The sequence below is a fragment of the Perca flavescens genome, chromosome 6 (assembly GCF_004354835.1).
Source record: "Perca flavescens isolate YP-PL-M2 chromosome 6, PFLA_1.0, whole genome shotgun sequence".
Lineage (NCBI taxonomy): Eukaryota > Metazoa > Chordata > Actinopteri > Perciformes > Percidae > Perca > Perca flavescens.
Window position 1 is genome coordinate 19180616 of NC_041336.1, and position 141110 is coordinate 19321725.

The following is a 141110-nucleotide window of genomic DNA, read 5'->3' on the forward strand; positions in this document are numbered from 1 at the left end:
GTGTCAGGTAGCCAATAACAGTGCAATTATTTCTGCTTTGTGCCCACAAAGCAGGCACTTTCAGTGTGTCACGCAAACTGTGATGAATGTGGATGAACCAGAATATGACGAAGGAGGTGAAAACACATTAGCTGTTTTGACATTAGGCTCGCTTATCAATAGCTATGTCAACAAACGTGCAAAACATTTTTGTGAATTTGTTCTCATTCAAATCCATTAATTTCACATGTTGTGCATACACAGAAATACAAGGATGCTCTGAAAAACATTGCAAACGCTAACTTTTAATACTAAAAAAGGTGAACAAGATGTCACATGAAAGAGGTAAACATACATACAAATAATTTTATGCCTGATTTGGGATATTTTACATTAGTTCATACATTAAATTGGCCTCAGAAAAGTCACTTTCTGGATGCAGCCCTAATCTTCAAAAACAGGAATCAGTTAACATTGGCTGGGCCTTTCTAGTGTTAAACACCTCTCATCTTTCTAACACCTTGCACCATGTTTAAGTTATGGCTGTTGAGTGCAAATGAGCTCCAGTTGAGTTGAGCTGAGCAGATTTCTTCTCATCCGTTTTCAGTGTGCTGGTTGAAGCTTCACAGACCCATGGCCCTTTACATTAAAGCGAGCTCGCTGTGTGAAAGGCATTTCTAAATGCATCCCATGTGTGCCGTACAGGCAGGGGGTCTTGGTTCTGCGTACTGGACTGCAAGCTGTGACAAAGTTAGGATTATGAGACTGGCTTTTATTTGAAGACACAAACGAGCTAAAGTCAGTCACACTTCACGTGGCAGCAAAGCAAAGCAGCCTCCTTCCTCCTTCCTTCCTTTCTTTCTCCCTTACTTTCATCCACTTTTAATGTGTGACACTTTGATACTGAACATCCTTTTTCCCGTGTTCTGGTCTGTTGGCTTTACATGCAGATGGGTTGGTAATTTGCATAGACTCAAAGGTCTCCCTTCTCTCCTGATGCTTTCTGACAACGGAGTGTCTATTCATTCTCTGTGTTAAGCATCCCTCCTAGGACGTCGCCTGAATTGCTGTCTCATGCTGCTCCAAGTCTCGTTTAACACTGCAAGAAGTGCTGAGGAATTGGGTTAGAAACATATTCCTTTAGAAAAAAGCATTGCAGTCATCAAGGCAGGCTCGCATCTGAGGGTCTGAAATGGATAGTTCACTCCGATTTCAAAGCTTGTCGCTTGTTTTTGTAAGTCACACCAAGTCAAGCTGAGTCCATATCACAGACACTGCTAGCTCTGTAGATTCTGTTATAGTGGCATCAGACTGGGAGGGAAATGGAGAATATACATATATAGTATACAGGGCCCTTGTGTGAGGAGGGCCCACAAAGATATTAGAATGAACAGCCATGGATGTGGGGAGGGGCCCATAAAGAGAATGCTTATGTACAGGGTCCAGAATTTTGTGCTACGCCCCTGTCTGTTATAGTCCCACCTAGGAGATTTGGAGAAACACACTAGGGTGTTTCAGCAGAGTAACAAGGAATTATGGTCCTAATAATGACGAGGTAACTCTGATCACACCAGTTCCTTTAATCCTCACATCACCGTTAGCGGCTGCTGTGATCATACTGCCACCAGCACACCTAAAATACACCATTGGAGAACCAATCAAGTTTGAATATGCACAAGAGGGAAAAAATAGCCACTTGTTTTTATTTCTGCTTGTTCCATTTGGTGATGACACAAAAGTTGCTGTATCTGAGTTAATCTTTGTTAACAGTTTTGTAGATTTCAAACAAACCCTTTTTCAAAAGCACAGGAGTGTGAAATAAAAAAATATGTTCATAAATATGCAGTTGAGGGCCACACACAAAAAAAGTATTTTAGTCCAGAATACTTTTAGGCACCTCAATACCCATATCCTCCCTCTATGTCACCAAAGACTTTTTTTTATTATTCTGTCTTCCTAGTCAAAATCAAAACATCATTTTGAAATTCACAAGGAGGACTGAACAAGAATCCAGAGTTATAAGGCAGTGAGGAAGGAAGTGGTGTGATGACTACAATAGATAGCTAGGGCGAATACAGCAGTGAAGCCAAAACCAACATGAAGGATGAAACAGGCAAGTGAGAGTGATGGTGTGACAACTGAAAGAGGATGAAGATGGAACTGTAGAAGACAATGGAACAAAAGGTCAAAGGTTATCAACTTCAGAGAGATATCATACTGTCAAAATAAATGTACCATCCATAGTATCCCTGTAGTGCAAATGCAGTGTATGGAAGATCTTTACTGCATGTTATTGTAGTAGTTGGTTTAAGTGCACTGTTAAAGCGTAACTCTCGCCAAAATGCAACCTAGGGTCTTTTTGTGAATGTCGAGTCAAACTTTCGTTTAAAAGCATAATTTGGACGGAAGCGCCACTTTTAAGATTGACCGTATTTTCGTTTTCGGTCAAATGGCCTTTTTGAATGGGAGTGCTAGGGGCACTATGATCTCATCAAAATCACTAAAACACTAAGAAGGCTCGACACAGCATGAAACTTTGCTCGAAAGTATCACCAGGGTCTTTACACATGAACTGTAGCATTGAGAACATTGTTTGTGTAGCCTACACTGAGTTTACTAAAAAGAAAGGTTTTGAACAACTCACTTCAGCAGTTGGTTTTTCTGCTCGCCTCCATCTTGCCAGTCAAAAAGTGTCAAGTAACAGGGAGGAGAGTAAAGATGGAAAGCTCCTTAATCTTAGTTCCATATAAATGCACAGATAATTCGTTGTTTTGTCGTTACTGAAAAACAATATTAACCTTGTAGTTGAAAAAGGAGCCTCATATAAGAATGACATTTCCTCCTATGGAGTCCGTTCATTCGCACTCATTGGCAAAATCACAAGATAAATCTGGGGGGTCCTGGTGTGATTAATGAGGTAGGTAAAAAAAAATAAAATACAAAGTTCTGCTAGACAAATCCTTATTTATTTTTAGGGTTTGTATCTTATCTTTGAAATGAACTATTGGATAATTCTACTTCTTTGGACGTTGAACAGTTATTTAAATTAAACAACATGAAAGGTTTAGTTGGGAAATTGCTTTTTGAGTGAACCTGTGAATATCTCAAAGATCTGAAATATGACAAGGAGCCCAAAGCACAGTTAGGGGACACAAGTCAGAAAGTTCAAACCACTAGTTTATTCTGTGTGTTTATATTGTGTTTTATATAGAGTAGATAAGTACTTTCCACAACTAAGCAAATGAAATGCAAGTGATAGGCCTATACTCCGAGAAAACCTATAAGACCACTATAAAAGCAACGTATTATAAACAAAGTAACATTGTACGTGGATATAACAATAAAAATACATTGCAGCAATATTACAGACACTAGAGGATGTTGAGAAACTGGAACAATGACTTTAGTTTATTCATTTATCAATATTTAAAAATCGGATTGTTACTTTAGGCCTATATACTTTGCAAGTAGGACAAAGTTTGAGTCACACACGGGGGTCCACCTCACACACACACACACACACACACACACACACACACACACACACACACACACACACAACATATTCTCTAGGAGTCTAGGAGTATCATTTTCTTCCACATAATTTCATCATTCCAGGCAGTGTCCCTGTGTTTTTACCAGCATCACATTTCTGCTGTGATTATGAAGCCTCGGCTCATTGTCTTTTTTATTACAGTTATTATTAATAAATCAAGCAAGCCGTGAAGCCCAGGCAGATAAGTTAGGGGGTATGGAGGAGGGGGCGGGCTGGAGGTGGTAATTGCTGGTGTAACAGTGTGTGCTTCCCCGCGGTGGGCTCGTAAGCGACCCGCTTTATTAGATCGGCCGGTATCGATCCTCGCTGCGCGGCGTTGACTAATCTCCAGGCGGGGGGAGAGAGAGAGCGAGAGAGAGAGAGAGAGAGAGAGAGAGAGAGAGAGAGAGAGAGAGAGAGAGAGAGAGAGAGAGAGAGAGGATCGATGAGCCTAGATTCAATCATGTCTGGAAACAGAAGGTAATTTATTGTAATCACGTGTGCTAAATGCAAAAAAAAGTGAGAACAACGCGCCCGTGAGGTGCTCAAAGAGAACTGCAACATCAAGGTGGAGGCTTTCAGTTAGTTTTCAGTTAAATAAGCTGCACTCTGCAAATCCAGATATTCAGTGAGACACAGATGAGTATATGAGGCGGTTGGCTGACCTTCAGTAGTCTCTCCATGCTGCTGCACACCGCAAAACCTGATTTTCTCTAATACATTTTGATAGAGGCTGTCTTTCTTGTTCTTATTGGATTTAGACATAACAAAAATGGATTCATGAATAAGATACATCAAGATATTGCAATATTGAAAGCCCAGTACTCTGTATGCGAGACTCTTGAAATAGTAACATGACAATGGAAAAAGATGACACAGATTGATGTTTTATTCAACAGCACAGAGAGCAATTACTTTACTCACATGTAAACAAATAGCGCGGACACACACACACACACACACACACACACACACACACACACACACACACACACACACACACACACACACACACACACACACACACACACACACACACACACACACACACACACACACACACACACACACACACACACACACACACACCTTATTCTGCCGATATTCCACAAACTTTTTTTTTTTAGATCGATTTTTTTATTGTTTTTTTTATATTTTTAAACATACAGAACAGAGAAATACAATTATACAATTGAAACAAATAAACAGAAATGACACCTTGCCAAGTCACTCTCCTCTAATTCTTGTGACGCTGAGGTCATTAGGTCTGATACTTGTGCACAAACGTTTTTTTTTTTTTTTTTTTTTAAATGTCTACGTTTCGTTTTCAGTTGTATATGTGTGTAGGGGTTGACCCGAGATCTGAAATCCGAAATCTGGGCTCCATCAACAACAGGTCACATGGTGAGAAGTGAGACTACATTAGGCACGGGAGTTTCGCTCCTCTTCTTCGTTCTCCAGGAGGTAGGCCGGCTTGTATCGTGTCACCCCCCTCTCATCCACCATCTGGAGGGAAGTGTTTCGACAGGTGTTGTCCATACTGCCCAGTGAAGTGTATCTGCAGGTCGACAGAGACGTTTAGGACCAAGAATTCTGCACTTCAGCTGTGATGTTGTGAAAAATGGATGATACAGAAAGTGTTAAAGATTGAATATATTCTTACCCTTTATCATAGAGAATACAGTAGGGCACATGTAACATCCTCAAGAACGACCAGATGTTATGATACGTCCAGTCCTGTGGAGTGTTGGATGACATCGCATTTAATTAGTTTGTGATCATTTCATGATTAGCTCAATCACTCATCCTCTGTGGATCCCTTTGAGATGCACTCTAGTGATACAGGGTTACATAAATGACCGTACAATGAGGCAACTGGTGTGCTTGCTGTCACGGTATAACCCTTAACAGTCATTGTATTTAAAATACAGCAAAACATCTATTTCTCAGTAAGCCTGAGCAGATGAAAGAGCAGAAACATCAGAGGTAGCTGCCTACAAAAGATGTTTCTTTATGTTAAAAATATCATAAAAACCTGCACAATGTATTTCAATCCAACACAACAGACCATTACTTCTATTAAGTGAAGCTTTTGCTGTTAAATATTTGTGTCACAGAGGTGTTTATTCACTGGATTACTGGATAGCATTATACCTTGTATTTGTGTGTGTGTGTGTGTGTGTGTGTGTGTGTGTGTGTGTGTGTGTGTGTGTGTGTGTGTGTGTGTGTGTGTGTGTGTGTGTGTGTGTGAGGGGGGCAAAATCTTCATATCATCATTTAAAGCCTCACAAATGCAATATTACTGCAGGCCCGTTGAAATGCATTACACTGTGCAGGTGCTGTGATATTTTGTTCACACTCTGTAGATCTACACCCTGAAACTTCAGTCAAGATGACAAATAACATTAAGTGTAACAACGGGAAATTGCCTGGCTGGACTAGTGACAACAGATTTGTATTACCAGTCAAAAAGCAGTTTTTCCTGCAGCACTATGTACAGTGTAACTTAAAAAATGTTGGGACACTAAAGCTGCTTGGAATTTTGTTTTTATAATTAATGTCTGCAGGTGCTTTTAAGATAGATAAATATATACATGGCTAAGCATTACTTAAAAAGGTACAGTTCACCCTAAAATCAAAAGTAAATAATTTCCCTCGTACCTGTAGTGTTATTTATCAATCCAGATTGTTTTGGTGTGAGTTACCCAGTGTTGGAGATATCTAGTTCCATCATCTCTATGACCAATACCTCCAACATTGGGCAACTCGCATCAAAACATCTGAATTGATAAATAATAATACAGGTAAGATGAAAAATATTTATGATTTTGATTTTAGGGTGAACTGTCTCTTTAAGTAACGGCTAGACATGAAGATTTACCTCACCTCATTTGTATTTATTTATTTATTTATTTATCTTAAAAACACCTGCCGACATTAGTCATAAAAAAATAAAACCAAGTCATTTATTGTCCCCACATTTTTAAAGTTACACTGTACATAGTGCTGCAGGACTTACCTTGTGACAATGTTAGTGGATGATCCTAGACCCTCTTACATAATACCTCTTGCATTGTACCACCATACAATGAGAGCGACAAATGAGACAGTATATCTATATGTAATTTGTTCTTTGTGTGTGCATCTCACTAGTAATGGGTTGACTCTCATGTAGTCTGGCCAGCCAGGGTCAGTGGGACACATGGCTGTGAGAGTGTGTGAGTAGGGGTCACTCCTCCTGGTGCCCATCAGGACAGCTTTCAGCTCCGGTCTCCTCTCCTGCACCTCGCTCAGCGCCTGCCGTATACTGCCCTCCACAGAGAATATTTCCAAGTCATATCTATGGGAAACAGATTCCCAAATAATGAGTTGCTCAACTGTAACATAAAGGATTAGAACACATTTTGTTATAAGAGAACCTTAATACACAACTATAGTATTTGGACTGGCAATAGCTGGTATCCTGTTAAGTAGAATATATATTAAAAAAAAATGCATAAATCTGCACACAAAAAAAACAATCAGCTGTGTTTATTAGCAGTATGCAATAGGATAGACTGCTGGCTTACCTTTTTATCGTGTCTTGAAGGAATCTCTCCATTTCTGGGAATGGAGCGACAATTCGAATATACAGGGCTTTCACCTTGTCTTTACCATCTGGATATCGCCTAAGAGATGCAGGTGGAGGAAAAAAAAAAAATAGATAAATAAAAAGGTACACAGAAAAAGATTAGATGTTTACCCTTGTCACTATCTGTCCAACACAGGTCAATAAAAGTCAAAATAGTAGTCTGTCCTTTCTCAGTCTAGTTACTGCTAAACTCATCTTCTTCTTCACTTACTTCTTACAGTGATATGTAGTATCATTATGTTTTTAATTTGACTCTCTCTTTCATCTCTTCTCTCTCTCAGGTCATTTGTTTTTCCTGATTAAATCACCCCTTCCTAATGTTCCATTGGTCTCACCAGTCCTCTCCCCTCCGGTTACCGTTTCAGTGCTGCATAGTAGAGATGGAGCAGCGCTGTGCAGTCTTTGCCTCCATTGAAGCCGATGCAGACTTCCTCTGTCGAATACTGATCCAGTGCAGCCTCTATGGTTTTCAGCGCAGACATAACTTTATCACCCAACGCTGTGCCTGTGGGGAACGAAATCCACAGCGAGAGGACGTTTTACAGTGAATGCAGTCACATTTTGTTAGTTATAATATAAATGATCCCTCATTTATTATGTCAAATTCAGAGTTTAAATATCTGCTTTTCCTTTGTCTTATTTAGCTTATTGATGCATGAGTATATCTCTGTTCAGTCTCATGCCAGTTATATTCTTTTTTATAACTCACTATGGTTTTACAGCGATAATTACTTTAATTATCTTTTTGCTTTCTTTATTGGTCCCAATGCTCGTGTAAAGTATACGACTTCTATGCAATATTCACTTTATATTAAGTTGGCTTAGTTTTACTATCACCTTCCACCACCCTCTGCCCTCTTTCTCCCCCTCACCGCTGTTGGCCAGTGTGTACACCTCAGAAGTGGCGATGGACACCGGGTCAGTGACTAAGGGCACCACGCTTCCCTTGGGCAGCTCGTCCAGCAGCCGTGCCCGGGCTTTGTTCACCTCCTCCTGGCTATCGGAGTCCAGGACCAGCCTGACTCTGTGATAGTTGCTCAACCAGTCAGGGTAGGAGCCAAGAGCCACCTTCCGGCCCCAATCAGCCTGCAGTTTGGTCAGCACAGGGGCAATCTCTGCTTCGTCTGCATCCACAAACACCTAACGCAAAGATCTTTGGTTATCAAAACACAGCATTCAGGTGGTTTTGTAAATGATAGGTACGGTCATGGTGTTACCTCACGGGTGTGAAAAGTGGTTCCTGAACCAGCAAAGAGGTGTTCCAGCCCATTGAAGGCCCTCTCCAACAGAGACGGGATCCCAGGAAAGATAAACACGTTACGCACACTGACCTGGGAGAAGAAGGTGGACACACATCATATACTGAAAGAATATGTGGGCCAAACAATCTGTTTTATTCCCTGTTTCAGGTACATCGACCAACACTTCTAATGACATGTATTTTAAAAAGGTAGTTAACATCTTCAAACTAATCTTAGTAACTTTTTTGTTATTACAGTTTTAAAGCCTGTCAAACAGTCTAGCTTCTATTTAATGCCTTTAAACTTATATTGATATTAAATATGATTGTGCCAATGTATTATCTTTAAGTGAGCTGCTGTACTTGAAAGACAAGTTGTCAATTGTTTTCGGTCTGACCTAAATTCAGTTTTTCATGGAAGGCATGGCCTCTAGTGAATCATACGTTCTCATTGTGTTATGGTTCAATCAATGTAATGTTTAGTATAGCCTAAAGTATGAATTAATGTTAATTATAAAGTTACTTCAGATGTTAACCATACAGAGTACAATAGTCTTCATTCAGAAAAAAACATGTAATGTTTGAATTTCAGCTAACTGCTTCCAGACATGTATTCCTTAAACTGCTGTTTTTTGTAAATATTCAGTATAATTTTGCCTTTTGTGAGAAGCCTCTTTTCACTCCTGCAGTCTCTGCTAAGCAGTTAATGTTGCAATCTGTATTCTGAAATAACCCCAGAACAGGATGGAACAGGCGGAACATTCTTCGAGCATCTTCCTGAAAGTTGTGTCAGCTAAACAAATTTTGTTTGCCCCCAAAAAGCCTACTGGAAAGGTAATACACAGAACAGCATATATTTGGGCCAACAATTTTAACAAAAAGTTGCAGGCAGTCAGTCAGCAGGTGGAGGGTAATGATCCTTTATATCCAACACAGTCTCGCATTGCCAGACTTTCCTCCGCAGCGCTGCGGTGGAGGATCTGGCGAGTCCACACAACATTCTGGGATGGGAGAAAAACGTGCTCTGGTTTATTGCCATTTCTTTAAACCAATCACAATCGTCTTGTGCTAAGGCCCGGACACAGTGACGGTCCCTCTGCAAAATAGCCTCGGGAAGGAACTTGTTTTGGTGCAACGTGCAACAGAAAACTCAGATTCAACAGATAGTCTAGCTAGCTGTCTGGATTTACCCTGCAGAGATCTGAGGAGCAGCTAACCATAGTCCTCATGAATCGACCGGAGTTTAAAATGCCAACACAAAGAAAAAGTGGAAAGTGACGGACATCCGTCCGAAATGAAGGGCATCCGGCGGAATTTTCGCCGGCACCTGAACAATCCCGGAAGTGGAACGTCGTGGATATAAACTATATCCAACATGATACAGCATTTAACAACTGCAGCTTGATGAAAAACCTAAGCTAATCCCCCCCCCCAACATCCTGCCTTCACTCACCAGTGGGTATCGGAGCAGTTGTCCAGTCTGAGGGTCAGTTCCATAGTTGAGTTTGGATGAGCGTGGCACCATGGCCAGCTTCATAGCAGCACGGTTTTTATCCAACACCCCGAAGAATTCCTCAACCAGTTGGGTGAGCTCAGGGTGGGGATACAACTCCTCTTGGAATGCCATGGCAACGCTCTCAAAGGTGACATCATCATGGGTGGGGCCTATGCCCCCTGCGGTGATGAGGTGTGTAAACTGAGGGGAAAGGAAGGCCACCTCTTTGGCAATGATCTCCTGTACATCTGGTATGACGGTTATGCGCTGCACAGACACTCCGAGCTTTCTTAGTGCTCGTGTCAGAAAGGCGCTGTTTGTGTCCAGTGTATGACCCTGGGAGACGAAAGACGAGAAGAGACACTCAATTAGTTTCAATCCAGTGTTTTTCACCCTCACTTGAACATTACATTCAAATACTTAACAATGACTCCAAGGTCTTGCTTGAGGAACTTCAATGACTCGCAGTGCGCATGTTTTGAGGCTGACACATGACATTGGACAAAATCAAAGCCTTCATGTTTAAATCATGATCATGTCAACTTGTCAAGTCAAGAACTAGGGGTGATCTTGTCATTCTAAAACCAAGCACTGCTGCCACATCAATTAACCATCACAGGGTTTTCCTTGGGTTAGACAGTGTCAATCCTGGACTGCATAGGGATCCAAAGAACTGAGGCTTACTGATGAATTAGGGTGTCATGTTAGAATATATATATATATATCTCAATAAAATTATACTTTCAAGTGCACAGATTTGTTAGAAAAAAGTGAGGGTTTATTTAGATGTTCTCAAATTCACAAACTTACAAGGATTCTCAGTGGGATACTGTCAATCACACACAGAGACAGACTGACAATCTGTGCATTCGGGAAAAGTCCAGAACGGTCATCCAACCGACGGCCGTCGGCACAAAAAAAAGTCTGATAAAGCGATATTAACAGCCAACAGCAAGGGGCGCTAATACAATCACTTATATGCTACGTGTAACAAAAGAGAAGAGTAGGCCTAGTAGTCTGGCTATCACCAGACCAAGCTCAATCTTTTAAGATTGAACATTACAGGGCGAAATCAAATCGCCGCCAGATCGGGCTGGGTTTACCCATTCTATAGGCCTACATCATTAGAAGTGACAATGGCTAGTAGAATACGTAAGGAGAAAGGTGGATTGGAAAAATTCAAAGAAAAGAGGGCTCTCGAGACTGTTGCAGCAAAATGCAAAAGGCTTACAGAGTTAATTTCACATCAGCAAGAGGTACTGGTAAGTGCCAGAAGCAGGACACATTATAATAAGCTGGCTTTATCCCAATATTAGAGAATTGCATAGTCAGCTATCAACATGGGGGTGCATCATGATTATGAAAATGGTCGTGCCATTTAGTGCTGTCAAACTTAACATGTTTAATAATTTCTGTTTGGTTAATTTGAAACATTAAACACGTTAGAAATTAATCGTGGGTTGACCGCTATTTCACTTCATTGTATATGAGAGTTTGTAGTGAGCTCACTTTTGCTGCTACGATTAAGACTATGGTATTGAATTAAACGGGAAAACATCAGGCATGCATTGGTACCATTCTAAACATGCTAAGGGGAAGGGGGCTAAATAATTCACCAAATTTAACCAAAAGTTTAACCAAAAAATCTGTCTGTCTTCCATCAGAGTGCAGTTTTTCCTTGTCTTTCATATTTGCGTTTACTATTGTGGAACGGGCAAAGACCTGGTGGTTGTTTGTGAAAGCTTCACAGACTAAATTGATAGGGCCTAGTCATTTTCATCATTTCACAGCCTTAATATGAATCAAAAGTGTAATATGACATTGACAAAATATTAAATAGGTTATTCAATGCTAATTCTTTAACACAAAGCAACACATATTCTATCATCAATAATAGCTAATAACCTATCTTTAAAATCATTTGTTTATTCAGGCTGAAGATAGTTGCAGCACAAAAGATGACAGGGTAGTAACTAACACTCTCAGTGTAGTTTTGGTATAGGCCTACAGAATATCTAATCCCCATGTTCAGGTACAGCAAGTAGCCTACTTTATCTCTGAAAGTGTTGTCAGTAATACTCTGTACTGGTTTATAATTACAAGTTTGTGTAATTTTATTTTATTTTCAATGCAGATGTAATGGAACTGTACATTTTTTGTTTTTATTTGAAGGCTGAGGCTTCATTAATAAACGCAAGGCCAGTTATCATCACTGGTTTTGAGATGTTACTTGCTGTGAATACCTTGTCTGATAGGCTACGGTATTGTGGCATAGTATCAGGACATCCTGGCTAGTGTCTGTTGCGCAACGTTAGGGGAGAATGCCGGATAATGGACCTATTTGGGAGAAGTCCAGGGCTGTTTTTTAGCCCCAGTCTGTCCCTGATCACACAAATACAGCTTAGTAGTACAAACCACAAGTATTTAGCAACACTAAATCACCTTGAGTATCTCATCTCCAATGATGAGAATGGCTGCAGTGGGAGAATCCCCATTGGCTGCAAAGGACGGACTGGAGCCCTGGAGGTTGGTAGACATGGTTGCTTTGGAGAGCTGAGCCGCCAGTCTCCTCACTCGCACCAATGTTCTACTCAGTTTGGGAAAAGCAAGGCTAAAAGACAAAGGAATAATCCTCTTAAACACTGTTCATTTGGCTCTCTGAACAAAGCCACAGGTCTCCCCGGGCAATAGCAAATCTATCTTGACATACAGTAAAATGCAATGTATCTTAAATTTAATTTAAATTTATATACTTTTTGTTGCTTTTGTGATGACCCATTATGCTATGAGTAAATTTCGAATTTTCAATCTTACGTCAACATGAAGAATCCATATGGAGTATCCCAAAATGTTTCATTACAGTTCAGGCCTTCTTCTTCTTCTTCATAACCTGTCTCCTACCAGGGAGTATCCTGGAAGAGACACACAAAGGAGCGGATTAGAGAAAGAAAGAAAAGAAAGGGGAAAATGTGCACAATTTGTGCATTTCAGCATGCACAGAACAAGGAGTTCTTATCAGGTGTTTCTTGACATAATGTCAACAGGTTGAAGAAATGATGACTAAGATATTGCACTTGGCTTATTACACATAATGTATCTCTGGGGGAAATATTCTCATTCTATGGAATGAGTCTGTTGACTGTACTTTCAATAGTTTGTAGTTGGACCACAGTGGCCACATATGCATCAATGACACTGATACACCTTCATGCTGGATAACCAAGCTATAAACTGGTGACATTGCAAGTTTAGTCTGTCTACAAGTTATCTGAAGCACATGTGAAGGATTGACAAATAATGCTAAAACATGCCAATAGGAGTGAAGACAAATTCCCTGACATGGAGATGCAGTGAAGAGGACTTCAATATATGCAAGGAACTGAGAGGTGGTGGATCAAGGATCAAAGGACAGCTGCCAGCGGTCAAACGTTAACGTACAGACAGTCTCGGTGCGGGACGTTCAACTACATCCCATACCGGTGGTTATAACTATCTGTCTGTATGTTAACGTTTAGCCTTTACGTTGTTTGTATTCTATGGATACGAGTCATAGGACTAATAAAAAAATTCATTTGACTGCACTGCGTTAACACTAGTCAACTTACCCGACGAAATATTAACTGAACCTCTTGCAAATGTATAAAGAAACTAACGTTACCACAAATTGTGGCTTAACATCAATCAAAGAGTCAGGTACTTATTTGACAAATCTTAGCTAACGTTAACTATAAATGTAGCAAGTATCCTTGCTAGGTTACTTGACCCAGAGTTAGAGGCACTAGCAACAAGCAAGCACTAGCATTCAAGTACACATTTATAGGAGCTTATGTTCTGTCTAAACTGCCGATTTCTCTCCATTACCACACACTGTGAAGAATACAATATATTGTTTCTATAGCTTGGTAACTAAACTCAATTAAAGCCCGAAGAAACTTACTCCTGAGGCGCATTTGACCTCGTTACGTATCCAACCGTTTGTGGCTACATGTCACTGAAAACATAAGTCGCTAGCCGTCCAATCACAAATAAGAAACGGTTTCCCGAGAGGCCCCAGAGCCAATCAGGTTTACGGAGGGCTGTCTTAAACGGTCTGCCTTTTTTATGTACCCGGAAGTAACTGAAAGATGGTCATGTGCTAGAATCAGTGTAGAGGATGCGGAGCTGTATCCTTTGTCCAAAGTAACGTTGAACACGATAAGTAATGCAATCAGCAACACGAACGCTAGCGAGAATTCGTCTATCTGCGAGTTGACACTTTGCACCATCTCCACTCAGATAACATGTATGGATGTATTAAGAGAACGATAGCATGATGCTAACAGCTGTCAAGACTTCTTCGACTTCTTCTCTTCTGCCCAAATCAAAAAATTATTTGTAACACGTCTGCCTCTGCTGGCTGGAGGACAGCTTTCTTGTCTCTAGATGGAGAATGATGATGGCATGTCTGGCTCCGCGGCTCTGCATAATTACTAAAACTTAGTGGAAGGTGAATTGCTTATTTTTCACAGTAGGCTACTTTATTGAGAATATATTGATACATTTGATATGCAAAGAATAAAAAAAGATTACATTGAAGTTCTGAGGGTGGTATTCATCATGCCAAAAAACTCATTCATGCCCACTCGTCCAGATAGTACCAAATAACGTTAGTCCATTTAAGCAATAATATAATATTTAGCTGTCAGAACATTTAAGTGTAATATAGTCTAATATTTCCATGGTGTTTAACCTTATCATTATTATTTTTAGGCTACCTTTTTAAGTTTTGCAGACATATCAAATCAGATTTAAGACAAATTTCTGATATAAGTGAAAATTACGAGTTGTCGATATCATATTTCAGAATTTTGACTAAGTATTTTTATAATTTTGATTAACTGTGGGTGTTTTTATTTTGCTATTATTATATTACGTTATTGTTATTATATAGCCTACTAGTTATTGGGGTTAAGTCAAATGCCTTGCTCAAGGAAATGTTTACCTGTTGGTATGTTTATTGTTTTTACGCACAGAGTCACTTTAAAAAATATATGGAGCTTATATGAAAATCAGCGCAGACATCGACAGGCATCAACACTGCTGATGGTAATGAGGAGACTAGGAAGTGACTGTTAAGGTTGGAATGAAAAAAAAGCATTCTATTATTAACTAACCCATTTATATCAGCGAGGGTAGGCAAGTACATTCTCTCTATAATGCAATACAGTTCAACAACACCACAAAACAACAGCCTCCAAAATGATCATACAGTTAACTCAACATCTCGCTATAACAGTTAACTAAAACTAAACGAACCGTCATGAAGGAGGGATTTATTGCAGAACTGTTATATTGGACTGCATTAGTTTAATGGTTTATCTAATAACATGGCAACTGAGTGCAGGATATACAGTATAGGCCTACTGCATAATATAATAATACATACTACTTCTATGGCAATAAATCAATATGTACCATAGCCAATAATAAATGAATTATACAGGGCTGCTATAGGGGATAAAAACTGTTTGATAATTAAGATGATGATAATACAGTGATTTTTCTTTTCGGAAAAATACAGGCAAGTGTTGTCTTGTGGTAACTAAGAACCTGGTTCGCTATGGGTTTTCTACTTTTGCGCAATGTGCACTGAATGAGCCAGGTGCAAAACAGGGCCACAAACACACACACAGACACACAGACACACACACACGCACGCACGCACGCACACACACACACACACACACACACACACACACACACACACACACGCACACACACACACACAATCCGCGGCCAGATGACGTTGCCATTTGTTCGCGGAAGTGGCTTATGTCGTGACCGTGGAGGGGGAGGCAGGGGGAGGAGGAAGGGAAGCAAAGGGAGAGGAAAGAATAAGTTTAGAAAAATCTGTTATGAAGTTTCTGAAAACTTTTAGGCACTAGGCGGACAAAATCATCGTCTTTTTGTCCTGTTAAATACAATTAAGCGGAAGTTTGTGCAGCAACAGCTTGGTGAGCAGGGGGAGCAATTCGAGAGAAAAGGAGGAACAGAGCTGGTAAGTTTCTCGTTAAAGTTGACCACACTTTTTTGGGTCATGGTTTGTAGTGACTCTGCTGCGTGCTGTGCGTCAGTGTGCCGCAGTAATTGTACCTACATATCAAAAGTTTGCGGAAATAGGTACTGTTTTCGTGGTGTCCGTAGGCAAGCATTGTTCTGTCTTGTGTTATATATATACAATATATTAAGACGGAACAGTAGTGTAGCCTGTCGGGTTACTGTAAAAAAAAAAAAAATGCTGCTCCTGATCAGACTGGGCTGGTCACACATTAGCATACATGGTAATTGTGTTCGTCCTGTCAGACGACTTTTCAAGTGTTATTTGAGCTTAAAGTCTCAGTAGCTGCCAGTTGAGAAACATTGTAGAAAACACAGCACAGTCACTGTGAAATAATTGTAACGTTATTTAGTTTAAAATGGGCAATGATGAGAAGTCAACTGAGTGGCCTCAAACTTCGGTAGTCTAAATGAATAGAGAATAGCTCACTAAAATGCTCCTTAGCTATCTAGTATACACAGCCATATTCCCTAAATGAGTCAGAGCTGACAATATGCATTGATTAGTCAATGGACCTCTATTAACTGTTTAATGCAACAACAAAAAAGTCAAACAATTGCTGGGTTCATCTTCTTTAATGTAGCTTTTCTGCTTTTGTTTGTTTTATATGATAATCAACTGAAAGTATTTGCATCTTGGACTGTTGGTCACCTAAAACAATTCATTTGAATAAGTCACCTTTTGAAAAATTCTGATTTTTCACTTTTCTCAGACTTTTTATAGACAAAATGATATATATATATATATATATATATATATGAATAATACAAATAATTGTTAGTTGGAGCCTTGAAACTAAAGTCTATGAAAATGGTCCTGGTAGTGTCAGAGTTGAGCTAAATCTCTTCATGTTGTTGTAAATTATCAGTGAAATAAGCTATATGTGTATATCAGTACACACACACACACACACACACACACACACACACACACACACACATCTGTATACAGTCATGCAGCAAATTTACAGCTTTGCTCTACTATTTCTACTGTGTCAAGCATATCTACAGAGACCGATCAGCAAAACACACCTCAAAAGTGTTGAAACAGGGTCACTGTGACAGAGTTAAAGTTCACTGTAAATGAGTGAAGGACAGACAGAATATTATGGACACGGACTCAAGGGTATGGGAGATGATTGAGGCGACTGAAAGCAGTGGGCTCAGTGCTCTTATCATGGTCAGCCACACCGCTCAGGCCAGCCGCCCCCTGACATGAAATGATATGATGGAAGTTATCTCCGCTGATGAAATAGAGCGGAAGAGAAGTTCCAACAGCTGATCTGAAAAAATGGTTGATTCAGACACATGCCAGGAGCCAGACAAACAAGACACTTGCACCTACACACACATACCCTACACACAAGCAAAAAACAACACAAATGGGAAAGACAGTCTGAGACACAATATGTCAGTCAAACCAAAGCATCTTGGCCATCTCTATCACAACATTGACAGAATCCAAAATCCACTTGATTAAAATTGGATCTGTCCAATTCTGCTCAAACCGTATCAGTCACTGGTTAAAGCTTTCGTCTTGATTGACGGTGCAGCGTGACACTTGTGATTGTTGCAGCTTCACTTTGACAGGTGTGTGCGCTTGTGCACATAGCCATACTCTCACAGACATACACAAGTCATTTTTTGTTAGCACTGAATGTTAGCACTGCTGATATTAGCCTTGAATTAGTCTTGTGATAGTTGGCTATTGATAAAAACAGAGAGGCAAGGTACTAAGCTGCTTAAAAGTTGTCAAAGCTGTTGACAGGACTGTGTGTGTGTGTGTGTGTGTGTGTGTGTGTGTGTGTGTGTGTGTGTGTGTGTGTGTGTGTGTGTGTGTGTGTGTGTGTGTGTGTGTGTGTGTGTGTGTGTGTGTGTGTGTGTGTGTGTGTGTGTGTGTGTGTCCATGTGAGGATGTGTTTGTCTTTGTCTGATGTGTGTACTATATCAGTCTGTCTGCCGGTGTGGGGGTATGTTGAGATGTGTGCGAGTGTGTTCTGGAAACAAACTGGAGGAGTTTGTTTTTGAGGTCGTAGCATGTGGTTGTCCGTCGCTACCTCTACACAATGGGACAGAGCCTCAGCTGCGTTTCCTCCTGCACTGCTTGCCGGAGTGCAACATGCTCAGTGCTTGGTGCATTATGTGAACCACAGTCTGATTTAAAGTCCTGTCCTGTACGATATTAAAAATGAGAAGAGAGTGTAGCTTGGATTATTTACAAAAAGCAGAACTTAACTCATATTTTTGGACTGGCTGGCTCTGATTGAATATAATTAATAGTATAGATATGTTGTGTCGTGTACTTTAAGTTGAGAAATGTCTTGATGTCTTTATCGGGGTCAATCTCTTTTTATGCAGAAGATTGCGTTTTTTGAAGTCACCATCTTTTTGCAGATCAGGGCCCCTCCACCCATGTCTAGCCTTAGGTAACGTGTTGGGTGTGAGATTGAATTTGTACCTCCACCAAGAAAGGTCACCTAGGGTTAATATCAGGTCTGGAGCAGACTTTATTCTGATTTCCTGGTGTGTCCCTGGTAGAGCTGTTATCACTGTTTTATGCTCTAGATTGTTCCTTAGACCGAATTCAGAGAATAATAAATCACCAATAATATTAGGATAACACTCAAGACACTGACATATATAACTGCTCTGCAAATACTGAGTGACATAACCATGCAAAGTAGGTAAAATTGGATATAAAACTATTTAAAAAAACAGCGATTAAAAGCAACTGTAATTTGAGCAGCTGAAAAGCAGGAACTTGTAAACCTGTTCTGTTTTTTAAAAAGATGTAATCAGTATGTATGATGGAATGAATGAATGAATGAAACCGCCTCCATTCAGTTTTCTTTGAGTTGTGTTAATGTTCACGTCAACCTGGTAAATGAAAGCCTGGGTAAGTCGAATAGGACTGGGTATTGTAATGACATTTTTTTTATACTGTTGCCAATCCAATACATGTCCCGTGGAATATGGAACAGATGCTTCTCCTTGATCCACTGTGTATTGGATTGCACCTCATTTGTATGTTGTACTCATTTGACAAAAGTGTTATCCAAATTAATACATGTCATGTAAAATGTATACAAAACCGTACTTTTTTAGATACCTTACTTAACCCTTTTTTTTTTTTTTTTTTTTTCACAAAACATGCCAAACTTCCTAAACACAGCTGCCTGTAATGTTTTAGCACAACCAGCCATACAGAAAGAGACACTGCTGAAATTAAACAAGACCTGACAAAGCATTTCCTGCTAGCCTTTGGCACTTGACAGTTTCAATACTCGATGCTACGGATGCATTTCAGTTGGAAGTCAGAAAGTGTTTGGCTGTAAATTTAAGTAAAGAAATGGCACTGTTTTATGACCAATAAACTGTTGAAGCAATGGGGAAGTTGTAAGTGGAGGGAGGCAGAGAGTAGCAGCAGGAAGGGAATGATGGAAGGAGATAGAGATGTGGGAGTGTGGTTAGAGGGGGTGGTGAAGGAGGCGGGGGTTGGTGCGACCCAAAATAGCCAGCTCACATGTTTGCTGTGTGCGTGGTGAGCTATGAAGCCAGCAGATAGGCCTCCTGCTGAATGCCTGTCTAATCTAATGTTCACCCTCACCCCTAATTTTTGAAAATTTGATTGCCATTTTGCTGTCTGTCTGTACGGGTGTGTGTGCACGTCTTTTCCAATCCTTTGTCAGTTACACACCCACCCTCCCGCTGTTCCTTCTGTGCTCATTGTTTTCATCATTGTCTTTCTGGTCTCCGTAATGTGAACTGATGTTAGACAGCATCTCCGGCTGGCAGCAGTCCTGTAGGGAAAAGGTCAGCGACAAGGCTCGTCTACTCATCTACGCTCATTTTTTGGCCTAGTGTGTGTACACACACACACACACACACACACACACACACTCACACTCACACTCACACTCACACACACACACACACACACACACACACACAGACACAGACAGATAAGAGCAGACAGCAGATATGGCCCTGCAGCGTGTGCATTAGATCCAAACAGAGCTCTGTCTCGGCCCATCTCTTGACTGTTTCATCTTGCATATACTGACTAGCTGCAGCTTCCACAGTTATTCCATCTACTGCATAGAACCAAAACGCACACTCGCTGACTCGCATTGAGCATGCCGAGACAGACATCCTACACATGCGGCCCTTTCAGTTAATTCCTTTCATTCCACAGTGTGTTTCAACATGCACACTGGATTACGGCCCCTCTTTTCTTCTCTCACTTTCTGTCACTTTCTACCACTCAATCTCGCTCTATCTCTGTCTTATGCCAATGTTGTGTGTCTGTGTGCCTAACCAACTGGGCCATTTATATGAAGAAGGTCCCATGACCCTCTCCACAGCTGATCCTGGGAGCTAAGAATGCTGGGAGTCAAGTAGCTGCAAGGGTGGTATTGGAGCGCGTTGTGATTGTCTCCTTCATTTTTGTGTGTATGTCTGTACAGTATGCTGATGTGCAGTTTGGTGTTTTTAGGGTTACAGACTCACAGGCAGCCTGTGTTGGCCAATGGAATATATGGTAAGACATTCAAATGATACAAGCAGCTAATCAAAAACACAGCGTGACACAGTGGCAAAGGGGTTACATTTTCTCACCACAGTGTCAAAAAGAAAGTTCAAAACTCTCATCTAATATGTAAATCAGTAGTTATAATAGTATTTAGAGATTGATGAGAGGTTTGAAAGACAGATAAAATAAGCAAACTTTCTTGGAAGTAATCACTTGGCCCTCTTATCCTTAAGAGGGTTAAATATTGGGATTTTAGTCAAGGAAGTGTACAATTAGGGCTGCATGATTACAGCCACAATGCTCTAAATTAGGTTTTTAGATATTGTGAACCTGACTGCAGTTTTTAGAAGGGGTGTAATAATTCACAAAATTCAGTCGGATTCATTTTTTTTTAAATATATCGTGAATTAAAGTGTTCTCGATTTTCAATTCATCATAATTCAACTTTATTAAATTAAGTTTTAAGACTGAAATGAAAAAGTGGAGCTTTGTGTGACACATTTAGATTGGTTTCTTAGCAGCAGTATACAGTAGTACACAGAAAACAGAACTATTTTTATTACACCTTTGGCATCTTATATGATTTAAAAGTTTCCCCCTGCAGCAGTCTAAAATAAATATTTGAATATAGCTATGCCAGTATTCTACAATCATGTGAAACTGGAAGTTAAAGCCTTGGTGCAATCATGCATGTGTAATTGTGCAGCCCTGTGTATGTAAATATATTGTGGTTTGAGTGAGTTATTGTTAGTCCTGCAATAAATCCTCCCTTCATTAAGGTTGTTATGTTCAGTTTTAGTTTGAACTGTTTTAAAGAGGTGTTGATTAAACGTAATGGTCCTTTTGTGGAGGCTGCAGTTTGTGGTGCTGTTGAAATGTATTGCGTAAAAAATTAAAATTTATATCCTTCATGTTGGTAAAATTGTTTGCAAGATTGTTGCAGTAGATGGCATTAGTTTTAGTTGGATGTAACGTAATAAACGACCGAGTGAATATTTTTAATATAAATTCCGGATAGCACATATGATTCACTTACTAAAATATATAAAGTTCTCAAAGAATACAAAATTATCTTTTTGTCAACCCTAAGCCACATTGTGTCATGTGTTTCACTGGTTACAGGCATGTTGTAGGCTACGGGTGGAGGGGGCTGCCTACACCAATCACCACCACTCACTGTGTGGTGTACGGTGATGGATGACACTACTTCTTTGCAGTTATCTGATTTGGATCCTTCACACTTGACTACATGATGGTGTTGTGTGTGGTCAAACGTAGTACTGCAGGGACTGCATTTTGGGGTTTTATTTGAGGACTGCTTTCTATACACTCTGCTGTGTACCTTTTCCACTCCAAGGGTGATTTATTCAGCTTTCTGCAACACCGCCTTGCCTTCTCATCAGATACGCTTGAATGTCTGGACCTGATCTGTGGGATCTCTGCTTTCTGTTTTTCCTCTATAGAATCACTCAATTGTTATTGTGTTCGTCCTTTTCTCCTAGAGAGTTCTAGTAACATATGCTTATCATGTGAGTGAAAATCTTATTGTTTACGTTTTTAATTTGTCCACTTTCATCAAGGTTATATAGAGTGACCTCATATCACAATCTGCACAGCCAATAGAGGGCGGGTGAACCCTCTTCCTCTGTCTGTCTGTCTCCATCCTCCCTCTCTCTCTTTTTTCTCTTCCTCTTTCTCAGGTTACCAAACATGAATGAGAGAGGAGACTTGAATAGCCAACATGGACAACCCCCCCTCACAAACACATGCACACACAAACACCCCCCCCCTTTCTTCCTCCCTTCTTCGACATCTCCATCTCCCCTTGGAGTGTGTGCATTAATGTGCAGGGGCGCAGCGTCTTGCACATGTACACTGTTAAACGAGTCAGGCTGCAGAGAGGTGGGGGGAAGGGAAGGAAACAGGAAGGAGGTAGGATGGGAGAAAGGGAGGTGGGGAGGGCAGTGGCAGCCGCCGTGTGTGTGTGTGTGTGTGAGAGAGCGAGAGAGAGAGGGAGAGGGAGAGACTGTCAGAGAGAAAATGGGAGGCAGCATCACCCACCCAGACTGGGAGGAGGGGAGGGGAGAACAGACAGCGTGCCCGTCCCTCTAACAGACAGAGGTGAAAGGAAAGTGGGAATGAGAGACAGGCGTGAGGGGAGAAGAGGAGCACAATGAAGGAGTGCCATTGTCCATCCTGGCAGCACTGCCATTTCACCATCTGCTGAAAGAGCGAGAGAGTGAGAGAGAGGAGGGAAGTAAAGGAAAGAGGAGGCAGCCAAACGGAGGAGAGAATAGATGGAGAGGAGCTGCCGGCAGTGACTTTGTGAATTAATCGAGCGGAAGAGTGGATCAGAGGAGAAGCACGTTTTTCAGGGAGTGGACGGACGGAGAGCCAGAAAGAGGAAGGAGAGAACGGATGACCGGACAGTCTGAGGCTGTTTAAACATTAATGTGATTCTCATGTGAATATGGAGCCCGGCTTTAGATGATTACCGTGGATTATCAACTGTATGCTTTTTAAACCAAAAAAAGGAACTATCTATGCTTTGCCATTCATTAAAAAACTCTTAGGGAAATTGATTAGACTTTTGTTTTTTGTAAATATAGACTCTCTTTGTGACTTATGATTTTCTATTCTCTATGAGCATATTCTGCAGGATGTTATACAATCATTATCTTTGTTAGCTGCTGCACAAGATATTCAGGTTTTAATGCAAGTTTTCTAAACATCAGTGTTGTGGTTAGTGTAGTTGTTGTTTATACTGTTATTAGGAAAGTGATTATTGCTCTCTTGAAATAATATCAGACAGTTTTAAATGCCCTAGTTGGAGTCAGTGCATGCAGCCGACATGGGATGTCAACATTGATTGGGGTTTTATGGCTGGCGCGACGCCGGTCAAACTTTGATCATTTCCTGAAACCTATTGATCTTTCTAGGAGTCGTTAGTTTATCCTCCTGTTGGCTGAAAACAAAGCTCTAATGTGGAGCCTTTGATGCAGCAACTAATTGCTGTCATGTGATTTGACAAAGCAGTTTTGGGTCTTTGTCTGAAGATTTCTGCGGTTGTCAGGACCTCTCGGTATATATCCTCCGCAGGCATCTCTTTTAATGTCTGTTGCCATAGCAACGGGCAGCAGCTGCAGACAGAACCAGATGTAAAATTTCTTTTTCCTTGTTTTATCTTTTCAAACCGGTGCTGTTCTATTAGCTAATTGTTTGTATTTAGTAGATGCGAAGCGGTAGACTTGATAAGTCTATGGTTGTTTGCAGTTTTTAGACTTTTTTTCTTTCTTTGTCTATGCGGAGCGTAGCAGTCTCCGAGAATCAGGGTTGTTTCAGGTCACCTGTCTCCCCCTCCCCATTCCATTTTACTCTAGTGCGAGTCGGCGCAGCCCCGCTTGTCCTGATCCCACCTTTATCAACTACCATCTTCATCAGTCAAGCTGACTGGAATGACTGGATACATGAGATAATCATACTAGTTTCACTTGTACATACAGCATCATGTGCAGCTGGTCGGCCTCAAGGCCATTACTCACTGATCATTAGGTGTGCTATGTTTGTGACAGTCCGGTCCTTTTACTGTCTGTGTGTAGGTGACTCAGGATTTATTCTCATGTAGAGGTTCCTTTCCTCTGCAGTCACCTGACCTACACTGTGTTCTGTGCACTAAAACATCCTCGGACAGGACGAGGGTTAACTCTGCTCCTAGAACATTTCGGAACCCTGGTGTATGAGAACACACCTGGATTTTTCTCTGTTGTGCCCATTACTGTTGGATCTTTTGCCTTTTTCAGCGCTAATATCCTCAACACTAATTTCTGGTTTTATTAGGGGTGTGACGGAGTGTTTTGTCTGTTCTGCATGTTCTTTGATTGTCCAAATACTGAGTGTCTTTTGTGACTTTTCCAGCCATAATTCTTTACAGCTTTCTGGAGATCATCCCAGCCTGTCTGGCAGTGCGAGAGTGTGACTGGATCCTCCATGGTGCTTTTTAGCCAAGACCAGATGGATGACTAGCTAGAATTGCTAGACAATCCCTCTGTGGTGCTAGACTGGTGTAGGCGACTGTTCCTTTGCCGTGCGTCCAGCACCCACTACAAGCTGGTTCGCTTTACTTCAGACACAGTTTTAAGTTCTGAAATGTTAGCGTGTGGAAAAATCAACCCTCTCACTTGGCATCATTGATACATCAGTGCCAAATTTACAACGTTGTGTAAGTGGTCCATGCAAGGTCTGTGTAAACCTTGCTTTCCTTTTGAGGGAGTAAAGGTCAAGGGATTGTAAATGTGACTAGCGCGTAAACAGCACTGAGGTGCAGGCCAGCCAGCTTGTCTCAAGACTGTAGGTGTAGCAGTGCCTCCTACTGAGGTTAAACTGCTGCAGACAGTTTTGTTTGTGAGACTTTGGTACGCTGGGGAAGACTGTTAACTGTAAACAGAGTGTTGTTTGCCTTTTAGGTTGGACTATGCAGAATATGAGCTGTTATGGCGTGTCTTTACAGTAGTTTGTAATTGATTTGAGAGCTAACCTGCTGCTTGAGAAGCCCTGCCTTAGATAAGAAAGAAAGCAGTTTGAGAATATAACACTTGGCTTGTTCATATCATATGGGGCTGTGTTAACGCTCATGTCTCAGGTAACGGACTATAATCTGGGCTTGTTATCCAAACCAGGCAGTAATAAAGTAACCGGGTGAGAGGAGAGGTGCATAGAGAGATCAGCAACAACAGAGTTGCGGTTTTAAATGAGCATTTCCAGCTGGGCGAGTGAGTTCACGTTCAACTTTGATGAGCATCCAGCACCATTCAGGGAACCCTGGGTTGGGAGTTCAAACCGAACAAATCAGGTCTCATTACCATCACAACAAGCCCACCGGTAGTCGTCATCAGCCAATGACCTACATTCTCTAGTGTTACATCACCACCGTGCTAGTGCAGTGTCTGTCACTGTACCAGACAAACAACATCTCAGACTCAACATACCACTATCTAATGGTGCTCCAGAAAAAAACCTGCATCCTAACCAAGGTGGCCAGTTTTAGAAAACACACTTGAACCAAGGCAGCCTCACTTGTTTTAGCCATATCAGGAACTTCAGTCAGGGACGGGCTCAACTCTGCCGGCCCAGTCTTAAGTACTTACTTTTTTTCCTTTCTACTGGTGTCTAACTAGGTGACCATGTTTAGCCTTTAGCCATTCCTAATCTTAAAGTTAGAGAGGCAGAAAGTTAGAGCTTACAATTAATATATTAGACTGGGGTACTGTTAAACAGGACAGCCTGGAGAACGGGCGAGCATACGAGGGAGGGGGTGAGGGCGAACGAGAGATCATCTGGAAGAGGAGAGAGGAAGTGGTGGCGCGGGAGAGGGCGGAGGCGTTGGAGAGACAGAGATTGGCAGAGTACATTGTGTGGAGGAAGAGAGAGGGCTTCCAGGAGAAGAGAGGAGACGGAGAGAAGGGTGGAAAGAGTGCAGAGAAAGGGAACAAGGCTGTGCCAGAAGTAATCTGGAAGAGGAGAGAAGAAGAGGACGAAAGAGACGCAGGGAGGGAGAGAGCGAGGGCCATTCAGAGGGGACAAGAACAACCATTTGGAGGAAGAGAGAGAGGGAATAAAAGAGGAATCCTATGAGAGATTTGAGAATATGATGCACTTGAAAGTAGGCGTTAAAGAAAGTGTGCTGCGTTGGATTCTAGCCATATATCCGTAAGCCTCCTCTCTCTTTTTTTAGCAGTTCTGGGCTTCATTGAGCTCTGCAGGTGCTCACTGTGGTATCGACCAATAGGAGCTGTGCATTACGTGTGTTGCTGCCGTGTTCGTGCGCGCAGCCCCCTTGTGATCCCCTCATTGGCTGCTAATAGGAGTTTTGTGGGTCTGTGTCAAGCAGGATAGAGCTACCAAGGGGAGCTGCTTCACACATGCACGCCTGTGTGCACGACAACACACAGACACACACAGATAATCTAAGAAGCATTGTGGGCAGGGAAGGTTTATACTGCCTCACACGCATGTAAACACATCACGTACAAGAGCGCACCCGTCAGTGCAGTAAGACACACATGCAAGGGGGCGTTGAGAGACAATCACTTGTGTTGATTCTCCATGGTGCTGCCGACAGCTGGATAGCTGGCCTTCCCTGAGAGGCTATTAAGTTAAGACAAGATACTCACAGATATTGTTTTACATTATGGCAAAAACACCAAGATGAACACTTTGTGGAGAGCTAAGACTGTGCCATCATCAGTCCCTGGGAACACAATGAACATTCATGCGGATTCAAAAGTGAACTGCTGACAACATGATCTGCACTGGTGCACTACAAACTAACTTTTTCATCTGCATTCTGCCGTTAACTGGGACATCCCACTTTTCCTCTGCGCCTTTTCTCATTCTGCTTTCATTGTGGGAAAAGCCGGTTTTAAAGCAGTTTGGTTTCGGCTGCCTGGTAATGAGTGGAGGACAGACAACCAGACAGATGGATGCCGCACTTACGCTGACGGAGACAGACAGATGACTTTGAATACTGAGACAAAGAGACTTTGATTGAATCACTAGAGCCTGTGTGGACTTGTGCGGATATAAAAACGGACACTGCAGATTCATTATGGAGCTTGTCCCAAAAACCAAGTACACCCACTTTCGGAGTGAATCGCTGAGCTCAACTGATGAAACAAACTCCAATCCATCATCGTTCCCTCCTTCCAGTCCTGCCACCCCGCTCACTCCCTCCCCTGGTTTACCTTCTTCTCTATCCTCCTCGTCTCTCACTCCCATCTTGGCCCCCTCTTCTCCCCGCCCAGCTGAGAACAGCCCTACCACCCTCTGCTCCTTCTTCCCCAGGATGGGATCCCTTCGCCTGGGTGTCTCTGCCACTCTTCTCCCAGGACTCAAGGCCTCGAGCAGGCCACAGCAGCCACATGCCCCTGTTGAGTCCTCTGGGGATGACCGGAGCAGCTCTAGCTCCTCCCCTCCATTTCATCACCCAATTCCCCCTTTAACCGCTCCTTCTCCCCCTCCTCGACCTCCTCTGCAGGATATGAACCGGCTGGGAGGGGCGTCCAGGAGGGCACGGGTGGAAGGAGGGCAGCTTGGAGGAGATGAGTGGACGCGCCATGGCTCCTTTGTCAACAAGCCCACCCGCGGCTGGCTGCACTCCGACAATGTGGTCAGCACTGCCGGTGTTTCCTACAGTGTACGGGTACGTGACTGGCACACTCTCACTAACCCTTAACTTAAAATACATAATTACACATCCCTTTTTCCAGACAGTTTCTTTGCAAATATACACACCTTCATTCACATTTTTAGAAACTGAAACTGAAAACAGGAAACCGCTGTTGCTTTCTTCATCTGTTGTGTTCTATCTGTCCGATGGGACAGACATGCAGGATATGTCTGATGCTAATGTGTTGCCTTCCTGTTTCCTGGGCAGTACATGGGTTGCGTGGAGGTGCTACAGTCAATGCGAGCGCTGGACTTTAACACCAGAACTCAGGTCACGAGGTGAGATTACACACTGCTCATCGGTTACTGGCTTCTGCCATTCAATTTCTTGTTTGTGCATGTGGGGGGCAAGATGGTAAAAGTGTGGTCAGACTTAGAGACATACCACTCACCTCTCATATGCTTCTGTCCAGCTTCTGCTCTTTTTTCCTGGCTTGCCTGTTTCTCTCTCTCTCTGTGTGTGTGTGTGTGTGTGTGTGTGTGTGTGTGTGTGTGTGTGTGTGTGTGTGTGTGTGTGTGTGTGTGTGTGTGTGTGTGTGTGTGTGTGTGTGTGTGTGTGTGTGTGTGTGTGTGTGTGTGTGTGTGTGTGTGTGTGTGTGTGTGTGTGTGTGTGTGTGTGTGTGTGTGTGTGTGTGTGTGTGTGTGCGTGCGTGCGGCCTTCACTGCCCCTAAATTAGAATGTTCTGGAATCCTGGTGGTTTCCTTTTGGTTTCCGTGGTAATGTTTGTCTCCATGGCAAAGACGAGCACAGTTTAGGGGGGATAAATTCAATCACCCACTGCCAGATCTCATTTAATCCAAATAATTGTGATTCAGGGGAAAGGTGTGGGGGTAAATGACATGCTATTGCAACACTTGCATGTTGTCGATGTTGCAGGGAGGCAATCTCTGTGGTGTGCGAGGCCGTGCCCGGAGCCAAAGGAGCCCAGCGCAGGAGAAAGGTACACAGCATGTACACTAGCACACACCCTTACAGAGCATTATTTATTTATGCGGCTTAAGTGGGTGGCAGTGGGAAGGGTTTGTTGGATAAGAGCTAGATTTAGCTTGATTGTCCACTCTGTGGTCAGTTGGCTATTTAGTCACACACTCTCCCTTACACACACACACACACACACACACATAGATTTTGATTTAGGATGACTGTACACTTCTGCGGTTAGGGGGCTACTCGCAGGTAATTACCAATCACTCTCTGGTCTCCCTTTTTCCCGCCCTCTTGTCACAAGGGAGGCTGGAGAGGTTGAGTAGTAACTTGTGTGGAGCCAGTGTCAGGCCAAAGAAGCACTGCAGATAAGCAGACACAGCCAACAGTCTGCTGTGTAAAGACTGTGTGTGCCTGTGCACAGTATTCCTGTCAAACTAAAAGCATCCACCCAAACAGTCCATAAAACAGGTGGCTAAATCTAGCGGCCTGTTGCCGTAGTAGGATTTGACCAAGGAATGTCTGGCAAACCAGACAAAATGCAGTTAAAGGATGTAAACTAGAATAGATTAAACTAGTCTAGTCCCTCTGATTTGGCTAGACTGAGGTTAATGTGGCTGAGCATGTGCATCCTGCCCTGATGCTGTTTTTCTCACAGTGTGAGCCAAATATTCTGGAACCGATACGGACGAAAGCCATAAGAACAGGAGGAGGATTGGGATAAACGGGCTGGCACATTAATGCTGGCGTGGTCTGCGTGATGCTCTTGGCCCAGCCTTCAGTATGTGTGAACTGTTCTGTCTACTCCACATTGGTCACAGATGGCCTTGGAGACAGGATCACTTTCACAATTGCAGCTGTTCTTCCACTCCCACACACTCACAGGCATTTCCACACATACACCCACAGGCTCATGCACAGGCAGGGAAGACTTAATGGGCTATTGGGAATTGTTGAAGTAAAAAGAAAAGTATTGTTGTTTGTGCACCTTGTTTGTTTGTTTCTTAATGGAACGCATCCCTGTCCTTTGCAGCCTTCCTCTCGCTGTATGACATCCATCCTGGGGAAGAGTAACCTGCAGTTTGCCGGCATGACAATCAACCTCACCATCTCGACCAGCAGCCTCAATCTGCTTGCCTCCGACTGCAAACAGGTTAGACTGAAAACAGCTCACTCTTGTAGCTGCTTTTGTGTGTATTTTTGCTCAAAAACGGTGTCTGTGTTGGGTAGATTTGTCCCTGATCGGCAGAGATTTGACTGTGAGTCAGAGATGCATCTGATTGTTAGAGCTCTGTTGTAGCCAGAGGTATGTTTGGTATCCAGAGAACACTTATCCTGTGCAGTTTACTGAAGGAGAGTAAACCTGAGGATGTCAGGGGTTTCATGTGGATTTAAGGATTATACTTAATTTTTGAAGATGAGCTATAGAATGGCAATTTGTTGTACATTTTCTTATCATCCCCATTATAAACATGTTATATTATTTGTCTTTGGAAGCTTGCTTCAGTATGTATTGTATTGTATATGTTATCGTTGATCATATTATCTACTAATCTGAATTACCTGCCCACAGTTAGTTGTATGATCATGTCAGAGGATATGTTTTAAAAGATGCATGGACATTAATCCCACTGCTTTCACGCTTTAATTAATGAATTAGTGATATAATCAGATTTTAGTTAACTGAAATTTTACAGACCTAAATGATTTTAAATTGACTTTGACATCAAGGAAATATCTTAATAAACCACAACCTAACTCAAGGTATTATTTCTGTGATTTGATCATCAGCGCACTGTATGTCATGACCTTTTGGAGATGCCCAGATAATCTAGAGCTTCTACACTTTGTTTGCCTCATTTATTCTGGATGCAGTGCAAATAACAATGCAGTGCGTTTAAATTCCTGCATCGCCACAGGGCAGGACGTGATTAGAGCTATGATCGGGCCCAAAAAATCAGGCCCGACCCTACCTGAACCTGCAAAGTTTCTCTCTAAGCCTGACCCGAACAACGGCAGCAGTTTTGGGCCCGAGCCCGATTTTAAAAAAAACAAAACACAAATTTCCACTGCTTTCTTAATCCATGTGTGTAAGTTGATTAGATATCCAGAAGATGGCGGTCACACACAGCATTACACAGCCCATACATTATTCATGACATTACACAGACTATAAGGTCTCTATTTAATAAAAAAAATTAAAACAGGAAATTTGCGCGATTCAAGCCCGGGGGACTTTTGAAAAATTACAGCCCTGCCCCAATCGGGTATGGACAGAGAATCCATGCACTAGATGTGATCCTCACCTATGAGTTAATAGCTGCTGAACAACATTGTTCTTTGGGGAGATGGTATACAGCAGTGCAGTGCACACACAATAACACGTAGCATAAAGACCCATGCCATGCACGTATTCCATTCACAAATAAAGCCTTGGATGTAGACCACATATTGTTCACTGAGCATTAGCAGGTGTTAATGTTCTTATTGATCCAGCATGGGCGGTTGTTGCAGACAAAAGGTGTTCCATCCATTGTCCCACTTAGTTTTTATCTCTGCTGCAGTTGATGCCGCTCAATGTAGGGAAAAAGCACTTTTCTGAGTAATGATTCCACATTTGTCTCTCCATCCACATGCTTTCATCTCACTTCCCACATACGTCATGTCACCCACGTGCTCTCCTTCTGTCTCTCTCTTCCCTCTACCCTCTCTCTGTCTCTTTCTTTTTCTCCACAGATAATCGCCAATCATCACATGCAGTCCATCTCCTTCGCCTCTGGAGGAGACCCAGTGAGTCACTCTCTCTCATTCAGCTCAAATCTCACTCTGGCCTTTTTCCATCTTTCTTCAGCCTGCAAAACCTTCCTTCCTGCCTTTCTGTCATTGTCTGTTCCTATGAATGCCACTCACTCCATTGCTGCTTCACTGGCTTGCAGTCCTTCTCTTCCAAGCTTGATCTTGTTACTTACTGTCATTTCTCTTTCAGCTCAATGTATGTTTTTAAATTCTGTTACGACTTAAAGACTGCATCTTTTGCTTCATCTTTTTCTACTTCTTTAAAACATTTCTATCCTAAACCTGCCCTTCACTTGTTCCTCTCAATTTTTTTCTCCCCTTCCCTTCCTCCCCTAACTGTCTTACCCTGTCTCCCTTAGGATACGGCTGAGTACGTAGCATATGTGGCCAAAGACCCAGTCAACCAGAGAGGTGAGCAGAAACAGCAAAATGACACATTCACTCAGGCAGCATCTGACAAAAATAGACACTTTAAAACAAAACCATATTAAAGTGATGTTGAACTTTTTCAGGCCCTTGGTTTGAGCAGAACTCTGACCATAATCCTTCTATACATGAGTTACAAATGTTCTCTCTACATTCAATCTCATTGGCTGGTAAAACTTTCTGCAAATACTGCAAATTACATTACATGTCATTTAGCTGACGCTTTCATCCAAAGCGACTTACAATTGCTATATATACGTCAGAGGTTGCAAGCCTCTGGAGCAACTAGGGGTTAAGTGTCTTGCTCAGGGACACATTGGTTGATGTATCACAGTGGGATTCGAACCCTGGTCTCCTGCACCAAAGGCATGTGTCAAATCCACTGCACCATCACCTCTCAAATAAATGGCAAATAAATGCCAACAAGCCATTTTACTAAAATATAAATGAATCCTATTAAATAAATGATATGGCTCTATTCATTTTTTACTCTCCTTTTGAATTTGATGCCGCCCACTGGAGCTGAGACATTACAGAACCAGTGTGCACAGTGAAGGAAGAAACAGTACATTCACCACTAAATAGACATAGCAAGGAACAGGACCTTTTTTTTTTTTTTTTTTTTTTTTTTTTATTGTTTGGCATATTCTGCTTTATTCATGCTTATGTGCTATATGTGGCTTGATTGCCGATGTAATAATGATGAATGGAGGAAAAAACACAGTTCTTGGTTTCACACTAACACGAGCAAGTGAAAAGAAATGGAATTACATCATGTACATTAAGGTTCTAACAGCATTCAACACCACTGTAAATATTGTCCATGTTTTCTATGCAATTCTGCAATTTAAGATCAAACTAGAGAGGGTAAAGTCACATGACATGTGACATCCACTCTTTCTTTGTCATTAATTCCTGCCCATGTGTCCTTGAGCAAGGCACATGTACATGAATGTTGCTGAAAATGCGCATGCATACACAATATTAAACTGCAGGTCGATATATTTGGCTAGCTGAGTTCATATTTCATTCAAATACATGTTGCTGCAGCTTCCTTATTAATCATTCTTGCCTCCTCTCCTTCAGCATGTCATATCCTGGAGTGCTCAGAGGGTTTAGCCCAGGAAGTCATCAGCACCATCGGCCAGGCCTTTGAATTGCGTTTCAAACAGTAAGTACCTAAAGAACCCCCCCAAACTGGTCACACCTCATGACAGGTAAATGTGAAAAATGTCACTAACATGAGCCCAAAACTTGAGCTTGTGTTTGTATTTTGTCACCCATATTCTGTTTCTGTGTCTGCTTTTGTATCACCCCTTTTCTTAGAATGGCTCCGTTTGACGGCTCTGCATGGGAGGAAGAAGATGATGAGTCTGCTCCACCTCCTGACGTCCCTTACTATAATAATTTCCCTGGAAAACAGCCTCCCCCTGGTGGACTGATTGACATGAGGACCCGCCCAGGTGCCACGCTGGTGAGAAAAGTGCACGTAAACACAACAGGGGGATGAGATACTCATACGCATGCTTCAACACACCCAAACAGTACTCATACTGCAGTTAAGAGATGATACACTTGTAAGGAATTTAATAACTGTACAGTACTGTATGTGTCACAATTTCCTAGTTCTCAGCCTAGAAAATGAAAAGGCAATAGTAGTAGTTGCTCAGTGTGTGGTAGACAAATCATCATAAACCTTTTATAACCCTTTTAATAGGAATCTGTTTGTATTTCTTGTTACACAAGAGTATGGCCACATGTGGCTATGACTCATTATTTGTTCATATGCTTCTGTGTTTGCAGCCTTATGGACAGCCAAGCCAGAATGACATTCACAAGCAGCCTCTGCCTCCTATACCAGGTGAGTGTCTGTCTGTCTGGTGAGAAAACGGAAAGATATGCCAAGGTCACTGATGTCTATTTGTTTTCTAGTGGGTGCTAAAGAAGGGGGACGGGAACTGTTTGATGACCCTTCATATGTCAATGTGGACAAACCCCGCCCCCCAGTTGCAGCTAATGGAAATGCTCACAGAGATGCTTTTGACATGAGTAAGTGCCTTTGCCCAGTCTATCTATGCTGTGTTGGGAATATCATTTAGACTTCTGTCTAAAAAACACTGAAGTAGTGCAGGGAAACTAAATAACTGGAAAAGGTGATGATGATGATGATGATTTCTTGTAAATGACAAGATGTGTGGGTTGTTATCAAAATGACCAGAATTACTGGTAACACAAATCCAACCATGTGGAAAGAATAAGTGTTAATTATTGACTGAGGAGATGAGCAGAGTATTGTGTACTGTTCATTCCTTATGATTGAAGACTAGAGTTGCCCACAGAAGGCAGTGTTGGAGCAAGATAAGGGAATTAGAGTGTCTTTGTCTATTACAGGGGCATTTAATGTAACATGATTGGTTGACTGTGTAAAGCTTTTCACATTAAAGACACAGTCCACTATCAGTGTATAGCATGCAACTGTCAAATAATGTTGTTCACATAGAAAAGGCAATGCAGAAGATATCTTTTTCCTATATACATGCATGTGAGGTTTTCAACAGATAAATACAATCATACAACTGTGTATTTATTTTTCAAGAGCCATTTGATGATGCCCTGGGGGTCTCTGGGCACGGTGGCCCAAGCTCAGTGACAACAGCGCCCCCTCTGGTGCAGCAGTTGCAGTGCGAGACCTGGTTCCATGGTAGTTTAAGTCGCAGGGAAGCAGAGAGGCTGCTGACCCGCGATGGTGACTTCCTGGTGCGAGAGTCTGGGACCACGCCCGGACAGTACGTCCTCACGGGACAGCAGGGGGGTCAGGCTAAACACCTGCTACTAGTCGACCCAGAAGGAGTGGTGAGTCAGGGAGGATATTATAGGGGCAGGATAGATTATTAAGGGGAGGGGGAAGCATGAATGGGCAAGGGCCATTTTGTAAGTAGTGTTTTCCTGACACATGCTTGTGCATGTATTTTTACTTGCCTTTAATACTTTTTTGTTTGTTTTTTAGGTCCGTACAAAAGACCATCGCTTTGAAAGTGTGAGTCACCTGATCAGTTACCACATGGACAACAGACTCCCCATCGTATCAGCTGGTAGCGAAGTGTGTCTGCAACAGCCAGTGGAGCACAGGGCCTGACGTTACACACACCAATGAGATACTCCACCAAATACACACACACTCCTGCAGCAATTCAACACAATACAAACACAATACTTCATATGCTATAATAAACACACACCAACACTACACTTAATAAACACACATATATGTACAATAATACATATGCACACACACCATTGCAAAGAAAACCAAAAAATCAAAAAAATCACCAGTTCTTCTGTAAAATCACTCACTTGCTGCTGTTGCCACATATTCCTGTCCTTTCTGAAAGCCAAACTGTGACCTGCAGTCTTCGACCCCCAACAACTATCATGCGCATGATCCCTCCACAACGGAGAAGCACTGCTGCAATTTCTCAACAGCCTACTGTGAACCAGGGAGGAGCCCTTTGGTAATTTCAGACAAGGGCAGAAAACGAATGCAATTTTTTTTTTTAAGGAGAAAAAAAAATATCTAAACATCCGATCATGAAAAAAAAGAACAGAACACTTAATGGAATCTTGTACAAAAAAAATAGTTGGAACTGAAAAGTGAAGAAAGGAGCATAAATGGGACATCTAATGAGATTTTTAGTGCTTTAGAGCATGTATTGTCACATTCAGGGAAATGATTTCCCTCCTCAGACTGTTGCTGGAGCATATTAGGCAAAACACAAACTTGATGGTTATGGTTCTTTGTTTCAGAGACAGACCCAGGCTCGGACATAAACTGTCACTGGAGCACTTCAGCAGCAAACCTGACTTTGAAAACATTTTGCCTGGTGAATATGCATAAACGAGTTTGCTTCCAATCTAATCAGGAGAGCCACACTACCCCCAACCACTCCCCTTTTAAGGACCTTTGAACTTTGACCCCTGAAATGATACCTGGTGATGATGAAAGCCTGTATGCAAAACTGGGGGACTGCTATGCCAATGACACTTTTTTTCTTTTCTTTTCTTTTTCCGTCCGTTATCTTGACACACATTACTTGTTGGACATTCAGCATTCATTTCTTGAGCTGGATCTAAACAGCTGCATCTCCCTAATCCTCCGTAAACACAGATGCACCTTTACACAACACACGGTCTGCACCACTTGTCATGCCAAAGAACATGAACTTGGTCGCTTACAGCAGAGAAAGCCATGACACTTATCAGCAGTTATCTGTCTTGTGTGCTTACAGCATTGGGAGCAAAAATAAATAAAATTACGGTCATTGTGCCTGAATACATCATCAAAAAGGAGAATTTTAAAGTAAATGGTGCGTTGATGTCACCCACAAACACGACTGTTGCTTTTCATTGACTTCTTAGTATGTGTTTGCACTGACAATCTATGGGTTATATCTTCACATAGGAATTTGAGTGAAAGCAAAGGAGATTAGTTAAAAAAAAGACCCCTTTAAACTTTGGCCAATGAGAAATGTTGAACAGTTTAAGCAATGAATTTCCCTCTGCAAAAATGATTATCGTGATGTTGCTTTATTTTGTAATCACTTGAGGGAATACTGTCCTCTAAAAACAAACAAAAAAACAAGCCGTTTGGGGGTAACTGAACATAAGGACATAAATGTTTTTGGAGCATTGCTAATGATAAGCCAGTTTGCTGTTTTCACAAACTCTTTGAGGATCTGGGGGGGAGAAGTTCACACTATTGTTTCTCCTTTCCTCTTCTTCCTCCCTCAGTTCATGATGATGTTGTTGTTTTTTTGTATCTTTTTGATTGTGCCTTGTTTCTTCAATGCAGTCATGTCACTTCAATGCAGTCACCTTATGTACTTAATTCAAATGTAGTGAACTACAGGAGAATCTCACACAAGCCTCTCAGTTAAACAAAGACTGCAAAAATGACACTCCAAAAAACACACACAAACGGATCCAGTGATGGCAATCTCCCTGATGCACATTCTTGCATTCAGCTTATAGTCACAGATACTTGATGTCACCAATGTGGGGGGATATTTCCTGACCATCTGTAAATAACATTGACTTTTGACTGGTCAGCTTAGTATTGGATTGTTGTTTTCATAGTTGTAACTTTAATGACTTATTTGATAAGTAACGCATGCACCACAGCACTGAGGTAGCTCTTCCTAAAGCCAATTGAACTTGTCAAAGAGATCGAGGTCTAACTCTTGAAACATGAGAAGGAATCTTTCAACCTAAACCTTAACTGTCAACTAGTCCTCAGACCCTGAAGTGGGCTCACATGTAATTTAACATGCACACACACACATACCAGGGTGACAGCTAGGTCAGTCAGACACTCACACTCCGTTCAGGTGCTTTTAGGCGATAGGAAAACCAGAGCTTTAAGATCTGCCATTACTGTGTGTTTGTGTGTGCTGAAACAGACCCACCTGCCCCTCTGCTTCATTAGTGATCCGGTCCTGTGTTATTGTTCATCAAGGATGCCTCTGTTGCATGAAAATACTTTCAAAAAAATGTGTTGTTTGTCGTTGGTGATGGTGATAGTGTTGACGATGCTGTTGTACTTTTTAATTTGTAAAAGCCAAAGGTTACTTTCAAATAGTGTGCACAGATATTGATTTTATATGTTTCTGTTTTAATACTTTGTTTTGTTTTTAGGGAAACATTTCTGTTTACACCTGTATCTGAAAATATAGATTGCATATATAAATACATATATCATTCATCTCTCTTTGTGAGTTTGGCTTTTGATATGATACGCGTGTGTTAAGCTTGAGTGTTTATCACTTTGTTGGATAGGCTTTTCAAAAATCTTTTTAATTTTTCTATCCAAGTACACCAAAAACATTGATGGAAAATGAAACAACAAAGCACACACTGCCAGAAGGTATGATTGCCTTTCCCATACTGTCCTAAACAAAGAGTGGGGTGTGTATTGGAGCTACTGGAACTCTCTTGTTTGTGAACAGATGAGCCTGTAACAGTAGGGGGCTGATTCAGGGATTATTAGAGCCTAGGGAGAGACTGTGTGTGGGGTACTACAGAGGGGAACAGCGCACAGCAAAAGTAAACAAGGTCTTTAATCAATCAGCGGATGTTTAAAAGCAGGGAACAGGCGAGAAAAAGCAGGTTGGGAATGGAGGCAGCCTGCAGTTTGTAAAGGAGGTTATAAGTAGAGGAGCTAACTGTGCCAGAAATACAGAGCAGACCTCAGCTGTTGCACTAGCCCAGTCTGATCAGATTTGTCAAGCCTCACCTCCTATTTCTTCTCAACGGCCCTCCTTGTTGCCTCGTTTCCCTCTCCGGAGCCATGCATCCCCAGCGTCCTCTTCCCCAGGCCATGCCCTCCTCCTCTCTGGGACAGCACCTGAGGGACATGGCCATGGGTCTGGGAAGAGGCAAGAACTTCCTTGGAGGAAACTTTGCCTACGGTTTCATTCAATCGTTTAAGGAGTGCCTCTATTTCCTCCTCTGCTGCTGGTGCATCAAAGAGATCCTGGACTGACAGAGAGTAAATCAAGTGGTCAAACATTGATTTTCCATTTTTCTCCATTGGCTCCTATAGTGTAATTTAAACCAGCTTTTATTTCATTGGGAATGGAGTGTTTGATCAGCGGTGCTGGCAAAGCATTGGCAAGTATAAGTCTTGTCTCATATGACAACAAACTACCACTTGAGCACTTAGCAAACTCTGTCTAATTTATATAAAGCAATTTATGTTTTGTACTGTTTAAAGGAAGGTTCTCAATTTAAAAAAAAATGAGGTATAGGTGTACTAAATCATACAATGATTTAATGTGTTAAAATATTTTTATCTCTATTTTTCAGTATCTGTAGGATGCTCTTCTTGGGTTCCAGAAAATACACATTTGCACATTTCCAGAAGCTAGAAATGTTCACTGCAAGACTGGGTCAGTTTCCTTATTTTCAACCCTGCTGGTCTGAGATCCTGATGACTGGCAGCCCTGATGTTCACTGTTCACAACACAAACTGGTGTGCAATGAATAAAGGAACTTATGAATAGAAAACATATTACCTTTATGTCTGCATTTGTGTTCATTTTGTTTTGATTAATTGTATAGTTAACTTGTACTGCTAAAAAATAAAGATATACAAATAATTTGGTTTAGGTGTCAAACTAAGCTTTTATGTGACTTTAATGAGGTAAGGCTTGTATTTTTTTAATTTCACAATGTTTGCAATTTAGCATATTTTTTTAGAGGTCCAATTTATGAATTGTATTGAACAAAAACCGGATGCATTTTACAAGCTGTCTAAAATGGGAAAGGAGGATATTGTGACCAAAAATATCAACCTGGAAGAAACCCCAGCCTGTGGACTACCAGCATTAAATGCCGAGGACTGCTCTGGTGGTGTTATCGTGTGTAAGATGTATGTTTTACATACTCACCATCACCTGCTGTTTGTCAATCAACTTGGAACCTTTCCCAGTCAAGAACAGTGACTCCGCATTGCCATTGGTCGAACTGGAGGGCAAGGGGCGGGACCAGAGCCAACGCTGCCTATGATTGGACGAAAGGCGCGTGGATCACGCAAGTTCAGGAGGAACTTTTAAGTTTCAAGCTGGATGGGGAGGCTCGTCTGCTGTACTGTAACTGTGACAGACAGTAGGGACTCAAGTAAAGTGACGCACCACGGTAAGAATTATCTGAATTTGGATGTAACTTACATGGGTTTTTATCACAAAGTAACTACGTCTGTTCGGTTGTAGTTTGTTTTTCCATTAACGGTTGCTACGTCGCCAACGTCGTTTCAGTCACTTTTTCCTGGTTGCTCGATTGACTATTGTAACGGTCGAAAGTTTTGTTTTTAAAGGATAATGTTTACGCTGTTCGTGTCATTTAAACCCTTTAATGCTTGACTTTACTCATACTGGTCTTTAACTGGAGTTTAACTCGGTGAAGTTTTATTTTTCTTGGAGCCCATGACATTACATTTCACAGGCTTCACGTGACGCTTCACTCAGAGCAGTATAAATAACTAAGCTAGCTACATAATAATGTAATGAACTGCCTGCTTTGTTGTTGTTGTTGTTGTTGATGATGATGATGATGATGATGATGATGATGATGCTACTTTGTGTGCACTGCTGTGAACCTATACCTTGGGTATGGTGCTTTTGCTGACAGCCTAACATTGCTGTCCCGGCCTGTCCTGGAGTTTATAACCTTTTTTGGTAATTTTTCCCAGCTGAGACCAAGATAATAAGATTAGGCCTACATCTGTAATCATACATTTGGCTGTGTTTTGCTCAAGAAAAAATAAAGTGTGGCCTACTATTGCCTAATGCAATGTGACACATAAATTTAACTGAAGGCATATTATTGTTTGCTTGAAATGGTATTAATGAACTGAGATCAGGCAGGAAGTCAAGTGCCCTATCTTTAAATAATACATTTAAATAATGTAACCCACAACCCAGCCTCCAAAAGCTAGAGCTTTACAGGTTAAATTAGATATTACTCATAAAGATCAGTGATTAAGAACAGACTACAAGGCAAGGAAAATATTTATTTTCTCTGTTAAAAGCCATCGGCTTTGTGGTGCAGTTGAAATAATCCTTTTTAACAATGTCCTCAGAATACATTTCTGCCTCTGTTGTGTTCCCCATGGCCATCTTCTGCATACTCCCTCGTTCTGTCTCTCATCAATCTCATGGTAGCTATATTTAGCCGGAATCTATTTAAGCCATTCCACTATATGCCCCACAATGCTCCTAGGGCCCTAGGCTAGATTCAGTAGCCTTCTCTTGGGAGGCACTCGATTAGGAGACCTAAATTGCAGAGCTGGGAGAGAATTGAATTTGGGGAGTGAAGTGTGTCATTACCCAGACAATGTTTTGTTAATGTAAGTGGTTAGCTCTTTCTGCATTCACTGAAGAAAGCCAGACTATGCCTAATAATATGCATCTCATGTTATGTCCTCTCCTGCTGTTTGAGAGGACATGCTTTATACAGCTGTAATACCTGACACTAACCTGTATCTTACCAGGAGGAGAAATTGAAATGTCAGTCAGTCTGCTTCTGTTTGAGTGATGATGGCCGCATACACTTAGCAGAAGTACATGAAGGAAAAAACAGTTTCCCCATATGTCTATCTTACTGTAGACTTTGTAATTCCTTAGCAATGCACACATAATAATAGATATAAATTTGGTGGTTTGTAGACATATATTACCAGACCAGTAGCTTTGAAATGGACAGACCCATTCTGCTGTCTGTATGTCCAGAATGGTGCCGGCCTTAGTTACTGGTATCTCTGCCAAAACATGTTCCAGCTAGTCAAAAGCCAGGGTGACCAAAAGGCCCACAACACACACAAACTACTAATGACAAACTGAATGATCCCAGGGAACTGGACTTCCTACACACACACATACACACACACACACACACACACACACACACACACACACACACACACACACACACACACACACACACAGCACCATGTGTTACAGTAGCTCCTTTATTGGCAGAATGGGTGAGGCTCAATAGCAAAGGTATGTATTCAAATCCTGAGCATGGGTAAACAGAAGATGTAAATTCCTTTAAACCACAGTACTCACACAGTCCCCCTAACACTAGCCCAGTAACAAGTGCATTGTTAACCATCCGGAAATTCTATTTCTAAATCACACAGCCAGCTTTGATGCAGAGCATATACAGATACAAAAGAGGATTCATTTAATTTGATTTCTTCTTAGTAAACTCCTATTAATCATCTAATCTAGAGATCTTCGACAGGATTTCCGGGACCCCTAGGTGGTCCTCAGAGTTACTGCAGGGGGGCCACCAAATTATTAATTGAAAGGAAATATTTTTTTTCCAAATTTATAATGTCTTAACATCAATCCAACATATTATTAACAAATATAAATTAGCCTGCTTGTGAAAAAAAACCATTGATGATAGGCTAACTGGCCTATAGGTACAGTGGGGGAAATAAGTATTTGACCCCTTGCTGATTTTGCAGGTTTGCCCACTTACAAAGAATGCAAAAATCTACAATTTTAATCATATGTACATTCTAACAGTGAAAGACAGAATCCCAAAGAAAATTCCAGAAAATCACATCATATGAATTTATTAAAATTGATAACCATCTGATGAGGAAAAACAAGTATTTGACCCCCTGGACAAACAGCAAGTATTCTGGCTCCTACAAGCCAGTTAGTCTTTCTTTAAGACACAGCCCCAATCCGAACCAATTATCTACATCAAATATACCTGCCTCACCTCGTTACCTGTATAAAAGACACCTGTGAACACCCAAACAACCAGCATCCAACATCACTACCATGGGCAAGACCAAAGAGCTTTCTACGGACATCAGGGACAAGATTGTTGATCTGCACAAGGCTGGGATGGGCTACAAGAGAATCGGAAAGCAACTTGGAGAGAAAAGATCAACTGTCGGTGCAGTTATCAGGAAATCGAAGAAGCACCACACCACCGCCAACCTCCCTCGATCTAGGCCTCCACACAAGATCTTGCCTCGTAGGGTGTCACTGATCATGCGAACGGTGAGGAATCATCCCAAAACCACAAGGGGGGAACTGATGAATCAACTGAAGGCAGCTGGGACCACAGTTACAAAAAAACGGTTGGTAACACACTACGCCGTCATGGATTGAAATCCTGCAGCGCACGCAAGGTCCCCCTGCTCAAGAAGAAACATGTACAGGCCCGCATGAAGTTCGCCATTCACCACCTGGACGACTCAGAAGAGGCCTGGAAGAAGGTGATGTGGTCAGATGAGACCAAAATAGAACTTTTGGCCTCAACTCAACTCGTCGTGTTTGGAGGGCAAAGAACACAGAGTACAACCCTAAAGAACACCATCCCCACCGTCAAGCATGGTGGTGGCAACATCATGCTTTGGGGGTGCTTTTCAGCCAAGGGGACGGGACAACTCCATCGTATTGAGGGGAGGATGGGACGGGGCCATGTATCGTGGAATTCTGGACCGAGATTTCCTTCCCTCAGTGAGAGAGCTGAAGATGGGTCGAGGATGGGTGTTTCAGCACGACAACGACCCTAAGCACACCGCCAAAGCAACAAAAGAGTGGCTGAAGAAGAAGCACATCAAGGTTCTGGAGTGGCCTAGCCAGTCTCCAGACCTGAATCCGATTGAAAATCTTTGGAGGGAGCTTAAAATTTGAGTTGCCAGGCGACAACCTCGGAACCTGAATGATTTGGAGGCTGTCTGCAGGGAGGAGTGGGCCAACATCCCTGCCGAAATGTGCATAAACCTTGTCACCAACTATAAAAACCGTTTGACATCTGTGCTGGCCAATAATGGCTTTTCTACAAAATATTAACATGGTGTTTGTCCAGGGGGTCAAATACTTGTTTTTCCTCATCAGATGGTTATCAATTTTAATAAATTCATATGATGTGATTTTCTGGAATTTTCTTTGGGATTCTGTCTTTCACTGTTAGAATGTACATATGATTACAATTGTAGATTTTTGCATTCTTTGTAAGTGGGCAAACCTGCAAAATCAGCAAGGGGTCAAATACTTATTTCCCCCACTGTATATAAGGTAGTCCCTAAGGTTTACCATCCACAGATACACATTTATGATTAACATTAAAACATGATTTATAAAATCATACAAGCAGTTATTATTTTAACAGCTTAGTATTCTATGCAATAAAGGTGTGCATAAAGGCTTTATATACATGTTATTGTAGGCCCAGTTTAATATGCCACTTAATTTTATACAATTTCTAGTAGGGGGGCCTCTGCTCCGGCTCTCTCTCAGATAAGGAGTCCTTGGCTTTAAAAAACGTTGAAGACCCCTCATCTAATCTGTGTTGTATGTTCCTCTTGTGTTGCAGGAGACAGGCAAAGCCTCTAGGGGGCAATGTCTGGCGCCAGCAGTGCTAACAACAGCTGGACACTCCTCACTCCTGAGGTATCACCACTCTATAAAGACCATAGGAACATGTGGAGTTGCTGTTCATGACCTCATTGAAAATGCATTATTTAAAATAAAAAAAAAAATAATAAAAAACTCTTTGTCCCAATTTATTTTATTTTGGGTCACCTGGATATGAACTAGGTTTCTGTAATAAGGCTGTCTTTGTTCCTTTTCTTTTTTATGATTTTTAATTATTATTCAGAAAGACAAACTGGTTTAAGAGGCACTGGCCTGATGGGTAGTTAAACTACTATAGCTCCAGCAATATCTAAATGGTAAGAATGTCTGGGCGTCTGTTTCTTTTGACTGTTTGTTGTTTGTCTGTTTGTCCTAGGAGTCAGTCGCTGAAACCCTAAGGCCTTTGGCAGAGGGGACAGAGCACCATGAAGAAGGCCTCACATGTGCAGGTGTTTGTCACACATAATTTGAGGATTGTGAGATAATTCATGGCAAAAGGAAAAACATATTTCTAACACACAAACCTAATATAATTTTTATTTTTTAATTTGTTAGTTTTTACTTTTGCCCATTTGCCTTCTCTGATAATTAATAAAACAAAACAACCTGAAACCTGAGAATATGTTAAACTATTATCTTCCTGCTTGCCTCCTGTGCCTGTGTCTGTTGAGCCAGCTTCTGTGGAGAACCAGCCTGCAAACAGTGCAGAGTCTGCAGAGAGGCTCCCTGTGGAGGACCACCTGGTAAGACAACAGTACACATAATTTTCTATAATGTTATATTTGTTGCACAGCTTAGCTGAATGTGTAGTTATGATTGGCCAACAAAGGCATTCTGCTGTCTTTTATTTTGTAACTATAACATCCTTTGGTTGAATACTCATTTCTGATTTGCCTGGGGATATGCATTTAAACTGTTTAGCCACCAGGACTGCTTGATTCTGATTGGCCAGAGGGCGTGTAGCCACATTATTATCTTTCTACCTAAGAATTTATACCTAGAACATGATTAATTTCAGCTGTTACCAGGCTACAGCTTCTTGATGAAGTTATCAAATAATGTTCAATACAAAGTTTCTATTTAAAGAATTTATAAACAAGTTAACACATTTGATTTTAGTAATTAAAGGCATGTGCACAAATGCAGAAAGTCCCAAACATTTCACTTATACCTTTCCTTATATATATTTTTAAATTAAAGGAATAGTTCTATTTAATTTTCTATAAAAAAATGGTGACAGTGGATAGACAGGAAAGGGGGAGAGAAAGACAGGGGATGACACGCAGCAAAGGGCCGCAGGTCGGATTCGAACCTGGGCCGCTGCAAAGGACTCAGCCTACATGGGGCGTACGCTCTTACCGGGTGAGCTAGAGGCCGCCCCTATTATGGACTATTTCTTGGCTGCGACCAGTAACTCTGGCAGCTGTAACTGCATTACACAAGATATAAAGAGAGATATAACATTTGATCATAGTCAAAGTCAAGTTTATTTCATCCATAAAAATGGAAATTACAGTGCTCATACCCGCCTAATACAATACAATACAATATAATACAATAGATAAATACAATACAAAATTTATAAAAATGTACGTTTAAAGTGCTTGTTGTGCTGTCTGATAGTCTGAGGTATAAAAGAGAGAGCATACCGCTTAGTTCGTGTCACGGGAGGCCTTAGCCTACCACTACGTTCCATAACCCTGCCAGTCAAATTACCATGAAGAGGGTGACCAGGGTCCCTCGTTATTTTCTTTGTCATTTTTGCCAAACGGCCATCATATACTTGATCCACTGTATTTAACTCTGCTACCATTTTTCCTGGCCTTCTCAGTTGACCCAGCATTCCCACCCCAACCCACCACACAATAACTCCAAACACTACATATCACTGACATTTGATTACCTCTGGATAGAGCCAGGCTAACTCCCTTACCTCCCTTCCCCCTGTTTCCAGTCTTTGTACTAAACTAAGCGCACTGGCTGTAGGTTTATATTTACCGTACAGATACAAAAGTGGTGTAGAACTTCTCATCTAACTCTCTGCCCAAAATTTCATACTTTTGCTTTTGAATTAGACTCATTGCTTGTGTTTAAACCAAACCCGCTAAAAGGGAGCTCTAAAACCTTTGACTGACTGTGTGTACCTTATGGAATTTTAATGACCTGATTCTTTTACCCAGGTACCGGAAGAAAAAACAGCAGAGCCAGGTGGAGACACAAGCACAGAGCAACACACCTCTGTGGCCACCCCTGTCATCGATGCCCCTGTTGCCTCCTCTTTGCAAGTCTCCGGCAGCTTCGCCCCTGACAGTGATGCACTCAGCCAGTCAGAGGGCCTACCTGAAGCCCAGGCACAGTCCAGCCGTGACCCCGATTCATTTTCTGACTCCTATACCCACATAACCCCCTCCCCTGATGAGCCCCAAGCTTCACTGCTGAGCACAGAGACTCTGGGAGGGGTGGAGTTTACACAGGAAAAGGACAGGCTCGCACAGCAAGGAACACTGCATACGCTGAATGGGGAGGAGCTACAACATGAAGGGGAGGAGTCTGACCTGTTTCTGAGGAGGACTGATTTAGGGAAACAGGCAGGTATGAACAACAAGTCATTTAATTATGACATTAATAGTATAATAACCTCAGAATCAGTCTTTATTATGTATATATTATGTACCTGGTATGCCTGTATCCTTTCCTTTATTTTTTGGAGACTAAGCCGTGTATGCTATTTGTGTTTGAAGTGTACTTGGTGGACCAGCTGGTTATGGAATTGTTCAGAATCTGGGCCAGGCGCTTGTCTGGAGAGGCTGTGGTTGGTACGAGGCAGGGAGCATGATGTGACAGAGAAACCTTTAGTTGCATGACACCCTGCAGAAGTAAATTGGCTTCAGAGGGACTGGGACCTCCAAAGTTTTTTTGCAGTGTGGTGTTTTTGGCTTTTTTTCGCTCGCTACAGCATTAAAAATGAGTCTTCTTTTGCTCTGTTGTGCATTTCTTTCATACACTTTTTGTTTACCAACTGGAGTTCAGTCAGTGAGTTCTTTACACTTTTATAGTTCCACTGGTCTTTTACAATCAATTGTGATGCATATAGTTTGGAAACTTTGGTGCCAGAAGTTCCAAAATGAAGCATTTGAATAATTTTCCAGACAATTTAGTCAAGATGTAGGCCTTATTTATGCAGTTTGAAGGAAAATAAGGCACGCAATGGAGCAAATTAACCAACGTGCCGTGCATAGCAGAGCCAGTAAAGAAGCAAGTCTCAACTCCCATGAGGAGTATACTGCAGCATCAGATGGTTTACAGTGCCCTAGCTGCTGTGCTATCTAACATCAACTTTGTGAGTGCAAGAGCACATATGTGCCTAATAATGAATAATAATATATGGCAGACAGTAAAAATGGTCTAATGGATACTTACATATTAAATGATTAGCTGTTTTAAACAACATACATTAGGGGGTACCCGTAGAATAGATTAAACCTGGAAATTGCAATGTAATACTATAACAACAGCTTTTCATACTCTGCCCTTCCTTCCTCCAGACTCCCCTGTGGATTCAGAGGTGGGTGAGGAGAGGACTGAGAAGACGGATGAGGAGGCAGAGGCGAGGAGAAGGAGGTCCCTCTTAGCGGCTCTGGAGCGGATTGGAAGGACAGAGGAGGAAGAGGAAGGAGAGGAAGTGTTTCAGCTGCCACAGCGGGAGGAAGACAGCGGGTTCTCTGTGAACAAGTGCATCCTGGTTGCTGTCATTCTGTTAGGGCTTGGCACCATCTTTTTCTCAGGTAGGCATCTGCATATGACCTGTTGGGAAGGTAAACATCCCATTTTGTTTTGCCTGTCACTATGTTAATACATTTCAAATGAATTGTTGATGATGAAGGTGTTAAACTGAGGTTGTTTAGAATAAAATTATGAATTAATAGCAGTAAACTAGACAAAGGATGCTCTGAGACTGCGGTGTATTATACCTGCAGGTTTCTTCATGGACCTGGATGAGGGTAGGTTATGTGTGTACATTGTACATGTGTAGGAATGTGCTTTCTTGCCCACGGCATATATTTGTGTGTTTGAATGTGCAAGCAGGAATGTGCACTGTTTTGCATGATACCTTTTTAAAAGCACTGCAAACTTTTATACGTGTGTGAGCAAGAGAGAGCAATTTATGCGCTTTTGCAACAAGGAAAATCTTACATCTTACTACATCACCACAATGTAAACCAATACCGTTGAGTTTGACCACCATATCTTTTCTAGTGTAACGCCCGATTTATAGGTGTTTATAAAGTGTTCATAGCATGATCAAAAAGCTGAAAAGCTGCATAATTGGAGATTCAAGGTTTCCATAAATAAATATATTCCATAACCTTTCATTTTAGATATTATACAGTGTATGAATTCCCTTACTCAGCTAAGGAGTACACATTTAATTATAAAAGATTGTTTTTTGTTTTTTTCCTGCATATGCAAAGCTTTTGCTTGTGTTCTTTGCCAGTGTATTTATTTACATGAACATTAAGCTCTGCATAATACATTTACAGAGAGTGACTATGGTACAATGAAGCTGAAAGATGCAGAGGTACCAGGAAAACAGGTCAGTCTGACGTCAGTTTGTCACTTCTTTTTTGTCCTTCTATTCTGTCTTCGTGTTCTTTCTGTTATTAATTATAAATAAAATTTTTGCACCGAGGTTAGAGTACAATGACTGCCACCACATTAATTTTTAGTGTGATATGGTCACCAGGAGACCACCCACAGCACTGGCAGCTTTACTGCTATTGTCTACCAACTGGGCTACTCTGGACTGTTCTTTCCCGCCTCGTCAACACTTACTGTTCTCTCACTTTTTGACTACTCTGTCTGGCAATAGTAATTCTGAAAAGTCATCTAAAATCTTGCCATTGTTGAGAGTTGTACTCTGTGTGCAATTTGTTGACAGAAGTGGCTTAATCCAGAGGTTCCTCCACCCCCAGTAGATGCTGACAGTACCGAGCTTCTAAATAAGTTAGCCGAAGAGAACCAGCAGATTTCTGTACTACAAGCCCAACTTCAGGTGTGTGTGTGTGTGTCTGTCTGTCTGTCTGTCTGTCTGTCTGTCTGTCTGTCTGTCTGTCTGTCTGTCTGTCTGTCTGTCTGTCTTATAAATGTGTCACTGAGTTTGTAGTATTCTCACAGGACCCTCTTTTCCTGTTCGATTTTTTTCTTTCTTAAAACAGGCACAGAAAGAAGAGCTAAAAGTAGCCAAGGGACAGGCAGCAGAGGGAGCAAAGGAGCGGCTGCGTTGGGAGGAGGTGGAGAAGGAAAACAGTAGGTTGAAGAAAGAAATGGCATCTCTCCCTGTCCTTCAGAAAGAGAACGAGAGGATGAAGAGAGAGCTGGAGTCTGTCCTGGCCCTACAGAGAGAACTAGAAACACTGAGATCCACTGTGACTGAATTAAAACTCCCCTCAGGTACAAAGGGATAGAGGGAGGAGGTAGGGAGGGAACATGGAGGAGGCTAGAAGATGTAGAAGGATGATAGTTATTAGACAGCTAGGGAACGTGCAGTATGATTCTTCCTTTTTCTTCTTTGCTGTTATTCTCACTAGAATGCTCACTTCTCATCTTTGTAGTGTAGTTGTAGTGACTTCTTCTTGTCTTTCCTTCAGCAGCCAGTGAAGCAGCTCAAGCACCTGTGACGCCCACCACATCGCCCTCCAGTGGCCAGCCAGAAGACAGCATGCAGGACACAGCCGGATCTACAGAGAGACGGCCTAAGAAGACATTGGATGACCAGAGGGAGAAGAAGAAAGATGTGAAGAAGGATGAAATTGACATGGGCGAGAAAAAAGAGTGGAAAGAGAGAGATAAATCTGAATGGAAGGAAGGAGAGAAAAAGGAGCGTGAAGATAGAGTTAAAACGGAATGGAAAAAGGGAAAACATGAGCAAGGAAAGTTTGACAAGGAGAAAGATAAGGAAGGCAAACAAAAGAAGCACAGTGACGAGACAAAACAATGGAAGGAGAAAGACTGGAAGAAAGAAAAGGCTACCAGGGGTGATGAAGGAAAGCCTTGGAAGGATAGGGAAGGGAAGAAAGAGTGGATAGAGAAGAGTGAGAGAAAGGAGGAGGAGAAAGACTGGAAAAAGGCAAAACATGAGAAAGTGAAGACAGATAAACAATGGAAGGGTAAGGAGAAGGATTGGAAGGTAGGAAAAGACCATGGAGAGAAGCACAAGGGCAAGGAGGAATGGAAAGGAGAGAAGGAATGGAAGAAGGGGAAAGATGGCTTCAAGGAAAGTGGCAAAGAGGAATGGGAGGAAAAAGATTGGAAAGAGAAAGGAGAGAAGAAAGAGTGGAAGAGGAAAGATAGTGACTGGAAGAATAAAAACGGCAAAGATCACACTAAGGAAGGGAAAGGAAAGGGTGAAAGGAAACAGTGGGAAGAGAGAAAAAATGGTAAAGAAAGGAAGGGGAAGGATGAGAGGAAACAGTGGAACGAGAACGAGCGGAAGCGGAACAATGGTAAAGATGGTAAGGAGTGGAAGAAGAAGGATGAGAGGAAACAGTGGGAAAAGAAAGAAGAACCGTGGAAGAGAGGAGGTGAGAAAGACGGAAAACCCAACGGTGATCGGCGAAAGGACGGATCGAGCTCCGAGAAACACAAAGACGAGCACAAACGCAACGGTAATCACGGCCACAAGGCAGAGCACGTGTGGGGAGATGGGAAGCCTCGTCACACACACCGCCAACCGTCCGTGGACCAGCCCGAGTACTGGGTCCAGCAGAGAGACCGCCTCCAGCACAACCCCAGACCACCACAGCCATGTGACTCCCTGGAGACCTGTGCTCAGGCGGAGGGGCTGCTCCCTGTCCCCTTCCCCGAGTTTGAGGCCATCCTCCAGACTTACCTAGCCAAGGCACAGGTGGCGGGAGTGGATCGTTCCAAAAGAGAAGAGCTCCGAAAGCTAGCCGCCGAATTCTTCAAGGATGGACTCTTTGTCCACGACCAGACGAGCTTTCAAGAGTTCGTCGAAGATTTGGGAGATATTTTGGAAGACATGGTGGAAGGAGACGACGACGCGGAGGAAGAGGACAGCGCCATCGAGGAAGAAATGGAGGGGTTTGAAATACAAGTCATGAAAAAGTTTTCAGTGCCGGAAGCTGTAGAGAAAAAGGAGAGATCCAAAGGGGACCGGAGGAAGGAGAGCGGACGAGGACGTGGCTGATGCAGTCATAGAATTGATGGATCTGTCAAAAGTAGCTTAAGAGCAGTCCCGACAGATGAGAGGTTATTCAAAAGGGAACATTTTATATTGGACCACAAACGCTTACAAGTATACATTTATCATCCTGTCACCCTTTTAACAGGATCATATTTCACACCTTAAATCTGTTGTCCAAGAAATTTCAACTTATGATTTAATTTCACTGTTCTGGGTTGTTTTGTATTGTACATATGCACATGCACACACATCAGTTCTTAATAATGGAGAAAGTGCTTGCATCTACATATGGTTTCTGTGATGGAATTAAGAGAGAAGAAGATACAGAGACTACTGAAGTATAATGCACACATTGCATAGCCTTTGTGTGCTCTTTATTCTACAGTAGGCAAGGCAAGGGAAATTTATTTATAGAGCACTTTCTCATACACAGAGGTAATTCAAAGTGCTTTACAGGCAGAAACAACAACAAATATACAACAAATTCTGAGAAGACAAACATATTATAAAGGCATAACATAGTTTAAAAACAAATAATAAAGTAATTAAAATACCATCAAGCAAGACAAATTGAAAGCTCTGGAGAAGAGAACAGTCTTTAACTTAGATTTAAAAATGGTTACAGTTGTCGGCAATATATTTAGGGCCTAGACCATTGTAACACTTGAAGGCAATAAGTAAGGCCTTGAAATCAATTCTGAATTTAACCGTAGTAACAGTAGTGTTCAATCCATTGAAATTTTATTTGGGATTGAGCACCTGCAGCTAATGTTGAACATCCGTTGGTTTGAAAGTCATTCCTGCACACCGTGCTACTTTCTCCCTTTGTATAGGGGAGATTCCACCTGTTAGATTGAGTTTGATGTTACTCTACTTTGACTCTCATGCAGGAGCAGATACTGTATAGTCTTATTGACACGCTGCACCTCTTCCTCTGCAAATCACACTGCGCACTGATGAAGTCTACCTATTCACTGATCCTACACTGTAACTGCAGTATGCCATCTTTATGTATTCATTGCTTTGGCCTGGCCTTAAATGTCAGATTGTCTTTAAATCATTAGTTTTTTAGAAAGAGTGGCATGAACTGCTGAAAAAAAGTTTAGTTAATATTTTATGTGAAATTAGAGAAGCCTGAATTGATTTTGTTTTGGATGTTTGTACTTGTTGCATTAAATGTGTTAAAGAACTATGTTGAAATGCAGAAATATATAATTAACTTATTTTACAGAGGTTGGCATAATATAGATACAAATATAATTGGTTGGCACATAAGATATCAACATGTTGAGCATGTATGTTTCTTTTCAGGTACAGAACTCATGTTGTCCACTAAAATGTCCTTAATTATTGTTTTATCATGAATGGAACATTTGTTTCTGTCGATTAGGTCGATCATGGCACGTAGTTTCCACAAAAAACACGTTTTCCTTCACACGCTATCTGTTTACATGCTAACTTATTAAATGTTGCTGGGTCAAGGGTCTACAGCCACATGGAGATTATAGGGCGTTGATGCAGAACAGCGTACTGCGTGGGCTTTGTGGCAGCATAGAGAACTTTGTATGTTAGGGTGTTCGTATTTGGCCCTGTTACTGTCACAAGAGCTGGATAATAAATTTGGCACATCCCTGTGTTGAAATAACTTGCTGTTGTCTTCTTTTCATTCACTCATTAAATGTTTATCTTCACAGAATGCCACTTACAAACATCTAGTCATTTTATTAGACACCGTTATTTTTAAAGCCATCTGAATTTGATCCTGTTTGACTCACCCGTACCGATGATTCTGAAAGGTAAGAAACCAGTTGAGATCTTTTGTTTTTTTGTTGATAATTAATAATACGTTCATGGTTGTTTGAACAGTTGTCCTACCAATTTCTGTTGAAAGTCAGTGGAATCTGTAAGAAGCTGTATTTGCTGACAGATCAATACAACATGAGTGATGCTTTACTGTGTGTGCCACTGCAGATGAATCAACTCCTTTCTTCTTGCATTGTCTTTGCCAGACTGATGTTAACTTCTCCTTTGGGATACTTTTTCTGCTGTTTCTTCCTTTTATGTTCTCTGTATCTGGATGGGTGGAGCAACACCTTGGCTGATGGTAGCAGAGAAAAAGCAGAAAGGAAAGAGGAGAGGGTGAGATTGACTATGAAGACTTCACTTCTTTTAGTCACTGAGTGTTTTGTCAGTCAATCGTTGTGCCTGTCTGAGATTAGAAAATACCGGCCTGGTTAAATGTTGAAACTTTTTACATAAATACTGTGTATCAGTAAAGATATGTTGTAGATGCGTAACTTAAAGAAATAACCGTGAGTAGAATGTGAGAAGTATTGATAATTAGTCCTTCACCACAAAGTGGGGTGCCATTTCTCCTCATAATGTTTTAAGACTGCTGTACTGTAGCTTCAGCAGTAATATGTCACACACACACAAAAACACATGCAATATATACTGCTGCCTCTGTGGAAAAGCAACATTGAATGCAGGTTTACATTCCCTAACACGCTACTACTTAATAAAGTCTGTGAAAGTATAGACACTGTAAATCAACCCTGTAGCGCTGCTATATACGTGTATGACTTTAAGTATCTCTCAAGTTTTTCCCACACCTTTATTTATTTATTTATTTAGTTGCATGAAATATTTAAAGCAGAACATGGATCTACTCTGAATGCCACATGATGGATGAGTGGGTACAGCAGGCAATCAAGGAATTCAAGAAGTATGGATTAAGTTTTGAAATATAGACCAACAAATTCTAAGACACAAATACATTAATCATAAGACAAGTAGCAGCATCGCCTCACGGAAAACCCTGATGCTTTTATACCACTAGGTGATTTCTCATCGCTTTCTATTAAGTCATTTGTTTCGTGTTAGTAGCTGCACTCTGCTTTCTCAACGATGGCCGAGGGAATGTAAGGAGAACTGAAGACTGCTGTTTTGTGTGTGTGTGTGTGTGTGTGTGTGTGTGTGTGTGTGTGTGTGTGTGTGTGTGTGTGTGTGTGTGTGTGTGTGTGTGTGTGTTGCAGCTCTATACAGTATGTATTCGATAATAAAGCCATTGTGCCTGTTAGCACTAACTGCCTTCCTAAAGTGCGAATTGTGCACATCCTGTCAGAGCTTTGGCTTAAATGATACAAGTCTTCTGAGGTAAAACCCAAGTGCCTCATTCTCAGAAGGTTTTGCAACACAGACTGTGTAATTATATCTGATTTACTGCTTTCTTTTTGCTCTCTACAGCTTTTTGCCCACAGTTTACCACTCATACAAAGCAAAGAAAAAAATGTGAGACTGTTGTCTATGGCATGAACTGAGCGAAACTTTAAACTATTTGTAATATTTTTAACCCGTCCTAACTCTGATTGTTAGTCCGTGGTTTCATGGATGATTCATCCAGGAAATCATATCCTGCCAGATACTGGTTACACACTGAGATTGCATCTGAAAATGCAATCGTGTCATGGAAAAAGGTCAGTGGTGTTTCGGAAACATAGTTTACATTTTTACTCGTTGCAATGATTAGTGTTCAGAAAACACAAGCTGTAAATATATAGCGAGAAATGAGTGAATGATAGATCTTCTTTACCAGGAGAGGTCGGCTAGAAAAAGACCAGGAAGACTTGTGTCCTCACATCTTACCCACACACATACCTGAGCTGGTGAGTCTCTGATTTGTTTTGCCAGTTTCTCTTCTATCCAAACTTGAACTTAATCTGTATCATATAATAACTATGTTTTGGAATGTATTTTTAAATATGATCAACCGCAATTCTCATTTTTACTTTTCCTCAAAATATTGTCTGAAGTTCAAACCCTGTCTGCCTCTTGACGTGTGACGGAGTCTGCTATAGGTGTGCTTGTGACCCAGTTCAAGGCGAATGCTGGCAGCAATGGTTCCTCTGACACACTGAGCAGAGATGAGTTCCACAGTCTGGTTACATCAGAGCTCCGTAACTTTATCAAGGTAAGGACTGTAAGTTTAACAAACAACAATACTGCAGTAATGCACCAGTGTAGCATTCTCTGTATTTGTGTGGTTTACCTATTGGTGTAATACTGTAAGAAACAGCAGGTGGAGGGTTTTCAGTCCAGTATCTATTGCATACACTGAAATATTTAGCCAATTTTTGTTTGTTTCTCTGTACACTGCAATCACTTCTGTTACTCTAATTGAGTCACCTTTTTGTATAGTTTACTTGTTCACTTTTGAATATATTCTAAAACTTTTCTTATTTTCAACAAATTCCATGAAAAAAACAAAACCAACAATGAATTGATCGTAGTGTTTCCTGTGTATCCAAAGCCTGATGCAGCTTATTCCTCTGTGCCATAGAGCTCCATTGGTGTTTAATTAAAAACACATCAGCCAGCCACCCAGCAAATGTGTATTAATCTGCGCCTGAAAATAGTCCCCAACGAATGCACTCTTTACTGCTTTTTGAGCAACATTTGCTAAAAGCCACAGTGCCAAGCTTTTTTAGGGAGTCAATTAGCCAGTTTTAAGAGTATAAGTATGCCTTCAGGGTTAACGATCTGTATCTGTAGAAGGAACAAATGGGTTTGTGGCTGAGTCACAGAAGGACATTGGAAGGTTTTCAGAGACAGACGTCTTGTTTGTTTTTTTTACTTTTATGGGATCAGTTGACACAAAAACATAGAATATCGCCAGCCTTATCTGTAGATGATTGTACTTAGCCACCTGTCTGAAAGACAAGAGCCCCCTACTACAGTTAAGCCGATACAAAACAATTAGGAACATAAGTTTCCTCTATGCCTCTTTGTTTGCCGGGCAAAAAAAGCTTCCTCATAAGGGCAGATTCATATTGAAAGGGTTATCATCTGGATGCCACATTGGCCCTTTTTGCTGTGACCATATAATTAACTGTTAGTCATACTTGTGTTTAGAAGGCCGCTTTTGTTCTTCCACGTGGGCAGTTGTAATGCATCTGGTCTTACTGTACTTCTGAGTCTAATAATACTTTAAAAGAATATTTTAGAATATTTTACTCTTTCCACTCCTTCCATGGATCCTTCCGTGATCTATTGCAGTTCTATGTCATGTTAGGACAGGATACAATTCTACATCTGATGTGTGTGCACGTTCCACAAAAACAAAGAGTTTGTCATAAAGAAAGAGTTGCCACCCTTCAGAGACTTTAAAGTTTCTCTTTAACCTTAGAGAGTAGTCTAGTTGTGGTTGTGTTGTCATGTTCAACCAGAGCACGATGGCAGAAAGTACTAGTTCCTGAGGCTCAACACAAAATACAGGGCTGCCTTTTCCAAGTGTGGAAAATTCCATGTCTTTCTCTTTGCATTAACAGCTGAAACAACCACTTTTGCCACTAGATGGTGACAGAGCCATAGATCCTTCTGCCAAACAACCTCTGCTGAGGTTGCATTCATTTTTTAACTGGTGTCCGTGCCAGTGGTGTCAGCTTTTTAGTTTTTAATGTATCTTCCTGTTTTCCTGCAGAATGCTGCCGACCCCGCTGCCATTGACCAACTCATGAGCTCATTGAACAAGAACAATGACGGAGAGCTAAACTTCCTGGAGTTCTGGCTGCTAATTGGGCATCTTGCAAGCAAGCATGGGGGGTTTAGCCTATAGAGTGTCCTCAGTTACTCTGTTACAGTTTTATGTGTTACCGACTTGTCTGTGTGCCATACAGTTTAAAATAAATGTGAAAACAGCCAAATGGAAAATACCCTAAAGTCAATTTCAACTGCACAACGCCGTGTTTTTACCAGTAGTGTGTGTTTCTTCTAACACAGTCCTCTCACCAGCAACTGCCAAACTGGCACAGACTGTTACAGAATACTATTTCAGCAATATTAGAACCAGTACTAGCTGTTTCCCAGCATAAACACAAACACACACTCACAGCTGCTTGTGCTTGCAGGTCTATGAGGGAGTTTAACATCTCCTTCCTGGAAACAAACAGAGGTGTGGCAGATCAGGATTTTCTGTTTAAAGGTGGAATTAAAATGTCAACAAAATGTTTTTAAAAACAAAGTGTGTGTTTCTTGCTGCTCAGGCCTAAAGATGACAGTTTGTTCAAATGTTTCCTTTCTACTGAACACTATCTTTCAATTCTTTGCACAAGTGAGTAAAGTTTCAGGGTGTGGCTTGAGTACATCTGTCTGTTGGGAAAGCTTTGAACACACGCGCACCTAGACATGGGCGCGTGCTTGTTCCTACATGTTGAGATAAAGTGTGCCAGGATAAACTGCAGATGAATGAGCAAGTATAAAACAGACATATTAAACTGAAGATTTTTTATTAAACCACATGAGAAATACTTGCTGTTTTCTTAAAGAACGGAAATGTTTGTTACAAATTGTTGGTGAAAAACTGCTGTGGTACTCAAGCTGCGCCTCTTTCCACATTCCTTCTCTCCCAGGCACACGCCCTATGACAAAGAAAAAAAAAGTTGGCTGGAGTGAGAAGTTAAATCACGGAAAAGATATGTGTTGCTGGTTACTCTAACGCAGGACTGAAGGGGAGGATCTGTGAGAAAGAAGGAGCGCAGTTGCCGAAATAGTTTCTTGCCTTTTGTTTTCCTGTCCTAACGGTGAGTCTGCTTTATTCTGCTGATTATTCTTTTGTGCTGTGTCGCTCTGTATTTCATTGTGCTGTTTTCTTGGCAAAATGATTAGTTTAGCTTATTTCCTCTGCTGTCATAAAGTTTGCAAACTTAGGGAGCGTCTTTATTGCCAATAGCTTGGAGGCCACATGGGATCAGGTTCTCTTGGTAATCGAACCCCAATCCCTTTACACTTCCAGAGAAACCGGAGTCTTGACGTTCACGTTTACTTATTTATTTGCTGCGTGTCAGTCCTGCCTCTGGCTGCTTTACAAATTGTCAGGTTTAGTTAGGGCTAAATGTAAATGTGGGACGCGGGTAAGCCCCTGACATCTCCGTTACGCACAGCGCTGACTAGTTTTGGCAAATGCGCCGAGCCCGTGTTCGCCTCGTTAAACAGTCATAGGTCTACTGTTGATCAGTGTACCGACGGTCAGATTTGGCTCTCATCAGTCTGAATTATTAACGTTATGATAAGACTCCGGTAGCGAGACTCAAATGGCGTCGGCCGGGTGTAGTTGATGACGCGCAGGAGAAATAGCTACCTGGGCGATGACAGGTAACGTGCTCATGGAGGAAGTGAGTCAGTCCCACTTAGCGCAAACAACACTAGCAGGGTGGAGTTGATCACATCCTGGAATATATCAATGCTCCTTAGCTCGTGAAATTTCAGGTGGCAACGCAGAATAATGGCCTTGGTGCTCTGTGGTCAGCCTGGTCCAAACTTACACTCAGATATGAACGTTACACCAACAATTTCTGGTAGCCCTGCTCCAGGTAGGGGGTGGTGAGGGGACTGGTTGGGTTGGGTCGCCCTACCTGACTAAGCTCTAAACTGGTTTGTACTTGTCAAGTCGTAAAGCCAGTTGCAACACTGACTGAACTCTCACCGACGTCTGCTTATTACATTATGCTTTATTTGATTTATCTGGGAGGTACTGTGTCCACACACACTATGATACATACTGTACATACTGTTACAGGCCCATAGCCAGTCTAGTTAGCCTTTATCCTTTTTTTCCCTTTGAAACCAGGTAAGTCCTAGTGGGGTTGGAAACCTCTTTTGCAAGAGAGACCTGGCCAAGACTGCAGCATAAAAAGTAGCAGACTAAACATAACAAAATTACAGAAAGGGATAAAACCCCATAACAATTCAAAGTATGCTAAAATAAGCCATTGAGACAACAAATGGATCATTTGGTGGTCTTGAATTCTGTCAGAGAATGATATTACATAACTTTTTACTATGTTAACATGAAACATTAATTTAAACAAATTCAAAGCTGGTTTGTGCAGTTTACAATCTGTGGATCAGGATCCCTTAAGGTAACAAGATATGTCTGAGGGATTGTAAGAAACAGGATGGTAGAATATAAAATCCAGATGTTCATCCTTGCAATTACTGCATAGTTTTAAAACTTTAGGCCTCTAAAATATTTACAAAAAGGGGAAAATATACCTCTTTCATTAACCTGGTTAAAATCCATAAACGTATGCAACTGGACGATGGGTCACATTGCTTTATTTGAAATGTCTCTAGCCAAAAAGGTCGGTTCACTGAACTACCGTGTGTGGGGCAAAATTCCAGTAAAAATGCCACCAAAAGAACCAGTAATGCAAATTAAACAATGCACTGGGCCTCAAACAAACATTCATTACACTTGAGTCTTGGTAATTTCCAGGCTCTGAATCTAAATGGACTACATGTGCTGAGAGGCTGCATTTGTACTCCGCACACACTCCTAGTCAGGCCACCTCTTGCTTTTATCTGCCAAACCCCACTACATGTTTCTTTCTACCTATTTGTAATTCGGTGGCCCCGATGTCTCCAGTTGTGACCGAAGCCAACTTGGTTTCATGTTCATCTCATTACACGTGGAACAAATGTTAATGGATAATGGCCTATCAGGCATTTTGATATATGGGCTGTACAGATACAAACACACACGACACCGGTGGTCTGCCTGCTCCTGTGCTGCTGTTGGTCTTGTACGAGGGTGTTTGACAATTATAGTAACCTATTAAATAATTATGAATAGCATGCTGATGACAGATGCACACTTGTATGTAGAAAAAAGTGTGTGTGTGTGTGTGTGTGTGTGTGTGTGTGTGTGTGTGTGTGTGTGTGTGTGTGTGCGTGGTAGGGAGACATGAAACAGAATCCAGGGTATGCGTGCCTGCGCTCACTCACCCAGTAATTAGGTTAATGCAGACAAAGTCCTAATTGGTGTTGTCCTTCTTTAGATGTGTGTGTGTTTCTATCTTTCTGTATGTCTTTTTATGTAGGCCAGTTTGGTGGCATGGTGTGGGCATTGAGGTGTGACATATGTGTCAGATAGGAGATTTGCCAGCTTCTACAGTTACTCCAACAACATCACCACAGGCACCCATCCTGTGGCCACCACTGCCTCCTGGTAGTTTCTGATACACAGTGGAAATCCTGCAGCAAGGCCTAGTACTGCACTGCTGTGATAATTATCAACTCTACTCAAGTATCTGCAGCATTTTTTCAGGCCCTTTTATTGTCTGAGAGCAATTGCCTTGAAAATGTTGTTTGTTGAGACAACAGAAAGCTAAATGAGAGCAGAATCCTCGAGAGACGGCTCTGCTGGCTGAATTATGTCTGGATACATTAGGTTGCACATGTGCAGCCTTAACACTGTCTATAGGTATAACATTGTCATTGTCTACTGTTTTTACAGTTATTATAGACAACATCAAAAGCTCTGTTTTAAAACCATGCTACATACCAATAATATACAGTATGTAATAAATACAAATTGTCATAGTGTACTGTTTTTGCAGTTTTCTATAAAAAAAATAAATCAAAGTACTTTTGTACCAACAGGAAATTATGCTATATGTGCAATGATGGATGGTCAAACTGTAGCTGAATCTCCCAATTTAATATTACATAATAATTGCACACAGCATACAAACAAATAAAACAGTATACTGATACATTCTCATAATATACTGTTTTTGCAGTTACTATTCAGAATATCAACATTAACCACAATTGCAGTTTGACTTTGCAGTGCATTGTGGGAGAATAGTGTACATCGACAGCACACAGATTTAAGTTCTTTTGATTGTACTTCATTTAGTCACTTTTCCACTTCACAAGGCAGAAAGCAGAGCGATTTACTACATATTTACTTTTGTTTTTTTAAGATCTTCCTGGAGCTCTCTTATGATCAGCCAGCATGCACAATACAAGGACCCTGAAACTGAAGCAGATGGAACTCAGCCATCATTCATTATTATTTGCACCTGTTCTTTTTTTACTGTGACCAAAATGTCTTCTGTGAAAAGGAAATAATCTTCATCAACAGCACACTAAGAAATTAAGTGCACTTACAGTATATACAAACTGACTTTTTGTCACTATTCCACTGTGTACACCATCATCAAAATGTGTGTAGAATTAGCATGTAGCATGCAATTTGGACAAAACTATTGTGTAAGATTTACCTCCAATGAAAGCATGTTTCCATCTAGTTTATGTCCTTCCTGTGAGGTCCAACTAGCAAAAGGCAGTGAGTGGAAAGAGCCAAAACCTAATGTTTTAGGCAAATTTAATCTATTGGTGCAATGTTTTTTTTTTTAGTTCTTGATATGCAGTGTATTGGTGTGAGGGAAGGTGTGCTGCAGCAGACGGTCAGCAGGCAGTAATCTGAACCTGTGGCCTCCCGCTGGCTTCTGAGGATCAGATGTCCACTGTCAGAGATCACAGCTCCCATTGTGTTTACCTCAGAGACTCCCCTCCTCTTCAACCTTCCATCACTCCCTCTCTCTCTCGCTCTGTTTACTTCGGAGAACCTCCAGGCTCTGTTCCTCCCTCCCTCCCCCCCTCTCACTCCTCTTCTTCTATGCTGACATCACTTGTGTGTCTCACCTTTCTTGCATGTTTATGTTCAGGGGACATATGCAAACATTTCAGCATGTACAAGGAATCCAAGGTTATGATGTACTCTCAGTAACTGATATAAGCCTTTTATCCACCCAAATCCCAATGTAAATATATCTTTATATTAATATAATTCATGGGAACTGTACCCAAAGGCATCATGTCTGAGTGTCTAAGATATGGCCATATCTCTTCTTGCCACTTCCAACACTCAATGCTCCACTTCTTCTCTCTCTCTCTTTAGATATGGAGTCAGCCATTAAGACCGTGGTTACCACATTTCTTAATTCTTCCAGTGGGAAGGAGAACCTAAACGGGAGTGGCTTCCAAAAACTGGTAAAGAAAAAGCTTGGCGGTCTCATGCAGGTAAGGAACTAGAGAACCTTTCACTGTTCTCCATCACTCTTCGCTGTATGCAAATAATCCATCAGTATATAAGATGTTATGTTTTTTTATTCATAAGGAGCTACCATATTCTGTCTACCCCTTTGTGTTCAGGATGCAGACCGCGCCTCTGCCGTTAAGGAGATGCAGCAGGGATTGGATGTGAACAACGATGGAAAGGTCAGCTTCCAGGAATACCTCACTCTGATTGGCTACCTGGCCAACTCCCTTAGTGAGAGCAAGACTGGAACCAGTGCAAATGCATCATAGATGCTGGTGTAGCTGGTGGATCAGCTAATTAACAGCCTTTTTTGTTTTGTGTGTTTTAAGTATCTTTTTCATTTCCAAATGTTCTAGACATGACATTTTTTTCACAACAGTCCATAATCATTTTCATTCAGTTAATCAGCCAGTTATATAATGCTCTTAATGTCTGTCCAGATCAGCCTTTTTTTTTCAGTCACACCATATTGATCTCCACTGTCAAGGACACATTGAAGGACTCTAAACTGGGAGTGTCTTTTTTTATACCAATTCTATAAAAGATACTTACTGTATTTTCAAAATAAAAGCTTTATGTAATAAAACTATATTGTGTATAGTTTTTAATTGGCGTTCCATCTTTCTTAAGTTGCATTCAAGTGTCTAATTGCTGAAGGTACCCATTATCTTCACAATAAACTAAAATTCTGCTGAGAAACCCAGGGAAATAGCCTACTGTATGCGTACAGTGGTTTCCCTGATATGGTTTGACATTGTCCCACAGGCACCGCTGCAATGATACCTGCTCCTTCCATAGCTACATGTAACACTTGCTAAATATAGTTGTGACATCCCTGAGTAGTCAAACTCAGTAGCCCTTAGATGCATCAACTATTGCAACCAGATCCAGTTACACAGTATACGCTTTCTACTGTGCGCCATCCTCCACTCTGCAACACTATACATATACACATATGGTCCATACAAGCATGCACACACTGCGCTACCCCACTCACTGACACAACATACTGCAACAATGACACACAAACCAGATTATGCACTTACCAGGACGGTAGATCAAACATGCATTTTATGAAATCTTGCCGTGCTTGTTTAATTAATTAATATTTATAGCATTAATGTTAATGTTGTTTGCTTTCACAAGTAAGATCTTCAAGATTCTTCAAGTATACATGATCATATGTGTTTCTGTCATTTATTTTTGCTATTTACTTAATTTTTCATGTCCTTTCGCTCTCACTGTGTCCATTATACTGCTGGCATGTGCTGCATTTTGGAGCTTGAGGTGTAAATGCGTTTGTGAAAGTGCATGTGTGTGTGTCCTTGCAGAAGCATGTTTGCCTTTGTGTGTATTTTGCAAAGTCTTTGTATGGGGATTTCTCTGCATGGCTGCCAGGTGTGATGGCTCCATTCATTGGTGCTACACTAATCCTTCGGATACTGTATCAGGCATGCCCCCCCCCCCCCTCCTCCAGTAAACATCCTACCTCTACATACACCCAAACATTCTGCTGCTTTAAAACAGACACAACTGAAGAGTTATCGAGATATTCATGTTGTTCTTGGTACTGTATTTATTTTAGCACTCCCTCTAAGACTGTTCTTTGTTTTGACATGAAAGTACAAAATGGTAGCACAACAGAGTAGCAGGATAATCCGGTGTCACAATGGCGAGCTGTAACATAGTCAGTGATTGTCATGCCACAACAACTTGTCGTGCTCAGGGAATGCTGTTAGTCTGGTGTTAAGCTTATCAAAGTATGCAGACTACTTCCATGTCACAAACTCACTATTTACACTTGGTATCTTAACTTCCATGCAGACTGATAACTAAGAGCAAAAAGCCAACATTTACAGTAAAGTTTACAACAACAGCATTTGTGGTGTGGCTTGTGGTCACATTATGGGTACTTCAATTTACCTAATGCTGTAGTCACAGTACCATTAGTGGTTTTTGTCAATATGTCATCTCTGACAGAGCAGGTGGATCTTTTGTGTATCTTCTTAGGTGATAGCAGGTGTCTGATGCGTAAACAGAGAAGGAGGAGAGGAGCAACAGGTGGAAGGAGGGAGAGGGGAGGAAGGATAAGTGGGATGGGTGGAGTGAGGGCTGTATTTAAGACGTCCTCCTCATCCTCCTCATCAGTCGCTCCTGCCTTCTCTCTCTCTGCACCTGACCAGCAGGCCATCAATCGTCCTCCACTCAGGTAAAGAATTATGTTGAGGACAGACTTCAACTCTGACAGCTGTTTCTCTGTTTCTCTCTGAGGTTGTTTCTGACTATTTGTTAATTAAGTTTTTAGCAGCTAATGCATGATGCTGTCTGTAGGTGGAATACCTGTTGAAATCAACAACGAGAGCAAGAGCTTTCCGATAATTTACTTATCATTTATGACACCTTAATTTATCTTGAGCAGAGCTTACCAAAAATGTCTTTCTGATCATTTCTTTATGCCGCTGATTCATGAGAATTTGGAACATTGTGTCCACGAAGAGAGACAGATGTAAAATGTGATTGACAGTGAGGGAAAAGTCTTCACAGTTCACAGGTGATGTAGGTTCAAGAAAGGCAAAGACTTACACCTGTCTCCGGTGTTGTCTGCCATCCGGTGGAGCTAAAGTAAAAGCCAGATCAGGTTGCCTCTTCGTGTCCTGGTTACATCTCCTCCACTGGTTCGGCTGTTTTACCAGCTTAGAGTTTCACTCTTATCAGCTAGCTCACATTTCTGGCTGCTGTCTATGTCCTGACTCTTAGAGGTCCTCTCGCTGGGGCAAAGCAATAAACAGATTGAGGATCAGTTTAATCTGTAGCAGAATCTTATCTGGACAACTGGCAGGGAGGAAACACTCCTGATGAGGAAACAGTTCGAGCAAACTTGACTCTGGGGCTAGGCAGGGTATCTGACTCTGCCAAATATATCTCTCCTGTCACTAGATAGATAGATCTCATTGAAGATCAAATTTGTAGAGAAAGAGTGTGCTTGCATGCATTTAAGTGTGTGACAGAGCAACCAAGAGAGGCTTTAAGGCTCCATGCTCCAGAGAGTTTGCAGGCAGGAGGACTGACATGGACTGCTCTTGCTTTCTCCTCCTCTTACCCTTCCCCTTATTCTTTCCTTTTCCAGAATGTCTTTGCCCAACTCAGAGAATGCCTCCACCCTGGAGAACGCCATGCAGCTCATGATCCAGACCTTCCATAAGTACTCTGGAAACGAGGGAGACAAATATACACTGAGCAGGGCTGAGCTCAAAGAGATGCTAACCGCTGAGCTCGGCAACTACCTGGGGGTAAGGAGACACTTAGGGATGCAGAGATGCACAGCTTCATGCGTATAAATTAGACCCAGCCTACAATTCTGTTTTCTACCCTCACACATGCAGAATGCCCAGGATAAAGAGGCAGTTGATAAGGTCATGGGAGACCTGGATTCCAACAACGACGGGGAGGTAGATTTCACCGAGTTCATCATACTGGTCGGAGCTCTTACTGTGGCCTGTAACGACTTCTTCCTGGAGTACAACGACAAGCCAGAGAAGAAAAAGTGAACACGCCCTCTGCACAAAGATGTCTCTGCAGACCTATACAGTCCAGGGAGGGAACAGTTCAGACAGGAGAGAAGGACAACCTGTCATGGGCTTCACATTCACAAATACACACACATTCACACACACGTCTAATAGTCACCTGAGCAGTAAATGTTGGGTGTCTGCAATGTCCAAATAATCCATTACTAGCTGTATTTATTGTAATGTGAAATTACAAGTCAATTTCAACACCTGTGCTATGCTAGGTTGCTTTTTTCTTTTCATGTATTTTGTAACACATTCAAGCAAATGAATTTCTCCCTGGAAAGAATAAATGTGACCTATACTTAAACCATACCATGTCTGTTGTACTTTATTACGTGACGATGAGAAAGTACACATGATGGGCACCAGGTGGCAGCAAGTGGCCCTCAATCGAATCCGGCAGAGGATTATTGCATTACTTTTAATCTGCTTTGCAAATGCTGGCACAGCACATTATTCCAGCAGTGGATGGATGTAGATTGGAGATAGATTTATAAAGCATAGCTAAGAGGTATATTTGTCATATTAATTAACTATATACAGTATAAGAGGTTGTAGTTAAGTCTTCGATATGAATGACCTCTGTTTTTGAGTTAATAAGGTGTATATGGGTCGCCCGGATAGCTCAGTTGGTGGAGCAGGCGCCCATGCGCGGAGGTTGCTCCTCGAAGCGGCGGGCCCGGGTATGGCTCCGGCCTGCGGCCCGTTTCTGCATGTCATTCCCCCTCTCTCTCCCCTTTCATGTCTTCAGCTGTCCTATCAAAATAAAGGCCTAAAAATGCCCCCCAAAAAATAAGGTGTATATGAACAGGTACCGACTATACCTACATTCCTGTTTTTACAGCAGAATAATAATAACGAAGTGACCTTGGCCGGGCCCTACACCCATGATTGTTTAAAAGCCCTGTTTCCTAGAAGAAGAAAAAAGAACTGCAGGAGTGTGAAGGTATGTGTGTGTGTTTGTGAGTATATAAAAAGGAAGTTGCCAGCCTCAACATTAGAAAGCCAGGAAACGTTCCTTTCTTTCATTATATCCTGTGGTGTAAGATTAATGGGAAGTTTGGGTAATACAGTAATTGACTATAGGTTGCGTGTGTGTGTGTGTGTGTGTGTGTGTGTGTGTGTGTGTGTGTGTGTGTGTGTGTGTGTGTGTGTGCGTGTGTGTGAGAGTAAAAACATGCCACACAGACTCATACTTTGATTAATCTGAACCTACAACCTTTATTGGACTGGTTAAGGTGTGCACAGGAGCAGATTTGAGAGTCGGGAAGGAGAAGGGTGAAAGATGGGGGGAGCATGATTAGAGAGGAAGTGAGAAGAAAGGAAGGATAAGGGAAAGGTCAAAGAGAGAGAAAAAGAGTGGACAGCAGCACTTTGTCTGTGTGGAGCCCTGCAGACTACAGTTTTCACAGGTCTCTGATAGGCTTTTCACACTTGTCCGAGATCTGTTGGGGATCCCCCCCCCCTGGGTAATCCCATCCTCGAGAGACAGCTGAGACTTGGCCACACGACTGTGAAAAACCGGGGAAACTCACAGCAAATGACAGTGACTGAGGATTAAACTGTATTTTTTCAGAGTTTATAGTGGCTTTCCTATGGAGTAACAACACTAACAGTCTTTTGTCTCAGCCTAGCCTGCTTTATTCCTCCTCACTATCTGGATTGTGCTTGCTGTGGTCAGATTATCATGTTTTTATTCAGTCTGCAACATCATTATAAAGTCAATAACATTTGTACTATTACCTGTCTTTTCTTTTCTGCTTTTGCATCTGTGACTTATTGCCTGGTGCGACTGCTTCTGCGTTGGCCCTCTTGTCATTTCTCTCTTGTTTACTGAAAATTCACCCACCACTCCCTGCATGCCTTTTGCTTCTCGCTTAGTTGTCAGGGAACCTGGGAAGATTGTGGACAAATCAGCCAGTCCATGATGAAAAGGAAAACTGCTATGAGAATTTATGAGAATGGACATGATCATTATTCAATCTGAACAAAATGTCAGAAATGTGTTTGTCCATGGAAGACCAGATAAAGGAGAGAGAACTGGAGAGAGGTTGCCAGAGATTAATAGAAGGGAGGGGGAGACACACATGTATGCTCTTCTTCTCCTATCTGACTGATGTGATAATGCATTGGGGTGTGGGGCGCGCATTCCACACACACACACACACACACACACACACACACACACACACACACACGCGCATACATGTATGCTTTGAACATTACATACTGAAATATGAAATTACATATTAATACACATAATATCTTAATTTCCATGATAGAATTCCCTTCCCATCATCAATATAATTTGATTGACATGTTACTTTTTCTAATACTGATCTTTGCTACATCTCAACTGAGCTCTAGATACTCCATCTTGGGGAAATCATGTTCTTACTGTCCATCATATAAGAGGTCCTATCCACCATCTTGGCTCAGATTCCTCAGTTTCTCTGAAGCTGAACTCCTCTCACTGCAGCTGTGCCCTCTGGCACAGCAGGCTGCTGCTGTCTATTTAATGTGCACAACTCTTGAAGCAAAACCCTGTCCATGCATCTATTACTTTATCCCTTTTATCGAATAATGCAACCCGGCTTTTTCTTCCCGCTCCATGTGTTTTCCTTCACAATCTGTTGCTTGTACACATATTGTGTTAGTGTGCGCATCACAGGCTGTGTAGTACAGTTTATATCACATTCTTGTTTAATCTATACAATCATACAACATACCATAGCCTCTCTATCAGGAACAGACCCTCGCATGAGCTAACACATAGAGAAATCTTAATAATATATTCCTAATGCTATACTGTGGTAAGCTGCTATGCTATGATAAAATATACTAAATCAGTTCACTGGCATAGTGGATTTCTGAAAAAATTAAATAAATGCATAAGAACCTTGATATGAACATCCCTTCCCTTTCTGATTAGCTCCCTCTGACATCAGTCAATATTAAGGATGAGTAAAGTCATAGTTGAAGGCGGGCATGTAATGTGTCAATTAGGCAGTCAGCGTCGATAGTGCGGAGCGGAAGTGTTCATAGGCTGGCGTAAGGTTCAACAAGGAATCAAAGCATCCTCGCTCCCTGACTGGCTGAAGAGGAGAGCAGGGAGGGACCTTTCCACCAGAAAGGGGAGGTCAGTCCATTAAACATCTGGACAAAAAACTGCAGGTACTGTAAGAGTATGATGGTGTTTACCTTTTTCTTCATTCAAGAAAAACAGTTGTTCGTTGCAAAAAACGTTACTATAAAGGTAATGGGCGTGATTGCTGTTCAGTTCCAGTTCTGTTTTCCAGTTCAGTAGACACAATAAAACCCAGACCCGCCCCCCGCCCACCTCCGGCTCTTGTCCTGCTGTGCTGATTGGTCGGGGGGCGCTGTCAGGTCAGCATGTTCTCGGCCTGGCAATGGTCAGCCTGGCGAGCTGGTGATGGTCTTGACTGTGTAATTCTGGAAAAGCGGCTGCATGAACATGCCTAATGTGCCGGACACGCACACAAACACAAAGATCCACAGGAAGAGACGGTCGATCACCATGGCAACGTACTTCCAGTCCTCGCTCACCTGTGGACGGGGAGGGACAAAAGGGGTTTAGGATGGGGTGAAGAGACAGATTAGAGTGAGCAGAATCCCACCTCTCATTCTCATTCTCTATCTACCCCCTTGCCTTTCCCTGTACTGAGGGTTAATGGAGGTGAAGGGTTAATGTGAGCAGAGACTCGTTTTGCCACACAGCTCTGATGAGGTCCAACACGAGTCAAGGAGAAGGAGAAGGACGGGAGAGACGAGAGAGAGTGATGGAGGGCAGAGAGACAGAGGGGTGTGCTGACATACTGTAACCCCTGCGATGATGACTGGGGGAGGAGGGGGAGGGGAAGGGCTGACGCACCATGCACTGTGCTAGGAGACGGAGGATTTTAAAGCGGTTGGCATGGCGACGGGATGATAACTATATACGATGATGGACAGAGTTACTGAGGATTATTTCTGTCTATTTCTGTGTCTTTTTCTTTCATTCCAGGAGAGAAGGCTGGTCTGGCGATAAAAAATGCCACCCTCACTCCACTTTCTTGGTCCCTCTTTTCCAGTGCTTCTCCATTTGTACTCCTTCTCTATGCACACGTCATGCCGCTGCTATAATTACATGTCTGTGTTGAATATTCAGAGAGCTATGATTGCGTCACCAGATCTGTCTCCTTTGCTTATGCTCTGGTGTAATCCCCCATGCGTTTCAAATGGCAGAACTGAGCAGGACTCATGTGCCGCTCTATCGTCACTATAACTTGATATGGCACTGAAAGGACAGATCTGTGCTGCTCATGATGCTTTTTATGGTTAGTAACATGTGCACATAAAATCATTTATACTATGATTTTACTCACACGGAGACAAGATAATAATTCATTTTAATATGGAGGAGAGCCCAAGCGACACACTGGCAGGCTGGTATAAATCTGTTTATCACAGATATATAAATATTGAAGTGTGTGTTGGCAGGAAATTGAAGAGCATTAAAGTGCAGCAATAAAGGATTTATTGGCATCAGCATCACTTTGTGTTTTTGTGTTTAATGTAAAGAATCTAGTTAAACAATATAATTTGAATGTTTTACTTTTTAATTTGTTTTTACCACTTGGGTGCAGAGCAAAAAGTTGTAAACAAACATTGACATTATCACATTATAAAGTTGATATAATGAACGTGTTAGCTAACAGTTGCCTATTTACACATCTGGCAGTCATGTGGCAACATTAGCACTCGTGTCTCTGGCTACCTAAGTCCAATATTTACTCTCAGCTTTGTTTTGGTTTCTACCAAACCAGAAATATCTGTATCTTTTTCTGCTAAATGCTCCACTGTGTTGACCAGCTAGTTGCTAACTGTGTCTGTCTGTTGTTTGGTGCTGGAAAGGCAGCATACAGGAGTTAATCAGCATTTAAAAAAAATATTTTGGTGCTGAAAAAAGCTGCATAGTGTCTCTGGAAACGACGATGATGAAAATGGCGAGAGTGAACCAAAACAGTAAAGCTAGATAGCCCGGTGATAATTCCTTGTGGGTTTGTGACTATGAGCATTACACATAGTCACTTGATCCGTTCTTAATATAAAGATATTCACTAGAGCAGCTTTAAATACTTACATTTAAATGTATATCTGCTATTACTGTCATCTCTGACTATACAGTTTATTGTTAAACTGTTTCTATAGTACTGTATCTATACTCTTTATCACAAAATGCTTGTTTATCTTTTATTTTGTTTTTACTGTTGATATATTGTTATCTAATTTTGTTTATTATTCACAATATCACTATCACCCTAAAAAATCCAGTACTGGTCGAGCTCTGGTAAGGGGCAACAGAGACTATTACTGTAATGTTGTAAATGGTCACATACAGATAATATAATACTCACACTTTGATCATCATCCTCACTCTTCATGTGGTTAGCGATGAAGCGTACTCCTTCCACAGCCTCCTCAAAGCCCGGACAGGCTTGAGCCAGCAGGGCCTGAGTCAGAGCAGGACCTCCTGCTGCTTGCTTCCCCCGCGGCAGGTTTCCAGAGCCCCCTTCCCGGCCCTCCCTCACCCTGTTTAGACCATCCAAGGATCCCCCTCCTGCACCTCCCAGATCCCCTCCAAACTGTTTAACAGACGCCCGGTTCACATAGCAGGTACAAGGGTCATTGTCTTCCTTGCTGAACACCCCTGTGGAGGTTCCCCCTCCGTTCCCGCCAGTGCCGCCCAGCCCGAGCCCCACCATCAAGGCCCCCGCCTCCCCGCTGCGCCCACCCTCCTTCTGCTCTTGGGCCCTCCTTCTTTGGCGCAGGCGCTGGCGCTCGCAGCTGTTCCTGGGCTGGCGCATGAAGAGCAAGGCCGGAAGCTTGTTGAGGAACACCAGTTTAACCCAAGGGGGCATGGTGTGTGTGGTGGGCGAGCGGTGGTGTACATTCAGCACACACACACTGGTGACGATAGAGAAAGTGACCAGGACCATGGTGAACATCAGGTACTTCCCCACGAGAGGGACGTCTAGTGAAGTGGGTGGGACAATCTTGGAGATCAGCAGCAGGAACACAGTGAGAGCCAGCAGCACGGAGATGCAGAGCGTCATCTTCTCTCCACAGTCAGAGGGCAGGTAGAAGACCAGGATTGCCAGCGAGGTGATGAGCACGCACGGGATGATGAGGTTGATGGTGTAAAAAAGAGGCTTCCTGCGAATGATAAAGTCGTACGTGATGTCCACGTAGGTGGGGTCAGCTGGGTTCTCGTTTCGTCTGCCTGGCAGGGCGATGATGTCCCACTCACCGCTGGGCGTGAAGTCGTCCATGCTGGCCACATCAGCGCGGAGCACCAGATCGATCTCGGTGCGGTCGTAGGTCCAGGAGCGGAAGCGCAGCGTGCAGTTCTGCTGGTCAAAGGGGAAGTGCTTGACTTCGATCTTACAGGCTGACTTGTAGATGGCTGGGGGCAACCAGAAGATACTGCCGTCGTAGGAGACCACCGCATTAGAGTAGAATGACACCTCGTACACCCCATCAGCACTGAGTGGGAGAGAGATGAAAAGGGAGATGAAAGACAAAAAGAAGGTGTCAGACATAAACAGAAACCTTTGTGTGATTCATTAGTTTAAAAAATAATAATTCTATATATATCTAACGTAAAGTATAATGAGATGTTTCCCATGAGTTTCATAAACTGTGGAACATGATGCATGTCATTATGCAATACGGCTTAATTAAAGAGCTCTAGGACACACACACACACACACACACACACACACACACACACACACACAGGGCTGTAAGGCGTCTCAGGACAGCAGGGTCACACAAAACTGCTTCTACAAACACAAGGAACAGGATGAGCATGCAGTCTAGACAGGAAACACAGCTCACAGGTCATACTGGGTCGAGTTAAACAGCTCGAATTAGAAACTTTGGTCAGAAGTTAGCTGACAACATTACGTAAAGCTGTACATTGAATTTCCATTCAACGTAAGCATTTTGAATTATAAGTCATTAATGATGGTTAATGCTGTGAGATGAGACATAAGACATAAGATTGTAATTCATAATTTTTGACTGATTACACAATTGACCCACCTGCCAAAGTACACCTTCAGAAACACCAACTTCCCTGCTGATTTAGTTACAAAATCTAATTCCAAATGAGCAGCTCTATATTACTGCTTTTTCCAGGCGTTTGAATGGGAGGATAGCGACGTAGGGTTCGTGGGATTAGCGGGATCATTTTATCCAGAGTGCTGCGGGTCAGGGATCTTTTAATCTTTAGTAAAGTAAGGACTGAGGCCGGGAAAGAGGAGAAGGCCAGACAGATCACTGTACTCTGATGAGCTGATTTACATACTGTAGGCTGACACTCAGTTTCCATTACATTGAGACAAGTGGTCTGCATCCGTACCTCCCTCAGACATGCAAGCTAATTGTAATTAACTGAAGTTTCTGTTTCTTGAAGAGTTTGTTTGTGTTATATAATGCACTACACTTAATAGCACTGAACATAACATTGGATTGTTTTACATTTGTGATTTTGCATATATTTGCCATACAGTTGATTTTAACCTACCCTCAAGTCTGGGTTAACAATTGGGAATATGGGAAATAGCCAATAGTTGTATAGTGTATATATTCCAAAGTAAATTGGTGTTAAATCAAATTACCGCAAAGTATTGTAGCATCGGAGTACTAGTTGGTTTCTGTGGCAAGGTGCATTCACAATGCACAAAGGGTAGGGCTGTGGATGGGGGTCAATAGCGGCTCAACAGCAAACCTTTGCCCCTGGAGCTCCCTTATAAATTACTCCAGGCCTAAAAATGACTTTCTAAATTAAAATGCAAATACATAAATATATATTAAGCATCTGTGTATGCAGATAAATAGATAAACATCACATTTTACAACAACCCAAAACAAAGAAGAGTTTGGATGTGTGTAAATATGTGCTTGTTTTCGGTTAACTGTATGCATCTGCAGTACAGTATCTATGTGGGTGTGTTGTGTTGATGACTCCATCTTTGAAGTGTTCTGTACTGTATACTAATGTAGCATGAGTGATGTGAACAGATTACAGAGGAAATATTCAGTCATATGTGGCAGGCCTGCATGTATGTATTACACAATGAAACCTTTAATTTAATTGATGTTCTTATCCAACGTGACTTACAGTACAATGGTGGCAGCTGGATCAAATCATCAGTTTGATATAAAAACTGTATGTGCTTTTGTTGTGCATATTTATGAGCGTGCATGCATCCATGAGCCTTCGTGTGTCTTCAGATCTGAGGGTGGGAGGGTGAGTGAGTGACTCACTTGTTGTAGAGCACCACGTCAGGCAGCCATATGTGTTTTGAGGGTAGCCTGACCTTCAACATCCCATCAAACTCCTCAGGGACCCAAGTCAGACGATAGTCCTGCCACTCCTGTGGGCCAATAAAAACAAAATGCTTAATCACTCGTGCGCCAGTACAGCAACAAGAAGATGTCTTGAGAGGAGCAGAGAGGAGGTCTGTCTGTCTGTCTGTCTGTCTATCTGTCTCTGGTCATAATGACACACACAAGCCTGGGGAACATACTGTCCTGTGTGTCCCTCTACGCTTACATCATACGTTCAACTATAAGCCAAAGAGAGAGAGAGTGAAGCGCTCATGCCAACCCTGACCCCTGTCTTTTAAACACATCCAGCCACAGACCAATCAGCATGATTAGTATGTGTGTGTGTGTGTGTGTGTACGTGTGTGTGTGCATGTGTGTGTGTGCGTTTGTGTGCGCTTGCTTCAGCAAACATCTTGGTAACCTTGTGTAAAAGACAGCATTATCCTGTTCTGTATGCTGTGGGTCAGTCATTGACACTGCCACACTGAAGCCTCTGCGACCCGCAACAGCAGTTCTGTCTGGCTCTTCTATGTTATGGCCATGTTGGAGCTGTAATGCTCATGCTAGGTCATCTGCAGTAACTGTGATGCATTGTGGTCATTACAGTTTGTCTTGGCTCAGGACAGCTGTCCTTGGCTCCCCTGCTCACCGATAGCAAAGGATCCATAAAGCATTGATGGCCATTCTACGCTCCGTCACACAATGTCATAAATCCTAACTTGCTCAGGTGCAAGTGTATTTGCATGTGTGTCAACATAAGATAGAAAAATGCATGAAGCTATAAACAATCTAATTTAAAAAGTTTTCATTTAGATCTAAATTTACGTCCAAATTAAACATACATTTGTGTAATGTAACACCTGCCCTCCCCTCAAAAATAAGCACATATGCTGACAATGAGTGTAGGTGTATCCATTGAGTGTGGGTGGATGCATTTGTATACCGTGTGTGTGTGTGTGTGTGTGTGTGTGTGTGTGTGTGTGTGTGTGTGTGTGTGTGTGTGTGTGTGTGTGTGCGTGTAAATGTGTACACCCACATGTTCTACCATGTTATAGGCCTCAGCTGTAAGCATACAAATAGCCAGTCATGTAGAAGAGAGTCACAGCTCAGTCAGGGTCACATTACTTACAGTGTGAGGTCTCATCCAAAACCACAGACTGACAAAAAGAAATAGGGGTTCAGCATGTGTGCAAAGGGCTTCTGGTATGATTAGCTATCTGTGATTTGGGTATAACAAAATAATCTGTGTTTCCTGCTCATAAAATTCAACTCTCTCTCATTTTTCAGATTTGGGGTTTTGGAGGAGGTGTACTGTTTGACATCTCTCTCAGTTTCGGACACTTCACCAGTCATGTCAGTTCTCATGGCTGCTGCTCCACATGAGTGGAGGCCGGATTAGACTCTGCACAGCCACAACACAGGGATGCATCTGTCCCCTCCAATAACTAGACCGCTGCTCATGTACTAAGGTCTACTGGTTTAATAACACGGTGGCCCATGATTATATCATTTATACAGCATGTATACTGTAATGTATTGTAGAGTGATAATGATTCTGTCTTCATTTCTTTTTCACTGTGTGGCAGATTGTTTACTATATGTTAGGGCAATAAGATTAGGAGAAGAGTGGGAAATCTCACCTGTGTTAGCCAGACATTGGTGGTCATAACTTGCTCTCTTTCATGCTGCAGCAAAAGAAGACATATACATTATAAACTATGGTTAAAGAGCTACCTCAGTGATTCATTACATTTCCTTCTAAAACAAATGGCATAACATTGATGCAACAATCCCAGATATCCTGAATTGTAGTCCAATTCAAGCTTGCAATATGCATCTTGAAAGCGTCTTTCATTGCTCGGTAAATGCCAATGTATTTCAAACTCTACACCCCCAGTTTATAAAGTTATCTGCAAAACAAAATCCAAGTCTTAAAGCCCAAGCCGAAATAACCTTGATGACAACATAGGGGTTCATTTCTGAGACTTTTTAAAAGCTCCTCCAGAACCACAGAAGACTTTATACAACTGTAAAAGCCCTTTAACTTACACAAAGATAAACTAATATATGTCAGTGTAGCATTTTTAGATCAGTCGTGACATTTACTCAAGTAAATACAATTCTGAGTTACTTGTACTTTACTCAAGTATTAAAATGTTATGCTACTTTATAAAGTTACTTTGCAGATGACAATTTTAAAAACCTAAAATTAGGAGTATATAAAATTAGTACAATTAGCTAACAACATTCAAACGTGGCTTACATGTTACTGCATCAATAATAATAATAATTCAGTAGTATTAATATATAATTGAACACTTACAGAGTAAGTACTGTAACTTTAAGTGCATCTTCAGATAATACTTGCTTGTAAGATTTTGAATGTAGGGCTTTAACTTGTAATAGAGAATTTTCACTTTTCCTTAAGTACAAGATCTTAATACTTCTCCACCACTAAATGTTGGTCTGTCTTTAAAAAAATAAAATAATAATCTCAACATGAGTTCCATGAAACAGATCAGGCCTTGGCCCAAGGATTAAATGATTATCAGATTGGCTTGAGATTTCCTGGGATTTACATCATTAGACAACTTCATTTTCAGCTTTAACCATGGGAGGTGAATACAAATCATTTTGCAGAGTCAATAGATCAGGAGGAACAGCATTAGTCAGCATTATGGCAGTTTTTGCACCTTACAAATGTCTTCTTCGTGTAATTAATGCCATCTTTTAGAGTCCTTTTCTTTAATGTGTAATCAAAATAAAATGATGCGTAACATATTGGACTGTCCTCATGCTGTGAACGGTGCACACAGATTCAAACACACAAGCCCAGAGACACGTGCACACTCACCACGCTGATGAGCTGGGCCAACGACACCATCAGCTGCACGGTAACCAGCTCGGAGCCATTCGTCGCAGGACGGATCAGTTTGTTGTAGTGGGCAGGGTTCAAGAGATGCTCCACCAACCGCTCCTCTGTGTCTGCCCCGAGGCCGCCTGTAATGAGAACACATTATCATTATCATCATCTGCCTCTATCATGAGAAGAAAATGGTGCAGCCATCTGTGTCTCTCTTGGATTTCTTTTATCATATAGTGTAATCATACAAGGGCAGGGAATCAGTGGTGCTGTTGGGGTTTCTCTGTTTGGCCACTGCCCTCACTGCCAGCTGGCGATCCATGTCTATCGAGAATGCAAAGCCTTTGAACTATGGCATTACTCATCACTGCTGACTGGAGCACGTCAGCACAGCTCGATGCACACTTTTTACAATATCTGACATCATAATAATGTGTCAACCAATCTGAATGTCTCTATCGCTATCCTTTCTGTCTCTATCACTCTCTCCGTGCCTCTTCTCTGTCTCTATCTATTCTCCTCTGCTGTTTTGCACTTCTCTCCAACTGCCAGTCTTTTGTAGCTTTGGGTTATTTTCACTCCATCTTTCATGTCTCTTCCTGTCTTTTCCCATCTGTCCCCCCCTCCACTCTCTCTCTCTCTCTCTCTCTCTCTCTCTCACCTGTCCACCATCCCTCCATCTGTAGCAGACTGCAGTCATATCTGTGTGAGTGGTCAAGTTTAGGTAGGGCTGTCACACAGCACACACAGGAGGGGAGGTGAGAAAACAACTGTTCTGCACTTCCTCTTGCCTTCCTCTCTCTCCCACTTCTCACTCCCTGCCTCTCTGGCATCTGCTCACTTCTGCTGTATCTATTCCCTCTCACAATTCCCTCACACGTTCCCCCTGGAGATAAACACAGACTGCTTACTGTGTGGTATTAACGTTGTCATATCTGAACCTGCTATTTTAGAGGCTATTAACGTTGCAGGATATTGTAAACAAACACGTAAAAGCTAGTGTGGGTTAAATTAACACAGATTTTTTTTTAATTTTATTTAAGGATACATGTGATGAACCCTTTTATTTTCAAGAGGGGTCTATGCACTAAACAAAGATTATAAAAAAAACGATAAAAATTGAAAAAGAGAACAATCTAAAATAATATATGATTAAATACAAAGACCCAAACACTCCTCTTTATTACATTCTTTTACATAAATCATCTGCATAAAACTAAAAACTAATCATTGACTGAAATTTGGTTAATAAATCAGAAGTCAATTGAAAATAAAGAAAATAAATATTTTATCAAAGATAAAAAAAAAAGCTTCATACATGAAGGGAAATACATTTTTAAAAAACGGGACAGAGATAAACACAATAAATGTTGGGTTAAGTTCTATTAGAGATGTAAAAATATGGAAATGGAAATTAAAAACCTAGAGAAATAAACTAGGCCTAAATGTACTGAACCAATTTCCTTTTTTTTTTTTTTTATTTCCCTCTGAATGTGTTTCTGAGCTCCTCTGACACTCAGTCCTCCCCCTTTATCTCCCCCCTGATCTCCACCTTCCGCCCCGTAGCACTGCTGTGTTCACTGAGCAGGAATGATAGCCTCTGTCTCTGGATCAATGAGGACTCTATTTATGCCCCTTAAACTAAACACGCAATTCATCGCTCCCCCTCCCTTTCTTTTTAATCTCCTGCTCTTTTCTGCGTCCCGTCTCTTCCGTCTCATCTTCTTTTACCGTCTTTCCATCATTTGAGCCGGCCCGTATTTTCTCCTCCCTCCCCTGACTGTCTCCCTCGCTCTCATCCTTCCTGTTATCTCCATCTCCCCGTCGCTGACAGCCACTGTCCATTTATTGCCCCTTCTCTTGCTAATCCACCATCATCAATACACATCCTGTCAGCACATGTGTGTATACATGTAGCACTCTGGTTGTTTATTGTGCACAGGCGCCTGTTTTTTAAGTGTGTGTGTGTGTGTGTGTGTGTGTGTGTGTGTGTGTGTGTGTTTGTATGTGCACATATTCATGAGGGAAATAAACACTACTGTCTGTGCCTGAACCATATGAGTAATGTATATTATTCTCAGAAGCCCAAGGCAATAACCCAGTCGGATAAGACAGAAAGCTAATACATTTCACTTAAACAATGATGAAGCAGAAAAGGCCTACATTTCCATCAGCCATATTCATGATGGTAGCTTCTGGCTCCAACTAACTAGAGGCCATGTTAAATGTCTTACTAAATATTTCCGAATACAGTGGATTTTCTTTGTAAACACAGTTTGTGAGAAGGATTCTATTTGCTTCATTTTTCTCACATTATATCAAACATCCTGGTGCATCTGGGCACTTAAATGGATGAAAAAGAAGATTCTAATGTAATGTCTTTGCTCAAAAGACCAAAGCACCTAAAACAAACCTTATACCAGGTAAGAGCTGATTCACCTCATCTTTGATATCATATTGTTTGAGTAGGAGTAATTATGTGGGTTTACGGGAAAGCTCCTCAGTCAAAAAAGAAGTGTACAAAATTGCAATTTAAACATCATCTCTGTCAATTTTGGCCTGTTTCTTTCTTTGACGTTAGGATTATATAACTTTCAACAGGCCAAGGAGTAAGTCTGAAAACAGCTACATAGCTACATATATAAATATATATGTATATATAATTATATATATATAGGTTATATATTACATTTTCTGTCAGGATCTTAACAATGTGACATAGGCTGTTAAAATGTTTCAACAGTTTCAATATTTCCTGCACTTACTAGAAAAAAAAAGTGTGTTGTTGAAGCAAAAAAGAATGTGCAGTCTTGTCTTACATATCCACTCTTTGAGTCTTCATATTTTCTGCTTTTTTTCACTAAAATATTTGCACGCATGGGCTCAGAATGAAAGTATAGACTAATACTTTACGACACTGAGACAAATTAGAGACCAAAACAGAGAGCTTTTCTGGTTTATTCTTATCTCAAGAACAAGTGATAAAAATATCCACACACACTCCAGCCTGATCACTGCACAAACATGTTCCTCCTCATCCTCAGCACCCAATGCTTCGAAACAAAGACTGAACTCTCTCTTCATACGACACGCTGTCATGCTAAAGGCCAAGCTGAGTGGTTGTAATGTTGCTGGTAGCTCAGGTTGTATTCTGGTTGTTTTCCTTTGCAAATATTGCAAACATAATGTGACACTATGAATATTTCAGCAGGGCTCACCCATTAGACCCTGGAGCAAGGGAAGTTACACACCACCATGTACATGCATGCAAACACACACATACATACACACACACACACACACACACACACACACACACACACACACACACACACACACACACACACGTGTGACAGCACAGGAACAGACGAGATGGTAGCCATGTTCAGTGTTCGATTGCTTCATTACTACATCTGTTTCTTTTTCCTTCTTTTAAACCGCCATTGATCTTAGTGATCTCTGAACATCAGGCAGGCTTGTTCTGTTGAGGTTTTTAAAGCAAAGCTAAAGACCCATCTGTTTACTGTTGTGTATGAGACCTAATTTTTAATCTAATGTTTTTCTGAGAGTGTGTGTTATATTTTAGTCATTGGAACTGTTTTTAAACTGCATTTTCTATGTTCTGTACAGCACTTTGACTTGAAAGCGCTTTATAAATAAATGTATTATTATTATATTATTAGTGTGCTGATCAACCTCACAGTGTGTCTTACTCATGATTCTTGGAAAATCGTTGTAACTTGTTCGATCATATAAAATCATCAATCGTTACATTTAACAGCAAATGTTGCAGTTTATAAAGCTACATTGGGGCCTTTGTTCACACATTCTGTAAAGTAAAATGTGGAGAAAATGAGGGCAAAGCGAAAGCTAAATTGAATTATCCCGCTTAGACTATTACAGCGATGATCTCTATTTATAAGCTCACTCAAATGAGAAAAGGTTGGAGGGAAAGTAAGGTCGCTTTCTGCTCTGCGCTCTGCCAAAGTAGATTTTTGGCTGCATGCTGAAATATTCTTAAATCAATAATGGAGAGATCCATTGATCTACTGGCAACACCCAATTGGCACCGTAGTGCCCATGAATGAGATATTAATATTGATCCTCCATCCAGCCGCAATATCACAGCACTCCAAAAACAAAGCCATCCCACTGTGGACTAACTGAGGGCTAGAAGAAGCTTTATGGTCCCTGAATTCGACAATCTCCACAGTCAAGAAGAGTGTGGCCAGTTGAACTTGTGCATTTTCCATTACTAATAAGGATGAATGGTCAAACTTTCTGTATGCAATTACTACACTTCTGTACTTAATTCTGTTCTCATGAACAATACCATAATACTAATAATACTTATACTAACTTAATCACAAAGCCCTTATATAAAATCAGATTGTGGTTACATACATAGATGGATAAAAAGATGCACACAAATGAATAGGATATGTTAGTGATAGATACACAACAGACACAAGATTAAAACTTGACAAGTTCTATACATCGACATATAAAAAAAGAGTTTAAGAGTGTGGTGCAAGATGTGAGTTAAAAGAAGCATTTGCAGATTCCTCCAGCACAGACCTTAGGCTAAAAGTCTGATGGTACAATGGTACATGGTTCAAGCAAAAATCTACAACATTCACTGGTTCCAGCTTTTTAAATGTGCTGCTTCTGTCTTTTTTACATCATTGTAAATTGAATAACTTTGGGTTTTGGACCACAAAAAAGACCATGTGGTCTGGGAAATTGTGATAAAGCATTCTTATGACATTTTATATAAATCAACCAATTGATCGATTAATCGAGAGAGTAATCGGCTGATTAATCACTAATGAAAACAATTGTTAGTTACAATCCTGATAGATATTAAGCCTTGTGCAGAGAAAAAAGATCAGTTAAAGAGACAGCAGTCTGTGGATCGCTGCAATAACTGCTTCATTTCATATCTTAGATATCTTTGTAGTGTGAACGTTTTAGCAATAATGTATCATCAAAGTTTATTGTTATAAAATTGGCCTCACAAAACTCCACAGAGACTTTTGTCAGGCCTGTTATTACAAATACATACAGTGGGGCCAAGCATTGATCCAAATATAGAAACACATCTACCTATAGCTTGAACCTACAAAGCTCTTTTTCTGATTCTAGTCAACATCTCAAAATTTCCAATGATTATTTCTATCTATTTTCTATGTTATATACCAGTCACATTTCTTTTTTTATATTGTAGAATATCAAAGGTATAGTCAAACATTGTGGAAAGTGATTAAGTGGTTTTAGACTACTAAAGAATCTACAGTTGAAAAGCACAGAAGTATGAAATCCTCACAGTGGGGATATGCAGTATGGTTTGTACTATTTACAGCCCAAGGAGCTCAGCTGTTTGATGAAAGACGGTATGGCTTTCTAACTATTGTGGTGCATATTTCAGGGATTGCATGTTATGTTATTATACATCTTATCACTAGAGGAGGGTTTGTATTATCTTGAATACACTTCTACACACCTGCAGCTGAGCAACATAAGCACAACCTTGCGTCAATGTAAATCAAACTTTTTTTTTTAAACACACTTGCATTAAAACGATTAAAACTCTCAACTTTCCAAATGTCTCTTATCTGCCACTTCTTCTCCACTACTTAATGTTCTATTAAACCTCTGTTCTCTTCCTCTTCTTCCCCCTAATCTCCAGGGCCACATACTGCTGTGTGCTGCTACTACATTCACACACACACACACACACACACACACACACACACACACACACACACACACACACACACACACACACACACACACACACACACACACACACACACACACACACACACACACACACACACACACACACACACACACAATATCTTGCACAAACACACCATCTTGCACAAATCCCACATGAGAGCACATGGTTTTACACACAGGATCACTCACATTCTCACAATACAAATAAAGGCCTGTATTGTGTGACTGTTGTGCATTTCTTATCACAGATGGAGCCCCTATCCACTGATCAGATCCTGTTGCTGCTGTGTGTTGGGACTCAGTCCAAAAAGATAAAGACAGAGGAAATGAGAGAGCAAGATGAAGACAGAAAGTGAAAGAGAGAGAGAGAAAGAGAGAGAGAGAGACAATAGGAGGGTGCTTGTAATGTGCAGGTTGAGATGCTGCAGAGATCAGTGGGCTGGAACAGTGCAGCAGAAAAGTGATGACAGGCAAAACTGACTGAGCAGAACTTTCTAGACTGTAGCGCTGCCAAGAAAAATGGTTAGTTGATATTCACTAAGTGCATTCATAAAGCAGAGGACAAAGATTATGGCGCATGCATACACTCACCCAGTCACACATGCAAAGAGGATGACTTGGCTGTGCGTCAAACACATCTGTTTTATAAGATGCCGCTGATAAAAGTGTTGGTGTAAAACAAATCCAACCACACTAGACGTCCTTGGGTGATGAGACTGACGTACTCCGTGCTACATATCCAGTAACCCACGCATCAGGTCAACTCAGCACCACAGACCTGTTTATTATGCATGGCCTGCAGGGGAAATGACAGGAGACATCCTCCTCACACAACAGGACGGCCACATCGCGGCAGCGTCTGAGACAGGTGGGGAAATGTCCTTGAGCGCCCTAGCACAGCCACTGAATGTGAGACTCCGTTTGTGCTCGTCTGTGCATGTTAAAGTCTTATTTAAGAAAGTATTGTTGTATGTCTGGAGATGTACAGTTATGATTTTTCTCCCTCTAATTCCACACCAATATAAACAAAACCGACGCATACGAATAACTTAGTCAGAGTCGGAGCAAATGTTGTCCTTTATAAGTGCGTGTTTTACAATTATGTGTTTTGTAAGTTCTTTTTAGGGAATCTCTAAAATGTGTTTATATCCAGGTGTGCGCACGACCATGTGCTTGTTTCTTTAAACGTGTGATTGCATGTGGATTGAGTTTATAGTCTCTGAGGATGATGCTAATCAGATTTTCTCCCTTAAGGGGAGATGAGTCATTAGTACTCCACTGTTTTTGAAGCTCCTTAAGTAATATTTCATGTTGGTAGCATTTTTCTAGTGCACAAATCTCTTGTTTAAACTCAGGGAATGATCAACAAAACGGAGTGCTCGGGGAACCAAATATTGTGCAGAAAGTTTAGAGCGGCTTCATAAACAGGACATATTCTTGTTACATTTTATATTCTATTAGTTGGTTCTTAGTTAGTTATATTTGTAGTTTTCATTGAGTTTATATTTGTTAAAGTATTCTATTTTGTTTAATTTGTATAGTACTGCAAAGAGACCTAATTTTACTCCTGTACACTTTATATTTTTTATGAATGTTATATGCTCTTGTGAGTATTTATTATCTCAATTGTATCTGCTTTTGTATTTGTAAAACATTTGGTATTTTTGTACTTTGTATCACCAACAAAATAAAACATTAACTAACCCTACTGTTAAAATATGACTTAAGTTTTCTGTGTGTAGGTGCCCATGTTAGTGCTTGTTCCTTGCACTAACCTGAAGATGGTTGAAATTGTATTACTTATATTTTTATGTATATCTATCTCAGTGTTCTTATATATGTAAAACACTTTATCAGTGTGTTTTTGAAGAGTGCAATATAATTCAAAAGTTGTTATTATGATGAAAACCAAAGTATTACAAACATTACAGCGGCAGCCGTAATTCAACCAATCAGTTGATGTGTTTTCCGCTTTGATTCGAGCAATCCCTCCCTGAGCAGAAATTAACACCAAATTGCCTATTGACGGAGGTAAAATATGTCCAAACATCCTAATGGCTTTCCACTTAACACATACCTAATTTGCTACTGCACTGCAACAGCCGCGTCGTAAATAAGACATAGCCTAGCCTATGTGTGTCCTACATGAAGACAAAAAGACTATTTATCTGTGTAGGATGTTATACTGTTCCTGTGCTGCTGAATGATACATCATTTGTCCTTTGATGACAGGATGCAGAAGTTGCTCAACGTGTCTCTCATTAACCTGCCCACTCAATGCAAGACCTCAGTGTTAATGGGAGAGAGAGAAGGGAGGGGAGTAAGTGGGTGATAACATAATTTATCCCCCCATGTATATGTAGAGAGGAAAGCATAACTGATGTCACAATGGCCCAGAGTTTTTTTGAGGTTAATGTTTTGTAGTTTGCCTGCTCATTCACAAATAGGCTACGTCTGCTGTGTGCTCTTCATGCAACTAATGAATGCACAGCCTACTAGCAGCAAAAACAACGTGTGGGCAACATTGAAATGCCTTAAAATGTCTGCAAAATGTGTCATATTCTTCCAAATAAATAGGCTCACTAATAACTCCATAAAATTATTGTGATAGCAATACTAACAATACTAACCACATAGTGTTACTTTACAGTATAAAGTAAGGCCTCTAAACGCACTATATTGAGTTTAAAACACACCCTAAATTTAAAAAAAATCTTTTAGGTTTTAAAACGGATAATTATGTTAGCTATATTGTATTTGCTAGTGTTTCTACACTATGTGTGCGCATGTGATATATGGAGAGGGCAATATTTCTCCACTACATCATTCCGTCGCGCTCGCTGCTGTTATGAGAAAAATGGTGACACAGCAATGAAAGAGTCATTTTCTCCACGTCTGCCTCTCTTCAGCATCTAACCACTCCTTTTGTTTCCACACTCACTCCCACATTACTTTGAAGAAACCTATTCAGATCTTATGAATTCACGAACGCGTGATGGTTTTGGCCCTACAAAGGTGACGATGCAACACAAAAGCGCATCGATGGAGCCATTAGACGGACACGTTACTCACCTCCCGCAATGGCGAGGAGAGCCAGCAGCAGCAGCGGCGGCCAGCCGTCCATCATCATACGTGCGTCCGAGCGCGCTCCGAGCCCGAAAGGTGTTCACCGCGATGGAGAGGCCACCCCAAGCACACACGCAGTATTACTCCCCTGCTCCTCACGATCCAACGCTCCTTTTACTCTCTACCTGGCATGGTGAGGTCAGGTCTCTTCGTCGGTCCGCACTTTTTCGCCCGAAAAGGGGAGAACCAGGGCCAGGTAAGCTGTGCGCTGGGTCGTGCGGTGCTGGCTGTCCGTGCTGAACACCGCTCAGCGATGCGACGCGCTGGAGAGGCGGGGGCGGGGCGGGGGGCGCGCAGAGGAGCAGGGGGAGGAGGCGGGAGGGGCGGATGTGGCATACCTCAGAGGCTCCACAGATCAGCTAGCGATGCCAGTGTCTTCCCCACACAAAGTCACACATCATCACCATGTAATATTCAGTGCTCTTACAGTGTCTGTGGTGCTCAGTAGTGACCTTATCAAACGAAATGGCATATCTCAACTCTATCTGCTTATTAACATCAGGCCAAATATTGAGGCAGCAATGGTGTTGTGTATCTTCTAATTTTAAATGTATTTATTTGTCTATCAAGCAGCCATAACGAAATATATCATGCATCATCTGCATCAAGGCCTTTTTGCTCCACATGCTAAATAGTTTACTGAGAAAATGAATTAGAAAATAAAATCATTTAGTGTAACACAATCAAGGTATGGACATGTAGAACTGTAAATATAGATCTGTGTTGAGGTGTGACTGGTCCAAAATTAGCACCATCTACTAACCAAATGCTGGTAAAATATGCAAGTGGCTGGAAGATTTGCTTCAATCACCCGCCAAAAAAACAATGGTAATCCTTTTACTAGCCATTTGGCTGCTGGACAAAAAAGTTAATTTTGGACCCTGGGTGCGAGGCTTTGTGCTCTTGTTTCTGACACACCTCACATCTGTGCCCGTTAAAGTAACCTCACACCACCTTTTTTTCCAGGACTGCCTGAGCCTAATTTAGTCATTATTCTGTGAATAATCTTCATCCTCTAGAAGCTTGAGGGGTAGGTCTTGCCTTCTCCTACGTGACCTCTTCTTCTTTCTTTTCCCTTCCTGTCACTTATCTTTTATTAAATGTCTTTCTTTGTTTCTTCCCCTCTAGGCCACCAAAGTGACCTCTAATCCCCATTCACAAAGTCAAACATGTGGGATTCAGAAAGGCTGATAGGGAGGGAGGAAAGACTGGGCAGGTAGGGGGAAGGAGTCAAGGAGGAAGGTTTGCCAGGTAGAAATAAATTGTGTTGAACATAGAGAAGCTTGCAACTCCGTTCTGGATATTGCAACATGCTTTCTATATGGTCAGGATGAGAGTCGGATGCCTGATGATAACAAAAATATAACAACTGATTTGAATGAGGGGAGGAGGGAATGCAGCAAATTGAGAGGGGTATCAAAAGAGTGTGGGAGGCAGGGAGGGATGGATGGGGGAAGAGTAAACTAAGTAAATAGGAGTGCAGGATGGAGGGAGGAGGCGGTTGCCGTGGTGACTAAGAGAAACCAGAAAGCTCCAGGAGGAAACGACCTGTTTCTCCTTCAGTTTGTCTATTTTCATCACCGACACACACAAAGAACAAACATGTGGCTGGCACACTGGCACACAACACACACACACACACACACACACACACACACACACACACACACACACACACACACACACACACACACACACTGTATATGTACACAAACGTAAATATGCATGCACATATGAAGGCAAACTCTTCCACAGTAATGTCTTCCTCTTCTCATGCTATCTTTATACACTCTGCCTCTCTCTGTGCAGTCCTCTGCAGTGAATGAGCTGACCTGACAGTGCTCCTCCTCTGCACTGAGTGCTGTGAGTCTCTCTAAATAATTTAAAAGCTGGGACCCCCACGAGTGCTTGTCTTCCCCTAACACCCCATCACGCTCTCCCCATCTCTCTCCTCTTTCCTCTGTCCCTTCCTCTCTTGCTGTCATTCTGTCTTCTGGTGCTGAAATTACTTCCTGCAGGTTCTGTCATATCTAGGCAACACTTTGATTAACAATGTAGAAATCTGATCTATGAATCACAGACTGATTCATAGTGTAACATGAAGACAAGTTTAAGAAATCATTACTTTCACATTAAATTACATTTCCACGAGCATAGTACTTTTGTAAGGTACATGTACTGCATGTCACTTTATACTTCTTTAAGACATTTCAAAGGCAAATATTGTACATTTTACTCAACTACATTTAAACTAGACAATTGTAGTTAATTTTTTGCATGATCATCTTGATTTACTGCTATAGATTGAGCAATCCAATGGTATAAAAAGTAGGCCTAATTAAAATGAGCTTAACCTCAACTAGATGCAATATCAAAGTGCATAACAAAGCACACAGATAACAATGTAATTTTGCTGCAAAATGAGTACTTTAACTTTAGATACTGTTCTGTAAGTACATTTTGCTGATAATACTTCTGTAATTATTCTTTTGTAACATTTTAAAGGCAGCACTTTCATTTATATTTTTTTTTTTATTGGTATTTCAACTATTAAGTAAAGGATCTGAATACTTCTTTCACCACTAATACTATGTATCTTCAAATTGTCCATTTTTGTGAGCTATGAAAAAAGGTTCTATGTGACGATGCAGTTTTCAGATACTCCAGTGGGTTAAATGGTTTATTTATCTTAAGAAGTAAGATACATTTCTCATCCAATAAAGGAACACATAATCCTTAAATTGATCTAAAAAATTAAAAATCACTTAAGTAAGAGATAGATGGTTTTCACTGAGTGGTGATGATATGTAAGGCCAAGAAAACTTAAAGAAGCATTTAAGATTGTAGGCTAGATGTTTACCGAATGCAACATTCCCATAAACAGACTGACATGCTCTGCAAAAATCATGTGTCCAGCACCCCGGGCCTTGTTGTTTGTTTTGACCTACTTTGTGATTTAATTAAGAACATGGGGGACTAACCACAACAGATCACACGGATGGAAGGAAGGGTGAAAGTTAGCAGTGGCTGCTGTTGTGTAACATTGCCATTTGTGACACACTGGGTATAGCAAGATGGCAGCTATTATAAGAGATGGCTCCTCAACCGGAAAGCCTGGGTTCAATATTTGTTCTGGAGTCGACCCTGTGACCCTTTGAGGATGTGTCTTATGATCAATAAAGTGCTACAAAATCAGTTTTGTGAGCTGACAGTTAGAGGAGTGTGTTACTTTTGACCTATTCATTTCAGTACATGTTGCTCTCCATTCACAAACTAAGCAGGGTATTCTGTGGGGGAGCTACATTGCTACTATGGCACTATGGCCGTGGTTATTCATAGCTCTTTTTATATTGCAGCCTGTCTCTCCTCCCTCTTTCTCTTCCACTCTCCTCCCTCTCCTCTCTCCCTGTAGAGAAGGCCCTACCTTACTCTAACTAATCACCATGGCAACCTGGTAATCCCTGAACAGAAAAATTCGGAGTCCTTCTCTCTCTATTGCTCTCACGCACACACACACACACACACACACACACACACACACACACACACACACACACACACACACACACACACACACACATAACAGGAATGCATGCACACACATTAATGCACACATGGGCACATTCACACTTGCACACACACACACACTTGCACACACACACACACACATATACACACACTCATGCAGACCAATACACTGGTGTTTACTGGTTAGACATATCTCACCGCAAACATGCGCTCCCATGCATTATTGTGAGGATAAGGCTTCACGGTTTTTTGTGAGAAGCTTCGTGTGTGTTGGCAAGGATTTAAATACACCACCTTTTGGGTTGTGTGAGTGAACACCATTTGTGTGTACACTATTTATGTATTTGTACTGTATGTTATGTGTGTGTGCATGTTTTTTGGTTACAAGTAGGTGAGGATGTGTGCATGCATGAGGTTGTATGTGTGTAACTGTAATTGATTTCACACTCAGGTCAATGGTTTTACAGCCACAAGAGAAAAGCACACAGATTTACTCTGGTTAGCTTCTCATCTCCGTTTCAGTGCTTTTTTCCCCTTGAACCCTGCTTTGACTTTGCTGGAGGCATGTCTATTAATAACACTGTTTGTCTGCAGTTAATATGAATTTTTATTTTATTTACTGAATAAAAGTCTTACAACAATAATATACAGCCCACATTATTGTGCGGTTGATGTAAAAAGAAATCAGACAATGAAACAACAATCACTTACATACACATCATTTATGCCATTGTACATTTTAGGGTACAGTTTTCAGTTTCATTCACAATAAAGTAGGATAGCTTTGAAATCACAACCTCATTTAGATTACAGTGAAGGAACGTGCGTGGATATATTTGTTGTGCACACTTACACACACTCAAACAATTTTGCTGACTGGGTACTGTAATGTTATAAGACCCCCTCCCACTACACTAGTTCTAATCGAATCATCAATAAAGCTCTTTCTCTTGACAGACAGAGTGGTCGGCAAATGAGCTTGATTTTCAGGACAGATCAATAGGCTGATTGACATGTCAGATGGATGAACGAATATACTCCAATCAGGTGTATTGACCTCACAGACCAAGCCTAACTGGATGGCATGACTGTTATTTATGATGGCAGCACATCTGCGTAAGGGGAGATTACAAACCTGTCCACTAACTTCAAATATCCGATTGCTTACAAGTTATAAGTGCAGGGTATTCCTGTGTATTGCTTCCGGTATTATAAAAATCAATTAGGTTTGCATGATATGGTCTGCAGGGCCAATGGACAAGACATTGGGGCAAATGCACTAGGCTGTGGAAGAAGATCTGGTTTTCCTGTAATTTTAAATACATTCAGTGGGTTTTTTAGATTGAAAACAATTACCACAATAACAATGTGATCAGTGGTTATTGTAATGTTTTACTTTGACCACTAAGTGGCGCATGGAAGAGACACAAACATATAAATGTATTAAGGTAGTACAAAGGATGATCCAAAGCAGCATATCTTCGAGTATGTGTGTGTACACATGTATTGACAAGTTAATGTGTGTGTCTGTGTGCATGTCTCTACGCATGTGCATTAATGTCCCAGTGTATTTGATCATCCTTTACTACGCATGTTCAGTGTGGCCTGGGCACAGGATGCTGCAGGGTCATGTGCTCTGCTCCAGTGAAAGGCAGTCTGTGTGTGCAGTAGTGATGGACCAGCTCAGGGATGCTGGAGAAGATGCAACTACTCTGATCCAGTGTGAAGCCCAAACCCTTAACGTTCTTTGTCTGGGCCACAATGATGTGCACACAACTCTGACTGGTCCTAATGGAACAAGACACAAAAAAATAAAGATATACTGTCAGAAAAGATAAGCTTGCAAGTAAGACACATGGCAAGTTACTGTTAAGAGTTATAAGATGCTGAACAATGCCGTAGCAAAAAAGAAATTTGCTCTCTTATCTGTCTCTCCCAAAATGAGGCTGTGCATTTTCCAAGCTCAGTGGATGTGTAAATGGGGTTAATTATGTGGACTCTCAAATAAATGAGCAGCGTACAACAAATGTGCACTCAGGCGCATGCACACACACGCACACATACACACATAATTGCACCACAGGATTTCAGCCTTTATCCTAGACTAGAGAACCTGTTCCTGGCACGCTTATTGCTAGTGTCAGCTCTACAGTACAAATGACACACATTCATGCATTAACGTCTTAGAGGTTGCCACTGTAATGCCAGTTACTGCCAAACTCAGGGTCAATCACTGTTGAAGGCAAAGTCAGTGGGCACCAAGACCTAAATATATTTTGTACAGTTTTAAATACACTTTATCGCACAAGATAAATGTGCCATGCATGTCCATTTTGAAACAGGGCTGAAAGACATGTGTGGCATTATAAAATAAAATATTAAAATCCGAAAAACATATTTGTTTTTCAAGGACAATGTGCCACTGTCACTGTTGTAACTCAGCCGAAGAAAAATTAACATTGTGATGAAGCAAAAGTGGATAAAAAAGAATGCTATGAATAAATATGTAGATGCTGCATAATATAGCATGCCTGTACCATGTTCAACAAAGACTTAAATACACACATCTTCAACTCACTTCAGAGCAATGGAGTACTTGCTGGTTCCTGATTCGCTGTCTCTCACCAGGAAGCTGGCTTCCCTGCAGCGCTGCAGCTGAGCCTCAGCCTGTTGCCGACTCACACTGCCATGGTACCAGCTTGGATGGGCAAGGGAAGGAGGGGGAGACACAGAGGGATAGAGACAGCAGATCACTGACATATAGCGCAGCGACATATGGAGATAAGTCAGATGTCAAGATAATGATAGGTGATGATGGTGAGAGAGAGAAAAAAAGAGAAAGAGACTAACAGGAGGAACAAAACACACAGACACCATCAGAGATTACAGTCTCCATAAATCAGACTGACATATATGGTGGTCTGAATGAGTTAAAGATTGCCAAAGGTGAACTTGAGAGGGCAAAAAGATTAATAAAATGAACAAACAAAACGTTTGTGGCTGTGCAGTGTCGAGAGAGGCCTATTAGGACACAAGGTGGTGCTGACAGTGGCTACAGGCTAGAGCCATATATAAACAACTGTATGTGGCCTTGATGCTTGGAGGCAAAACACACTGACATTCAGCCACAACATGAAAGGAACAAATGCTAACATGCTCTGAGCTTGTTCCCCACATGTTTCATCTGAAAAAAAGGCCATAGTTGAAAATGAGTCTCTCGTCTATTCAAGTCTCACCTTGAGGGTGCACCTCCCTCCAGCAATTATGTTCAGCACATTAAAGGTCCAATGACATGGCGCTCTTTGGATGCTTTTATATAGACCTTAGTGGTCCCCTAATACTGTATCTGAGGTCTCTTTCCCGAAATTCAGCCTTGGTGCAGAATTACAGCCACTAGAGACAGTCCCACCATGAGCTTTCCTTAGTATGTGTTAGGGCTGGGCGTATTAATCTAAATATCGATAGTATCGATACCAAGATGAGTATTGGTATCGGATTGATACTGTCGTGATGAGATCGATACTTTTGTTGCAGTTTCTCTCCAAGTCTGTGTGCAGTGTGCAAACAGCGTACCCTCTCTCTCTCTCTCTCTCTCTCTCTCTCTCTCTGCCTCCTCCCCCTCCCCCTCCCTGCTCTGCTGGAGGCGGAGAGTCAGAACGGTTATATTCATATTTATACATTGTGGCTTTTGTTGACTTATTTTGACTTAAACTGACTTTGTTACTTGACTACTGACTTTATTTTTCAGAAATATCTGTGTGCAGTGTATTTTTTGTTGTGTTTTTTATATTGTTATATTCATATTTATACATTGTTGCTTTTGTTGCTTTTGTTTACTTATTTTGCACAACTGACTTTATTTTTCACAGATATCTGTGTGTAATGGAAGGTGTTTTTGGTTGTGTTGTTGACTTTGTTATATTTATATTTTGTTATATTATTTTATTATTTTTATACCGTTACATTGTTTTATATTGTTCTAGTTAGTAAATAAAAACATTTAGATTTGCCTAAAATCTTTGTCCTGTGTTTTATCATAATCATAATCAACTAACTAAAGGCAAAATCACAAAATTACTCGTTTGAAAGCCATGATGTCTCTCTCTCATGGGTGGGCCAAATTCTCTGGGCGGGCAAAGCAGAGAAAGGGGAGGTAACCTTGCTCCTTATGACCTCATAAGGAGAAGATTCCAGATCGGCCCATCTGAGCTTTCATTTTCTCAAAGGATGAGCAGGATACCCAGGGCTCGGTTTTCACCTATCGCCATTTCTAGCCACTGGGGGACCATAGGCAGGCTGGGGGAACGCATATTAATGTTAAAAAACCTCATAAAGTGAAATTTTCATGCCATGGGACCTTTAACATGAGGGTGTGCTCAAGTGCTGCTGCTGCTGGCTTATCCTCTCAATGATAAATACCAAATTTCACTTAAAGATTCCTCAAGTGCCAAGTGTAAAATATTTATATTGAGGACTGGCAGCCTCTGCTGTTTGGCATTGTGACATTGACTGCTTTAAAACTTTTACTAAGAGAACTCTCAGTTAAATCTGAGGAGGGCGCTGTTCTTCCAGAATTTCTCACAAACACAGATGGTAAGGTAAAGGCCAAAGGGAAAAAAGAAAAGATTGCTTGTTATTTACTGTCCTAACAAATGCAAGCAGAGCAACACAGAAAGCAGACAGGAAGTGCCATTTACTCTGCAGAGTTACATGGGAAATGTGGGGTTAATTTAGATAAGAACTAATAATACACATAAAGGCAACCAAATCTCTCAACCCTCATTTCATTTGCTGTTGTTTAATTCCTTCAATCTGCTTATCCTGTTCAAGGTTGAACATGCAGTGAGTGAGGGGCAGATCCCAAGTCTATCAGACGACTAAAATATAAACAGATTTAGACTCTTTAGATCTATGGGTATTTTCCAATTCACCTGACCTGGGGGAGTAAGCCAGAGCACAAACTGTATACATAGTCACATTGGCTCTCCTCATATGGTTTAAATGTATTTATCCTCCTTTTATGCTTATAAAATATAAAATTTAGTTTTAGTCAGTGGGGTCTTTTGAACATGTACACTGATGCCATATTTTTAATATATTCAAATATTTGCTATGTCATTATTTGTGATTGCTACAACTGTTTTTCCAACAGTTTGCTTCTTGACAATGCAATGTATTTTGAGTGGCTTATTGAACAAGATGTCAGCATGATGTAATAAATTATGTGCATACTTTGGTTTGTCATGTTGCACAAGCCTGATGATGACTGGATAGGGTCGAAATGTTCCCTTGTTCAGTCCAAAAAAGTTTATGCGCTACAATACAATGTGTAAATGATTTCTTATTTTTCCCTTACTAACATTTAGAAATATCATATGCAACGATTCCCTCCTCCTTACTATGGATAAGTATGCCTTCTCCCTCCTTACCTCTGCTTTTCCAGGGGCGGGCTGGGGTCCACTTTGGCTGCCTCCCCCTCCAGTGGGGCACTGGGGGAGGTAGGAGACGGAGGGGAAAGTTTGTTCGGACTAGAAGAGGGTGAGAGTTTGAGGGTGGGGAAAGAGGGAGATGGGGGCGTGAGAGGGGAGAGTTTGAGAATAGGAGAGGAGGGAAAGGAGGGAGACGAGGAGGAGGACGGAGAAGATGGTACAAGTATTTTATGGTTCCAGTTCTTCTGCCTCAGGGTGTGCTGCTGCTGCTGCTGCTGTTGCTGCTGCTGCGGCTGCTGCTGTTGCTGCTGCTGCTGGCGGGCAGAGGTTGAACTGTTCTCTTTCATGGGAGAACAATCCACTGCCTCAAACTGAGCTAAAGGAAGCAGGAGAGACAATATCAACCTTTCATAATAAAGATCTATTAAAGACTGCCAGAGCTACCAAAGTAAACAAATCTCTGGAAATTGATTCAGCATGATTGTTTTGTTTCCTCTCTAAAGCAAACACAAAATTGTTGTGGCATTACTGTACAAATAAAACTCATGGCATCCTTCCTCCACACCCTACACCCCCACCCTTCCCATCATCCCTCTCTCTTTTTCTCTACCTGACAGTGCTCTAACAATGTCCTCCTTTCTCCACTCCCAGGGCAGTTCGTACTCTCCAGCGGGACGGACGTCAGACTCTGGCCGTGTGACAGGGATCCACACCCCCCCACTGTCGCCTTCCAGCCCGCCCTCATACGGTGTGTCATAGATGTTTGGGGGAGTGGGTTTTCCCTCTTCTCCCTTCCCCTCTCTCTTGCCTCGGTCCAGCAGAACACACACTTTCAGGAGGTCTTTGGAGCCCCGTCTACGGACCTCTGCAGCACAATGGTCATGCAATTTGTTAATGGTTTTAAGATGAAGGATTTTCTCTTACTGTATGCCATAATATACAAAGCATCTGTCATCTGCTCTTTTTAAAATGTATTCCTTTTTTTGGTTGTTTATTTGACTCAGCACTTGGACAAGATTATATATGTGTATTTTCACACAGATCATAGACAAAGCAGTCAACGGCACAACGTTGTGTCACTATTTTAGTAGATGAGCTGCTTTCTGCTCACAGTTTTGGAGTCTCACCTTCTGTTTAAATTACTACACATCAACCAACATCAAACAAATTCAAATACATAATATGGCAAAATGACTTTTCAATCTGCTTATAAAATATCCAGCTACATTCACAATACAATATACTCATTCTGTTAGAAAATGTACATGCATTGAAATAGTTAGATCAACAATGTAATAGTGAGTTATCCCCTTCTAGTGTAACCTTAGATAAGGTTTGCCTTGAAGTTATACACTCAGCTGCCAGTCTATTATGTACGCCTAGCAAAAACTAATGCAGTCTAATACAACCGACCTGCAATATATCCTGCCTTTATGAAGGTTATAAGGTTTATGTTTTTGTAGAAACAGTTCAAGAGACGTGGTGATTCAACTTAATGATCATTTAGGAGGCTGTAGCTTGTGGTGCTGTTGGTCTGCCTTCGGTTATACTGAGAGGTGTCTCCAATAATTTGTCTACCCTTATTGATATAAGTGGGGTAGACAAAATATTAAGGATGCCTCTCAATATAGCACAACAATGCAACAATTCAACAGCAGCAGACAGCGTTCAAAATGACCATAAAGATGAATCAACATCTCTCTAAGACAGTATAAATTCAAATGGAACATTTGCATTAGCTTTGGTTAGGCACCTAATAAACTGGCACCTAAATTAGCCTGTAGTCAGGCATGCACTTTCTGTCCAGTATTCATTTGCACAATGTTTTTGTCTCATATCCACAGAGATGAGTGATATTTGATGTATGTGTATGGAAAAAGATAAGAATCTTATAACAGACACTTCTGCAAAAGATAAGTACAATTAAAATACAATTTCTTAAAGCACATTTTTATTACTTTATTACACTGATAAGTGTGTCCATCAACTCAAACTAAGTGCTGTGCTTATTTGAAATATGTATGTTTTTTTTTAGATTTCAGTATTACAGAAACATAATGCATTGTATCCTCACTAGTTTCAAACAAGGTTTTTAGGCTTACATTTGTGTTCATTGGGTTGGATTAACCCACAAATCTGTTTGTCATGACATGTCGTTAAATTCTAGGGGAATTTTACTTGTTGTATTTCTTTACCGACTGACAGGTAGCCTGTGTGTCTGCACTATTGTGTGACCAAACAATGGAGCTACAGGAAGAAAAGGTCAACACAGCTGCTGATTTGCTGGCTGACCAGGCCACTTCCTGGCTGCTGGGAAGTGATTGGGCGAGACCACAGGGGGGGGTGGTTTGGGGGACCTGTAGGTTTTGGGGAGGGGCAAGGGTCTTTTGATTCTTTTTACACGTAAGGGACCATAAAGTATTGTGTGTATGTGTGTGTCGATGTGTGTGTGTGTGTGTGTGTGTGTGTGTGTGTGTGTGTGTTTGGGGGGGCACTGAGGCCAACTTCCTATCAAGAGAATGGGGCAAAGGAAACAGAGGCAGGAGACAGGAAGTTGGAAGAGGAAGCTGCACCCATTATCCCTGCACAACACTGTTCCTACGGCAACCACCAGCGGGAAGGGAAGTCAGCAGAGAGACTGAGGGTCTAGTTTGGCCCTAAGTCCCTTTAAAATGGCCCTTTAGCAGGAATGTGACTGTGAGTACAGAGAAATTAAGCTGAGTATTCCTTGGCTTGGATAAAATGTACATAGCTTATCAAAGATGACATACAAAGAGTGCCACAGTAAGATGTAAATAAATGTAGTTATGTTTTCTGTAGAAAAACTGCAGTCCAGATGCCACTTTGGCCTTTCCATAATGTAACTGTAATTGCTGAGATAGATGGTGAGTTTAAACTCACCTGTGATGATGACCTGGGCATCATATGGCTCCATGTACCCATCATTCACTCCTGCTCTCTCAGCCTCCCTCTGCTCCTTGGTTTTCTCTGCATCAAAAGGATCTGCGTAGTCCTCTAGGATAATGAGCTGTGAACAGGAAAAGACATGTCAGAAGAAAACAATGCTGAGCTGCTATAAGTATTCAGATGGTACATTTACCTGGAGACGACAGAGCAGGCAGGGGGAGAGGGATCTGATAGTGTGGTGTGTGGTATGACAAGTGATTAGAGGAACAAGCCGAAAGAGTGCAAAGAGGTCAGCACATTGCCGGTTTGATGTGACACAATGTAGTGGAACTGCATTGTATTCTTTTGAGAGCGATGGAAACTGAATACATGGTTATGCACTGAGGTGGGGAGGGAAAACACAAAGGGAAGCACTGACCTCAAGCCCACAATGAAATTTGTTTTGCACTGACAATGTATTGACATTTAATCTGCACGCAGCTGTAACCTTCTGCTTTTGTTTGATTTTAAATAGCAGATGATATGTGGAGATCAACAATGGTCGCATTGGGTTTGCATTAGCTGTGATTCAATCTGTAGCCTAAGCCTATAATTACTCACCGTTGTTTTAATGTCAGACCTTCCCTTTTCGTTCTCGGGCTGCTTCTGTTCACTTATCCCGTTGAGTCTGGGGGTCTTGTCTTGTTTGTCCACTTTGATCATCCTGCTAATGTACGCTTGCGCCAAACTAGAGGTCCTGACCTGGCGGATCTCATCTGATGCCCCAGTCTCGACCTTGGAGTTCTTGCGACCTTTTCCAGTTGTGAGACTATCCCAGACTGTCCCAGCAGAACCAGCGTTGTTACGACCCAGTTCTGTAGCCGAATTTTTCCTATTTCTCCCTGCCAATAACCCCCCCACTCCCCCATCTTTGCGCTGATTTCCTTTCAGACTGTCACGAGAAAACGAGGGTTTGGGTCGAGTTTGCGGGCCAGATTCAGAGGCCGAGCGGACCCTTTCATTTCCAGTCTTCAGGTTGATGGGGAAATCTCTGAACCATCTTGCCATGGCTGTGAAGGTATAAACACTTCTCACAGATTTAAAAGTTGACAAACCTGTTGTCTTTTACGTTCTTGCATTAGCTGCCACACTAGAACAAAATTGTAACCGTGCGCAAAAGCTCCAACTTTACGCACAAATATTTTACGCACGCCTCGATTGAAGTAGGCTAACCGTGGTCTGAATTGACTAGAATCTCCTAGTCATGAAATTCAGGCCGTTCACTTCGTGGTGTTCAACTGATTTCTAGCGTCTAAAACTCCCTGACAACTTCTCGTGCGTCTTGGATGTCATTGGCCAATGACTCTTCGTTCTGTCACCCTGCACCTGCAGTAACAACTATCCCTGCAGTTTGAAAAGTAGCTTCTGTAGAGCGTAAATTCGAAAGAACTCGAAGTTTTTCTTTGAACCCAGTAAAGATCCCATTCCCGGAGCGTGAGATGATGCGTCTAGTCTGTCGAGGTGATGAGATGGAGAGGAAAGTTGTGTGCGCAGACTGGGATGCCACTGAGATTTGGGGAGGGGCTGTGTGTACGGGGCGGGGAAGGAGTTTTACTGTAATAACTTCAATGGATACACAACTGAAATCTCCAAACTTGATCAGTAGTTGGCCCAATCACAATAGACGTCCGGCAACAAGCAACACGTTAAAATGAATGTTATTACAAGTGACTGATCACTAAGTAGCCTACTGAAGAGTTACATTTTGCACTTATTTTGTGATTTGTAATGGAATAAAACTCTTCACATAAATTAATCTTAATATGAGTACTTTTTTAAATAAGCTATGGTAGATTTGTTAACTGGTGTTTTTATTACATAGCCTACAATTTATTTAACCAGGAAAGCGTCATTGAGATTAAAAAAAATATTTTTCTTTTTCAAAATTGTGTCCTGGCCAAGATGGGTAACAATGTATTAAAGACAACAAAAACGGATTTAGAAATTAAATTATACAATCAGACATTTCTAAGACAAATCAACCCAACAACTGCTTACTTGAGCAACATATCTGTAAAGTAACAGTAGAACATTGCATGTACTCTTTCAACTGCATTTCCATATTATAGAGGGTCATGCACTTGCAGCAGGTTAGAGCTTTTTGTCAAGGGCTCTGATGCTGCTGAGACACCAGCTGGTAGATAGTTGCGCCATCTACTGGTAAATTGCAGAGAAACAAACACATTCGTCACCTTCGTCTATCACTGTCTGATCCTGAAAAATGTTTGTTTATCTTTGTTTATACCAGTAGTTTTTTGTTTACTGCATCTAAAGCAATAACACGGGTTTTCGTTTTGAAGTGAAAAGGTCAAAAAGTGGTCCAGCACAATGAATGACTGACATAGAGATTTCACCAATAGCAAACGTAGCCGATATCTATGATCCCGCCTTCGTCAGATCACTGGTCCAATCACAGCGCTCCCTCCGGAGAAGCTGGGCGGGACAGTTACATCCCCGACAAAGGTAACAGGTTGCAGACGCCGCATAATGAACTTGTTGCTGTGTTAATTTGCGTAGGAGTTGGTTTTTCACCACTTTTCTGTGTGGACTTTGATGGAAAACATTTGAATTGTCATCGACACAAGGAAAGTGAAGTGTAAAAGAGGAGCAAAGGAATAACTTTAGAAAAAGAGGTAACTGTACGCTTGTTGTTGGACTTGTCATAGCCAGACAGCTAAACCAGACAGACACGACCTGGGATGTTTTTCGTTTGCTATGTGGCGCTAATTACTTCGTTTAAGTTAGTTCTGTAGTCATGTTTTACAGTATTGTATCACTGAGTTAGCCATTTTAACGTTAGCTTGGTAGCTAACGTTAGTTTGATGGTAACCTTAGGGCTAGCTAACGTTACTTCAGAGTAAGTTGCCTGTTAATGTTATGTGAAGTACATGATGTGAGGGATGTCTGCAAATGTTTCTGTTCGATGTAGAAGTACTCCCAGGGTGACTACACGTTTCTGAAAGTAAAATGTAAGACTTAAAATACTAAACTAAATATGGTGTAATGCCAAAGGAATTCATACTTAAAGGTTTCACTCCAGGTCTTACCTAAAGTTACCTCCTAACAGAAGGATTTATTATAGATAGTTCGTGTTGAAGACACAAGAGGCTACATGTAACCACATTTCAAATCCATCTAGGCCTTGAATATAATGCAACATAATAATAAAAAATAGCTTGACGTAAATTATTCTCTGTAAAATCTCAAGGACATTTTGAAGAGCAGGTCTATAATACGGGGATGCTCTTTAAGATTGAGCTTGAGCCAGATGAGACTTATGATGCAAGCAGGAGTGTGGGGAAAGGCTCATGGATTTTGCCACGAAATTGAATAATTATAGCATTTAACTTGCTAAGCCATTGACCATGTTGACACAGTTTAATTTTACGTGGTAATAAAGTTTCACCTGGTAGCAATTCTTAAATCTGGTCAGAGTTATAACGGTTTGTAAAAGGTTACAAATATTCTAGTCTGCAGATAAAATCCAAAATCCCATAAATCAATATCACACACACACACACACACACACACACACACACACACACACACACACACACACACACACACTCCTAGCCTGTGTAAGTGGAAAGGACAGAGAGAAACCAGTGTCTGGAATGTGGGGCAAGGGAGGGGCGTATTTATGTGCTCCTAATATGGTGTCATTTGTGTACTATTTGGTAACACTGAAGTATCTCTTTGTTATGCCAATGAACTTCTTTGGATTTGAAAAGAGGTATAAATGGCTGTTTGTTTGAGCATGAAAGGCGAGCAGTGGCAAGTTTGGAGAGAGGTTGACCACTTGAGAGAGGAAGATGGCCTGGTTTTATGTCAAGAATGTAATGGAGAAGGAGAATACCTTGAGGACTGAGTGGCTGCCGGTCCTTAAAGGACACAGGAGCCATGAGCTACTGTTTTGTCCATTGCTGTTACTTACACCTTCATGTTTCTATTTTTTAGGTTATGCCTGTAAAAATGTTGATGATTTACCTGAAAGAAAAGGGGCAAACTACTGTTTTACAGCTTGTCCTTGTTGGCTTAATAGTATGCCGTGTATATATAGTGTTTAAACAGTTAGTCAATTAATTGATTAGTCAATCGACTACAATGCTTTGACAACAATTTTGGTGATCGATTTAATTATTTTAAGTAACTTATCAAGTAAAGAATTAATTATTCTTAAATGTGTGTATTTGCTGCTTTTCTCTCTATTATATCATTGACAAATGATCCTTATTCACTTTGAAACTAGTAGTTTAACATAAAAACCTTAACTCTAGGCCCATCTACTCTTTTTTACGGTCGCTTTTAACTTCATCTCACTCAGTCATCCTCAGCAGATGCAAGATGTCAGCTTGGGCAATTGTAATGAACGATTTACACTATTTTCTGACATTTTATAGACTAAACTATTAATCAATTTATTGAAAAAAATAATCAACAGGCTAATGATAGACAATAATCAGCTATTGTCAATGTCCAAATTGTCAATACATTCTACATACTAAAAGCACAGAAGCACATAAAAAAGTTAAGACTTAAATAACCTTGATCCATTGCTGCTCTCTCCAGCTGAATCCGTTTTAGGCCAGATATGATCTGATCACATTAACCATGCTGACACTTTCATGACTCCACACATTGCTGTTGTTTCATTTCTCTCCACACCGCTCTAATCTCCTAATTGTATTTTCCATTCCATCTCAGATCTTAACAGGGAAGCAGCTCCAATTCAATTAACTGTGCAGAATTCAATTTGAGGCCAGAGGCAGAGAGCCCGTCAGCATAACTGCAGGGTAACGTGACTGGCAGAGTCAAGAGAAAGGAGGCAAGAAAGCCTCAAAAAGCTTGTTGGATACACATCCTATTAATAAAACGGGTGTGGTTTAGAGACCATAATTGCTTGAGTGCCTGTAACTTAGTAAAAGAATACTAGGGCCGAAACTTACAGTTTTTGAAATTGTCAATAAATCTTCCCATTATTTACTTGATAATTTGTTTAATCTAATAAATGCCCGAACATAACGAAAAATCTCATCTATCACATAAGGGGGGAAAAAATCTCTTACTATCGCATAAGATTAAAAAAGCAACAATCATTTGATTTCTAATTGATTAATCGACTATCGTTTCAGATCTAAAGGATACAGAGGCAGACAGTGCCAGACATGTTAATTTCACAGCACAGGCACTGTATAACCAAAAAAATACAGAATAACTTCTTTAATATCCTACTTTCAATATGGAAAAGGATGCTTATTTTAGAGAGGTGTGGAAAGAAATTAGCTTTGGGGAGAAACCTAAAAGTGGGAGTGTAGAGGGACAAAAAATGTCAGTGTTAAAACCAACTTGTAATCACATAAACAATGTAAGAAAGGGACTGAAATACCATAGGGATCATTTTGGCATTCTCAGAATTGCTGCCCTCATTTTCCGCCCCACATCAGCTGGACAATAGGATGGGTTCCCCCTCACCCATGTCCCTCTTGGAGCTGGGACTGCGTTCCTCCTCGCTGACATACAGACATGAAACTGATCAAGAGATGCAGATGAACCGATGGTAAAAGAGAACAATATTGTAATTACCTTACATTTACTTATCTGTACGTCAGTTTGGCACACTTAGACTCTACAGATCGCCATGGTTCAGATTCATATGAATTCAGTGGACATTGCCCGCATATGGCACATTTGTCCGTGCATGACATGCTTGACCTTGCTGTGATGACTGGCTGATGCTCAACTGCACAAATACGTTGTGACACGGTGCTTCCTCTGTGGTTCCCAAAGGGTGGGGGAACAAAATTTACTGCACGTCTGATGAGCAGGTCTGTCTGCGAACGATGCTTACGCACCACAAGCACACAGATACCTTCGAAGGTCAATCCTGTCGTGTTGCTTAGTTCACTGCCAGCCCAGACACTTTCCATCACCTATTCCTGCTCCAGTGTTGTTTTACGTATTATTATTTTTTTGCTTTCACAGCAGGCACATTTAAGATAATCATCCGTCTTGGCTCACTTTGCTGACTGTATCTCATTCTTTGCTTGGTCTGTGCTGCGTCATACAGCTTGCAAAATCTGTATAGAAATATGAAAATGTGTGTGAAGGCATTCAATATATGTATGGGTGCATGTGTCAGAGTTAGCTATTTGATGGTTACTTTTTGAGTCAGTCCTTTGTGTGTATGGTGGGGGAGGGTTGTGCACAGACCAGCTTGACTTTGGATTTTATCACACAAGGCAAAGATAAGAGAAGAAAAGCTGAGTTTTTTTTTTTCTCTCTCACTTCCCCCTCCCTCTTTCACTCTCCCAGCCCACTTTCTGTCTCTCACCTTGGAAAGCTGTGGAGAGGAAGGAAAATGTGCAGAGGTCAGGGAGGGAATGTTGTAATAGGTTTGGTGTGAGTTTAATGAACCATACCCATGTACGTAATAGACATGTGGATGAGATGTCACAATGTGACCTAACACAAAGCATGGTCAGTCTGTCAGTGTAATATCAGGAATCTTCAGTTCAGTACTTTTATTGCCAGTGACGAATAAGGCTGACTGTAACTTATCACTAACCCTTGACATAGGTGTGATCAGTTGAAATAGTCCAGAAATAGTTTCAGAATTACTCATCAATGGCTATCAAGGGGAGGATTAGGGAGTCAAGAAAAACACAGAAGTGGAGAAATTACAGTGTGAAAGAATGAAAAGGTCCTTACTAGTTGCCCTCTCTCTATTCAAGCTGTCAATGTTTTGAAGAGGGAAATAGGTTTAGTATCTGGCTGGGAAACTTCCAAAAGTTGGGAAAAGCTTTGTTGGTCCTTACAAGGGGAAAGTGATATGTGGGTGTGTGCTTTCAGGTTAATGACTAATGGAGTGCACTGAGAACAAAGTCCACACAAGCAGTCAAGAGCCAGAAACTATGTGTTACTGCCTATAAATCTGTGTCCCTGTGTGTAAGACGAGACGCTTTGACAGCGTTTTGAAATTTCAGGGTTGCATCTTAATGAGTGTCTAGGTATTCTTTCTTAATTTCCTAACTTGAGGGAAGTTTTAAACTGGCTTTTTATTGCATTGTAGCAGTCTGTTTTTCTCTCTGTCTCTCTCTTCGACCCTCAACCTGCCATTGTGAGTACAGCCCGAACCGATACTGGATTTATTAGGCCAATACTGAAATCAATATTTGTAAATTAAAAAAAATCTGATATAAATCGGCCAATAGTAAGACATAAAATTTGTACCGATCCCCTAGATTTATATTTTTAAAGAATTGTGACCAAGATACTAAGCAGGACATTTTTAGTGGACAAAGTAAACTTGTCAGTGCTGTCTGGTGGATAAACTGTGCAACAGTGACACTGTTAAATGATCTAAAACCCTGTTTGACATTTCTGTACTGCAAGATTGTGTTCCTTATAGGCTAGTATATACACCGATATATCTGCAATAAACTGGACGATTTATTTTAAAATTGTGAGCTTTTCAGTCTGCGGTACACATACCTCAGCCAAATCCTAAACACACAAACAACATTTTTTGGGGCTCAATGACTCATGCAGAAATTACTTTCTTAATTATACTTATAATTGTGCAAAACACTGAACCTTAAATTGTGTGTATGTGTAGGGCGAAAAAAAGTAAGTGGATGCGGACAAAAGCATCTGCCAAACAAATGTACTGTAGTGTAATTTAATATACAATAATGCATAAAGAGCAAACATTTGGGGTATGAAAATACTAGACCAAAGCAAATATTTAGCCTGTTGGTTGAATGCAGAAAACTAGCCAAAAGCTCTGTTTTTCATGTGATCTTCCTTCTTCTCCTGCTGTGTTACCAGCATGAGCGCACCATCTTCAGGTCGGATGACCCCAGTGGACTACGGTGTCCAGATCCGCTTCATCAATGAACTCAACGACACTGGCGGGGGGCAGCCAGGGCCCAAGACAAAGTCCCAGACCACCTCCAAGTACGGCGTGGCGGTCAGGGTGCAAGGTATTGCTGGCCAGCCATACGTCGTCCTGAAAGACGGAGAGAAAGGAGACTCGTATGGGGTCCAGCTCAGGACCTCCCCTGGTTACAATAGCCTTCCCCGGAGGAGAGAGAAGGCAGAGCCCGGAACACAAGGGGCAGATGTAGATGGCGGGCAGGGAGGTGCACTACGCCGGGCCCAGTCCCATGGGTCGCTGCTGGACAGGGACGGAGAGGGAGGGGCAGGCGATGAGGATTTTCAGCTGTCTAGGCCACCGGGGGATGGAAAGTCCGGTAGTTATGGGAATCTGGATGGAGGAATTGGGGTAAGTAGGGAGAGAGAGCAGGTTCGGCATGTCGGTGGTAGAGAGGGTGGCGTGGAAAGCAATATGTGGGATGGTTCGTACAGAGCAGGGCTCAACCGGTCAATGGGGTCAGTGAGAAGCAGTGAGTCCTACCCTGACCCTCCCCAACAAACAACTCAGAGACATACTCCTGTCAACAGACTCATAAACAGGTTTGATGGTGGTAACACTGGTGGCCAACAGAGAGGACTCCCTCCTGAACAACAAGATCCCAGAGCTACAGCTCCTCTCCTCACCCCCAACGCCTACACCTCACCTCCGTCCTCAACTCACAGCAGCCTGGGACGCAGCCAGGCCGCTGTCACCAAATTTCCCGCACACTCCACTAACCAGTGGACTTCCCCAGGGAGATATGCCGCTGCAGAGACACCACACGCCAGTCTGACTGAGGCACAAGTAAGAATACCATTGTTTTATGGCTGGGCGTCACAGCTGATTTCTAGTGAGCCACAAACGCCACATAGCATGCAACATTGCAAGAGTAGTTTTCTGATCTATGTCTCAAGGTGACTCCTGACCTTTTGCTGGACCAGGGTCAGAGTGCAGAGATGACCATTGAAGAGGAGCAGGTCATGCAGACTATACACAACATCCTGAGACAAGGGTATAACCTACATGTTATCTTGGCAAAACACGTACAGGCTTTATTCAGTTGACATAATGCAATGGTAATAAATAATGACATGTGCACGTGTTATACATTGGGCCATTGTCACCTTTACTCAGGACCAACGAAAGTGATGTTGTCATCAAGCACAAAGCCAAGGTCATCTTTCAGAAGGTTCAGAATCTAAAGGTTCGTCCTGTTTGAGAATATGTCATTCTGTGAGGGTTCTTGCACTAGTTTGTAAATTGGAAAAATAACTATTTTGAGCAAACTGCTGACATGTATGTCCACATATCTTTTTCTTCAACAGCCCAAAGAGAGACCTCAGGAAGAGTGGATGAGAGAAAAGTGGGAGCTTGAAAGTAGGATTGCTGAACTACAAACTGCCCTGCAAGCGGAAAGAAGGGTAAGTGAAATAGAAATAAATATGTGAGGGCATAGAGATTGATAACTGTTCCAATAGGTACGAGATTATTAGCAATGCTGAATTGTTCCTCTATACTTTGCTCTGGTGGATAAGACACAGTTTACACTAAAGACATGTAGAGAATGTGTGCAAGAGTTTGTGGTTGTTACTGTAGTTTCAGGGCCTTGGATGACCCACCAAGCCTCCCTAAATTCACTTGGCTGATTGGAACTGGCTGCCACCAGAGGATGTTAACATTCAGAGAGTAACCTGCCACTTTGAATCAGCTCTGATTACACGGTGCACATCCAATGCCACACATAAACACTCATCCAAGTCTCCTCGAAATGAGAGCACTAAAGTGGAAAAAAAAGCTGTTGGTTGGTTGGTTGAGAGTACTGTCCTCAGAGTTTTTATGTCTTTAACTAATCTTACCAGGAGGGCTGGGGGTCCATTGAAGTGTGCTTCAGATTAATCCCCACATTAATCCTTAAAGCCCTCTGGCCTGGTCAAAGGTGCACACACACAATAATCTAACTTCAATAATGACTCATTATATGTTGGTTTAAGGAAGGTGGGCAGGTCTTAATCTCTAATAGCTCCTAAGAACTTAATCCCTTGTGCATATTGATCGGTGGGCAAATGCAAGCCCGCTTTAACATTTCCTAAAGCCCATTGTTAATGCCACCAGAGCTACCTTATGTCTTATGTTTCACTGCTCTCATTTATTCATCATCTCTGCTTGTGCGTAGAACTCTGTTAGCAATTCTGATCCTGCTCTGAAAGCTGAGCTGGAGTCCTGTCTGGATGAAAATCTGCAGCTCCAGGAGATGCTTGACCGGAAGAAGAAAGAATTAAATGAAACACAATCAGAGTGAGGACACGGCAGCATACAACACACACACACACACACACACACACACACACACACACACACACACACACACACACACACAATAAGGGGCATGGTACCATTGTCTGTGGGTCTTGGATGGAGAGGGGTGCATGACAAGCCCACTTTGTTTTCAACACCCAGTCCTCACAATTTCATTAACAAACAGTTACTGTAACTTATTCACAAGACAATCAAGTATGTGATTTGAATTCAAAGAGTCTTTCAGAAGTGTGTATGTCCTCTTTTCCTTGCAGGCTGACTCAGCTGCGTATGGACAGGGAGAGCGCAGAGGCTCGGGTCAGAGGAATGGAGGACCAGCTGGCTGAGCTTCAGGATGAACTGAGAAGAGAGAATGGCAACAAGACGGTAACACACAAACCCACACGGATGCACAGGGAGAAACTATCTCACCCCCTATTGGATTAAAAAATAAATAAGCTGAGACTAAAAAAATCAAGACTAAATTGCTACTCAAGTCACTATTTTTTATCATGTAGCAACATATTTACAGGTTGATAAATTGAAAAATCTTTTCCAATTAAAAGCTAGATTAACTTTAATTACTGCTAAGAAGGGTTTTTGTAAACAAACACATGAGCAATACTGAGACTGAGAGATCAAAAGATTATCAAGTTAATACCGTGCATTCCTTGTCTGCAGGACCTGATGTCTTGTCAGGCACAGCTGATGGAGGTGTGCCAGCTGAAACAGAAGTTGGAGGAGACACTGAGACAGAGAGAACGGGAGCTAACGGCTCTCAAAGGAGCTCTGAAGGAAGAGGTGGCCACACATGACAAAGAGATCGAGGTGCTCCGAGAGCAGTACAGCGCTGACATGGAGAAGCTCCGTAGCAGCATGGAGCAGGTGTCTCAGGTGTGTAGTAGCCAGCTCATCATCGCTTTCATTTGCCATGAAAATGTGTTGGTTGGAGACAAAAATTTGGCTTACCAGTCTTCAACAACAGACCCCATCAGCAAAACTCTGAGAAACCACTTCAACATGTTTGTAAGTTTTTGTGACAATCATTTTATGTCGTTTTATAATAGATTTTCTTATTGAGAATGATTTACAAGAGTCAGCTTGTGGAGCATCCACAAAGCTGCATGCACCGGGGCATTGAGCATGCTTAACGTAGGTGCTCTATCTAGCATCAAGAAACAACATTTTAAACTTGATCTCTTTAATTAAAACAGTGTGGAGTGGTCTATCTATCTACATAGGTATTACTGTCTATGAAATAAATGGTAGGTATATAAACAAACATGCCTTCAATAGGGCTGGGCGATATGGAGAAAATCAAATATCACGATATTTTTGACCAAATACCTCGATATTGTTACCACAACAATATTGTAGTGTTTTCTATTGGTGCTTTCACAAAATATTTACACAATGAGATTTTTGATAAATAATCATCAGTAATGTGGATATAATGACTAAGTGGGTAAAGGCAAATAATAGAACAGCTACAACAGTCTGGTAAGTTCAGAAAATGACATCACTTTACTGTAATGCAGCCTTTAAAACCAGGAAAAGACAACACTTATGCCATATTACGATATCCAAAATCTAAGTCGATATCTAGTCTCATATCACGATATCGATATATAAGATCTATATGTTGCCCAGCTCTAGCCATCAATTCTTCTGTCTTCTTTTTTAGTCTCACGTAGGGATCGAGGCAGAGCGCTTGCGTGTGAATGCGTCCGTTCGCTCCCTGCAGCAGCAGTTGGAAGACTGTAGAGACGAGAGCAGCCACTGGATGGAGCAGTTTCACACCACCAGAGACGAACTTCGAACAACCAAACAAGAGTGAGTTCATTCTAACACATCGTTGTTCGCAAAGGGTATTCATTATTACCTACCTGCATTTGGGCTTTCCGATGCTCACTTGGACATAGATTTTGTCAGTCTTTTCATGGTTTCTCTGTGCACCTGCTGTACTACTAATGTGTGTCCATCTCATGTCATCTGGTCAATGTTTCTCCCCCCTCTCTGTCAGAGAGCCACCCAGCAGTCCTGAAACACCGTGAGAGTCACTAATTGAACAGTATTTGTGTTTAGATATACAGACCTGTAGATGTGCCTAGCTGTTCTAACTGTCGGCTGTAGTTCCAAGGCCATCCACACTTACAGCCCTAATTCACAACTGTGTACATGATCCAGACGTCGTTGAGACGTGTTTAAATATGTACTATGAAGCGTCAAGTACCATAGGTTTCAATGGGAATATGGACCATATTTATATATATATATTTTTACATTTGGCTGTTTACGTCTTCATTGTGTCCATACAGTGTAACACTGTATGTAAGCATAAACTGTTGGGGTGGTGTGGATGATCTTACATTTTCGTTTAGCAAAAAAACATTTTCTAGACTTGTTTTCTGTGGATATGTCTGACTGTTATAACAGGGAATACTGATTTATTTCCTGTTTGAAGATTATATACTGTAATGAGTTATTTGCTTGTTGAGTACATCAAAGTAAATTAAGTTCACATGGCATTATTCACCTATACAATCTAACTGCTGCGGATCACATAATCAAGCAGTACTTACAATATGTTTATATGGTACAACTTGTTTGGATCAGCTGTATTTGATCTACATTTTTTTAGACTCCTGCAAACCCGTCTGGAAAAAGAGGAGTCTGAGGAGGGGCTAAAGGAGCTCCAGGAGAAAGTAAGCACCATGAAACAACAGATACCAGACCCTGGCCACACACAGACTCTCCAGCAGGTGAACATGCACTCAGCTTCACATGATCTCTGACTCCTGTGTCTTTGACAGAAATCAAGCAGTTTAACCATCCTTTGCCCATATTTCTATTCAGGAACTTCAGCGGTGCAGTACTGATCTACAGAAGGCCAAGTCTGAGGTGGAGAAGCAGAGGGCAGTGTTTGACAAGAAGGTCATGGAGGTCATCTCCATCAAAAAATCTCACCAGGAACAGGAGGCAGAACTCAAGTATGAGATTGACAGGCTGAAGGACCAATTACAGAGGGCCAGAGAGGATGTTGCCAAGGCACAGGAGAAAAACAAACGGGTTGGTTAGATCTTACTGAGGTTACAAGAAAATAAATAAAATGAATCACCTGACTAGCACAACTAAGTTGGGGCTCTAGTTGGTTAGAAATTCTCATCTTTAATCTCCATCATCTCTTGTACGTTTTTGTCAATATCATTCCCTCGCCTTCCTGACTATAGCTCCCAGACCCAGCCATCATCTCAGCTCTGGAGGAGAAGCTCGGAGAGACACAGGATGAAGCTAGCCAGCTCAAAGAGAAACTCTCATTAGCTGAGGAGGAAGTGGAGGCCAGTAAAACACGCCTCAGTAGAGCTCAGATGGACGTTAAATCGCTCCAAGATGCCCAGCAGGAGCAGGAGGAGGCCAACACACGTCTCAAAGAGAAACTCTCACGGTTAGAGGTAGGTTACATTCTCTCACACACTACAGTGTGGCATAGACCATTAGTGTGTTAGATACCCTGACAGCAGCAGACATATTTAACGGGACATCCTCTGTGGTTTCCTCAGGCTCAGCTGCAGGCCAACGCCACAGAGAGCTCCGAGGCAGAGATCGCCCTCCACACTGAGGTGAGAAGATTGCGGTCTGAGCTCGATGAAGCCAAGAGAAAAGCCTCCAGACTGAGCCAGGAGCAACGTGAACTTATTCTGCGGGTGGAGGAAATGGAGAAAGACAAGGAGACACTCAAACAGACCTTCAACCAGCTGGAGGAGACCAAACGACAGCAGGAAAGCGCTCTGGAGAAACTCAACAAAGAGGTAATAAGGCGAGATTCATCGAAATAGATATGAGAGTAGAATGGACATTCCTATTTAAATCAACGTAGCAGGATGGTCCAAGAGGTAGGTATTTTTGTGTGTACCGTTGCCGTTTGCTATTTCTATGGGGATATCCTTTTTTTTTTTTATACCTTTGCAAACAAATGAAAGCCTCTTCAGCATGGATCATCCAGCTGCTCATTAGAGGATTCACAGATAAAGAATTCACCCTCTTTGTTTTTTTCTCCTTGTCAGTATGAGTCTCTGACCGTGTCCTCAAGAGAGGAGGCGCAGACTCTCAGAGTTCAGCTGGAGGAACAGAGAGAGAGAGCACGCAAGGAAATGCAGGAGGCGCAACGTCACGGAAACGACGCCCAGGGTGAACTCGAAAAAAGCCATATAAATCTAAGGAGACTGGAGGAAGAGGTGTGTGTTTTGTGTTGGGAGTGTTTGTGTGCAGTGCTCACTCGCTTGCTTGGCCGGGTTGTTGTTTTTATTATGAATGTCTGGTCTGAATGTTTTCAGTAGTTTTGACACATAATATTCATGGTGCATGCTTGGCTGATTGTATTCATGTGTCCGTGTGATATAAACATGCAAAACAACATTTATTTCTTGATGAAAATTCAGTCTGGCATTGCTGTTTCTAATATTATTATAAATCTAACTAGATGTCACGACAGAAGAAGGAGCTCCTGCTTGTATGTGAGGAGAGAGACAACCACCAGCTGGATAAAGAGCTTCTGACCAACAGACTGCGCCACCTTGAGGGAGAGATAGAGGCCAACAAAAACGGCCACAATGAGAAAACCAGGGAAATTCGCATCCTGGAGGTAAGATACAGTCTGTGCATCTGCTCGCCTCAACGGTGTGGGAGAATAAACCATGACAATAATAATAATGCTATAAAAATAAATTTGTTCAAGTGCAATACTGTCAGGAGTGCAATAGAGGGTATGTGCAATATGTGGCCATGTTTAATGTTGGCAACTGACTAGTAGTAATATGTTTTTGTTTTTTTAATATTTATTAAATGTGATCTTGTATTTATTTATTACTTGATGCCATTGCACCAACTATATTTATTGATCGACAGTTTTATATTTACTGGCCGGTATCTTTTAATCTGATTGTAGATTACTATTCACTGTGTGTAATGTATGCACCATCATTGTGCCCAAAATGAATTTCCCCCCTGGGACAATAAAGTGTATTGTATCGTATTGTATCGTATTGTGCTACATGGCTCTCTGCTGGTAATAGTTCCGCTCTGCATACAACGTCAGTATACTGTAGCTGTCTCTGCCTATTTCTGGACATGTTTCTTCACATGTTGTACTTCTATTTGTACATCAAACAAATATGGGTAATAGATTATCCTGTAGACCTAGTTAAATGCACATACATGTTATCAGGAAGTATTTATATGCTTACATTTCCAAACTCTGCACCATCAAATCTCTCACTGGGGCTAATCCAGTGCACACCGTGTCCTTTATGAGCGTCCAATACAGTTGATCTCATCTTCTCATCATCAGGACAAGCTGAAGCGCGTGGAGTTGGAGCTGGAAGAGGAGAGAAGCAGCGTGGAGATGCTGACCGACCGCGTGGCCAGGAGCAGAGACCAGATCGATCAGCTCCGCTCTGAGCTCATGCAGGAGCGATCCTCCAAACAGGACCTGGAGCTGGACAAGAACGCCATGGAGAGACATGTATGTAAACGCATACACAACGTCTCGCTTTGCTGATGTTTGTGATCATCAGTTACTGAAGTCCTCAATCTGCTAAAACATACCCACCCTGACCCCACTCGAGTATATTTTGGGTATGTTGACCTGCTGTTTGTCTGTGTCTGTCCCTGCAGCTGAAGGAGCTGAGGAGTCGTGTGGCCGATATGGAGGGCCAGTCTCGCTCCTCAGCAGGAGTCTCCCAGCTGGAGAACAAGATCCAGGAGCTGGAAGAACGCCTACGGACTGAGGAAAGGTACAGTGCAGCAGACGGAAAACATGCTGCAGTCCAGTAGATCTTCATTCTGAATCACCTTCTTCTTTTTTTTACTTGTTTGTTTGACAACTGAATATCTCAAATGTTTTAACACCTGGCTACAGAGCATCTTCATGAGGTGGCAAATTTTGGCAATAGGCAACATGGGGAGAGTATTACTCATTAACATGCTCCCACGTCTTGTGCTATGTTCTTCTCTTGTATATCTAAAGGGAGAAGAACTCTGTGTTTGCGTCTCAACGACGTCTGGAGAGGAAACTAAAAGATCTCAACATGACGCTGGATGAGGAGAAACAAACACACACTGAACAGAGAGACCAGGTAAACCCATTTACAGTGAGGAAAATAAGTATTTGAACACCCTGCTATTTTGCAAGTTCTCCCACTTAAAAATCATGGAGGGGTCTGAAATTGTCATCGTAGGTGCATGTCCACTGTGAGAGACATCATCTAAAAAAAAAATCCAGAAATCACAATATATGATTTTTTTTTAACTATTTATTTGTATGATACAGCTGCAAATAAGTATTTAAACACCTGTCTATCAGCTAGAATTCTGACCCTCAAAGACCTGTTAGTCTGCCTTTTAAAATGTCCACCTCCACTCCATTTATTATCCTAAATTAGATGCACCTGTTTGAGGTCGTTAGCTTCATAAAGACACCTGTCCACCCCATACAATCAGTAAGAATCCAACTACTAACATGGCCAAGACAAAAGAGCTGTCCAAAGACACTAGAGACAAAATTGTACACCTCCACAAGGCTGGAAAGGGCTACGGGGGAAATTGTCAAGCAGCTTGGTGAAAAAAGGTCCACTGTTGGAGCAATCATTAGAAAATGGAAGAAGCTAAACGTGACTGTCAAGCTCCCTCGGACTGGGGCTCCATGCAAGATCTCACCTCGTGGGGTCTCAATGATACTAAGAAAGGTGAGACATCAGCCCAGAACTACACGGGAGGAGCTGGTCAATGACCTGAAAAGAGCTGGGACAACAGTTTCCAAGGTTACTGTTGGTAATACACTAAGACGTCATGGTTTGAAATCATGCATGGCACGGAAGGGTCCCCTGCTTAAACCAGCACATGTCCAGGCCCGTCTTAAGTTTGAAAATGACCATTTGCATGATCCAGAGGAGTCATGGGAGAAAGTCATGTGGTCAGATGAGACCAAAATAGAACTTTTTGGTCATAATTCCACTAACCGTGTTTGGAGGAAGAAGAATGAGTACCATCCCAAGAACACCATCCCTACTGTGAAGCATGGGGGTGGTAGCATCATACTTTGGGGGGGGTTTTCTGCACATGGGACAGGGCGACTGCACTGTATTAAGGAGAGGATGACCGGGGCCATGTATTGCGAGATTTTGGGGAACAACCTCCTTCCCTCAGTTAGAGCATTGAAGATGGGTCGAGGCTGGGTCTTCCAACGTGACAATGACCCAAAGCACACAGCCAGGATAACCAAGGAGTGGTTCTGTAAGAAGCATATCAAGGTTGTGGCGTGGCCTAGCCAGTCTCCAGACCTAAACCCAATAGAGAATCTTTGGAGGGAGCTCAAACTCTGTGTTTCTCAGCGACAGCCCAGAAACCTAGACTGATCTAGAGAAGATCTGTGTGGAGGAGTGGGCCAAAATCCCTCCTGCAGTGTGTGCAAACCTGGTGAAAAACTACAGGAAACGTTTGACCTCTGTACTTGCAAACAAAGGCTACTGTACCAAATATTAACATTGATTTTCTCAGGTGTTCAAATACTTATTTTCAGCTGTATCATACAAATAAATAGTTAAAAAATCATACATTGTGATTTTTATTTTTAGATTATGCCTCTCACATTGGACATGTACCTATGCCAATTTAAGACCCCTCCATGATTTCTAAGTGGTAGAACTTGCAAAATAGCAGGGTGTTCAAATACTTATTTTCCTCACTGTACCTCTGAATGTGTATCAATATTTGAATTTACTCTTGAGACACGGGAATACATCAATACCACTCACATACACACTACACAGTAAAACTGCACTTCAACCTCATCCTGTGTTGCAGCTCGCTCTGAGAGTCAAAGCTCTAAAGAGGCAAGTGGATGAAGGAGAGACCGAGCTGGAAAGGATAGATGGGCTGAGGAGAAAGGCCCAGAGAGACATGGAGGAACAGATGGAGCTCAAAGAGGCCTTGCAGACCAGAGTCACAGCACTGGAAACTGAGCTCAAGTAAGCATTTCCTTTTCTTTGTATCCAATTTTTTTCTCTCATCCAATTTGTGCGCTTATGCAAGACACCTCCTGGCAGCACGCATGTGCATGCGTACGCGCATACACATGCATGTGTGTGTCTCCTCCTTGTGTCACAGAATGAATAAAACTGCATGTAAATGATGTTATTAGCAGCGAACCCAGATTCCTTGTCTGTTACACACCTGGTAGAGATTCACCCAGTGTGTGTGTGTGTGTGTGTGTGTGTGTGTGTGTGTGTGTGTGTGTGTGTGTGTGTGTGTGTGTGTGTGTGTGTGTGTAAAACAAATCAGCAATCACCCATGTGTGAAAAGGTATTTCATTAAACTAAAAAGGCACATTACTAATGCACCACAGGGGAAATAAAATTCCAGACATGCTCCCACTTCTAACAAGGAGATGCATGTTGTTCCCGTGTATTGCCAGCAGAGGGAGAGCCATGATCACCTTAGCAGCACTAACGTTTGCGAATGAAGCGACTGATAAATAAAGTGTGTGTCAACAGTTAGTAATGGTCTCAATAATATCACTGATGATTATGCGTCCCAGGAGAAAAACGCAAACAGCGATGCGCCCAGCTTTGGATTCATCAGCTCTCAGTTCAGATGACGATGACGACAGCCTGTATGACCCCTCCACCATCACCTCTATCCTCACTGAGAGCAACCTCCAGACCAGCTCCTGTTAAAACAGCACTTCAGGGACAGGGTTGGGTTGGGGGGACGTAGCACTGTTAAGGGAAAAAATGGAGGGAAGTGTAAGTTAGATGTTTTGTAGTCTAGGAGTAAAGTCAAAAGATAGAATTGTATTATACCACAGACAATGAGGGAGGGGTGCAAGGACCAGGGAGTTAAATTACATATTATAGAGGTTAGTAGGGGAAGGATTTTCCTCACCCAGAGTGTATGGAAGGAAACAAAACATCCTCTGCATTTCAGGGTATTTCTTTCAGTCTGCAATGTACACAGATGTACTCCAAGGTACAGTTGGAAGTACTCCAACATGCAAAAACTCACTACCCCACAAAGTCAGAATCTGGATTGTGAGAAGAGAAATGAGACTAGAAGCACAGAAAAATATAATTTAAAAAAAAAAATATGTCTTGCATTTCTTAAATAAAATTTAATATGTCAAACCATTTCAGGGTTGTGATTCTGGGTTGAGCACTTAACGGTACCAAGTCTGGCTTTGACTGAAAAATCAGACATCCTCTCATCATCTCTTATAGTAGACCGTTTATCTTGGTTGACTTCAGTTTTCTCTGTAGCACAGCCGTCAACTGACTGAACTCCTAAATTCTGTACCCCAGCATGCACAAATATTGAGTAGAACTACTGACAAACATGGACCAAATACTGACGTTGAGTGCATTCATGATCGCCACAAAGAGTAATTATATGCAATATAACACTACAATTCTCATGCTGGTTTTCTGAAAGATTTTCCTAACCAAATGGTTTACCTACCGCAAATTATTCGTATTGAATGAAATCTGAAATTTGTTTACATAAAAAAATATATTTTCATGTGTTTTTGGAATATAAATATATATGTCACTTCTGTGTTTATTCCACCGTCCAGTTTTTAATGTCACACGGTACACATTCTAGGAATTCAGAATTATAAAATATGACACTACTTGCATCTGAAATGGATCTCTTGTACAGGGATACAATATTAAATATTTGATTGTAACCTCATGTTGGTGTGAAGGTTTAGATTAGTTTTGTCTTTATTCACTGTATCTGAAGCAGTTTCCTGGTAGAGGTGCAACACACTTTTTATGGTTTAGAACTGTCAGAATATCACCCATTCACATACTGTATACAAGTGGTTTTCCACTTAATGGCCAAAATGTCTTTCTGTCCAATAACAACTTTACATGTGTTTTTGTAGAAGCTGCACAATTTCTATGCATTCCCTTATAGTAAGTCACTTAAATGTATTCTTATCATTTCATTACAATGCCTTAAAATTGTTAAATAATTTTTTAATTGAAATTTTTATCCGAATGATTTTTGTAAAATGTTTGTATTGTAGATTTTTTTTGTCTTTAGTTGATTTTTGTATACAGTTTGAACAATCAGTTGGAGCAATAAAAACTACATTTTGCTGCAATGTTTCTATCTTTTCATTGAAACCGGAAAATGGTACTTAATATGATTTGTTAGACAGTGGAGTATAAAGCTGTTGAACTAAAAGATGCTGGTTTATACATTACTGTAATTGTTGACTGGAGAACATATTCGCACTGTGACTGTACTTCAAGTGATTGAGAATTTTTCTATTGCATATACTACATTTATCAACAATAAAAGTTAAACAATTTTAAGTAAAATTGATCTGTTTATTTTCCTTGAATGCACATTTCAGGATGTTCCATTTCCTCATAGTTTTTGTAAATGTTTAATAGGAGTCAGATACAACTGGCTTTCTGCCCACTTAAGTTTAAGATTACACTGAACAGCTCACCATACCAGAGAATTTCTTTGAAAGTCATTTGGCTTCATTGGAAAAGTATACTGCTGGAGGAAGTCGACACATCTTTTACCCAGAAAAAAAAAGGGAATGCGCAATAACACGCCAATTCTGCTTTGGTAAAATGTACTTAAGAACACAAGTCAATTTCAAATGTGATGGTATGTCAGTGTTGTGGCCCCAGAAACGTTTAATACCATGTAATTTATGAGGAAAGACATACACACTAGCCTTTAGCAGCTCTATTCTAAATAAAAGTTTGAAATGTAAAACGTGAACAATATACAATGTGCAACAAGTATGAACAATATGTGTGATAGACTAAAAAATACAAGCTAACTTAGAATTATGATAAGGACTTTAACAGAATCACATTTGATAGCACATGGTCTCATGTTTAAAGGAGCACATGTCACAAGATAAGGGAGATGGATCGTGTTTGTGTTTCAGCTGCAGGGCAGTGCTTCTCTGGAATTTGAGGTTTGTTACTTATTGTTCAACAGAAGTTTGTTGCTGAATGAGTTATTTAATAACACCTGCTGGAGCTCGCTAAGCGTATAATAGTTATTGTCGATGTCAGGTCCTGTACCCTGCTTAACTCACGTTCACAGTCTGATTACAGCTTTGTCTTTTCACATCTCAAACACTGGTTTTGAACAGACAAATTGCTGTAGCCAAGCAGCTATTTTAACATGTGGCAGGAAAAGCACAGGTGTAACTAATAACATTAATAAATTAAAAAAATATATAATTACTACTACTGAGAGCACTTAAATGGAATGGTGCCATTATTAATGTTACTAATCATGCCTGTGCTGCTATGTCCAAATGAAAAGGGTTTTAGATTTAGATGTATCCCTTATTTCCTCAGATGTATAGATTAAATTTGTTGGGACAGTAAAACATCTAAACTGCACAAGCCTTCCTTCCATACTGTGTGGAGTGGAAATACTGTACAGCATCTGATAAATCCATCTCTTTTGTAGCTGTACGGGCTAGGCCCCGTCATTCCCTGAACATGCTGCAGCCACGACTGAGTGCCAGTGTTGTTGGTTTGACCTCTCATCTCTTGTTGCAAAATTGTTTTTGTTCATCTGAGATAAGCACCGTGCAGGGCAGAAATCAACTCGGCTGTTGATACAAGAGGGACACATTTCCGTGTGTGGACACACTCACACATTCATGTGATTATTGTGTTCACACAAACCTGAATAAATAGTTCAGGCTTCTACTTTACCTGCTAGACTTTAGCTTTCCCTGTAGCACAGCTGTCAACTAACCACATGTATAATAACACATACAACTGTAAATCACTATGCATAACACATACCTACCGGCTAAAAAAACTCAACTCCTCCATTTCTACATACCATCATAAATGCAAAAATATATCAGCCTCCTTCTTCACTGACCTTAGAGGGGTGGGAAGTAGTAATCAGCCCACCTGCCACACCCTATCATGATAGATTTCAGACAAATGAATAATGTGTGTTTGTTGAAGGTTGAATGATGAAATCAGGATTACGGTGTGAGATGCATGCCGCTACAAGCAGAGGAGGCCTGCCTCTTGTGGTTGGTACCGTAGGTAGTGATGGATGGTGTGTTGCTGCCAGGAGCACCTCAGGGTGAGACACGTCAGGAATGTGTGAAAACAGGTTGAAGGAAACTTCGACAGAACTACAAGCTATTTAGAAAGTAACTGCTGATCCAACTCATCTCTTTCTATCTCAGAAAAAAATCCACACCTTTATGCTTCATGGAAAAACCTTTTTATGACTTCAGGCATTTTTCCTACATTTGAACGAGAGATGAAAGTCAGCACCCTGGAGGGAGACTTCACCAACTCCTCTGGTTATTTATGAATTTACATCCTATTTGGCACACATAAAAAGATTGTGTTTGAATATTTTGAGACACCACAGTGGCGTCAGAAGTGTACGGGTCTCTTGCTTATTTTGACAGACTTACTGTACCTCCCGTTGGGCTATTGTTGATCTACAAAAGACCTGAAAAGCCCTTTTTTCTCTCCTGGTTGCCAGGAATTGAACTTTAAATGATTTACTTGGAACAAATACTATGGCATGAAGTGATCACGCCTTCAATATTTGCTGTAGAACCAGATGCAGTGTCCATGATACCAGTGCTACACCTACCATCCATTGTGACCAAACCTGTACAGTGCCAACAAGTTGTGTACAGTACCTGTTTTGCTAGACTATAAGTTATGAGTGAACATACTTTTCCTGGGTGGGATTGGGTTTCCATATTATTTCAGCTTTCAGTCACGTGTTTTAACCCGAGAGCTGATTTTCCAAGAGCTGGGTGTGTTATGTTTTGAAATCTTGTTGTGTTTGCTATTCCATATTGTATGGTTGCTGAGACAGAACGCAGCCTTAACGTACACATATTTCCATCTGCCTCCAGGTGTTCCCCCTGTGGGAACACAAGTCTTCCAGGCTCGGATGCAGTTGGTCAAAAACAATGACAAATGTGTCGTAATTGTTCTGCATTAACATTCAAAAAAATAACTAAATAAAAATCTAATAAAAAGATAAGGAGTGGTCAGTGCTGTACATAGCTATCGTGTTCAACAGATAGTCAGGCCCAGGGTTTTAGAAATACTGAGGTCATGACACACAACATAAAAAAGGTCTCTAAAATGTTTGAATATTTGTAATATTACATCTAATTATTAAATCATATTTTGTGCCAATTTGCTGCTACTCATTCCAGGAAAGTTTAGAAAATATAAGGACATTACGACCTGTAAAATACAGTGTCACTATTTTATTCCCCTATATGAATTTGTAAATGGTCTATTCTGCCAGGAATTGTGTTGTCATGACCTCAGTATAGTTGGGTGGGAAATTAAGAAAATTGAAATCAACACAAAATAAATACAGAGAACATGACCTCAGTGTCTTCAATGGTACTGTAGGGCCCTGATGATAATTATAAAGGAGTCAAAGATGACCGTTCCCTATGAGGTTCACTTTGCTAAACTAGAGTATATGACTACAGTTACAGTGTCATCATCACTGTTTTTGAGAAAGCAGCATCGTTGTATCACCACACACTGACTCTGTGTCATCCTGTAGTGTACTTTTAACCCTTGACCACATCTTATTCACACTTAACCAAAACATGAGCTTTTTCTGTCTCTTCCTGTTTATTAGTCAGTCATCTGATTTGATCTAATGGTCCCATTCATACCAAAAGCAATGGAAACATTGTTATTATAATTTAATTTATTTAAAGTAATATTTAATTCAGCTTTTATTTGTTCCCACAAACAACAACAAAACTTGACTGACCACACTATTCTTTAATTATGAGGCTCTACTGACAGGAGATTAGTAGAATGTATTTTCCATTTACAATATAAGGGCACATTCAACAATTGGCAAAATCAAGTGTATTTTCTCCATTGAAGTGACATAGAAGACATTTGATTTCTTTTTATTGACAAGAACAACGTGTGAAACTCGTTTTTAATTTATATAAAACATGCCGTTTTTAAAATGATGAATACATAAAACAAAAGATTAAATTGGTCATCGTCAGTATAAGAAGAATAACATGCAACAACAACATGCAGTGCAATTTTTGTACAATGAGATCAGATCTGCTCATGTGGGTGGTGGTGAAATAGTCTTCTTGTGGTGTTCTACAAGCCATTGCTGTATTCAAACACAACAAGATGGCTCATTCAGATTAGGAACAACTCATTTTTCAACAAGACATTAGAACTCAAACTGTGCCTCTCCCTAACCCAACCAAATGGTTGTGTGAGCACAGGATTCTGACTCACGCCGCAGTCTCAGACGTGGACGTACAGTAATGTAAACACACAACTGTCTGATCTGTGGATCAGTCTGTCTCAGAGTGGTCGACTGTGTGATGTAAACACATAATTATGACTCATATTATTGCTTAGTAGCTGGGACACATGATGACATGCTGTAGTAGTAAGGTTGAGGTGTGTTTGTTGCCTGTGGGGGAATAATCTCATTCCAAATACTAAATCAACCATTAAAAACAACAACTACCATCACATTAAAGTTAACTACATTCTTGGCATGTTATCTAATGCAGGCAAGAGTTACCTGGAAACATTTACTTATTAACATGCACTTTTTGATATTGTTTTTACTGCAGGGCTGCACCGGGTTTTGTAAGGTTTGCCGAAAAAAGAACTAAGCTTTGTGGTGATGATCACATTGAAAAAGAAATAGTATACTATAAAGTTTTTGTCAATCATGGGTAATGTTTAAATGTTTTAACTGCACTTTATTCGCGTATTTTATCTCTCAGTTTTTTAAATTCTTATACTGCACTGTAAAATGTATTCTTGTCTTTTAAATTGTTTTTAATTGTGTTTTAACTGCTCTTTCATGTTTTATGTAAAGCACTTTGAATTGCCCTGTTGCTGAAATGTGCTATATATTAATGAAAAAATCTATTCATTTGTGAAATGGTGTGTAGTGTGAGTTCTTTCTGGATTCCTGGTTCAAATTAATTTAGCCTCATCCCCGGTATGCCACCGCGAGCTGTTGTTTGCTCCTCAACAGCCATTAATGCCATTAAAGTCTTTATCCAATTTGAGGTCTGTGCCGTCCTGGATCAGCTGCTGCTGGAATCAGCTGAACGCCAGCAGGGAAACTCGTTCTGTTATTTGTGCTTTGTCAGCTTGTCGCTTATGTGTGACCTCAGTCAACTTTAGAAAATATGCTGTTCATGTTTAACATTAATGCTGTATAAACACTTGACATTAATAGACCAAACATCCATATCCCTGATTCATTTTGCATTAGTCTTCATACTGTAGATATATTCCATTGCTCTTGGTACTATGCTGTCCCGATTGACTTGACTTAACTTTAGGTCACAGTGAGAAAGTCAACATTATTTTTTGTCTTTTTTGTGGTTATATATTTACAGTTATTACAGTACAGACTGAAGTGAAAAGCCTGTGCTGCACTAACCACACAAGGAAACATATTAAGACAGAACAATAGCATGATGTTCACTGTAGTATATGTGACTTTTCGACAGCAATGTCTCTGCAAATATACGGTATGGGAATCAATAAAAGAAACACACACACACACACACACACACACACACATGCACACGCACAAACATATTAATAGGCCTATGTTTTAGGAAATGGTGAGCAAGGGTTTAAAGTACACTATTTATTTATTTAAAAAAAATTATAAATATTGGCTATATACATTTGTAACTATATGTAAGTTCTGTTGGGAAGGAAAGTGAATTAGAAATAAGTTGTCTCTATAAAACATCTTTAAACGTGTCTTAAATCACTGAATGTAATACCTTGTATTCCATTGCATTGTAAGCTAATAGGAGACAGACACTTAAGCAGGTTCAGTCAGGGGTTAAACCTCATTAATTAATAATTCAGTCTGGTAAACTGATCAGTGCTGTGCCCAACACTTAGCAGTAGTTGACCATCTATAGTCCAACTATAGTCAACTTCAAAGTATTTCACCTATCAGCTCTATCATAGGCCTACCACACTCTATGTGATCATCATGATGTAAAGCATTGATCAGAAGCATAACTCCACCATAGACAGCAAAAGACTCCCCCTGCCCCCTGACCCTCCCCTCTCAGATACTCCCTGACCTGTTTCCCTATTTGGCTGTTTCGGTCGGTGTGTGGGCGGGTTGGGTTTTTGTCGCTCACTCCCACAGTGACGTGATGAGAAAAGTTATCACATTGTTCCTGAGAGGGAGGGAACAGACACAAGAGCGCACCGGTCTGAAGACTGAAGCTACTGTGGACGAGCAGTTAACGGGAAGTTCTTCTAACGGAGGGAACTTTATATAGTTTACTTTTATTTATTTATTTATGCTTGTGTGAGGAGTATTTATTTATATCAAAGATGAACGGAGGGTCGAGAAGTCTGTGCACATTTGAGGACATCAGAAATCATGAACATGGGGTAAGCTGCTCGGTTTGTCGGATTCCTTAATTTTCGTCTTTTTAATATATAATAATAAAGCGGATTTCTGTGTGTTTACTTCCTGTATGAGTGCGTTATGGACAAATACGCAATCTAGGAATCAACCAGAAAATCAAAGGGAAAGGGAGTTTTTATTTTTGCCCACTCTGACGTTTGGATCTGTTGGCTTCATATATACAGTCTATGCAGGTTGGCTCCTATTTTCACTTAAAATATTTTTCAGTTTCAGTTTTTGTACTCTGACTCTGTGACTCTGCTCAGTTGTGTGGAGTGTATATCAGAGTCTCTGTGTGATTTTTGTGGTTCTGGATCCTCAGACTTCGTCTCCTAAGTGGTGTACTATTAAGTCTGGCCTTGTTGTAATTAAAGTATTAGCCCATAAACCCCTCAGGTCCCAACACACACATAAAGGCAGACGTTCAGAATTAACCCAAATAACATCTGTGCCTGTCACAGGTGCCTTCTGCCCACATCATTTAAGGGCTTACAGTTGCAGTTGTGACAGAAGGTGACAGCAGTTCAGGAGACAAACCTGTAAACATGCTTGTGCAGAATGTGCACCACCTGTGCATGTGAAGTTTTCTTAAACAGGATTAAACATCACACTTCCTTGATTTGCGGCACAGACTTTTCCAGATAGCCTACTTGTACTGTAAATGAGTGATCACGTAGGCTACAGTAGATGGGCTTTTGTCTGTGGCCGCAGAGGTTTAATCATTTACCTCGCCTGAAAGAGCAAACTGTAAACCTGCACTGAGGTTTATGAGGTTGCGGAGCAACATGACACTTTCATCTTATCAGCAGCCTCCTGCTAAGTTTAATACCTGTTAGCAGAGACCGAGCCACTGAGCTCATATCAGATGATATTCTCTAAAGAAGAGAAGCAGTGATCTCCACCATGATTATGTTCAATTAGATCTAACTAAGTGTGATTAGAGCAGAATTTGAGAGCCAGAATCAACATTTGTGTCAATAATCTAGACCAGGGGTTCTCACTTACAACTTGGTCCACATAAAGCCCTGAAAAAGTCTGCAAAAAAAGTTCCAAAGCCATCCTAAAATTTAACAAATCAAGATTAACAATGATTACATTTTCTAAGTAGGCTAGCACACAGCTGACTCAGAACAACCTCTTTCACAGCCAGAATATGCAAACTCTCTGGTTCTGTGGGAATTTCTGAGTCTCAAAGTCTGCAAATTTGCCAAATTCTGCTTTGAGTGTTGCGTAATTGCAATTGTTTGCCATGTTTTTGGTTTGGCGCACAACTAGGTGGGCCAAAATTGATTTTGAACCTAAATTGATATGCGGGCCGGATTTGGCCCGCGGGGCTTGAGTTTGACACATGTGATCTAGACAGTTAAGTAAAGTAAATATCAGTTACTGTTGTGTAACTGTAAACAAAGGTCAGAGTGTACAAAGGGCAGCTCCACTCACACACCTAATAATAAACAGATTATTTGTGTTGAGGAATGGCTTCTGAAGCAGTATGTGAAACTTCTGTTTAATCTATTTTACATTGCATTTTAACATGCGACTGATAGCACATTTGCATGAGCGTCATACAGAAAACAAATTAATCTCGATCACAGTCAAATCCAGTAATCAAACAGTCACCCACCTATACAGTTATTTACATAGCTGATATGGTTATTCAGGTCAGACTAAATAGAACAACAGAGGTATTTTACCTCTACTGTACATGTAATCTTTCATAGTGACTTATTAACACAAAATATCAGAGAGAGGTCAGTCCATGAGGAGAGATAGTGTCATGAGGCAGCAGCGAAACGAAAAAGTGTCTTTCCTGGAGTGGATATGATCTGAAATAAAACAAGAGCAACAACCAGGCTTGGCTTTGAAACAAAATGTTACTGTAAAGGTTATAATGGCGACCAAAATCGAGCTATTATTTGTAAATCATTTGAAACTTCTGGCACAATTTCTCCTCTCTAAAAACCCAGTGTATTGAGAAGATTTTTTTCTTTGAGGGCACTTCTAAATTGCAGGGCCCCAATTATCCCTCCACAGTTTCCCTGCGCTGTGTGACTTAACACATTCCTTCTGTCTTTCCTCATCCTCAGACATCATCTCAGTCAGGAGTGTGTGACGTTACTGCTTGGGAATGAGCCAAACATGACCGATAGATCCATCAATGTAGAGGAAAGGCAGGAGAAATATGCCAGATCACACCTGTTTCGCATGCCACACAGAGCAGGAAAAAAGATGACTATCGAAATGATACTGAGAGTCTGTCCTGATGGCAGCTCTCAACTGCATGACTCCAATCCTGGACTAGCTGTTTACCATCAGCGTTCATTCTCACATGATGGTAACACACAAACAAACCTCCCAATGCTTCACTTCACATCTCCGCTTGTCTCGGCCCTTTAGACTTTATGTAAAGTGCTCATATAATGCTTTTTTGGCTTTTTCCCTTTCCTTTATTGTGTTTTTATATATATATATATATATATATATATATATATATATATATATATATATATATATAATATAATATAAAAACCATGTAAACCTATTCTGATATAACCTCTAAATACAATTATGAACCTGAAAATGAGCATAATATGAGCACTTTAACCTTTAACTTAGCACTTTACTTTGTATAGACTGCTGGCTGACTGAAGGGCAACAATACTCTTCACTACCCTGGGAACTACAGCTCCATACTAAAGGATTTAATCCCAAAACAGGACATACGTAAAAAACTCTAGCTGCAACAAAATTTATTTTCATTATTGATTAATCTGCTAATTCTTTACTTAATTAATCATTAAGTCTATGAAATACCAAACCAGTGAAAATCACAATTTTCCAGAAAGTGACAATATAAAGTTACTTGTTTTGTCCAACCAACAGTCCAAAACCCAACTTCATTAACTATCATCATATATTGTAAATATGACTATCATATAGAAAAGCCAAAAATCCTCATATTTAAGAAGCTGGAACTTGCAGGAGTTTGGCATTGATGCTTAAAAATGACTAAAATGAGTTAGCAATACATTTTCTTTTAGTCAACCAATCAATTAATCGACGTAATGATCGTTGCGTTGCTTGTTGAGCAGTGGTCAAAACGTGTCTGCACAATTTGAGTATCAGTTAAGTATGGAAAGTTGGCTTTGAATGCTTACATTGTTAGTCTTGTTTGCTTATTCTTAATATTCTTAAATATTTCCTGATCTTAGTCATCATTTTGAAGTTCATTTCAGCAAAGATAAGCTGCTTACGGTATAAGTAAGGTAACTAAACTCGGTAATGGGCACTGGTTTTAAAACATAATACCTGCAGCCCGAGCATTAGCCCTAGTCGGCTCACACCTGTCGCCTCCGAGGCTGTAATGTACCTGGAAAGAAGACCGTGACAGGTGACAAGTGACATCCGTGCAGCAGGTGTGGGAAAGCAGCTCATGAGAGGGATAATGTGATTTAATGCATGTTGTAAAGTTCACACACTTGTGGAATGCTGGTACTGTACAACACCTGCAGGCACACAGTGTTTTACAGTGTAGGGCCACGATACCTGCTGCTGCCTGAGGTTAGGAATCTGAACATCATGATCTTTTTTAAAGTGCCACAGAGCTCTAAAGTATATTTAGTTTGTATGCCCCAAATTCAGCAGCTCTCTCTGTTTATCAGCAACATTCCCAGGTTGGCAGTCACTTCTCAGCTAATTTAACCCACAAGATTTACAGGCCTCCTGATGCCAAAGTCCAAAACAAAAAGCGTCTTCATACTCTTTAAGCCTTTCAGCCCGTCCATACCCCGTGATCTTTTGTGCTCATTGTTGGTGCACCCAGCAGTGTGGATGCTGTGTGCTTAGTTTCAGGTTGCCCTGTTAGTGTGTACTTTGAGTTATTGTGTGTATGTGTGTGTATTTTCCTGTGTGTGTAGTCTGTGTATGTGTGCGTGCATACGTCACGGTCCATGAGAACATCCAACTGGTCCCTTTGTCTGTGTTCCCAGGAGGTCTAGTATTACAGGTTGTCTTTTGAAGGTGGTAGTGTGTGTGTGTGTGTGTGTGTGTGTGTGTGTGTGTGTGTGTGTGTGTGTGTGTGTGTGTGTGTGTGTGTGTGTGTGTGTGTGTGTGTGTGTGTGTGTGTGTGTGTGTGTGTGTGTGTGTGTGTGTGTGTGTGTGTGTGTGTGTGTGTGTGTGTGTGTGTGTGTGCAAAAGAAAAATACGCAGAGAGACTACTGTGTAAATAGTCGATGGTAGGATTAGCAATTCTTTGTTTGGTCGTCTATGAAGAGCCAGAGAACTTGTATAATGATGGATTCCTTGTTAACAACACTCTCACTGTCTCCCCCCCCCCTCCCCTTTTCTCCCCCTCCTCTCTTTTCCCTCCCCTAATCGCTGTGCCTTAAAGAGCTTCCAGGTGCCTGTAATCTGAGAGGAAAGCATGTTGAACCATAGAGGAATTTTTGGCTTTCATTTCCCTGAGTTTTGTTTGTCGTAGTTGGACCCCTCACCCACCACCTATTGGGCTACTTCCCCTGCCTTTTTTATTGTCCCTGTTGCTCTTTACTTGCGTTTTAGTCCCATCTGACCCTCACTGCTTTCTCTCTATTACTGTTTTCCTGAACAGAAAACCAGCTACTCATAAAGGCCTTCTGTTGTCTGTACAAAACATTGCCTTTTCTCTAATTCTTTCTTTATCACAGCATTACACAATACAACCCATTTCATTTCCCCTGTCTGGCTCACATCAAGGCCAGGGCGTATCAGACATGGTTTCAATGCAGAGGGAGAGATACAGCAGTCACTTTGATTGCCACTCTTACGGTAAACTGCGAAAACAATTGATTTTGAAATAGGGCTGCAACTAACGATTATGTTCATTATTGATTCATCGTTTTGGTCCATGAAATGTCAGGAAAAAATAATAATGAAAAAAAGTAAAATATAGTTTCCTAAACACTGACATCATTTCATCAAATGTCTCAACTAACATTCAAAAACTTGAAGATATTCAATTTGTTATCACATAAGTCAAAGAAAAGCAGCAAATCCTCACAACTGGAATCTAGAAATGTTTTGCTTGAAAAATGACTAAAAGAATTCATCAATTATTAAAGTATTCGCCAGTTTTTTTTTTTTTATCCAATTAACTAATCGTTTCAGCTCTAATTCAAAAAGATTCTTGATGTTGGAATGAGCAGTTGACGAAACATTTCCATTTTGCACTTAAAGCACGTTTTGTCCATGTTGCCTTTTAAAGTTGAGCTTCTTTTTCAAGCTTAAAAAAAGCTCAGAATAAGAATTTTAATTTGAACCTTTCACGACAACTGGGCAAACCCCATAGACCTTGAGGTAAGGTTATTTTGTCAGTGTCTTTTTGTAACGTACAGTAGCTGGGCCTGTTGTGCTGCAGGTTATGGAATAAAAGAAAATGAAAATAATAAAAGTATCACTGTACAGGTTAGACACACACACACACACACAAACAAAGCCTCTGTTATCTTCTACCAGACGCTCTTCTATGTAATTGGTTGCATGTGTGTGTTTGTTTGTGTTTACGGTATTTAACCACAGAACATTGCAACCATTTCTTCTTTCCCTGTTCCGATATCTCAGACTTGACATGACACCAGGACACAGTGAATACATGCAGGAAGATGAACAGAACAAGATGTGTTTGGCTGGAATGAGTAATTAAATGTCTCTGACCTTCTCCCTCACATCCGCATATTTATACTTGCGCACACACACTCACTGGGTATCACTTATAAGGGGGTTCCCTATGCTGGAGGACGCACACCCGGTCACATCCCGGTCGAGACTTTTCCTGTTAAAGCGACTTCTCTCCTGCGAGAGACTAAAAGAAATAACTGGGAAGGTTTGTGTGTTTCACTTTACAAAGCGTTCTGAGCATTGTTTTCTCTCGGACTTACTAGTCCCTCTGATATTGCTGGTGTGCCAGATAGTTTATGGCTACTGTGAGGATTGTGTTGTCATGGAAATGTTCTGTCTTGTGTGAAATTACAGTTTCTGCCCACTTTCCCAGAAATCCAGCCACTGCTTTCAATTGGCTAAGAGCGCCTGGAGAGTTTCCGCCTAACGTCCCTCTGACGTCCATAGCACACAATTTAATTCAAACAATCTGTCTCTGTGCAGCTGTGAAAAAAACTTTAGCTTTCTCTCTGACGCTTGTATCTCTCTCTCTCTCTCTCTCTCTCTCTTCTCTCTCTCTCTCTCTCTCTCTCTCGCTCTCTTTCTCTTTCTTACTGGTTACTCTCTGCCTCTTGTTTGTTTCAGTGAGTATGACTCAGTCTCTCCTCCTCTTTTCTTCCCCTCTCCTCAAAATAGTCCTCAATCAGTCTCTCCATCACATAACGGTCTCTTTGTGGATTCACCCAACGTCTCATTTCTTCATTGTCTTTTTCAGGAGGGGTGCAGGCGTCTGCGGCTCACACTGCACGACCAGAGCCAGGCAGCTCGGAGCACGGAGCAGCACAGGGACAAGGTAAGAAGAACTTCCTGGACATTATTATAACTAAGGTTATAACCTTGACTGTAACACCAGTGCGGTGGAATAACATTTATCACTGCTTTAGATTACATGGTTTGGATACTTGAGGGTTTAAGATATGCTTTTACTGTGTATTTAAATAGACTTTTCTTGAATGGATGCAATGTGTCAGATTTGTTGTACGTCATGAGGGAGAATAGTCTTTCTCTTTTCTCTCCGATAGTATAGTATTTCTTTGAATGAGAAAAAAAACAGTAGCCCTATTTTGTGCTACTGGGTGAAGGTGCTATCATTCAGGCCATATTTGGATGAAAAAGTTACCAGTGAGCCTCCTGAGTAATTAGCTCAGAGCTATTGTGCATTTACACATGTATCGCGGCACATTGCTACACGCAAACTGTACAAAGACACAAATTGCTTGTAAACATGCCACAGCTGCGATCGGCTTTTCAGTGGTTCTCTCACAAGGCCACTCAAAACGTCTCAAGACAACCATCGTTCTCCCAAAACCAGTGTCAAAGTTAGATTTAAAAAAATTAGACCACCAGAGCAGCAGAGTTCCTTAACCTCTCCCTATCTCCTTATATGTGTCTCTGCTTATGGTGTTGTTCAAGTCTGAATACTACTTCCAAAGAAGCACCAGATGTTTATGCGTTAGTCTCCATAGTGATTACGGCTAAATAGTTCTGCCTCCTGATTATAGAGTCTCAGTCAGTCTCACACACACACATACACATACACACACACACACACACACACACACAGAATTTGAATAACATCATTTATAATTAATTATTAAACGAAAGTACTCCTGACTGTTCTGTGTCTTCAGTGTCGTGTTGCAGTACTCATGAGAAACATGCTTCAACTCCTCCGCCAGCGTCAGCAAAACACAGTGACGATGTTTGGAAATGCATCACACCCATCCACGCATCCTCACGCAACACAGTGCATGCCTCATTGTTAACTCCTCTGCTCTCTAATCTTCAGCCAGTTGGACGAGCGTTTGCGCTGGTGCAGCCGCCCACTGACAGGACATCACTGACTCCTGAACCGGTCAAATCAACAGAGGAGCAGGTGGAGGTTATCAAGGCGGGTTTGGCCCACTGGCTGTTGTTTTTGTAGAAATAAATGGTGTGTGTTTGTTTCGTGGTCGTGCTGGTGTTTTAACATCCGTGTCTCCCCCTGTTCCAGGTTTATCTAGAGGCCCGCAGACAGGAGCAGCAGAAACACCAGCAGAGCCTGAAGATGTTGTCAGACGAAGTTTCCCAGATACAGGAGGTCAGTCTCTGGACAGTATTTATTCTAGCTCTGACACACATTTTAAACACTTGGATTATGTAACAATTTGCATGTTTGCATCATGTAAATTCTTTCCCGCTTCCAGACTTCTTGTCTCTCTGTTGACAATAAAATATTGTGTTTATCACTTCATAAAACCTGGAACACACCCATGTTAAAACATTATGAATGATAGTATCTCGGTATTTCACGATATGTCTGTATTTCACACAGGTGAGGTATTGCCTGAAGACGCTGAGGGAGCAGATGGCAGCCAAAAACAAGGTAGATCTTTTATGAGCTGCTTTGTTGCGCCCGGCCTTACCATTGTTCACCCTACATCCTGTGTGCTTAATGCAATTTCCTCCACTTCTCTCATCTTTGTCTTTCACTCTTTCCTTGCTGACTTCCTTCTTTTCTCTCTCCAGCCGGTGACAAACGGGTGGAAAGTTGGTCTGCCCTTCAGAAAGAGCTCCGCACCTGCCCCCAGCGGAGGAGCGAAAGCTGAAGTACAGGTGAACATTTATAGTTGTAAATATAGAGTATGTGTGTGTGAGCAATGCACATATCAAATGTTGTCTATTTGTCCACTGTCTGTGTTTTCCTCTGGACAATGTTTGCCAGTGTGTTTCGTGTGTTGCCTGTAAAGCGATCCCCTCCGAGAGGCACACAGGTAGGAGGAGGTATAAAGTTTAAGAGAGAGACAAACAGGCATGGGATATACTGTAGGAGAAAAAGAGGATTTAAAATGGCAGCAAGCGTGTATGCTCTTAGCACCCAGGGGTGTATGAAAATGTGTGAGAGAGCCGTTCCAGAACACACTGTTCCGCTCCCTACATGTGTTATTGTGTTCAGGCCCTCCTCATTGTTCCCAGCATTCCACAGATGCCTCTCCTTTAATAGTTTTGTTGCTGTCTTTGAGCCACACACACATTTAGCAACCACCACTGACCGCGTGTGTGTCAGTGATGTTTTGTACAAATACAAATAGAGCTGACAACACTATGTTTGGTTGAATAGTTATTGTGCCAATTATAGCATTTATCTGTGACTCATGCTACATTTCACTCACAGAAGTGTTGCAGAAAAATTAGGAGGGAAACACTGGTCGCCATCCAACTGCTCAGTGACGCACACTGACACGTCTTTTTACATTATGTCATCATGAAAGTATCTATCTATCTATCTACATATCAATCTATTGTAACGTTGTTTTTAAGCCATTCATTTGTACAATAAACTATAAATTATGTTTTATGGTTTTACACTAAACCAAACACTTGACAATCACAGTTGGTGTGGTCTTTTTGACACTGATTAACAGAAAATGGCCCTTTTTAATGTCCAAGTGAATACGCATCTCTACAACATAATTAAAATTAATTACAGTCAGTATTTAACTGACCATCTATTGGGTTAAGATCTGGACTCTGACTTGTCCACTCCAGGACATTACGGTATCTATCTGCTAATCTAAAACTTGATTCTTTCTCTACTAGGAGGCAGATGAAGAAGCGGAAAGAGTCAAGCTGAGGGAGGTCAGTAAGCGCTTGTATGCACAGCTACAGGAAGCAGAAAAGAAACACCAAGAGGAAAAAGAGAGGCTGCAGGTAACGCACATATACGGATGCGTCATTACAAATAATGTAAACTGCATTTCGGTTGCACTGAAACCACTTTTTTTTTTTTTTTTTTTTTTTTTCTCCGTGTCTCTTCCAGGCTGAAGGCAGCAGGCTGAGGCAGCATCTGAGCGACGAGGAGGAGAAGTTGAAGATCACCGAGGAAGCCAGTGAGAGGAAAGACCAGCGCATAGACGAGCTCCAGAGGTTGCTGGGGGGGATGGAGCAGGAGAGCGCCAGCCTGCGGGAGGCAATCCGCAACCGCGAGGACGAACTGCGCGAACTGCGCAAGATCAGAGAGGAGGGCCAGAAAGGGGATCAGAGGTCCGCTAACACAAACACAAACACATTAACAGAAGAAAAGATGCTTTATCAATCAGTGCCAATCAAATCATGAGATGCGTGTGTTCTAACTCTCTGGGTGTATTTTTAGGGCTGAGCAATTGGAAAAGGAGGTGGCTATTCTCAAAGAAAAAATCCACCATCTGGATGACATGCTAAAAAGCCAGCAAAGGAAAGTCAGACACATGATTGAACAGGTGAGGCGCACATGTGTGAGACTCTGTAAAGCAAACACATTGTCTCCGTGTTCATATTTGTGCAGGATTTACTGACTGTTTGACTGTGTGTTTGCTCGTCTTTAGCTCCAGAACTCTCGCATGGTGATCCAAGAGAGGGACCGTGTGATCAAAGAGCTGGAGGAGAAAGTGGCTTTCTTGGAGGCTGAGGTAGAAGTGCTGCTTATTGTCTTCTCCTATAAAAAATAATTGTATGGCTTTTCAATGGAATTGAGAATAAAGGGTCCGGGTTAGGTGGAAGTGAGGGACAGGAGAAAGGAATCTCTGCAGAGAGAGAGAGGAGATACGAAAGGGAAGGAGATGTAACCGCTGTCTGATTTGTGGTCACATTACTTATTTTTATTGGTACTATGTGAACTGAGCCCTGACCTCCTGTGTGTGCAGAACCGAGAGATGCATGACCAGATGGACTACTTCCTGGGAGGGCAAAGGTCAAATTCCTACCTTTCATCAGAGCGCAACCCCCAGATTGTCTATAGGTAACTTATTTTTCCCTTCCTCTTAATATTTTTTCACCTGCAAACTTTGCAAAAGTCCTACAGGGCCTTTTCTTACCCATGCATTAGTTACGAAAAATGGCATTTATTTTAATTTTATTAATTTTGTGAAACGGCCCGAAAATACAGTACATGCAAACAAAAATATTCACCTATTCTAGTCATACATTTGCATAAAACTTACTTTTGTGCTTGTTTTATGCTGTTTCAATTTACAAATGACTACTTTCGCTTCCTCTTGTCCCCTCAGTAAACCAATCAAGCCGTCCAACTCGTCCAGCAAACCGCTGCCTTTCATCAAAGTCATCGAGATCAGGTCATAAAGACACCCTGGGCAGAAGAAAGACACGGCAGTTGTCGAGGAGGGCTCAGAACCACCACATATTTTCAACGCAGACTGAAACCGAACAGCAGCTCTACGACCACATCTGATCGCATTAATAGTTGGGATGTCAGAGTTGAGCTTCCTGGACTGTAACTACATCAACACTTCCACATAAACCACAAACACTCTTGAAGGATACGGTGTGGTGTTTATTGCCACACACACACGCATCAGGGCTTGCAGTGTGTCTTTGCTTAATGAATGAGTGTGTATGTCAGCTCTAATGTAGATGCATGAATGTAGACATACAGTAGGCATACTGATTCCACTGATGTGCATTTGAAGTTTTAAGTGTAATACTGCGTACTGTATGCAAGTGTTTCCTTGTGCTGCCCTGTTTTGATTGCTATTTTAACCTTTTGAGTTTATGACGGTTTGGCGTTGTCGTTCAAAACAGAACCGTTGAGCAAAGTGCAGGACGGCAGTCCACATACAGTAATGTAGCAAACACGGCTAACTAAGCTAAAGGTTACATGTAAAAATTAACCAGATGATCATCCTTTGTCCATGTACTCATCTATGACTCCGTTCACTTTTCTGAGTGAATGGTATGCTTTAAATCTGTAAATATTGATATAGTTTATATAAGGTCAACACCCTGTGATGTTTGTTTTTTTTTTTTTTTTTAAATAAAAATGTTTTTTAAGCCCCAAACAACAATATGGCACTTCATGAAACTGAGACAGCAGAAGGAAAAATGATGTCGGTGTTGGATGAAGATATTTCACATTACTGCTTCATAGAAGTGTCATTCTACATATTTCCTGTAAACCATTTCAGTTTCCTGTCAGTGTAAACAGTCACCTTGTTTTGTACATATTAATGGGATTTGATGTTTGTGATTTGATGTTTAAATTTCTACCTAACAACTTTCTCCTTTGTATTTATTTATATTAAATAAAACCTCAAGACAAATTGTGTAATAGTTTTTTTATGAAGTACATTCTAATCTATTATATGTAATTGTGGTTCTCAAAATAAATAACTAAAAACAGAAATTGACTTCTTACTAGATTATTACTGTGGAGGGAGTGCCCTCTGCTGGACCCTATGCACACTAGAAATTAGAACATTGTAAAACATTTTGACAGTACGTCACAGTTTTATTTGGATGGATACTTGTACAATAAGCACCACAGAAAATAAAATGATTCAAGCATGGACATCACATGCTTTACTGGGAACCCTGACTACTAGGTCCCTGTCTAAAAAAGTCCAGAAAGAGACTTCCCCTGATGCAACATTCAGAATGCATTAATGCACTGGAATACTGTTACTGTTACATTGCACTGAGAGGACGATTAAATCAAAAAAGCACTTAATCGTCAAAATTCATTAAATCAAGTATGGCTTCTGTAAGACAAACATTTAAGGCTTAAACAAAGACATACATAGATGTAAACATAAGTGACATAAACAGTGTGTTTTTCCACCATACTTGTTTTCTCTACAAACTTTGTTAACTATTAGCGTGTTTAAATACAGTCGGTTAATTCTAACAAGTTTGCATAGGACTTTACACTGTGCAATAAATATGATTGTCTTATGTCATTGCATAGCCACGTGACTCTGGTTTTGTTTTGGTCAAATCAACCCTACTTATTATAGTCACTTTTCTACCTAATTATAGCACTCAAACATGCATTAATACAGGATATATGCATAAGTTACACTTAGGTAAAGAGCACTGAGTCTGATATGCATTATACTGTAAACCAGGCAATATGTGTTAATACATGAAGGCAGTTTTTCATTTCACTCGTAACTATCTGGCGACAGTGACCCGTTGTCCGTAGGCACTTTAATTACTGGCAGCACTACTTGTCTTTGAACTTTCTTTTGGATGGGCGTCACAAGTTTTCAGAAGGAGCTGTCCAGAGTGTTGTAGTTGTCTTTGAAGTTCTTCAGCTCCAGGAAGTGTCCGGGCCGCTTGCTACGCTGCTGCATTGAAGATGTGAGGTAGGTGGTTTGGGTGGGGGAGGAGGAGGAGCTTGCAAGCTCCGTGGTGCTGGTCAGGTCTTTGGCTGCAGACTGGTGGTACTGGCTCGGAGTGCTGCTGCTGCTGCTGCTGCTTTGAGACTTGACGCTGAAACAGGGAAGGGAGAAACATTGTTGAATAATTAACATTCCACGATGGGATTAGCAACAAAGGAAAGCTGTAGGGGAGCACTGTGAGAAAAGGTTGTGTTTACTCACACAGACGCCAGTTCAGTTAGAGCTTCCTGGTATTTCAAAAATTCTGCTTCCCCAAAAGCCTACAGACAAAAGCAGGAGCCAAAGACAGGACATCAGTACATTTACACAGTATATAGTACACACCATGATGGGCTATACGGTAAAAAGGAAAACCATGCTAATCATAAGAATATTATATAAATAAGTAACAGTAACAATTTACAACAGTGTAATGTACAGTAAACCACAGAACATGCATTATAATGTAAACCATTACATATGTGCAATCATGTGTGCCATATGTAAATGAATGTTCATGGTACTGAACTACAAGGCACGGTTAGATCGTACGTATATGATGTTATCCACGTTTTAAACTCAATGTTCTTGTTATTGATTTAGATAAGAACTGTGTGACACAATACCACAATATCTTCAAGTCAACTTAATTTGAGTTTAACTTTGTGTTTAACTTTACTCTTTAAACACATGATGACGATGTGTTTAAAGAGATGTTACATCTCTGGCACACAAATGGACACAGAGACGCTGACCTCAGCCCCGTGACGTGCTTTGTTGTACCCATCCAGCACTTTGTCGATGAGCGAGCTCAGACTGTCTCGGAACACACAGTGGGAGTTTCGTAGATGTAGAAGCCAGGTCCGAAGTCTTTTACCCGTCACAGCGGTGGATGTGCCACCAAGTTCACGGAAAGGAAGATCTGTTGACAGAAAGTGCAGGTGGTATTGCAACAGAATGAAATGAATGTCATGAAAACAAAACCAAACTGTGACTAACATCAGTGACAGCAAAGCTTACCAGTGTCTCTGATGGCATCCAGTGCTCTCATCCTGTATAGGTAGTCATGCGAACCTGCAAGAGACACACAGATTCCGCTGTACAACTGCATAAAAAGTACTCACGTAGATAGTTTCAGGACTGGTGTGTATTTGTGTGTGTGTGTGTGTGTGTGTGTGTTCCTCTCTAACCAGACTGTTCTTTGTGTTTTAGCCGGTCATCATCTGGGGAGAGCAGACGAGGCTCAAAGTGGATTTTTTGGACCTGGCACAGTTTGGCTTCAATTTCTTGTCTCAGCTCCTACAGCACGCACGCACGCGCGCGCACACACACACGCACACACACACGCGCACACACACACACACACACACACACACACACACACACACACACACACACACACACACACACGAAACTGCTATAGTTAACAAGCAAAACACTGCACAGCATCACACTTCTGGTTCATTATGGTGCATGCATTACCTTAGGAGCATTGTGGCCAAGGGGAACATGTGGTCCTCTCCGAGACTTCATGGCAAATCGCATAATTTGTCTTTTGACAAAGATAAACAGCAAAACAAACACCTACCATAGAGGAAACTCAAGAGTTAGTAGATTCTTTTAGAACCCTTTTTAAGCGTAGTGAACATGATGCCAGTGGATCATAAACAGAACCAAACAAACAAATACACAATAAATGTGTGAATATGTAAATAATTAAATATATTAATATAGATACAAAACATCATATTAAACTTAATGCATACTGTTGTAGCCAATTTAGACTTGTGCTGCGTGTGTGTATGTGTGCGTGTGAATGTCGTCGGACACTACGTCACCTGCGCACCTGTGTGTATGTGTGCCAATTACCGCACTCACCGAGGTTAGAAAGAGGAAATCACAGGTAAGCGGCGCGAGGGCATTAGGAGCTGGGAAGCCACACGGTTTTTCAACCGTAGCTGTGTGCGTGTGATAGTCTGTGTTTTTGGTCTAGTATGATTGTTTTTGTAGGTGTTTCAAACGCATTCATAAATAAAGTGTTAAACTCCGATTTCATGGCGGACCATACGTTTAGTTGGGATTTAGTTTTTGCACTTTTTTTATGCAAGGACAGCAGGTTGTGTTTATTGGTAAGAATTAAGCGAGTTTGGCTCATTGAGATAATGTTTGTAAAGGCTACATGAACTGTTGTGAAAATTAAGCCAGCAAAATACGACATTTAGATTGTTGTCATCTTGAGATTTAACTTAAACACACAGTTACACACAGTTACAAAGTGAAACCGACTCACCAGACTACCGAAGGCCATTACAAGCACCACGTTAACGCTCGAGAGAAGAGAATCACTCCGCATTTTGAAATTGTTAAAGTTAACCAAACGTTAGCTAAACAAAGCTAGTTAAATGACGGAAAGTACGTCCAACACTTGGCATTTGAAAGGCATACTGTTTCATTTAATTGCTCGTTTTTAAAACCCATGAAGCTAACGTTAAACGAAAGACCGACAACCGGGAACTAAAAGAAGGTAAAGTACTCTCCGTTGTTACATTTCGCTAACCGCCCGGTTTGTTGATTTCCGGGGTGGTCACGTGACCGGTACAGGCAGGGTGACTTTTTTTTTTTTTTTTTTTTAATTGTTCATTTATTCACAATGCAAACAAACAAGACACAATCACAAATCCATCTAAAAAAAACAGAGCTATTGCCTCCGGTCGAGCATATAAAACAAAACATAGGAGCTTATACCTTACAAAACAACACAAAGAACGATATAAAACAAAATAAATAAAGAGTTTCAAACAAATAAATCAATTCAAGGGCTTTTTTATCTTTAACCCGTTTCAGTAACTTGCACAAAAGACAAAGACTCATTCTTCCAATGGATCAGGGAGGGTTTGGTCTTTATCTACATTTATGTATAAAATGTTTTCCTAGCAGCACCAAGTTGTTGAGAACATATACCTTCTTATCTCCAACAAAAACACCAAACTTTATATTCCCTGGTATGTAACCAGCTCTGCAGGTCTCTCCAAAAGGATTGCACCAACTCACATAGAAAAAATACATGTTCTAAATTCTCAATTTCTTTTTCACAAAAAACAGTTATTAGTATCAAAATTGAATCTCAGTCTTAAAAATGTGTTTGTTGGGTAGATTTCATTTAAAATTTTAAAGTTGACCTCTTTTACCTTTGGAAATGAGGAAATGAGATATAACTTTTCCTTATTTTCTTAACCTCTCCATCCCCAAATTCTTTCATTATATATTGTCTTTTTACTGGATTGGGATAATATTCCTTCAATAGAATATTTCTAATAACTTTGTTGGTACATTTATAATCACAGAAATCAATTCATTGGATGCAGAGCTGCCTCAGACCAGAAGAAACTTTGGAGTACCTCATGTCTTCTCTCACCATGGATTTCAGAGACCTTGGTATAGCTTTTAACCATCTGTCATAATGCGTGACATTGCATTGAAGTTGATATTTCTCACAAAACTCCTCGTGCTGTAACAAGAGTCCATTATTGTCCATAAAATGAGCAATTTCCCAGATTTCCTTGGATTTCCATTCCTCCATGTACACAGATTGTCTGCTTATCAATATGTATCTATTATTCCAAACTGGAGTAATATGAGGTGTGAAGTTATGTTTGTAGATTAACTTCCAATTGAGAAGGACCTGCTGATGGAAATCAGAAAGTTTGACTGGTAACGAATTGCGTTCAAAATCACATCGCAGAAGAAAGTCTATTCCACCCATTTTTGAAAATATTAAATTGGGGACAGTAAACCAAAAGGACTGCCTATTATTAATAAAAGATCTTAACCATTTCAATTTCAAGACACCATTGGCAGGGTGACGTTTATGTCTGACGTTACTCTGGTCTCTTCTGCCATCTGCTGTTGAAAATAACTTCACAACAAACTAAAACACCCCAATGAAAATAAAGGCCAGTGAATTCTGTAGTTTCCAGTTCCAACAGTCACACAAACACAAAGTTATAGACCATTAAATAATTTAGTTTTCAAATTCTTCACATTCTTGCCGT

At 41.2% G+C, this 141110-nt stretch overlaps 13 protein-coding genes across 26 annotated transcripts in view; 9 read left to right on the forward strand and 4 right to left on the reverse strand.

The window, feature by feature from the left end:
• Nucleotides 1–4785: 4785 nt before the first annotated feature.
• flad1 (flavin adenine dinucleotide synthetase 1) lies at nt 4786–14203 on the reverse strand. The gene is made up of 11 exons (XM_028580592.1): nt 13818–14203; nt 12695–12792; nt 12323–12491; nt 9839–10216; nt 8363–8476; nt 8018–8285; nt 7503–7650; nt 7084–7182; nt 6665–6854; nt 5178–5251; nt 4786–5072 (listed from the first exon to the last, which is right to left on the reverse strand). The coding sequence occupies exons 2-11, from the start codon at nt 12700–12702 to the stop codon at nt 4937–4939; spliced, it is 1584 nt and encodes a 527-aa protein (XP_028436393.1). The 5' UTR covers nt 12703–12792; nt 13818–14203; the 3' UTR covers nt 4786–4936.
• Nucleotides 14204–15692: 1489 nt separating this feature from the next.
• Nucleotides 15693–36820, forward strand: shc1 (SHC (Src homology 2 domain containing) transforming protein 1). Its single transcript, XM_028579590.1, is given in 15 exon segments — nt 15693–15917; nt 20472–20516; nt 22208–27705; nt 27940–28010; nt 28609–28672; nt 29690–29809; nt 31393–31446; nt 31812–31863; nt 32965–33050; nt 33052–33095; nt 33205–33352; nt 33682–33739; nt 33811–33927; nt 34475–34731; nt 34886–36820. Coding segments are annotated over 13 exon segments (1794 nt in total). The 5' UTR covers nt 15693–15917; nt 20472–20516; nt 22208–27111; the 3' UTR covers nt 35015–36820.
• A 118-nt stretch (nt 36821–36938) lies between these two features.
• Nucleotides 36939–38871, forward strand: lenep (lens epithelial protein). The gene has a single exon (XM_028579591.1). The coding sequence runs from the start codon at nt 38222–38224 to the stop codon at nt 38414–38416; it is 195 nt and encodes a 64-aa protein (XP_028435392.1). The 5' UTR covers nt 36939–38221; the 3' UTR covers nt 38417–38871.
• Nucleotides 38872–39482: 611 nt separating this feature from the next.
• Nucleotides 39483–52669, forward strand: pbxip1b (pre-B-cell leukemia homeobox interacting protein 1b). Of its 6 annotated transcripts, none has more exons than XM_028581159.1 (12): nt 39483–39570; nt 43780–43856; nt 44197–44269; nt 44496–44563; nt 46001–46412; nt 46562–46636; nt 47366–47605; nt 47798–47821; nt 48362–48414; nt 48760–48873; nt 49037–49271; nt 49469–52669. In XM_028581159.1, exons 2-12 carry the CDS (start codon nt 43806–43808, stop codon nt 51025–51027), a joined length of 2904 nt encoding a protein of 967 aa, XP_028436960.1. In that variant the 5' UTR covers nt 39483–39570; nt 43780–43805; the 3' UTR covers nt 51028–52669. The 6 variants fall into 6 exon arrangements, with proteins under 6 accessions (XP_028436960.1, XP_028436961.1, XP_028436964.1 ...); XM_028581160.1 differs by having other exon boundaries at nt 49472–52669; XM_028581163.1 differs by having other exon boundaries at nt 49037–49127.
• Nucleotides 52670–52807: 138 nt separating this feature from the next.
• On the forward strand, nt 52808–57190 carry LOC114557342 (protein S100-A11). The gene is made up of 3 exons (XM_028580772.1): nt 52808–52820; nt 54861–54994; nt 56504–57190. Exons 1-3 carry the CDS (start codon nt 52808–52810, stop codon nt 56636–56638), a joined length of 282 nt encoding a protein of 93 aa, XP_028436573.1. The 3' UTR covers nt 56639–57190.
• Nucleotides 57191–57484: 294 nt separating this feature from the next.
• si:ch211-105c13.3 (protein S100-A16) lies at nt 57485–62498 on the forward strand. The gene is made up of 3 exons (XM_028580440.1): nt 57485–57602; nt 61769–61890; nt 62023–62498. Exons 2-3 carry the CDS (start codon nt 61771–61773, stop codon nt 62176–62178), a joined length of 276 nt encoding a protein of 91 aa, XP_028436241.1. The 5' UTR covers nt 57485–57602; nt 61769–61770; the 3' UTR covers nt 62179–62498.
• A 2430-nt stretch (nt 62499–64928) lies between these two features.
• Nucleotides 64929–65741, forward strand: s100t (S100 calcium binding protein T). Its single transcript, XM_028580838.1, has 2 exons — nt 64929–65199; nt 65293–65741. The coding sequence occupies exons 1-2, from the start codon at nt 65038–65040 to the stop codon at nt 65455–65457; spliced, it is 327 nt and encodes a 108-aa protein (XP_028436639.1). The 5' UTR covers nt 64929–65037; the 3' UTR covers nt 65458–65741.
• Nucleotides 65742–68318: 2577 nt separating this feature from the next.
• On the reverse strand, nt 68319–85861 carry chrnb2 (cholinergic receptor, nicotinic, beta 2). Its single transcript, XM_028580837.1, has 6 exons — nt 85556–85861; nt 76733–76878; nt 75519–75563; nt 73816–73925; nt 70899–72027; nt 68319–69048 (listed from the first exon to the last, which is right to left on the reverse strand). Exons 1-6 carry the CDS (start codon nt 85611–85613, stop codon nt 68896–68898), a joined length of 1641 nt encoding a protein of 546 aa, XP_028436638.1. The 5' UTR covers nt 85614–85861; the 3' UTR covers nt 68319–68895.
• A 3979-nt stretch (nt 85862–89840) lies between these two features.
• she (Src homology 2 domain containing E) lies at nt 89841–98977 on the reverse strand. Its single transcript, XM_028581713.1, has 6 exons — nt 98074–98977; nt 97468–97594; nt 95177–95431; nt 94567–94942; nt 91716–91835; nt 89841–90925 (listed from the first exon to the last, which is right to left on the reverse strand). The coding sequence occupies exons 1-6, from the start codon at nt 98518–98520 to the stop codon at nt 90733–90735; spliced, it is 1518 nt and encodes a 505-aa protein (XP_028437514.1). The 5' UTR covers nt 98521–98977; the 3' UTR covers nt 89841–90732.
• Nucleotides 98978–99959: 982 nt separating this feature from the next.
• Nucleotides 99960–117556, forward strand: cgna (cingulin a). Of its 3 annotated transcripts, none has more exons than XM_028581169.1 (20): nt 99960–99975; nt 105340–106231; nt 106342–106439; nt 106562–106631; nt 106753–106848; nt 107601–107722; nt 107998–108109; nt 108404–108616; nt 109407–109555; nt 110364–110484; nt 110579–110791; nt 110953–111174; nt 111283–111531; nt 111787–111957; nt 112203–112364; nt 113070–113243; nt 113396–113514; nt 113748–113856; nt 115583–115746; nt 116316–117556. In XM_028581169.1, the coding sequence occupies exons 2-20, from the start codon at nt 105341–105343 to the stop codon at nt 116452–116454; spliced, it is 3594 nt and encodes a 1197-aa protein (XP_028436970.1). In that variant the 5' UTR covers nt 99960–99975; nt 105340; the 3' UTR covers nt 116455–117556. The 3 variants fall into 3 exon arrangements, with proteins under 3 accessions (XP_028436970.1, XP_028436969.1, XP_028436971.1); XM_028581168.1 differs by lacking the exon at nt 99960–99975 and adding an exon at nt 99982–100145; XM_028581170.1 differs by lacking the exon at nt 99960–99975 and adding an exon at nt 99982–100145 and having other exon boundaries at nt 106369–106439.
• A 6429-nt stretch (nt 117557–123985) lies between these two features.
• Nucleotides 123986–136002, forward strand: tuft1a (tuftelin 1a). Of its 3 annotated transcripts, none has more exons than XM_028581611.1 (12): nt 123986–124215; nt 130641–130718; nt 131715–131816; nt 131919–132005; nt 132240–132290; nt 132434–132520; nt 133505–133615; nt 133725–133948; nt 134058–134163; nt 134269–134352; nt 134587–134681; nt 134950–136002. In XM_028581611.1, exons 1-12 carry the CDS (start codon nt 124156–124158, stop codon nt 135020–135022), a joined length of 1158 nt encoding a protein of 385 aa, XP_028437412.1. In that variant the 5' UTR covers nt 123986–124155; the 3' UTR covers nt 135023–136002. The 3 variants fall into 3 exon arrangements, with proteins under 3 accessions (XP_028437412.1, XP_028437411.1, XP_028437410.1); XM_028581610.1 differs by lacking the exon at nt 123986–124215 and adding an exon at nt 129981–130091; XM_028581609.1 differs by lacking the exon at nt 123986–124215 and adding an exon at nt 130168–130509.
• Nucleotides 136003–136162: 160 nt separating this feature from the next.
• On the reverse strand, nt 136163–139640 carry ltap1 (lipid transport auxiliary protein 1). 3 transcript variants are annotated; one of them, XM_028581612.1, is made up of 7 exons: nt 139349–139640; nt 138541–138642; nt 138249–138357; nt 138079–138132; nt 137814–137980; nt 137281–137339; nt 136163–137170 (listed from the first exon to the last, which is right to left on the reverse strand). In XM_028581612.1, exons 1-7 carry the CDS (start codon nt 139409–139411, stop codon nt 136945–136947), a joined length of 780 nt encoding a protein of 259 aa, XP_028437413.1. In that variant the 5' UTR covers nt 139412–139640; the 3' UTR covers nt 136163–136944. The 3 variants fall into 3 exon arrangements, with proteins under 3 accessions (XP_028437413.1, XP_028437415.1, XP_028437414.1); XM_028581614.1 differs by lacking the exon at nt 139349–139640 and adding an exon at nt 138937–139338; XM_028581613.1 differs by lacking the exon at nt 139349–139640 and adding an exon at nt 138825–139338.
• The window catches only part of si:dkey-92i15.4 (uncharacterized), a 10472-nt gene continuing 8236 nt past the window's right edge, over nt 138875–141110 (forward strand). The window contains exon 1 of one of the 3 annotated variants that reach the window (XM_028581606.1): nt 138875–138961. The gene's annotated coding sequence lies outside the window, so the exon portion shown is untranslated. Of the gene's footprint in view, nt 139188–140402; nt 140494–141110 lie in introns of those variants that run through there. The other 2 variants (XM_028581607.1, XM_028581608.1) reach the window with 2 other exon arrangements.

Coding starts and splice junctions, on each gene's coding strand:
- tuft1a (XM_028581609.1), top strand. CDS start 130,183: ATGGCTACTGTGAGGATTGTGTTGTCATGGAAATGTTCTGTCTTGTGT. Junction 130,719..131,714: donor CGGAGCAGCACAGGGACAAG/GTAAGAAGAACT, acceptor TCTAATCTTCAG/CCAGTTGGACGAGCGTTTGC. Junction 133,949..134,057: donor GGCCAGAAAGGGGATCAGAG/GTCCGCTAACAC, acceptor GTGTATTTTTAG/GGCTGAGCAATTGGAAAAGG.
- LOC114557342 (XM_028580772.1), top strand. Junction 54,995..56,503: donor AGCTCCGTAACTTTATCAAG/GTAAGGACTGTA, acceptor GTTTTCCTGCAG/AATGCTGCCGACCCCGCTGC.
- s100t (XM_028580838.1), top strand. CDS start 65,038: ATGTCTTTGCCCAACTCAGAGAATGCCTCCACCCTGGAGAACGCCATG. Junction 65,200..65,292: donor AGCTCGGCAACTACCTGGGG/GTAAGGAGACAC, acceptor TCACACATGCAG/AATGCCCAGGATAAAGAGGC.
- lenep (XM_028579591.1), top strand. CDS start 38,222: ATGCATCCCCAGCGTCCTCTTCCCCAGGCCATGCCCTCCTCCTCTCTG.
- si:ch211-105c13.3 (XM_028580440.1), top strand. CDS start 61,771: ATGGAGTCAGCCATTAAGACCGTGGTTACCACATTTCTTAATTCTTCC. Junction 61,891..62,022: donor AGCTTGGCGGTCTCATGCAG/GTAAGGAACTAG, acceptor CTTTGTGTTCAG/GATGCAGACCGCGCCTCTGC.
- flad1 (XM_028580592.1), bottom strand. Junction 5,252..6,664: donor TGAGAGTCAACCCATTACTA/GTGAGATGCACA, acceptor AACACTCCACAG/GACTGGACGTATCATAACAT. Junction 5,073..5,177: donor TGTATTCTCTATGATAAAGG/GTAAGAATATAT, acceptor GTCGACCTGCAG/ATACACTTCACTGGGCAGTA.
- she (XM_028581713.1), bottom strand. CDS start 98,520: ATGGCAAGATGGTTCAGAGATTTCCCCATCAACCTGAAGACTGGAAAT. Junction 95,432..97,467: donor TGCCCAGGTCATCATCACAG/GTGAGTTTAAAC, acceptor ATTGTGCTGCAG/AGGTCCGTAGACGGGGCTCC. Junction 94,943..95,176: donor CATTGTTAGAGCACTGTCAG/GTAGAGAAAAAG, acceptor TGCTTCCTTTAG/CTCAGTTTGAGGCAGTGGAT.
- cgna (XM_028581169.1), top strand. CDS start 105,341: ATGAGCGCACCATCTTCAGGTCGGATGACCCCAGTGGACTACGGTGTC. Junction 106,440..106,561: donor CACAACATCCTGAGACAAGG/GTATAACCTACA, acceptor ACCTTTACTCAG/GACCAACGAAAGTGATGTTG. Junction 106,849..107,600: donor CCCTGCAAGCGGAAAGAAGG/GTAAGTGAAATA, acceptor GCTTGTGCGTAG/AACTCTGTTAGCAATTCTGA.
- chrnb2 (XM_028580837.1), bottom strand. CDS start 85,613: ATGATGATGGACGGCTGGCCGCCGCTGCTGCTGCTGGCTCTCCTCGCC. Junction 76,879..85,555: donor TCTCCTCGCCATTGCGGGAG/GTGAGTAACGTG, acceptor TTCTCATTACAG/GCGGCCTCGGGGCAGACACA. Junction 69,049..70,898: donor GTGAGGATGATGATCAAAGT/GTGAGTATTATA, acceptor CCCCGTCCACAG/GTGAGCGAGGACTGGAAGTA.
- ltap1 (XM_028581612.1), bottom strand. CDS start 139,411: ATGCGGAGTGATTCTCTTCTCTCGAGCGTTAACGTGGTGCTTGTAATG. Junction 137,340..137,813: donor AAGCACGTCACGGGGCTGAG/GTCAGCGTCTCT, acceptor TTTTGTCTGTAG/GCTTTTGGGGAAGCAGAATT. Junction 137,171..137,280: donor CTAACTGAACTGGCGTCTGT/GTGAGTAAACAC, acceptor TCCCTGTTTCAG/CGTCAAGTCTCAAAGCAGCA.
- pbxip1b (XM_028581159.1), top strand. CDS start 43,806: ATGTCTGGCGCCAGCAGTGCTAACAACAGCTGGACACTCCTCACTCCT. Junction 47,606..47,797: donor TGGCACCATCTTTTTCTCAG/GTAGGCATCTGC, acceptor TTATACCTGCAG/GTTTCTTCATGGACCTGGAT. Junction 48,874..49,036: donor TACTACAAGCCCAACTTCAG/GTGTGTGTGTGT, acceptor TTCTTAAAACAG/GCACAGAAAGAAGAGCTAAA.